Source organism: Glandiceps talaboti, chromosome 17, assembly GCF_964340395.1.
Source record: "Glandiceps talaboti chromosome 17, keGlaTala1.1, whole genome shotgun sequence".
In the NCBI taxonomy this organism is placed as follows: domain Eukaryota; kingdom Metazoa; phylum Hemichordata; class Enteropneusta; family Spengelidae; genus Glandiceps; species Glandiceps talaboti.
The window spans coordinates 20,352,549-20,496,727 of record NC_135565.1 but is presented as its reverse complement, the minus strand read 5'-3'; the positions used below and the strand labels follow the sequence as shown (position 1 = coordinate 20,496,727).

Here is a 144,179-nt window from a genome sequence, read left to right as displayed (position 1 = left end):
ATATTCTTGGATTTATCCAAAAATGTTTTAGTGTACATCAGTAAATGTAGCGACACCTGTGTAGTGTCATTTCCAGTCATTATTTTTATCAGAAAGTGTGAAAATAAATAAATACTTGATCAGTCTAATGGTAATGGCTGTCGTATCGTAACGACGCGGTAAATACAAATTATGACGTCACAACGTTCAACATATGAAAAATCCAATATTCCTCTACTTCTGCACCAAAACATTCTCCAAAATGTTTACAAATATCATAAGAAACATCACAAAATATAGCGACGCACATGTAGAGTGTTTTTTATTCACAAAAAATTCTCAAAATATGCAAACTAGAGAATATTTTTGTGCAGACAATGTTGTTTACAAGATTAAAGTGTTGTTGACATCACATCTCTTTATTATCCTATATTCAATAAAATTCTCTGAGAATTTCACTAAAAATAATAAAATAATTTTTTTCTTGTAAAATATACACCGTAGTGTAAAGTAGATTTCTTTATTTGGTGTAAACTATGACACGGTTGATGCCTTGGTGTGAAACTATAATCTTAGGCTGTCCATACTTACTAACAGCAATGAAACCCCAGTATGGGTAATCTCTAAATATTTCAACTTCTTCTCCATTCTTTGTACGTTTCACAATCGACCTAACTGACTCCCTAGTGAACTGAGTATTATAAACATTGTCCCATAAATCTACACTTAGCCCATAGGGATACCACACACTACACATTGTGAACAGATATTGTAATTGTTTACCAAACACTTTGATGCTACCATCCCCATCACTTCTGCCCTGGTCAGAGACAATAACATTGTTATCACTATTGACCACAACACACTTAGGGTCATAGAGTAGACTTGGCTGGACATGACCTCCAACCTCTGCTACACTTTCACCATTCATGTCATACTTGACCACTCTCTGACCTTTGTCATCGGTGACAACAAATCCTTCATCCAGTAAAGCAATTGCTCTTGGTTTAATGTCATCATTTTGGCAAAATGTTTTAATAGTTTTAGAAGATTTGTCAAACATGACGACTTGGTCATTACCAGAATCTGTCATGAAATAATTATTGCTTGTTGTCACGGCAACATCATAAGGTTTGAATTTATTAGGAAAGTGACCATCAAATCTAATCTCAGAGTCAAGTTCATAAGTTGATTTCAAGGTGAGTACACTATTGTTGCCTTCGTCTGCCATGACCACTTGACCAAGGTGAGTTGTGGTCACTCCTCGAACTCTTTTGAACTTTACTGGACCACTTTTACCATCCAGTGTCTCGGTTACTTTCCACTGACCTGTAATGTAAACAAAGGTCAAAGGTCAAACATCAGACTACACATTCAATACAACTGGCAAATTAGAATATTCTTCCTTGAAATTGCAATAAATTGTATTTATTTTTTTTTAGGAGGGGAAATTTAGTTCTGATATGATATGGTGTATGACATGTTTTTTTGAAGTCAAATATGATTTCCATGGCAACCATCCACAGAAAATAAACATTTAATGTTCATAAAAATTAAGTTTGTAATACTATTATAGACAACTTTTTAAATTTCATGGATGTTTTGTGTATTTATGCAACTTCTTAACAAAAACTTCAGAATTCAATTCATATGATGAAGATATGGTAACCATAGCAACAATTTTTATAAGTTCTGTTCCAAAATTCTTTTTTCTTCATAGCTTTTGTTCTAAGTGAGATAGAACTTTCAAACTTAAATTTTCTTAACAAGTAGTGATTAAATAGAATTCTTGAAAATATTATGTTCAAAACAATTCATTGGTTACCATGGTAACCATTTTTTTTATTTCTTCACTCTTGACATCCCACATGTACATTATGGTGTGTGAAATATTTTCAAAGTATCGTTTTCTCTGGTCATGGTAACAAATGGAGAGTTTGTTAAATGCAACTTTAGGTAAAATTATGTGGTTTCTATGGTAACCAATTGTGTAGAAATCCATTTTTATCATTTTATTGCCAGTTTAATTGCATATTAATTGAATGTTACATATATATTACATAAAAATAAACATGCACGAAAAAGTGATGTCTGACATTAAATTATAGTGAGCAATTTTTAAAAAATATTTAATATGAATTTGAAAATATATGACATAATCATGCAATATACCCAACTATAATATTAAACCAAAGTTGGTGTGGATATCAAGTCATTTACAAAATTAACATCAAAGTCACAGTGGTGTGGATGACAAGTTATTTTTAGTAAAAAAATCTTATCACACTGTGTTCAGGTTGAATACTACATGAATGCGATGTCAGTATATGTGATGTCAAAGGTCACATAGATGATGTCAAAGGTCACCTCTACTTGTTCATATGAAGATAGGAGATATTCATGTTTATTTTTTTCCCCTCAACCTACTAGAAGGACTTTAGGATTATAAAAATAAATTATGATATATTATATATTTATATTTTATCTAATATTGGTGTTCATTTTATTCTATTTACAGATATTAAGGAGATATTAAAAAAGAAGAATTCCTTCATCCCAGCAATGTGTATGTTATGATTTAGTATAGTGTCAATAACAAAGAAGTTATTCCTTGGTATTCTTCAATCAAGTCCCATTCTACAACTACTGTGCATACCAATGATGATATCATATCCATCAAAGATGACAACAAAGATTGGATAAAAGACAAGAACTGAAGATGAGTCAAGATGACAATACCATGAACTGTATGAGATCATGATCTAATCATTTACCGTAAGGTAAACAAACCAAACGGCTCTTTTCAGAGCCAATACATCCTCCAAAAAGAGATACCGTTACCATAGCAATACACAACAACACAAACTAGATCACATTATCACCTCTTCTCTTAAAATGTAAAATGTTGCATTACAACAGAAAACCAATTATCCCCTAGCTATACTCTGGGTAACAGTAGAAAATATATACTAAACTTATTATTACCATTTCAACTATTTGTACCAACAAACTTACATCAGGACACCGGACTTTCTAATTGTATGCTCCATAATGTAAACCATATCACAGTTCCTCTATCATCAGTGACCATATATACACTTGTACAGTATTATACAGTAATTATATCTACAAATTTTAGATGTGCATGGATCCGAAAATGCTTTGAAATTCTCTATTGTAAATCTAAACACTGCATACTGGGGATCAATAAATCTCACAAACAGTTTCTTCTAATGACTTTGGCACTTGTAGAGCAACAAAAGGAATTCAAACTTGAAACACTAACACTTTTATACATACCTGTAAATTCAAACTTGAAACACTAACACTATCTATACATACCTGTAAATTCAAACTTGAAACACTAACACTTTCTATACATACATGTAAATTCAAACTTAAAACACTAACACTTTCTATACATACCTGCAAATTCAAACTTGAAACACTAACACTTTTATACATACCTGTAAATTCAAACTTGAAACACTAACACTTTCTATACATACCTGTAAATTCAAACTTGAAACACTAACACTTTCTATACATACCTGTAAATTCAAACTTGAAACACTAACACTTTCTATACATACCTGTAAATTCAAACTTGAAACACTAACACTTTCTATACATACCTGTAAATTCAAACTTGAAACACTAACACTTTCTATACATACCAGTAAATTCAAACCTGAAACACTAACACTTTCTATACATACCAGTAAATTCAAACTTGAAACACTAACACTTTCTATACATACCAGTAAATTCAAACCTGAAACACTAACACTTTCTATACATACCAGTAAATTCAAACCTGAAACACTAACACTTTCTATACATACCTGTAAATTCAAACTTGAAACACTAACACTTTCTATACATACCTGTAAATTCAAACTTGAAACACTAACACTTTCTATACATACCTGTAAATTCAAACTTGAAACACTAACACTTTCTATACATACCTGTAAATTCAAACTTGAAACACTAACACTTTCTATACATACCTGTAAATTCAAACTTGAAACACTAACACTTTCTATACATACCTGTAAATTCAAACTTGAAACACTAACACTTTCTATACATACCAGTAAATTCAAACCTGAAACACTAACACTTTCTATACATACCAGTAAATTCAAACCTGAAACACTAACACTTTCTACACATACCTGTAAATTCAAACTTGAAACACTAACACTTTCTATACATACCTGTAAATTCAAACTTGAAACACTAACACTTTCTATACATACCAGTAAATTCAAACCTGAAACACTAACACTTTCTATACATACCTGTAAATTCAAACTTGAAACACTAACACTTTCTATACATACCTGTAAATGGTAGACATTAAAGGGGCACAAGCTGAGTTTGGGAGGATTTTGGGGTTAATTTTTTTTGCGTATGAGATGTTATTTATTTTGTTTGGTTATCACTGAAACATGCTAAATCATTGCTTACTATTGGCTGAACTCAAACCTGATATTTAGATATATTATATAAATGATTAAATGATGTATTTTTTGGTATGTACCAATAAATCTGTGAAATTCTCTAGTATGATATGAACTTCTCATTGGCATCTCCAGTAAAATTCCAAGACATGAATTAGCAGGTTCACAGCTTGTGTAAGTATTTAGTTTTAGTTTTACTTTGAACTTGATGTGCACTATTCCAGAGGCTACAAAAACTCATAGACATAGATTATTGATTGATTGATTGATTGTTACATTGAAACTCTCTGAATGGTGGCAAAGTTATAATAATCTTTGCTGTGAAATAATTTTGACTCAGAATTAGAAGGGATGCATAACCATATACTAAATATAATATCATTTGTTGTGTTTCACATACAGTTCAAGTCCCTTTAAGCAAACATTTCAGATTACTGAACATGTTTTTCCTATCACTTCTGTCCAAGGTAAAGGATATTACACAGGTGTAAAAACTTAGTGTTCCTGATGTGTTAGAAATATCATATTTATTCAAATCAGGTAGATAATACTATCACTTTAGTGCACAACGTGAAAATGAATTATACTGTGAAACCAAAAGTAATGTATTATGTTTTTAAATTTTTGATGCAAGTTTTTCCACAAAAGTTCTCATTTCTCCTTGTGACTAATGAAATCCACATGTAAAAACTGAAAATAATAAAGAATAAATAGGGGAAAACAAAATTAAACTTTGTCATGGATTGAAGGTAACTGCCACAGAATGGCTAAAATGAATTCACCAAATATAAGGACAATAAATAGACAAAATAAATATTTAATTCTCCTTATCATAGAAATCAGTCATTATATAAAACATGTATTTAAACTTATTGTGCATGTTTTCTAATAACCTATCATTTTTATCTGCATACTAGATAAATTACTGGTGTGTTTGATCATAGACCCCCCCCCCCCCCCCTCTCCCGGGTCTATGGTTTGATGTGGAGCATTAATTGAGCTGTACAGACATTTGTCCACCCATTCATTGAAACCTCATTTGTCCAGTTACTAGCAAAAGATTCAACAAATATACCAAGCAGGAGGTAAGTTCTTCAACAATACATTAATAAAATGTTGATGAATGAATGATTGAATGAATGGATGGATCATGAATTTGATGAAGGGTGGAACCGGAAGGGATGTAAGGAAGGTTGAAGCCATGGCATAGATGTGTGTATATGTGTATGTTCACAATGTATGTATGAATGTGTGTGTGTGGATGAATATATTTATGGTTGGTTGAAGGGAGAGTTGTATAAATAGAGGGATATAGTGATGGTGGTATGTGTGTGATAGATGGATAGATGAATGTGTGTGGATGGATGAATTTATGTATGTATTGGATGGATAAATGTATTGTCGGTAGGTTGGAGGGATCGATGCATGTATAGATGTATTGATGAATTTGGGGAGGGGGATGTATGTATATGTTATATGTATGTATGTATGTATGTATGTATGTATGTATGTATGTGTATGTGCATGTGTGTACGTACGTACGTACGTACGTAAGTACGTACGTACGTATGTGTGTGTATGTATGTATGTATGTATGAATGTATCTGTGTATGTATGTATATATTGTGTATGTATATGTATGTATATGTATGTATGTATGTTATGTACTAGTATCTGTGTGTATGTATGTATATGTGTGTGTATGTATGTATGTATGTATGTATGTATGTATGTATATGTGTGTGTATGTATGTATGTATGTATGTATGTATGTATGTATGTATGAATTAATGTATCTGTGTGTGTGTGCCGTATGTAATAATATGTATATGTTATAGGGAGTGAGTAAGTGGATGAGCTATATGGATGGATGGGTGGATGGAATGATGGATGAAGAGATGATAGATGTATGACTAAGTATAAGAGCCTTGAAATTTTTTTTTCCTGCTTTGTTTTAATGTCAACCTATCAACTTTTTTATTGCAGTAGTCATCACTCAGAAAATTCAAAGGTTTTTTGGCTCATCCATTTGTTAATCCAATACACTTATGGTAAGTACCTCTACCTTCAAAACTCAGAATAAAAATGACTTTCATTGATAGACTTTTCATTGTGGTGTCATGGTCCATAGCCAATAATGTACATCTACCATCAGTATTGCATTTTATTAGTACAGTACATTGTATACATCACATATCTACAAGTGTACACATTGTATACATCATATATCTACAAGTGTACACATTGTATACATCATATATCTACAAGTGTACACATTGTATATACATCATATATCTACAAGTGTACACATTGTATACATCATATATCTACAAGTGTACACATTGTATACGTATCTACAAGTGTACACATTGTACACATCATGTATCTCCAAGTGTACACATTGTATACATTATATATCTACAAGTGTACACATTGTATACACCTTATATGTACAAGTGTACACATTGCATACATCATATATTTGTATATCTACAAGTGTACACATTGTATGCATCATATATCTACAAGTGTACACATTATATACATCATATATCATTCTACAAGTGTACACATTGTATTATTATACATCATACATCTACAAGTGTACACATTGTATACACCATATATCTACAAGTGTACACATTGTATACATCATATATCTACAAGTGTACACATTGTATACATCATATATCTACAAGTGTACACATTATATACATCATATATCATTCTACAAGTGTACACATTGTATTATTATACATCATACATCTACAAGTGTACACATTGTATACACCATATATCTACAAGTGTACACATTGTATACATCATATATCTACAAATGTACACATTGTATACATCATATATCTACAAGTGTACACATCATATATCTACAAGTGTACACATTGTATACATCATATATCTACAAGTGTACACATTGTGTACATCATATATCTACAAGTGTACACATTGTATACATCATATATCTACAAGTGTACACATTGTATACATCATATATCTACAAATGTACACATTGTATACAGCATATATGTACAAGTGTACACATTGTATACACCATATATCTACAAGTGTACACATTGTATACACCATATATCTACAAGTGTACACATTGTATACATCATATATCTACAAGTGTACACATCATATATCTACAAGTGTACACATTGTATACATCATATATCTACAAGTGTACACATTGTGTACATCATATATCTACAAGTGTACACATTGTATACATCATATATCTACAAGTGTACACATTGTATACATCATATATCTACAAATGTACACATTGTATACAGCATATATGTACAAGTGTACACATTGTATACACCATATATCTACAAGTGTACACATTGTATACACCATATATCTACAAATGTACACATTGTATACATCATATATCTACAAGTGTACACATTGTATACATCATATATCTACAAATGTACACATTGTATACAGCATATATGTACAAGTGTACACATTGTATACACCATATATCTACAAGTGTACACATTGTATACACCATATATCTACAAGTGTACACATTGTATACATCATATATCTACAAGTGTACACATTGTATACACCATATATGTACAAGTGTACACATTGTATACACCATATATGTACAAGTGTACGCATTGTATACATCATATATCTACAAGTGTACACATTGTATACACCATATATCTACAAGTGTACATATTGTATACATCATATATTTGTATATCTACAAGTGTACACATTGTATGCATCATATATCTACAAGTGTACACATTATATACATCATATATCATTCTACAAGTGTACGCATTGTATTATTATACATCATACATCTACAAGTGTACACATTGTATACATCATATATCTACAAGTGTACACATTGTATACATCATATATCTACAAGTGAACACATTGTATACATCATATATCTACAAATGTACACATTGTATACAGCATATATCTACAAGTGTACACATTGTATACATCATATATCTACAAGTGTACACATTGTATATATCATTTATCTACAAGTGTACACATTGTATACGTCATATATCTACAAGTGTACACATTAAATGTATACATACATCTACAAGTGCACACATTGTATACATCATATATCTACATGTGTACATATTGTATACATCATATATCTACAAGTGTACACATTGTATACGTCATATATCTACAAGTGTACATATTGTATACATCATATATCTACAAGTGTACACATTGTATACACCATATAACTACAAGTGTACACATTGTATACATCATATATTTGTATATCTACAAGTGTACACATTGTATACATCATATATTTGTATATCTACAAGTATACAGATTGTGTACGTCATATATCTACAAGTGTACACATTGTATACATCATATATCTACAAGTGTACACATTGTATACATCATATATCTACAAGTGTACACATTGTATACATCATATATCTACAAGTGTACACATTATATGCATCATATATCTACAAGTGTCCACATTGTATGCATCATATATCTACAAGTGTACACATTGTATACATCATATATCTACAAGTATATACATTGTGAACATCATATATCTACAAGTGTACACATTGTATACATCATATATCTACAAGTGTGCACATTGTATATATCATATATCTACAAGTGTACACATTGTATACATCATATATCTACAAGTGTGCACATTGTATATATCATATATCTACAAGTGTGCACATTGTATACATCATATATCTACAAGTGTACACATTGTGTACATCATATATCTAGAAGTGTACACATTGTATAAATCATATATCTACAAGTGTCCACATTGTATGCATCATATATCTACAAGTGTACACATTGTATACATCATATATCTACAAGTATACACATTGTGAACATCATATATCTACAAGTGTACACATTGTATGCATCATATATCTACAAGTGTCCACATTGTATACATCATATATCTACAAGTGTACACATTGTATGCATCATATATCTACAAGTGTACACATTGTATACATCATATATCTACAAGTATACACATTGTGTACATCATATATCTACAAGTGTACACATTGTTTACATCATATATCTACAAGTGTCCACATTGTATACATCATATATCTACAAGTGTACACATTGTTTACATCATATATCTACAAGTGTCCACATTGTATACATCATATATCTACAAGTGTACACATTGTATGCATCATACATCTACAAGTGTACACATTGTAAACATCATATATCTACAAGTGTACACATTGTATATCTACAAGTGTCCACATTGTATACATCATATATTTGTATATCTACAAGTATACACATTGTGTACATCATATATCTACAAGTGTACACATTGTTTACATCATATATCTACAAGTGTACACATTGTATACATCATATATCTACAAGTGTCCACATTGTATACATCATATATTTGTATATCTACAAGTGTCCACATTGTTTACATCATATATCTACAAGTGTACACATTGTATATATCATATATCTACAAGTATACACATTGTGTACATCATATATCTACAAGTGTACACATTGTTTACATCATATATCTACAAGTGTACACATTGTATACATCATATATCTACAAGTGTCCACATTGTATACATCATATATTTGTATATCTACAAGTGTCCACATTGTTTACATCATATATCTACAAATGTACACATTGTATGCATCATATACCTACAAGTGTACACATTGTATACATCATATATCTACAAGTGTACACATTGTATGCATCATATATCTACAAGTGTACACATTGTGTACACCATATATCTACAAGTGTACACATTGTTTACATCATATATCTACAAGTGTACACATTGTATACATCATATATCTACAAGTGTACACATTGTATACATCACATATCTACAAGTGTGCACATTGTATATATCATATATCTACAAGTATACACATTGTGTACATCATATATCTAGAAGTGTACACATTGTATAAATCATATATCTACAAGTGTCCACATTGTATGCATCATATATCTACAAGTGTACACATTGTATACATCATATATCTACAAGTATACACATTGTGAACATCATATATCTACAAGTGTACACATTGTATGCATCATATATCTACAAGTGTCCACATTGTATACATCATATATCTACAAGTGTACACATTGTATACATCATATATCTACAAGTGTACACATTGTATACATCATATATCTACAAGTGTACACATTGTATACATCATATATCTACAAGTGTACACATTGTATACATCATATATCTACAAGTGTCCACATTGTATGCATCATATATCTACAAGTGTACACATTGTGTACATCATATATCTACAAGTGTACACATTGTTTACATCATATATCTACAAGTGTCCACATTGTATACATCATATATCTACAAGTGTACACATTGTATGCATCATATATCTACAAGTGTACACATTGTATACATCATATATCTACAAGTGTACACATTGTATATCTACAAGTGTCCACATTGTATACATCATATATTTGTATATCTACAAGTATACACATTGTGTACATCATATATCTACAAGTATACACATTGTGTACATCATATATCTACAAGTGTACACATTGTTTACATCATATATCTACAAGTGTCCACATTGTATACATCAGATATATACAAGTGTACACATTGTATACATCATATATCTACAAGTATACACATTGTGTACATCATATATCTACAAGTGTACACATTGTATACATCATATATCTACGAGTGTACACATTGTCTATATCAACTAAAACAATGTAGTTCAACTGTGCATTAGAAAACCTATGTTTATTTTACAACAAATAAGGATAGCTTATATACATATATTACCTAACAAAAGTTGTCGAACATAAAATAGTGTTATGTGTCATGTACTGATGAATCATCTACCAACAATATGACCTAACCCCCCCCCCCCCCACACACACACACACACACACACTAGTAAGCTTCTACAACATTCATATAATTCTTGGATTGTTTTGTTTGTTCAGGAGGCCAGGTGATTACAAAATAACAACTTTATTATGCAGGCAGCAGGTTAATTATTATTCTAAGAGGCTCAAGTGAAGGTTATACTCAATATTTTTCACACTGTCTCTAATTCTGCCATACTGTCTCTGTTTATATTGTCATGCACAGAACAATGCTACCCTAAAATTGTATGGTTGTAACACACTGTCTCTACTAGATCCTATCACGTACACATAAGTCATTGGATATCCTAAAATGGTATGATTGTAACACACTGTCTCTACTGGATCCTATCACGTACACATAAGTCATTGGATATCCTAAAATGGTATGATTGTAACACACTGTCTCTACTGGATCCTATCACGTACACATAAGTCATTGGATATCCTAAAATGGTATGATTGTAACACACTGTCTCTACTGGATCCTATCACGTACACATAAGTCATTGGATATCTCAAAATGGTATGATTGTAACACACTGTCTCTACTAGATCCTATCATGTACACATAAGTCATTGGATATCCTAAAATGGTATGGTTGTAACACACTGTCTCTACTAGATCCTATCACGTACACATAAGTCATTGGATATCCCAAAATGGTATGGTTGTAACACACTGTCTCTACTAGATCCTATCACGTACACATAAGTCATTGGATATCCTAAAATGGTATGGTTGTAACACACTGTCTCTACTAGATCCTATCACATACACATAAGTCATTGGATATCCCAAAATGGTATGGTTGTAACACACTGTCGCTAATAGATCCTATCACATACACATAAGTCATTGGATATCCTAAAATGGTATGATTGTAACACACTGTCTCTACTAGATTCTATCACGTACACATAAGTCATTGGATATCCCAAAATGGTATGATTGTAACACACTGTCTCTACTATATCCTATCACGTACACATAAGTCATTGGATATCCCAAAATGGTATGGTTGTAACACACTGCATGTCTCTACTAGATCCTATCATGTACACATAAGTCATTGGATATCCCAAAATGGTATGGTTGTAACACACTGTCTCTACTAGATCCTATCACGTACACATAAGTCATTGGATATCCTAAAATGGTATGATTGTAACACACTGTCTCTACTGGATCCTATCACGTACACATAAGTCATTGGATATCCTAAAATGGTATGATTGTAACACACTGTCTCTACTGGATCCTATCACGTACACATAAGTCATTGGATATCCTAAAATGGTATGATTGTAACACACTGTCTCTACTGGATCCTATCACGTACACATAAGTCATTGGATATCTCAAAATGGTATGATTGTAACACACTGTCTCTACTAGATCCTATCATGTACACATAAGTCATTGGATATCCCAAAATGGTATGATTGTAACACACTGTCTCTACTAGATCCTATCACGTACACATAAGTCATTGAATATCCTAAAATGGTATGATTGTAACACACTGTCTCTACTGGATCCTATCACGTACACATAAGTCATTGGATATCCTAAAATGGTATGATTGTAACACACTGTCTCTACTGGATCCTATCACGTACACATAAGTCATTGGATATCCTAAAATGGTATGATTGTAACACACTGTCTCTACTGGATCCTATCACGTACACATAAGTCATTGGATATCTCAAAATGGTATGATTGTAACACACTGTCTCTACTAGATCCTATCATGTACACATAAGTCATTGGATATCCCAAAATGGTATGATTGTAACACACTGTCTCTACTAGATCCTATCACGTACACATAAGTCATTGAATATCCTAAAATGGTATGGTTGTAACACACTGTCTCTACTAGATCCTATCACGTACACATAAGTCATTGGATATCCTAAAATGGTATGGTTGTAACACACTGTCTCTACTAGATCCTATCACGTACACATAAGTCATTGGATATCCCAAAATGGTATGGTTGTAACACACTGTCTCTATTAGATCCTATCATGTACACATAAATCTTTGGATATCCCAAAATGGTATGGTTGTAACACACTGTCGCTAATAGATCCTATCACATACACATAAGTCATATCCCAAAATGGTATGGTTGTAACACACTGTCTCTATTAGATCCTATCATGTACACATAAATCTTTGGATATCCCAAAATGGTATGGTTGTAACACACTGTCTCTACTAGATCCTATCACATACACATAAGTCATTGGATATCCTAAAATGGTATGGTTGTAACACACTGTCTCTACTAGATCCTATCACATACACATTTAAGTCATTGGATATCCCAAAATGGTATGATTGTAACACACTGTCTCTACTAGATTCTATCACGTACACATAAGTCTTTGGATATCCCAAAATAGTATGGTTGTAACACACTGTCTCTACTAGATCCTATCACGTACACATAAGTCTTTGGATATCCCAAAATGGTATGGTTGTAACACACTGTCTCTACAAGATCCTATCACATACACATAAGTCATTGGATATCCTAAAATGGTATGGTTGTAACACACTGTCTCTACTAGATCCTATCACATACACATAAGTCATTGGATATCCCAAAATGGTATGGTTGTAACACACTGTCTCTACTAGATCCTATCATGTACACATAAGTCATTGGATATCCCAAAATGGTATGGTTGTAACACACTGTCTCTACTGGATCCTATCATGTACACATAAGTCATTGGATATCCCAAAATGGTATGGTTGTAACACACTGTCTCTACTAGATCCTATCATGTACACATAAGTCATTGGATATCCCAAAATGGTATGGTTGTAACACACTGTCTCTACGAGATCCTATCATGTACACATAAGTCATAGGATATCCCAAAGTGGTATGGTTGTAACACACTGTCTCTACTAGATCCTATCACGTACACATAAGTCATTGGATATCCCAAAATGGTATGGTTGTAACACACTGTCTCTACTAGATCCTATCATGTACACATAAATCATTGGATATCCCAAAATGGTATGGTTGTAACACACTGTCTCTACTAGATCCTATCACATACACATAAGTCATTGGATATCCCAAAATGGTATGGTTGTAACACACTGTCTCTACTAGAGCCTATCATGTACACATAAGTCATTGGATATCCCAAAATGGTATGGTTGTAACACACTGTCTCTACTAGATCCTATCACGTACACATAAGTCATATTGGATATCCCGAAATGGTATGATTGTAACACACTGTCTCTACTAGATCCTATCACGTACACATAAGTCATTGGATATCCCAAAATGGTATGGTTGTAACACACTGTCTCTACTAGATCCTATCATGTACACATAAGTCATTGGATATCCCAAAATGGTATGGCTGTAACACACTGTCGCTAATAGATCCTATCACGTACACATAAGTCATTGGATATCCCAAAATGGTATGGTTGTAACACACTGTCTCTACTAGATCCTATCACGTACACATAAGTCATTGGATATCCTAAAATGGTATGGTTGTAACACACTGTCTCTACTAGATCCTATCACGTAGACATAAGTCATTGGATATCCCAAAATGGTATGGTTGTAACACACTGTCTGTGTATAAACAGTATCTACATCATGTAGACCACACGATATTGATATGGAACGGTGTACAAGTACCTATAGTAGCACACTGTATATATGAATGATAAGCTATGCTATGCTTACCACTAACCTTTCACTTTGTCCATCTCCATTTCAAGTTTACCAATTTCCTTCTGCTTAGCAATATTTTTCTCTTCCAGATCCTCAACTTCTTTCTTTAGATCAGCAACTTCTTTCTTGAGTTCCTGGTTTTCGTCTGCGAGAGCTTTATCCCCACCCTTCCCAACTGATTCTTTTATTTCAGAATTTTCTTTGCTTAATTGTAGGATTTTATCCAGCAGAACTTTCTCCCCCTTTTCCTTTTCCTCCAGATTCTTTTTCAGTATTTCTATCTCTATATCTTTCTCTTTTAGGGTTGCTTGCAGGATTGCAACATCTACCTTTAATTCTGAATTTTCTTCCAAAGCTTTACTGAGAAACAGAATTCTAGCTTCACATTCTATTATCTTTTTCTGTAAGGTGGTAATTGTCGTTTTAAGTTTGTAACTTTCTATTAGGAGGTCTTTGTTTTCTTTAGTAAGCTCAGCTTCCTTTTGGTTACTTCCCTCATCAGGATCACTCACTTCTACAGGAGTTGATACTGTGTTGTCACCTGAATAAAAGCATAATACACAACATAAAGATTTAAAGGTTATAGCAACACGGATATATTGTTTCAGTAAATTTAATTGATAAGATGCAATTGTTGTTTATTTATGTAAAACAATGAAACCAACAGTATTAGTATCAATGAAGTTTTCTATATACACAGAGTGAATAGGCACAGTTACTTTAAGGTTTTTAATTAAGTCTAAAGAACCCTGGTAAAAGATGGTAAATTCTGGTAAACTGGCACACATTTACCATGATTTTGGTATTAAAGAAAACAAGGTAAAATGATTGGGGAACTCAGGTCGATAAATATACACACAGTTTAGGCATTATCTTAAGGTTATAAGAGCATGGGAAACCTTGATATATGAGCAACTCTGGTAAAATTACACGCATTATTTTCAAAATATTTACCATATGATATTAATTGGTGAGGAACCAAGCAGATGAGCAGTAGCAAACTCCTGTAGATTAAACCTCCTCACTTCCTTTAAACAAACACTATAACCTAATCTACTTGATGTACAATATAGACTTTACTCATGCATGATACTCGATCCAGTCAAACAGTCTCAATATTTAGCTAGGAAGTATGATACACTACAGTGTAGGAATCAGACAATACAATTACTATTTCTTGCAATGCAGATTAGTTTTAACAGTACTTGAGATGGTGAATCAAAGTCATGAAGAGTGGATTACAAGGAACTCTGTGTTATATACCCATCCATGATTTTATTACTGTTGTGATTCCCAATCTCTCATTATTTTGCAAGGGATGTGATGTGTAAGTGACAGTCAATAAATGCATACAAAGTCAGTATTTACCTTTCTCTAGCAGTTCTTTCTTGCACTGTTCATACTCCTCTATATCCAATGTAGTCTGTATGGAGAAGTACAGGGCACCAATATCTTTCAGTGTTTTTGGTGTGATGGTTGTAGATGTTACCAGTCGATTGAGATTCAGGGCTTCATATTCCTTCCATAGACATTCCAGGGCATCTAAAGACTCACATGCTATGGAATACTTGACACTGTGGCCATCAACTTCATCTACACTCACACCAGGATGAATGTTGTTGATCTGTTGTGGCATGTCTTCCAGCACTTCAGGGAGTTGGAAGTAAGCCTGTTCAACCTCTCCAATGGGCACATCTTCTTTAGGAATTCCACCAGCACTGTTAACATGTAGATTCATGTGGCCTGTGTACATCGAGAGAAAAACATAATTGTTAGGTTTTGCATTACAAATATTACATTATATGATCATTGTTACAAATATTGATTAAACAACTTAATATTTGGAATGGCATTTTCATGAACCAAAGTTATTACTTGGAGACGTCTTGGCATGGAGCTGCCGTGAGTGCAATTAGGTTTGTTGGTTGGTAACCCTAACCCTAACTTAAGATGTGTAGTAGAATAGCATAATATATGTTAAATACTGCAAAATATTAATAAATATTAATTAGACATTATACAATTTACATGCAATTTGACATGATACAAAATCACACTAAGATATTAATTACTGTCTAAAAGTGTAAGTCATTTAAATATCCTCACCTGGACGTCGACTCTGTTCGTCATTATTGGTTGGTGGAACATTAGCATTGTCTGCTGCAGCCTCTATAGGGAGGGAGGGAGAGAGAGAGAGAGAGAGAGAGAGAGAGAGAGAGAGAGAGAGAGAGAGAGAGAGAGAGAGAGAGAGAGAGAGAGAGAGAGAGAGAGAGAGAGAGAGAGAGAGAGAGAGAGAGAGAGAGAGAGAGAGAGAGAGAGAGAGAGAGAGAGAGAGAGAGAGAGAGAGAGAGAGAGAGAGAGAGAGAGAGTAGGTTAGACAGGGAGAGAACAGTCTAGTTTAATGGAAACTTTCATTCCAAAGTATAAATTTAAAATCTAATGTCAATTATATGTTTATCATACATGATAAAGATGATAAATCTACCCAACCATTCATTTCGTCAGTTGATAATATAAAGTGTCAACCTTCATTACCTTTTACTACGAAGGGTGCATTCCAGGAAATAAAGACAATTTTTGTAAACTTTTGGTTCAGTAGTCATGTCACTATTTTACATTAAATACATAATGATGATTGTTGCAAATGAGTTATAACTTTTTCATTTTTCCTCATTAATGGTTCAGTTTAAAATGAAATATAGCTGAATATTAAATAATCATGGATCCTAAGTGCTTACTTCCTTCAGTAAAACAATTATCACTAATGTATGTATGTCCTGCTATTGTATATAAATATCGACTGACTCCCATTGGACAATGCAAGTCCATTGCAAGGACATTCTCTGACCAATGACTGAGGAACACACGCGCACACCGCACCGCCCCTACCCTTATAGCACTACTGAATCCCTGATTGGTTCAGTTGTGCTAATAAACTAATAACCATTATTATATCCATGCTATTGCATATAAATATCTATTGGCTCCTATAGGACAATGCTAGTCCATTGCAAGGACTTTCCCTGAGCAATGACTAATGAACAAATTTCAACTCAGTGTTTCAACAAATGACGCATAATTCATGTGATGTAAAATTATGAAATAACGCCAAAACTGAAAGTTTATGAATATGCCTTTATTTCCTGGAATTTTACTCTCCATCAGCAACTAAATTTAATGAATTGGCAAATTATATTGTTTCCTTTTCTTGTTTAAATATATTTTATAGAAACAGTAGACGCCCAAAAGATACCAAGTGGAGCTGTCCACTCATTTATAGATAAAACAATTTCAGAAAAGAATTACAAAATGGCTAGTTTGAAGTTAAAGATAAAACAGGGACTATCAAAAAACCCAAGACATAAGGGTTTTACTGATACTCGACTTACTTAGTTTGCTATCATGTAGACAAATAATTATTATTTCTGAAAGTTTATTATCCATGACTCTCATAACTCAATTTCATAAAAACATGGCTAAGTGAAAGATGTTCGGTTAAAAAGATGCTTTGCTTGCGAGAATGATTTTCCTTGAAGCGCAAAAACTTTTTCTGTAAGGGAGCTAAAGGGGTTATATGGTTTCAATTTGATAAACTGGTAGTCTGTAAGGTATACTGTGACGGGGCGCCCTCACACATGGGTCAACCCGTTGGAGCATGCCGGTAAGGGCAGAACTACATGGCGTATCTTACAGTCTAGCTTTATGAATGAAAGAAAATGTTTACAGCCATGAACATATTTATTTTTAAAATTGCCTCAGATGGTGTAATATAGTGTCTCGGACACATAAGACCATATGTCTTGGTATGATTATTTCACCATCAACCATTTCAGTCTGCTTGTTATAACTTATATTGAAAAGTGATTAAAAATATGTACACAGTCAAATATTTAACATATTTCCTAATCTTACCAGGAGTAGCAGGCCTGTCTATCACTGGTAGATTTGCTGTACTTTGAGAAGACTTTTCATCTTGTAGATCTTGTTTCACTTTGTCCATAAAAGTGTCATTCATTTCCCTCATGGATGGAATTACTGTCGTTGCAAGGCGGTCTTTTACTTCAAGTGCCAACTTGAAGTACACCTCTGGCTTTTGAAGTATCAATGATATACGGTCTTTAAACTTATCATCGTCTTCCATGTCAACCACAAAACAATATTCATGGTCTGGAAAGTGTTTCCTGATCAAGTCATGACAGGGGGAATGCATTGAAACCAGAAATGGAATGCCTATTGCCATAGCATACAGCATTAGCTGAATGGAATTCATTCCAGGTTCTCCTGGAATGAGGATAAGATGGGAACAATAAATTTCCCGCTCCATGTATTTCACAGCGGGCATAGAAGTTGGAACTACCTTGAGGTGTGGATGTGGATTTAGCTTTCTCCTATAGTGAGATTCCTTAGCTTCTGGAATGCTAAGAATTCTCCACCTTGGAGGCTCAAGAAGCATAGTATGAAAGTTTTCAGCCACTTTATTGATGGCTTTTGCTAGCTTACGATGACTGTGCATTTCCTTCAAATCATATTCCTCAAGAAATGATAAAATTTGGCATCTTTGATCTTGGGTGCGAACTGCCGGTTGTGTGAATCCTAAATATACATTATCTGCTGCAAGAGAAACTTGAAAGTGCTTCGCTGCAAGATCACCAAATCTCTGTTTAAAATCTTTGAAGGTGGTCTCATCGAGAGAAATTAACACCTTTGCATCTTTACATTCATTTTCTAAATTAACACGCCTTTCTTGCAATTCTTCCTTATCACATCCAACGACAGGATGATGAACATCAGATGGCCAAATATTCGCTATGTAATATTTTGCCACAGGGAACACTTCATTTATGATTTCACGCGCGGCATCAGAGGTTACGAACGAAAACCCTACACCTATCTCTACGTTATCTATTGTGAACAAGTTTGGAAAGTATGCTTCAAATGCAAGAAGCCATTGAAAATTTGGCTTCCCACGTTTGAGAAGGCCTCTTGGATTTGGGGGAATAAGTTCAACATTATTCCTTTTAGCATCTGCACATTCTTCGTCCGTCATCTTTAAGACTGTGCAAAAGACTGAGAGGCCAACTTTATTAAAGAGATAAGCAAGAAGCCTTACAACAGCAGGGGTCCCATTCTGGAATGGTGATCCCCACCTGTCACTTATGATCAGAACAGCTGGACGTTGATTGGCTGGTTTGTCATCCATATTTGACCTAACAAAATTAAAAATAGCTAAGAGTCATCATACAACATTAGGAAACCTTCAGTAATTACAAAGGATGGTGAATTGGAAATCAAGCCTGGTCTGTTTCTTTAAACATGACCCTCCTTTGATTCCGTTTTCTAAAGTGTGACCCTCCCTAATTTCCATTCTCTAAAACATGACCTTTCATTGTTCAAATATTTGTAAAAACAATGGTTAAAATGTGGTTTAACGTTAAATCATTGGTGTTTTAGTCTTCTGCTTCACTATCAGATGTTGGTAGTTGTGGGCCAAGTTACATTTTGTACGACCTTGTCCATACAGTTTTCATGTCTGCAACTACTTTTGTGTGCAGTATCGCCTTTACCTCTGCTGCCATACAGAACAAGAACAATCCGAATTCTGGCTGTCATTCAATCCCTTAGGGGAAAACGGGGTTCGACTCTCTAGTACTTCACAATGGCAGAATATAGTCACTGTCGCAGTTTCGGACAAAGTCGAGTCATTCGACGATTATTATTGGATAAAAGTCGGAAGTATTTGTGTGAATGTCGTGGTTCTCAAATTTATTATGATACATCGAGGTAAAGTAATCGGACGACTGTCTCAGTAATCGGCCACATAAACCTTGTTTCTAATAAGTCATAAATTTTCACTGCTGCTTTGATTTAAATACCGGATTAAACCATTCGTATTATGATCCTGGTACACTGAGTTCGAAATTGGTTGCTTTTGCAAAAGAAATGATCAGAAACACTGTTCTGCATTCGAATTCTATCACAGTCCGTGGTCCCGCTTAGCATGTCTATATGTCTAGTCTGGAGGCGTAAAGCCGAGATAAGCCCTAGGCCCTGTCCGATATCTGAGACACTTCTTTGCTCCAGGTACATTAATTTACCAGGGACGATACGCCTCCTGTTATATTTTCGTTTGAAAACATACAAATATCACAGTGATGTCAAGGTCAATATCAGCTATTTTGAACAGAGCACTGGGATAACTTTGTGATCGTCGACATCAGCGCTCTCAAAACCAATACAGCAAAATTAATGTTTAAATCAAAGTCTTAGAACACCTGGTCTTTCATTAAAATGCTTGAGCATGACAATATAACAGATCTGGAGAAAACGTTGACGATCGTAGACGAGTCAATATCTGAAATCTACGACAGTGAGTGTATAGCGATTCTTTGAGTCTCGTCAACATGAAGGCACCTTTAATTTTCTTTTCACAACATGTTTGCAATATTCGATGAACCAATTTGGATATATATATATATATATATATATATAACTCGGTGAGTATCAATCTGCTAAGACAGTGCTCTATACCGCAGTGGCAGAGCGTAATAGTTTTGGTATATATATATATATATATATATATATATATATATATATATATATATATATATATATATATATATATATATATATATATATATATATATATATATATATATAAATAGTTATAAGTTGATGTCGAAAAGCCCGGGTCCCTAATAACCATCTGTATATATTAACAAAAACAATTAGCCATCAAATTGAATAATTCAAATGCTGTGTTTTTGTACCAAGAATAGCTCAATCTATTTGTTGTTGTACGATTAATTTGGTGCACCTTGGCTGCCCTAGATGGCAACACACTTAATTTGTTTGTCCGCGTATATGTAATAAAAGTGGACCGTAAAAAATGTTTTCTTTTTCGTTGAGGTCTGGTGCACGTTTTATGAATTCGAATGATTGCAAGTTTCTGGAAGTCTATCATTTTAGGTCCTTGCTGCCCAAAGTGTACTACATCATTCTTTGCTAACTTGGAATGCAACGAGAAACAATCGGGGACTCGAACTATTGTTGTTGGTCTTTAGATGATGATTATGGGAGATTTCCCAGTGCACCGTGTTTTAAAATCATATGTATTTTGTATACAAGTGATATCAGAATGTGTAGGTCTACTACATATACAAAACAAGCTAACTCGCCTTTACAACGTTAAAGAGAACTTTACATCTTAGAGGACTACTGTTTTCTTTTTTCTCTTTTAATACAGTCCTAGTATAGCACCACTTATTTATTATATAACTCACCTTTACGTTGTCCTGACTTTGGTGATTTCACAAATATGGGAAGTTGTGGTTCCTCAAACTCCGATGTTGGTAACGTCTTGTCCAGTCTTAAGTACGTATACCTGCATATCTGGTATGCCCACGACGAAGTAGAAATTGACAATAACAGTAGTTGCTCACATTCGCGTGTTTGATCGTTTATAAACCATGTAATTACGATCGGAAGGTCCCGACAGTTACAAAGGTAAGGACACAGTGCTACCAAAGTGTGAACACCGTGAGGACGGAACTTGCGATGACTGGAGGTACGTATGTTAACTGTATGATCGCCGCTAGTCGAATGAAGAATTAAATGAATAAACTAGTCTAGTACACAAATTAATTTTTAACTTGTAAACTTTGCATAGATTATTAAAACAAATAAATAGTTATACGTTGACCTGTCTACGTGTGTAGTTGCATATATCCTATAAATTAAGAGACGATAATTCCTGCTGTCTACTTGAAATTTGTAGATTAGATTGTTGTGGATAGTTGAAAACTTTTAGGTCGTTTCACATGCACGTTATTCTTAATTCTTTGCTTGTAGAGCAACATGACATAACTTTGCACAGAATATGGTTTAAAATTATGCCATGTTCTTATCAACATTTGAAACATTTCAGACTATTAATTATTTGCTGAAAAGTTATATTTGATGTGATTTTCTAGAGTATTCGATATGCTCATTAGAACGACCCAACTTGATGGAATTAAACCATGCAGAGAGGGAGAAAGAGAGAGAGAGAGAGAGAGAGAGAGAGAGAGAGAGAGAGAGAGAGAGAGAGAGAGAGAGAGAGAGAGAGAGACAGACAGACAGACAGACAGACAGACAGACAGACAGACAGACAGAGACAGACAGAGACAGAGACAGAGAGAGAGAGACAGAGAGAGAGAGAGAGAGGCGGGGAAAGGAAAAGATGGAGTGAGATAGGGACACATAGATGGACAGACAGAGAAAACGACGAGTCTGAGAGAAAGAGAGAGAGAGAGAGAGAGAGAGAGAGAGAGAGAGAGAGAGAGAGAGAGAGAGAGAGAGAGAGAGAGAGAGAGAGAGAGAGAGAGAGAGTGTGGGGGGTTAATATGTAGCTGTGCTTTAGAAGTGTAGGAATAACCTATACCTAAAATATGTCAAACATTTGGGTATTAGTTTAGTCACACGATAATAAGTGTATCATTCAGCCTACACGGGAGTTATCTCTAACCAAGATATCTGTCGATAGGTTTGGTCTAACTAGTGGTATTTGCTCAGCCTGGTACAAGGACACGATAAACTAGAACATAGTTCACACAGGTAACCAGGTCACATCAGGTCATCTGACTACAAAGCCATGTCATGAAGTCACATAATGACATGAAACACTACACTACACTACACTGCACTGCAATGTACATTACATTACATTACACTACAATACAATACAATACAATACAATACAATACAATACAATACAATACAATACAATACAATACTCTGTACACTACAATACACTGTACACTACACTACGCTACACTGCACTACAGTACAATATACTACACTACACTACACTGCACTGCACTACACTATACTATACTATGCGTTGATACTGGACATTATTGCTATTCTTTCATGTGATCATAATGAAAGTTGTGTACATTAATTTACATGTTATCATATTGAAATTCAGTTATACAGTTTTAGATGCCAGGTTAATCTACGTTATTAATTGATATAGATGTATAACTGACCTTCTATTATATTTCAATTTTATTGTGGAGTACAGTTTTTAGTTGACTTTTCATTCAGCAATAAATGTCAGGGGTTGAAATTTAGTATTTAAGTCAATCTTGTTGTGCTTCCATTGCGTTGAATTAAGGACCACCTCTCTCAACTAGTGAAAACAAATGAAAGCACAACTTTGGAAGCTGGTAAATTCTTTTTTCCTGACTTTACACTTGTATATATACAGTGAACTATATCTATTCGTTAGTATGCCAAAGTTGACATACCAAATATTGACACAAATTGAGGTTTGGTCTTACAGGTGCGGACTTACACACAGTCTGTTCATAGATAATATCTTGGCGTGTGTATGGTATAATTGCCAAGGTATCAGTTACACTGATAATTCACCATGTGTCTTAACTTCTGGGCGATTATCGCACCGAATTAATACACATTCAATCGTATGCTGAAAAGGCCCATCTTATAACTAATCAGCATATCAGCAGCTCTCCAAATCATCATTTCAAACGGGATTTTTTCGCCCTACGGAGAAGTGGTTAAAACTAAGAACTAGAAGTTGGGAGGTCACATATTCTAATCCCTGTGGAAACGGTATTTCCGTGACCTCCTTTAACCCTAGAAGAATACTAGTGTTCTTCCAGGGACGTCTCTGGTTCTACATACTGCATGTGGTCTGTTCTAAATGGTTACATCGTTCCAACTAATTCTGGTAGTACAATCGTTTCAAGTTCAACATTTTACTGTCGTTATGAAATCATAAAGCAGGAAAGAATCTTTACTCAATGACTCAATGTTGTCGTTGGACTTGATTCATTACTGATAAATGACCTTAACACCTTGTGGTTACATCGTCGTAAATCACTGTCTCTTTTACGGCACTGTCCACGACGTACCGCACAGTCAGTGTTAATTGAGGAAGAAATAACAGCTCTGATTTGCGACAATGTGGGGGTTGTTGCAATATGTGTAATATTACTTTACATATTGTACATTATATGGTCAATACGAATTGCTATATATAGAAGTTAGTTGCTGCTTTTACGTATACACCTGTGATTGATTGTGTCTAAGGTAAGCTTTGAATAAAGTCAGACTCAGAAGACAAGTTCAACAACCTAAAACATGATTTTAGGTAAACGTTTATGCAAATGAAGCACACTACATGCAATGTATCTACAACGTCCCTAGCCTGTGGTACACGTATGAAATAGACCAAAGTTGATAGTCTAAAGTTATGAGGGTAGAGTTGTTTGCTAACACGGGTACACGTATAAAATAGACCAAAGTTGACAGTCTTAAGTTATGAGCGTAGAGTTGTTTGCTGACAGTGGTACAAACTGGTACATTTCAATCAATGATAATTAATTTTATTTGATATCACCGCAATTTGACAGATCACGTGATTGTATAAGTTAGTGACATGGTATGACTACTAAGGACGTGTAGTAAATTCTGGAACTTAGATGTGGTAATCCTTGACAACCGCAGTACGGGTGACTGAATTATATCGGTCATTTGGCCAAATTCCAAGTAATTGTTAAACACCGTTTTGAGATCTACTGTCAAAACATGTGACAACTGTAGTATGGATGATTGAACTGTATCACTTGGAACCAAATTCCAACTCATTGTTAAAAATATGGTGCGATCTACTGTCAATAAAATCAATCTTTGTAATTATCAAACACAAAAAGCTCATCATGGATTAGATAAATCATGACAATTCAATAAGTTAACGACGAAAACCTGAAAGAAATTAAATGACCAGATTTTAAATTGTCCGATTAATTGATAAGTTCGTTTACCTTAAGCTTCATTTACTCAAGACGAAAGTGAATTATTCTCTATAAAACACATTTCTCTGTTTATGAATAATCTTACCTTTAATTTAATTCCTATATGAAAAATACAGTGCGGCCTGATATAAAGCGATTGCTCTTAAAACGTGTGGTCAGATTTACCACGCGATAATTGCCTTTTACCTCCATTGTTCCAGCAGTGGTCCATTGTTCCATCATTGGACTTAGCAGATGTGCATATGTATTAGATAAACAATAAATATTCTTGACTATTTATTTGTTGGCAATAAGCACTTAGGAGTCATGAATATTAATTGACAATCTAGTACATCTGCATGTCTGCTATGTCCCACGAGGCAATAGTGAAATACTGCTAGGAGAATGCGAATGATGAAGCATTTCAACTTGATGTTTCTTATTATATTAGGTTGTGACCAGAACTTATATCAGGGGGTCTGTGGCCGATAAATGGGAGGGGGGGGGTATACCATATGAGGTAGTCGATAGCCTAAAGAATGAAAGTGTCTGCATTAGCTTCAAATGGGAAATCTCTTCATCAAATAATCAAACTATATATTCATTACAAATTGGTCAATTACTTACAAAGAGACATTGTATCTGATAATTAGTGGTCAATATTATCTGTAGGTAGTGTAGTGACAAGTTTAAATCTTGACTAGATTTTGAATCTGTCACCAATGTTAAAACTGTACCTAGATGCCAGTGGAGTAACATTTTTCCATCAGACAATCACACTATATTCCCTGAAAATTGTTACACAATAATTACTCATTGCATTTGTTAATCAGTGGTTAATATTATCCACAAGCTATACAATACATGTTAAAATCGCGATTTAAGTACGGACCCAAAAAATCAATTTGATGTTAATTATTTATTTACATTTTTCCCTTCAGTAATATTTACACAGCAGCAAAATATACGTTTATTCACTGTATTGATGTAATACTTTTCACGGTGTACTATTTTATTATGATTACTTATGAATATCATCTGCCTACTCAGTGGTTTTGTAATGAGATGTATACCATTCAAACATATAGTTAGCGTGTGTGTGTTTTATATGACACCATATATATGAGTGTGGATTTATTTGTAATCCAGTTTTCAGAGAAAGTGTTTGGTGATATTCTGTGCTGTAAGGTACGTCGTGACAGGGCGCCATCACACATCATATCGGTCAACCCCCTCCCACGAGTGACAGTCCAGACTCAAAACAAAACATCTCTCTATTAAAGGTCGTTTGATTTGATTTTGGTGAAAAAGACTGCTAGATTAATGTGGATTTTTATGTGATTATTTCATCCATGTTTAAAGCAAGCTTGACAGGCAGCTGAACTAAATGGGTGATTCGTGATTTCTTGCCACTCTTGGCCGTTGGTGGCGCAATATACTTGATTTCACAACAAGTTGTCTTTCAAGTTGAAAATGATATCATTTTCTCCGTCCTGGGGTGGGTCGGTGATTTTCTGGGGCTCACAAAATGTCTGACCTCCTCTCTGTAAAACTTAAAGCTTGACCCTCCCCCATCACTTATTTCTAAAACTTACCCCCCCCCCCCCCCCATGTCATTACATAACAGGTATTCTTCATTGTGACTGTTTGTCTTGCACAAAACAAACATTCATACAGGGTTGAATTTTTCAGTAACAAGTAGGTGGAAGAGCTTGAGATGGGGATATGTCCACCTCTAATGGGGTTCAAGGGGAGTTCTCCTAGAAGTGCAGGATTTTTTTAACGGCAATTTTTTAGGCCATTGAGACCCTTTTGGGCAATAATTTATCAGTTTTGCAAACACCATCTTGACCAGAAAGTGCTTATTTTTTTTTTATTTTTTTTTTTTTTTTGGGGGGGGGGCAATTTGTAGGTAAATATTTTAGGTAATAATTTCACTTCTTCGAAAAGCTAAATTAACATAAGTTAATATGTATCTACACGACATGTTTCTCCAGGACGGTGAAATAATTTTAAAGAAAAATTAATTTGGAGACATCGTCGCAAACCACGACCTGTTTTTACGGCACCGTTCTTAACGCGCCGTCTCTTTATTTTCTTTATTTCGAAGTGTAGCGGAAGAACGAGAATTCCGTTGGGGATAACAAAAATGCTACAGTTTAGACACACACTTGCCATTGTAGAAATGAATTGGCCAATCATAACGTCATATATTATTAGTGCGCTGAAAAATCTAATCAAAACTAGAAACGTAAGAACGGGTGCATTGTGATCTCTTCTGAGAGGTTAATCTAAAATATGTGAGTACTTATTTCGTCTTTACTTTTTGTAGTTATTTGTGATATCTGCCTGCATAGGGGTAAGTGTTCCGAAACCACAAGAGGGCGTCTACTTACATGATGTTCAGAGCTAGAGCAAGAGGCAGTGACTATCTATATACGTAAAGCCAGGCGCACACTATAAACTTTCACTCGTGGTAATTTGCTGAAGCTTATTGCTCTCGTGTGCGGGCAAACTTTCATGAGATTTTAGTTATTCGTGGCCGTGAGCCAAATATCTAGCGTGTTTGATAATGTTGGCCACGAGTGACTTTTTCCTCGTATGTGCGCTGAACGTGAGCAGAGCGTGCAGAATGCTCACGACTTTCTCTTAAGAGCGCATGCGTGGTGATGAAGTACAAATTGCTTGTGTCCAGTCTAAGTAAGTACAGGTGAGTAACCTCTCCGTCAATAATGACTGTATTTTCATGGTTTTAAAAGAAAAAAGTGTCAATATTTGACCTAAATACCCATGGCTATTGCCTTAGAGGGAATAGTCAACAAAATGCTAGTAATTGTGTCATAGCATGAAATAGTTATCTTGTTTGGTAGTTTCATGACTAATGGCAATGGCTACATCTGCACCCTACATGTATTTTGGCCAAAAATCGACATTTTTGTCTTCTAAAATTATGAAAATACAGTCGTTATTGACATACAAGTTACTCACCTATATTTAAGACTGGGGCAGGAGTGGGCGCAAACATTTTGTCGTGTACATCATCACTAATACATGTAGTAAATCAGGCCTCACCAAAAGTACTGACAGTTGATTGTGTTTACACTAAGAACATGAAAATGCTGAGTTGGAGTTAGTTCTATTTTTAAATACACAAAGCAATATCTTCTCTCTGAGGGTTCCATTTCAACTTATGTATGTGCACTTATTAATAGCATGACAGGTACAAGAAAATCACTCACATCTCAAAGCTATATTGATATTTTTTTTATATTTTCACTTTCAACAGTGACTCACTTTTCTTGTCCTGCTTTTAAATGACATCTAAAGGCATCTGGGTGCTTTCACCACATCAGATTTTAATCAGATTGGGACTACCCTTGCCAAGAAGTGGTCGTGGGTAAAGTTCCATGATTGAGCAAAACCCAAGGCAAAGAAGTTGTGTAGGTTGCTGTGTAATTTCTATGCAGGAGTATGATGCACTGATAGTAAACTGTATGCAAAGAAGTCAATGATTTCTATCAAATACAGACTTCAAAATGTACATATCATGTGTCATATGTCAGTTTTTTAATGATGATGAGGTGATATAAAACACATGTTAAGATCAACAGCCCCTTGAGGGGAACAGACATATGCTATCGCCTTTATGGCCAGTCAACATGTGTACATTATAAATTTTGTACTCAAGTGAAAATACTTGCATAAACCCTCAAATGAAATGTGGATACTTGCCTAAGTTCTATGACATTATAATTGTCTTATGGCATTGTTAGTACTCATGCATATTAGGTATTTCCTTTACATTTTTTATAGGTATGATAAACAATGTGTCACCAAATTGTTACTAGTACTGTACCAGATTGAGTTCAGTCAATTGCAAGTAGTGGTTTAGCCTGTAAGATATGTTGTGTCAGTCTGCGCCTTCACTGGTCTGCTCTGTGTTGACTGATGTGTGAAGGCTCCCCATCATGGTGTACCTTACAAGTTACAGATCAGCTGTGGGTAAGTCATGTCTGTACAGTACTTTTGAGTGTATTTTTATAATTTTAAATATCCAGCAACAATTATTGCCAACATACATTAAAACTTAGTTTATGGCCCTTTATGGAAGGTCGTTTTTGTGCTTATCAATGAAATTGTATCAACTCTGTCATCCCGCAGTCACATTTTGTACTCTCTCAATCTCACATGTGAGGGCGCCATACCACAGTAAAGCAACTGCCTCCTTTTAATCGCACTCTGGTCAAAGGAAACTTTGAGCCATGGCTATTGTGACAAATGTTATGCTACACTCACTGTACAGTCAGAACTCTGCATATAAGAATGGTCCAGTTGAACACATTCTCTAGCTTGGTTAGCTGTTGTCCATCACTTTTTTCATTAGACTTTTAACCTTTTCCCGTCTTGCACCCTCTTACTTTGTTTTAAAACGACCAGTTTTCACAAGCTGACGACATTTTGAAGAATGTAGTATGAAATCACTATGGCAACATTGAAAAAAGCATATTAACTTAAAACGGTGTGCACTGCGTGACCGTACGGGCAGTTGTATTTTTTTTATACCTATCTCTCAACCTTAACACCATATCAACATGACATGACAAATTGTTTTGATTTCATTCTTTATTAAGTATCAAAATAGTTTTATATAACCACAATCTAAAAGGGAATAAAAATACTACACTGATTCATAATTATAGTAAAATGTCTTACCATAAAAAATGTTGTATTTTTACTAATTAATGTCAGTTTAACAACAAATTGTGAAATGTCACTTACATCTGACATGTATCCATTTCTACACTCCTAGGAAATCATGTGACCTATCTAAACCAATCAGGAACTTGCAAACATATTGGTATATTGATTCAAAGGCTTGTTTTAAGAACTAGTTGTTGATTGGTTGTCTGTCATTTATATTGTGTTCAATTTTTTGTGAAAGGGAAAATTTTTATCAAAAGTTTTGACTCTGAAATTTCCTCAAAAGGTTTACCGCTTTGTTGGGAATTATTCAAAACATTTAATAACTAAGTTATGCCTAGACTGACTTCCTAGTTAACAATTACATGTTGATAAGAGTTATTCCAGTCAATGTCACTGTCATGAGCCGGTATACAGTATCAACTCCAATTTGAACTTAGCATTAACATTCATTAGTCAAGCCAAATTTAGTCTGAGTAGATACAGTAAAACAGGCTATGTCACCAACAATATATTGACTATAAGATATGTTGCATCACTGCGCCCTCAACGGCCTACTCCTAAAAAGGAGAGAATGATGTGTGAGGGCGCCCTGTCATTTCAGAACAATGCAAGATTTTGTTTCATACAACAATTCTCCTACCTTAGCTTTTTTAGATTTCTACTTCCTGTCCATAAAAATAACATCCTACACAAAACACAATTACTGAGACATCGCACAGTCTTCTACAACTACTTTTAACACACAACAGCTTTGTAAAATTCTTTTATAAAGTTTCAAGTCAAAATTTCCAAGCAAACAATAAACTAAAATCCACAAGTACTCATACTAGTAGTATAGAATATGAGGATCTCGAGTATAAATACAAGTCAGGTACAACTAAGTTGTTAAAGTTAAACATTACTTGTACTTTTGTCTGACAACGTTAACAAGTTACTTGTATCCTACTTGTGTTTACGTTCCACTACCTCATATCCCGTACTACTAATATTAAACTTAATTACATTGGCTTGATTCTGTGTGCTGAGCACTGGTCACTTACTGAGCAATTGACAATTATCAGGTCTACTTCATTCTAAAACATCAAACTTCTAAAGGAATATCAACTGAACTTCAAACAGAAATGGCAACAAATACATATACTAAGCACTACATAATACATGCAACCTTTCTATGAAAGTGCCCCAATGGTTTAAATTACATGAACAGTGCCCTCTATCAGTGGTATTAACCACTTACAAAACTATCACTTTCTACCTTATACATTTGACAGGAACAGCGCCCTCTACCATGTAAAGGAAATATCCATATTGTGGAGACACTTTCTACCTTGAAAACGTTTGTATATGTCATATTAAACAATATTATTATGTTTATCATTTTGGTGAACTCATGTATCTAAAGTACATAAATATCTACTCATTGCAATGATTCTAGCCACCTATTAAAAATTACTTGGTAGAGGGCGCTCTTCCTTTGAAAAGGTCTGCTCAGCTTTACAACGTAATAAATTATACATGATATGAGTTCTGATATGGAAAATTGTGTCAATTCCACAATAGCACAAGGTGGAGTTTTCTCTAACTTTAACTTTGACTTCATTTGGCAGCATTAATGAAAGCACAGAAGATTTGAAATTACAAACTTGCATGATTCTGCCTTTTACTTTCTACATTAACATTACATCTACCAGCAGGCAAAAGTGATAGTCTGAAAGATACAGTCACAGCTCCACTCTAGTCTACCAACATCTGGATGGCATCTAAAACCAGTCCATTTTGTTGGCGTATATTACCAGGGGTGAACAAATCCACTGGTCCTGGGTCTGGGAGACCGGGACTAGTGATTTTTTTGGGCGGACCACACAAATTTTACCTTATCTGGTCCATCAGACCAGTACCTTACTGTTAATAACTATGTTAAAAAGTCGTCTGAAGATACAGATTCATAGGTAAGATTTAATGTTTCACATTAGTGGGACCTTGGACCACTAATTCTTTCAGCAGGACCACTGGATTTTTTAAGGCACTGGTCTGGGGACCACCAGTTCACAAAATGATTTGTTCACCCCTGATTACATACACATAAGTGGAAACAAAAACTGGATCATTCAGACTATCAAAAATAACTGCTTACCAAAATATGCAACAAAACATCAAATAAACTAATGTGATACTTCACAACTAAAAAATTGACAATTCAAACAATATAACTACCTTATAAAAAAACCAAAAGAATCTTCTATCAATATATTATAATAACAATATTATAACATTTCAAACTATTTAAATAATAGTTATAATAAAATAGACATTGTAGATCAGTATATATAATATTATCACTATGTGTAAACTGTCAATTTACTAGGTTTTACAGTCAAATTGAAATGAGGTGAGTTCGCAAACCTTAATTTTAAATTTGTACATTATTTTAAAATTTCCATAATTCAAGTTATGATATAATTATGATATATTTTACATGAATTTAAATCTAAGCTGTCGTTGAAATCAAACTTGATCATAAAACATGATTAATAAAATTTTGAAGCTGCACTAGCTGTAACTGGAATAGTATTTATTTTGATAACCAATTATTTACTGAAAATTATTAATACCAATAATTAGACAGTGTATATGTTAGTTAGGGGTCGGTTGTATCCAGAAGTAGGTTGAAATCATGATTACATTGGGGGCACTGATTTTTGGATGCGGACTCAATAATCACTTTGAGTAGATTTATTGTACAATATTATCTGTACAGCTGTATTTACTGACACTCAGACAGGGTTCAAAATTAACAGTACTCCCATGCCCCCAGACTACCAATTCTTTTCATGGGCATGGGGTACCATACTTTGCAGCTGATAGCCCACTCAGGCTACCACTAATTATGTGATGAGGATGGAAGATTTATGGACATGAAATATTTTAATGACATACTTCCAATAGAGGAAATTTGTTTTCAGTTCAGGAATATGAGACTACAGGTCACAATACTTGGGCTACCACTTTTAGAAATTAGGAGTAGAAAAAGAAAAAGTTAATTTTGAGCCCTGGACTGACAGGTGATGCAGTACTATAGATGAGAGTATATCATTATATCTCACAAAAACACTTTCAAAAGTTTCAGTTACAGCTGGTGCAGCTTTAAGAATCAAAGATAAGATGTAATTAAAATTCAATACATATGATTTATTTCTTGATAATTTCTCATATTTCTTGATTAGTTTTGAGTGATATTATGATGTTATATTCAGATTTAGTATCATCTAAACAAACTAACATTGCAGACCAATCTGATCCGCATATCAAATGAAATTATAGTAAGAACTCATTCATTACCAAATAATCTATAACTTGACTACATAATTTAAACTTGAACAAGGAACGTTGACTTTTTTAGTCTATCACCTGTGTTCAAGTTCTTCGTCAGTTATTACAATATACTTCATAATTTAATACTTTTAGAGTCAACTTTCTCAAAAGATATGTTGGCCAGCAAAAGTACTCCTGAGAGAAAGCCAAGGATTGATTAGCTATCATTTTTGTAACGTTTGGTAACCGAAGAAATAAAATAAAAACATAGAGTACTTGTTGTTTGTAAACAGACAAATTTTTCTTTAAATTTTCTTCCCTACCCTGCACCCCAATCACACTCCATGTACTAATAAACGATGTGAACTTGTAGAAATGTACATTTACACTGGACCAGTTTCATGGCAGCTGAAAACTAAGAAACCATAACCCACTAACTAATTGTGTATTCTTTACAAGAAACTGATATGCAAATTACCTCATTTGCTATACATATATGTAAGAACTTGATATGCAAATGACCTGATTTGCATATACATATATGTAGTAAATATCTATGCAAATACATGGATTTGTAGGTATATGTATACAAGAAACTGATATGCAAATTATTTATTTTGCATGTACAAAACTGATATAGTTTCATACATATATGTACATGCAAAATAAATAATTTGCATATCAGTTTCATGTATACATATACCTACAATCATATACCTACAAATCAGACAATTATTTGCATATACATTTATGTATGTCACTGATATGCAAATTACTTACTTTGCAAGTACATGTATGTATGAAACTAATATGCAAATTGTTGAATTAGCATATGCAATACTAAACAAAATACAACCAATGAGAATAAAAGATGTACTAATACTGATTTAAATAAAGAAATCGTTTCTTAAACAGGTCAGTAAAAATGTTTGTCATGGATTCTTTTGTCTTTTTAATGAAAATCTTATGACATGAATACATTTTCCAGAAGGTGTTGTAATTTGAAATAATGTCTCATACACTGATATAATTTCTGATATCCACATGATTACTGGATATGTTATCAATTGTCATAATAAAAGCAATTGCCATGGTTACAAACATTTCCCATTGTGCAAAATAGCAAAATCCTATGTTTCTGCCAAGGATTGTAAGCAGGTGACATTTATATGAAATCCCCAGTAACTTCACGATGGTTCAAAATTATGATTTACTAGAATTATACCAGTTTGACAAAATTTTCCACTTTCTCGTACCAAGGTTCCCAACCTTAGCAAAACCATAGAAATTTTTTTGTGTGTGTGAGAAATTCCCTCAAAAAATACTTAATTTTTTTTGGACAAATACTTTATCTTTGATGACTGAAAGTAAACGTTTTCCATTTCTTGCAAAAACACCAAATTCAGATTATATCAAGTGTAGAAAATCCCTATAAACAGTCTTACATACTATCTATTTGCCATGGAGACTAATGATGTCATAGCATGTTTAATCACATGATTCTTATGATACTTGTGATTGGGTGTAAGTATCACATGACACTTGATATGTAAATTGCAAACAACATGTTTTCTTTGAAATATTGCTAATTTCTAGCAAGAAATGACATCTTAAAAATCTTAAATAAATTCTCAAAAATGTCATATTAGACAGTGCTGACACCACAACCTAGCATTCTGGAATTTCAATCTTAAATCAGCATCATTTATTGGCTAGGAAATTGATCCTAGTGAATGTTCAGGTATGATTAACCAATGACAGTATCTGTCTCACAGTTTACTTTTAATTATACTGATTGGATATGTTCTAAATTCAATGGACTGTTTGTTTGTATAATGCTTTTCTCCATTGTTCACTAAACAACACAAGTCTCTTCAAAGTTCTGATAAAATGATTTTTAAAGTTACCAAAAACATTGACACAAATATTTAAAGACTTTGAATTCTAAGATGTTTGTTTACCTTTAACTTTGTTCATTTGTTTACTTGTTTGAATGCATGTACATGCTTGTATATAGTACTAGTAATATAAAAAATATGATTGGCTGACTGATTCTACCAGATATCTTCATTGGCTGATTTGAATTTACTAGTTGTTATATGATTGGTTAAAATCTGATGACTCATCTCATTTTAGCCAATCAAATCATGTGTCATCATGGAATGGTCTAAGGTATACAATTGGCATTGATTTTGTAGCAAAACTTACTGAAACTGTAGATAAGGTTTTGAAAAGTGCAGTCAACGATTTTTCAGAGAGGTATCGTTTAGTAAACAAAGGCAAAAGTCTGCAAATATAGATTTACATGATATATTGAAACCGACTTTACCGTAACCAAATATAACTCAAAAGTGTAAGTTGTCTGTATATCTATCAAAAAGAAGACATTTTTCATAGCTGTTGATTCTTGCTACCTGACACAGAATTTGTACTTAGTGTCACTGCTAGGGGGTCATATGACAAATTAAATACATGAAATTTCATAGCTGGTTGATTCTTGCTACCTGACACAGCATTTGTACTTAGTGTCACTACTAGGGGTCATATGACAAATTAAATACATGACACAGCAGCAAGATCGAGGAGCTTGGGGGGTCCAGTTATAGTGTACTACAAATTGCAAATCACAAGTACCTTATGTGATGTATGTTACAATAAGTCTTATTTATTTAGACTGAACTAGACTGTCGACAGTTGGTTGTGCCTTTTTTGATCTGTTTCATCTAAAACAAAGTCGTCGCCTCGCTCCATAGCACTGAATACTAATATACGTACTGATAGTGCCTTCAACACTTGCTGTTGCTATCAGTACGCGGTTATAGTATTGCTCCGGATCGGACCGAGGCGATGACTTTAGTTTTAAATAAAACATACCAAGAAAGGCACAAATGACTGTAAACAGTCTAAGACTGAACAAAAACATGTGTTACTTGAATGAATAATTTACTGTACATCACATGATAATTGTCTTTAATAGATAGGGACTAGTATTATCCATATGTAGTAGATGACTTTAGTTTATTTATTTTGTAATCTTATAATCTTTCTGTTGTGTTGTATTTATTTTCTCTAGACCATAAATACCGAAAAACAAACACCATACAGAAAATTTGTTCATCTGACTTCTGAGTCCTATTATAGATGTACTGTGATCTGATTTTTTTTTGAAAACCAAGAATGAAATCTACAAAAGCTGTGTTTCAGGTAGGTAAAATTTGCCATATTCACATTATGAAAAAAACAAAAGATTGTACAGTTTGGCCACTAGGAGTGCTATTCAGAAGCAAGAAAGTGAGGGCCACAATAGTTGAGTAGTGTAGTCCTCATCTGAAAACTGACATTTCTCAGTGTTGAAAGGCTAAAGTCAATGGTACTCTCAGCTTGTCTGAATACAACTGCTTACTTCGTTTACTATGATGAAACTTTTTGGAATTTTGGATTATGCATGATTTAAATGTTTCTTGTAGTGCTGTGTGTTTTAGCACTCACCTTTCCTACTTTGAGGTGTCCATGGAGGAACTTCTTTTAAAAATGGCTACGCGAATAAACAAGACAACACACTGCCAGACTACTACACCCTTAAAAGTTTACAAAAGTCGACTTCTTATTTACAAAGAAACTGCAACTTACATTGGTTCATCTCAGGTTTCATTATTTTTTTAAAATTGCAACGCAGGACAAACCCAAAATCTTTGTGCTGAGTCATACATATCTGTCTTGCCTTATCAACCCTTCTGTCAGTATACATTGGTTTGTTCCTATTGGACTTGAACAGGTTGGGTTGTACCATAGTAGTGAAAAGGGGGTGATAGGCTGACAAGAAACGTTCGTCTTCATATCTTGGAAAAGTCCTGGGGGTTTTATTATCAATATTGCATCAGGTCATTTATTCAGTGTTGATATTCTTCAGATTGCATCATAGTTTAGTTGTTCTCTTTGCTGACAAGTTAGTAGACATATTCCTTACTGCTGCTACCTCGTCTAAGACTACAGCACATACACAGTGAGAACATCATACCCAGCAACTGATAAATTAAAAAAGAGAAGAAGAAAGAAAACAGTTTAGACACATTTCTTGACGAGATTTTTTTGTATGACGTCATCACTATCTGGACTTCAGTCATTAATATCGGTAGTTGAAAGTATGGATATGAACTAGCCATAAACCCTAACACTAGAGGGCAATACACTATAGCCATGAACCTGACACCTGAGGGTGCTATACTGAATTGTACATAGATGTCAACTTTTGCTACAATAACATATTTCTGTAAGTTCATACTGTTAATTATCTTAATGTGTTCGATTGACTTTTGACCTTATTAGCACTGTAAAAAATGTTACTGACCAACCACTGGACAAACTTCTAAAAGAATACAGTAAAATTTATGCCGTACCTGTATGACACCAACACCGATGCCAATACCTGCCATCAGAACATAATTCCTCTCAACTGACATAGCTATTGCAGAAGCACAACCCTGTAAAGATAAAATATGTAAATTGTTGTGGTCGAAAAATACCGAGATAAATGACTCCATCACATTAGCTATGTAACACCCTAAAGGGTGATGGCTGGATGATGGATGTTAGTTTGACAGTTGGTTGCATGGATGGATGGTTGAGGGGAGGGATTGGTGGTAGGGAGGGTTAATGGATTGTTCAGTGGGTGCTGGAGAGGATGATGGGTGGGTGGGTGGGTGGTTTGGTTGTGGGTGGGTGGGTGGGTGGGTGGATGCTTGATGGAAGGAATGGATGGTGGGTAAGATGGGTTATTCAGTAGGTGCTGGAGAGGATAGATGAATAGATATATAGGAGAGGGTGAATATTATCAAGGGCATGATATTTTTGAATGGTTTATAGCAATAATAAGATTGTTCAGTGGCATGATGATGGGTGCCCTGCCTACATGTTTGTCAATTATCCAATAGAAGCTTGAGATGTTGATCATGTGACTACTTGCAACAGTCATTATCTTTACAACTTCTATCAGTCATCCAATCAAATGTTGCAGTGTTGATCATGTGACTACTGAAGACCTTAAACCTTTTGTCAACCAACCATCCAATCAGATGTAGTAATGATGATCATGTGACTAAAGACCAATGGGTATTGTGTTTACAGTTTGATTGTTGTGGTACCAAAAGTTACAAAGATTGGATGCAGACTTGGTGGTATGAAGCAGAGAAAAACACCTCTGGTGCCGATGCATGGATGTATCCCCAATCTTGTTGTGTAGTGTCTGGAAAGGATAAAATAATCAAAGATGGAACCCTTCCACAACCCATGAATGTAACAGCCTGTAAGGGAGATGATAGTATTGCTGTACCAAATGATGCCATGCATGACAATGTAAGTAAACAGTATGGAATATAGAGTTACTACATTTTGTACTTCGTATGGAAATGAAGATGTACTTAGTCTTTTGTCTGGCATCTGATATTTATTGGAAACTTTGTGACATGTGACATCATGAGTTTGTCATGTGACATACTATGCCAGTCATTTGACACTGTCGGTCATCAAATTTCATAATATCTATTAAAAGAAAATTGTACATAATTTCCATTTGAGTCTTGTTCTTTGAAGAATGTGATTTAGAAATGTCTATAAACTTAATATTTATGTATCCAATCCAGTCACTTGTTACATGACAAGCATATTATAATGTCATTATACCAAACACGAGCCAAGTTGAACAAAAAATATGGAACATATACTCTGGTTGTTCACCTCAAACAATGTGCATCTATATTACAAGAAAACATGTCTACATCACTAGTTCTACTGAGTTCAAAATATGAGTCAAAAAATTGCCATTACTTTCCTTGATTTTTCTTTGATAATAATGGCGCTGATATAATTAAGTTATTCTCCAATATTTTTCTTCATTCAGCTAGAAAATACTTCTGACCTTATCACTACTCGTCTAGTGACCTGTAGTTACAAAACATTAGGTCACTCATATTTTTCCTGGCTAAACGAAGAAATATATTAGAGAATGATATCTAAATATATATATGGCATTATGCTTAACTTTGTAATATATGATATTATTTAATTACTATTCAGGGATGCTATGACAAAATCTACACATATATCAGAAATAATATATGGATTATTGCTGGTGTTGGTCTTGGTGTTGCAGTACTCCAGGTAAGTCAAAGGTTTGACTACTCAGTGTTTGTGGATTCAGTACTCCAGTTAAATCAAAGGTTTGACAACTTAGTGTTTGTGGATTCAGTACTCCAGGTAAGTCAAAGGTTTGACTTTTCAGTGTTTGTGGATTCAGTACTCCAGGTAAGACAAAGGTTTGACTACTCAGTGTTTGTGGATTCAGTACTCCAGGTAAGTCAAAGGTTTGACTTCTCAGTGTTTGTGGATTCAGTGACTCCAGGTAAGTCAAAGGTTTGACTACTCAGTGTTTGTGGATTCAGTACTCCAGGTAAGTCAAAGGTTTGACTTCTCAGTGTTTGTGGATTCAGTACTCCAGGTAAGTCAAAGGTTTGACTACTCAGTGTTTGTGGATTCAGTACTCCAGGTAAGTCAAAGGTTTGACTACTCAATGTTTGTGGATTCAGTACTCCAGGTAAGTCAAAGGTTGAACTATTTAGGATTTGTTGAGTCATCATTTTGAATGATTAGAATTCTCGCTATCTGCAATACAATTCTATGCATCGCTAAGGAGTCAAATGGAACGCAGTCTCGCGACCGCGCTTGCATTTGTCGACACCTACACTTCCGGTCGCCTATGTCAATACACGTGAATGTTTCTTCCCAACAGTTTAATTTGTAACAAATAAGATAAACGCAAGTTTTAAGCTCATATAATTAAAGAGGTGGGAAATTTAAATATGTACAGTATCTTTCCAGAGCAAAATTACAAGAGATGTCTACAACTGAAAATGGTAAAGAAACACCCCTGTGTATTAGCATAGCCGACCGGAAGTGTAGGTGTCGACATTAGAACGCGTTGTCGCGCGACTTCGTTCCATTTGACCCCACAGTGATGTGTAGAATTGTATTGCAGGTAGCGAGAATTGCTTGTATTTACAGACTACAGAAAAGAATTCAGCTGACAATTATTTCTCACAGCTGTGACTTCTTTGTCACTTTGATGTAAAAATAGACGCAATCTACTATGATGATTTTCATTTCTGCACAAACCAGACTATCAACTATCGTTACGCAATATTGTATGATGTGAATTGATTACTCCAATAATTATTTCTTTTTCCTAACAGATTTTCGGACTCATCTTTTCAATATGTTTACTAAGGAACATGAAAGATTTTGACTACGATGATTAGCGGAGAGTAAATGCAGCAATGAGAACAACAAATTGCAACATAGCAAAGTGTTTCCATCAACAATATCAGGTGCCATTTTTATACATAATCATAACCCTGCTGTGTGAAGGATCACACGTTTGCTGGCGCCCTCAACACAATAAAGTATATTTTCTTTTGTTTTTATTACACCATTATTCCGGGGAGCATGAGAACAAGAACAGTTTTTCATACAAAAATTGTAGTTTTTTCACTCTCTTCTAGAATTAGAGTCTGTATAATATGGACATGTAGTGGTCTATTTTAGTGATTTTTGTATCAACATTGCGTGAGTTTGTAATATTTCAAAAAGACTTTAAGAAAAAAAACAAAGACACAGACTATAGAATCGTTCCTCTAGCAAAATGTATGTAGATCTTGCCACTTTGAAGATATGGTCAAATTTTTATTTGTAGATTTGACAGTGAATATGTCGTCAAAAAATTAATGCAATGAAGCAAAAGAAATATAAGAGTACACACATGTCAGTATTTTTATTGAGTTTTTGTATATTTTTGAAAACTTGTTAGTTTTTTTTGGTTGAATCTGTGATAGTTCTTTCTGTGCATTTCACATTATCCTGAAGGACAAATATCGTAAGTGGAAAAGTGAGAGATTTTTCATTCATGTGAGAGAAATAAACCAGTTTGGTTGATAACATGTAACGCAGAGACTTGTAATTAATAAATACAACCGTGGTTTAATTAAAAGTTACAATTGAAAATCACGGCATTTTTTCTGAAAAGAAATAAAGATTTAATAACGTTTCTCCAAACTTTTGATTTTTTTTAAATATCAGAACAGAACTTTCACAGATTTATTAGAACTTTAGAAAAATGAATCCTTTAGTCAAAGAAAGTCAATGAATTGAGTTGCAATTTGCATACAGCCATAAACAACAGCCATATTTGGGAAGTAATTTGCATACAATTTGAATAATAGCCATATGTCGATTGTAATTTGCATACAAATCAAACATCCATATTTGGAAAGTAATTTGCATACAATTTCAAACACAAACAGCTATATAGGTCAATTTGCATATATTTGCATACAATTGACAAGTAAGCCAATCATAGATAGTGTTTTAAGGGTTATTATAATTAAGAGTATCTAGTACATGGTACTATATACTCAATAAAGTGTACACAAGTGTGATGTGTGTACTGGTGATGGAGAATGTTTTAACAGCCTTTTTAATGAATAAGAACAGCATCTAGCTATGTTCAAACTCATGAAAGCAGTGATTTTACCTCGGAACTTAGACTAGATGAATTAAATGTTACCATGGTAACATGTTAATTATTATAACCTACAGATGGGATTTGTTGACAAATACGTACATATGAGTATCTATTGAAAGTACATATTTGCTGTTTGATGCATATAATTTTCTCTTGTCTGGAAGGTATAATGTTATACACTAACAAAACTAACCATGATTGTTTAGTGATGTGCGCCCTCATGGGTAGACTTGGAGGGTTCCTTTGTTTATATAGCTCGCCTGCGACCATCAGTATATTGTATTAAGGTATATAGTTGGACTAACAAACATTAAATGAAGATGTAATTTTGTGAATTTTTACTCGTTAGAGTTGGAGTAATGGTCATTTTCTGTCTTGTAGTGATCAAGGTATCTTCAGTTATAGTAATTTTACTAAAAGTGTCTGTTTCTAGTCTAACCTTCCAAACAAGATGTCATTTTTTTCATCATCAACTGTTTTCAATTGCTGTGTCTTACCTTTGCCATTTATGGAATGTTCTATTCAATATAAGGGGTGGGAAGGTTTGAAAATCTCTCTCAACTCAGGGGTTAAAATTTTGTTCAATGCAGAGTAACATACCATCTCAATAAAAAAAGGCCCTCATAGTTTATTATCGGTGATCTGTCTTGCATGTGTGTGCTGATACCTTCCTACAAACACTATCCTGATTCACGACTGGAAATCAAGGAATTGAAACTCTAATATGTCAACCTTACAAGGATAGGGGATAGTTTGTCATTAAAATGTACAAAATATGATAGAATAGTGAAATAGAAGGTTCCTTGCTTCTTTACACCTTCTACCTCTAGAATACCACATGCATGACAGATTTTGTTAGTTTCCTTACCACCTGTACAATGCATGACACATAGATTCCGTTAGCTTCCTTACCACATTGACAATACCCGACAGATTCCGTTAGCTTCCTTACCACTTTGACAATTCCTGATAGACACATTCCGTTAGCTTCCTTACCACTTTGACAATTCCTGATAGACACATTCCGTTAGCTTCCTTACCACTTTGACAATTCCTGATAGACACATTCCGTTAGCTTCCTTACCACTTTGACAATTCCTGATAGATCCCATTAGCTTCCTTACCACTTCTACAATACCTGACAGATTCCGTTAGCTTCCTTACTACATCTAAAGTATTTTCAATCTACCGTCCTTCCTTTCAGTCCAGTTAAAATAGAGATTTGATTGATTACAGTACAATTTATTACACAATATCTGTTGTACTTTTGTTTGAAAGTTGTTGTTTTTTGTCAATTTTTCAACATCCTGTGGTCTTTAAGATGAAACCAATCAGAAGGTCAGGAAATTATGAAATCAAATCTCTAAGTGTTTTTGATTGTAATAACACCCAACTTCCTGTCAAAGTATGTAGTGCACAAACTGGGGTCATTTCATATACATTTATGCTAATTGTATTCATGAATATTGTTTCCATATCGTGCATGATATATCTAAGGTCATTTAGTATTCATTTATGCTAATTATATTCAGTATTGTTTCCATATGGTACATGATATATCTAAGGTCATTTAGTATTCATTTATGCTAATTACATTCATGAATATTGTTTCCATATCGTGCATGATATATCTGGGGTCATTTAGTATTCATTTATGCTAATTATATACATGAATATTGTTTCCATATGGTGCATGATATATCTGAGGTCATTTAGTATTCATTTATGCTAATTATATTCATGAGTATTGTTTCCATATGGTGCATGATATATCTGAGGTCATTTGGTATTCATTTATGCTAATTATATTCATGAGTATTGTTTCCATATGGTGCATGATATATCCGAGGTCATTTAGCATTCATTTATGCTAATTATATTCATGATTATTGTTTCCATATGGTGCATGATATATCTGAGGTCATTTATTATTCATTTATGCTAATTATATTCATGATTATTGTTTCCATATGGATCATGATATATCTGAGGTCATTTAGTATTCATTTATGCTAATTATATTCATGAGTATTGTTTCCATATGGTGCATGATATATCTGAGGTCATTTAGTATTCATTTATGCTAATTATATTCATGAGTATTGTTTCCATATGGTACATGATATATCTAAGTCATTTAGTATTCATTTATGCTAATTATATTCATGAGTATTGTTTCCATATGGTGCATGATATATCTGAGGTCATTTAGTATTCATTTATGCTAATTATATTCATGAGTATTGTTTCCATATGGTACATGATATATCTAAGTCATTTAGTATTCATTTATGCTAATTACATTCATGAATATTGTCATATTCAAATTATATAACGATAATTCATATAATATTCAAAAACCTCATTTTGTACACCGTTTATTCCAAAGTATTACTTCTTCCACATACAACAAACTTCCCCACTTTTCTAAATATTGAGTTTGCTATTACCATATATTATTTGGCTTTGATAGACATTGTATACTTTTATGTAGAGCTTTAGCTGAAAGACATTGCATCATTTTTTTAAAAATCTCTTGTAAGATATTTCTTGCAGTGACAGAAATACCTTTCTTATAAGAAAACCTGGAAATATAGAATTAACATGAAATCACAGTTATTTATACGGTAGATATGAAGTGATATATGTAAGCCACACCTTGTACTATTTATTGGCTTTTTATCTGTTTGTTACATTAACTTTTTTATATCATAATGCTATATATATATGTGGTCAAAGCTGGCCTCACTTTCACTCCATGGCTTGCAACACAGAAATCACTTTTCAAAAACACCAAATCTTTCTTTCTTATCTTGTTCAAATCATAAATTATAGAACAAGGCTAGCTGTAGATGTATGTGAATTAGATCAATCGATGATGTAATTTGTATATCATGTGATGTTCATCAACCTATAATCATCCTTCTCTTGAGTCATGTGAATGAAGTAAACCAATGAGCTTTCATTTGATGGTCACATGATTCAAATTTGAATAATTTCTTAAAGTCAGTGCAAGAATCATGTGATTTGAGTAATCCAATGAACTTGTAGTATCAGAATCATGTGATTTGAATGAACCAATTAAATACTAGTCTTAGCATCATGTGATTTGAATAAATCTTAACTGTCACTAAGATCAAATATACCTGTGTTGTATATTGCCATGGAAATTGTCACTTAGCAAAAGAAGCTCAGGAGATGCATTATTATTTAGTTTCTATAGAAACACTAATATTTATGGCATACAGATTGGTGTCTGAAAGAGAATGTAAATGGTGGCCCGGCCCCCATGGCAGTGAACGTGTTTAAAGTTGATCTCAGGTTAAAAGAAATCGTAAGACACCAAAGTAGGATAATTTGCAGTAAGGCGTGATACAGAATAAATCATGTAGTTGAATTGTCTTTTTAAATGCTTCTTGATAATTAGAAACATCACCTTCAAAATGTCAGCCTTCTACAGGGGCCTTCTGCAATTTAAAAAAAAAGGAAAAATTAAATTCTCCAGATCATCTCTTTCAAAATTCAATTATCTGTCAATCAAAATGATTGACAGGTAAGTTGAGCCAATCACATGAATGTATTCTTGGTAGATGTATGATAACTTTTCACAGTAAGAATTTTGTATTTTCCAAATAATGTATTTAGCCGAGTCCACCAATGAAATGTAGTCTTATATCTAAATTGTATGTAGTCAGTCGGTCCAGCCAATCAGGAGAACTGTCTTGACCATTGTATGAATAGGGGTGGTCAGGATGTCTTTCCTGAGGGGCTGTTATTACCTCTTTTTAGGACATTTGTATGTTGGTAAGATGTAAATAATGTTTGGATTTCAACATTGAAAAGTAAGAAAGTTGAGAATTGGTAGAATATATAGGGTAAGTTTTTGTTGATGGGAATTGGAGAGGATCAAGATTGCCATGGAATGTTATAAACCTGGAATTAATACCAGGAAAGGGAATTGCAGTGTTTACTGGTTAGATCATGTCAAGTTAGGTCAAGTTAGGTCATAGGTCAAGTTAGGTCTTATGTCAAGTTAGGTTAGGTCAGGTTAGGTCATAGGTCAAGTTAGGTTAGGTCAGGTTATATCATGTCAAGTTAGGTCAAGTTAGGTCATAGGTCAAGTTAGATAAGGTCAAGTTATATGTCAAGGTAGGTCAGGTCAAGTCAGGTCATGTTATATATCAAATTAGGTCATGTCAGACCATTTATTAGGCAAGAGCAACAAATAAACTGACCAGAAGTATAGCCATTTCTATAAAAGTTTGTGAATACATCCAACACACTAATAATGTGTTTACTAGATCAAGAAAGAAGTTTGGCTAGAAGTACACAGAGGTCAGGTCAGGTGGGGTGAGCAAATAAACTAACCTCATATTGAGGAAACTATTGGACTGGTATTTTGTTTCATTCTAACTATTGGGGCTCTAAAGCTCTAAAGCCCTCTAGTGGTGAAAATGGGACAGGGAATCAGGGTAGAAAAAACATGACCACATATAATTGTGAAACTAAAGACAATAATTTGTATTTTTTTTAGGCTGGTTTAACTACAGAACTTTTGTATCAATAATCTCCATACCAAATATAGAGCAAAAAAAGACTTCATACTTGATCTAAATGAAACAAGAAAAGTGAACAAAGTCACCATCAGTTCCAACTCCCACCAACAACAAACTTGCTAGGTCCTGTAAATACCCAGTTCACTTTCCTGTCAAAAAGTTAAAAAGTAATGTTTTTCTGGAATAAATTGATAATTTTTATCACATTTGTTAATTTTAATCCAGATTTTGTGACTTTCAGTCAAAAATTATCAAGATTTGATCAAAAAAATTTGCAAACGAACAAGAATTTCTGTCATTGAAACTTTTGGCGGGAAAGTGTTAGAGACCTATAGTTACAGAAACTTGCTGTTTGTTTCTTGCGAAATCATGCAGAACATATTCACCCTGTGTACATTAATTTTGAGAAAAATCCTGAAATTAGTCAGTTTGTGCTATATAAATCATAATATTGAACAAATAAATTTCCTCAGTAAGATTTTCATTTATTGTTGCCTAGCAACTTGAAATCAACACACACAGATGTGACTTTTGTGAGATCTGACATAGATGATAACAGACAGCAAGTTTGTGTATATTCATTTAGTAATCTCTGTTTTTAATGACTTTTACAGTGAAATCCTGTGAACTGTTTGTAATATGCCATTGTTTTTACAGTCCATCTCATTAATACTTATTAACTGTTATTTCTCTTGGTGTTATTTTTACAATAAATATGATAGACTTTCACATAGGACTATGTCTCTTGTCTTTTTATTCATGTATAATTATGATTGACACCTGACAGCTTTCTATTTTTACCCTGTAGACAAAATGAAGGGGTTCATGACACAAGCAATGTCATTGTCCAATCATAACCTCTCAAGTTGCACTAGCTGTAACTGAAATATTTCTCATCAACCTGTATGTGTTTACCAGGGTCAGGTATAATTTTAAAAATACATTTCCTCTCAGAACATGGTCAGTTTACATTTATAACCGTGTGCATGACACTAAGCCATGTCTACACTCATTGAATGCGACGTGTTCAGAAAGGCTGTTTTAGGTTATGACGTCACTTCCGGTTTGAACTGCCTTTGGTCGACTACTTTAAAACACCACTGTGCTTATAGTGGCTAAAAGTGAACAAAAGTGTTGGAAGTTTTGGCCTAAATTTTTATTACAGACCCATGATTTACAAGAGTGTCGGATCACTTCATACCGTTGGGGCTGCCAAAAAACAAAGGCATCTGATGTGGTAATGTTGAGGGCGCACAACAAAAGCAATGACTACAACCATAGACCCTACACCAACAGTAGGGTCTATGCTACAACCAACTCGCGTGCCCATGTACAACATAACAGAGATATCAATTTGTCAATAACTTTAAAAGAAATTTCATATCTACATATTGTAACACCAAAACAACTTCAAGAAAAACTGTTATAAATATTCACTTATTCCTCGGACACTTCCGAATGGAATCTCTTCCCACTGTCAGTGCAACAATCAAAGTCAGTAGACAGTTTCAAATCTGTCCTCTCCAGCATTGATATCATCCATCTCATAGATCGTGTTCACCTGAACACACAGGTGAGATCTAAAGGACGCCGCCAGCGTTACGCCTCTCTCCCCCTCTCCCCCTCCCTCCCTCCCTCCCTCCCTCTCTCTCTCTCTCCCTCTCCCCCTCCCTCCCTCTCCCCCTCCCTCCCTCCCTCCCTCCCTCCCTCCCTCCCTCCCTCCCCCCTCCCCTCTCTCTCTCTCTCTCTCTCTCTCTCTCTCTCTCTCTCTCTCTCTCTCTCTCTCTCTCTCTCTCTCTCTCTCTCTCTCTCTCTCCCCCTCTCCCCCTCCCGCCCTCCCTCCCCTCCCTTCCTCCCTCTCTCTCTCTCTCTCTCTCTCTCTCTCTCTCTCTCTCTCTCTCTCTCTCTCTCTCTCTCTCGATCAGATCTCTCTCTCTCTCTCGATCAGATCTCTCTCTCTCTCTCTCTCTCAAACTCTCTCTCTCTCTCTCCCTCTCTCTCTCTCTCTCCTCTCAAACTGTGCATTCATTCAAACAGGTTCCTCGTTGATACCATATACGTGTTATTACGTCTTATTAAATCTACCATACTGTGCATCCATTCAAACAAACACAAATAAGATAATAGTATAGTAAATGCATGACAACATCTGAAATGGTATTTAAAATTGTTTTAATAAATTATTATGATTTTGATAATTACTATCAACACTAAAACTTTACAAAGTAAAACAAAATTAACACTCGATAAATACATTATAAAACAAAATACATTTTAGTTATTGTCAGAATTACAAATGAAAATACAATTTAATGTGACCACTCGTTTTGTGGTTGACAAGAAATTCAAATACAATGACGATATGACGTAATCAAAAATGTCAACGATAATAACATCCACTTTAAATCATTAGTCAGACCAAGGCAAAGTCGTCAAGTTTTATTACAAGGGGTTTAAATATTTTACTTGTAAAAAGTGGAATTCAAAGTTTGAAATAACCCAAATAACTGTACATAAAAATGTTGGAATATGTTGAACTTCTTATAAAAACCCAATGACTTTTTGAGCTCTCTGAAAGTTCGAAGTTACACTGCTTCTTGATAATTGTAAGTAGATAATTACATATAATTTTGATAAATAATTTTACACAGCTTTCAGAACATTAACCTTACAAAGTTAGGATTTTTCTGAATTTTAAACATGTACAATCCATATCTGTATACTTTAAATCAGTAACGAATTCAAAATTCACATTCCAATAATCAGTGTAATAAAAGGCTGCACGGTACTTCTACTGTACAAATCACGATTGCGACAAGCGCCTGATACTTAGTAACTGAAAGTGTTATAGCGCCCTCTCGTGACTACATCAAACGGCAGCTCATTTGCAAAATGGAATCCATTGAGTGATGAACGCACTCAGTGTTTCCAAGTTTTATCATCAAATAACAGCCGTCCAGTGACATCCAAATGAAATCAACTTTACACAACATAATCAACTAACATCAAAGAATGTACAGGTAAGGTTTTATAATTATTCTGCACACACAAGTAGTTTTACGGCCAATGTGAAATTCTCAGATGGAAATAGCATATGTTGAAGTCCGGACGTCATGACCGGTTTACATGTGTTACTTCAAAAATACTCAAATTGTGTCACAAAATATTCTTGGATTTATCCAAAAATGTTTTAGTGTACATCAGTAAATGTAGCGACACCTGTGTAGTGTCATTTCCAGTCATAATTTTTATCAGAAAGTGTGAAAATAAAGAAATACTTGATCAGTCTAAAGGTAATGGCTGTCGTATCGTAACGACGCGGTAAATACAAATTGTGACGTCACAACTTTCAACATATGAAAAATCCAATATTCCTCTAGTTCTGCAACAAAACATTCTCCAAAATGTTTACAAATATCATAAGAAACATCACAAAAAATAGCGACACACATGTAGAGTGTGTTTTATTCAAAAAAAATTCTCAAAATATGCAAACTAGAGAATATTTTTGTGCAGACAATGTTGTTTACAAGATTAAAGTGTTGTTGACCTCACATCTCTTTATTATCCTATATTCAATAAAATTCTCTGAGAATTTCACTAAAAATAATGAAATAAATTTTTTTTCTTGTAAAATATACACCGTAGTGTAAAGTAGATTTCTTTATTTGGTGTAAACTCTGACACGGTTGTTGATACCTGGGTCTGAAACTATAATCTTAGGCTGTCCATACTTACTAACAGCAATGAATTCACCCCTGTATGGGTAATTTCCAAAACTTTCAACTTCTTCTCCATTCTTTGTATATTTCACAATCAACCTCCAACCTGACCCCCTAGGTCCCTGAATATTATAAACATTGTCCCATAAATCTACACTTAGCCCATAGGGTGCCCACACACCACTACACATTGTGAACAGATATTGTAATTGTTTACCAAACACTTTGATGCTACCATTCTCACCACTTCTGCCATGGTCAGAGACAATAACATTGTTATCACTATTGACCACAACAAACTTAGGGTCATAGAGTAGACTTGGCTGGACATGACCTCCAACCTCTGCTACACTTTCACCATTCATGTCATACTTGACCACTCTGTGACCTTTCTCATCGGTGACAACAAATCCTTCATCCAGTAAAGCAATTGCTCTTGGTTTAATGTCATCATTTTGACAAAATGTTTGAGTAGTTTTAGAAGATTTGTCAAACATGACGACTTGGTCATTACCAGAATCTGTCATGAAATAATTATTGCTTGTTGTCACGGCAACATCATAAGGTTTGAATTTATTAGGAAAGTGACCATCAAATCTAATCTCAGAGTCAAGTTCATAAGTTGATTTCAAGGTGAGTACACTATTGTTGCCTTCGTCTGCCATGACCACTTGACCAAGGTGATTTGTGGTCACTCCTTGCACTCTTTTGAACTTTACTGGACCACTTTGACCATCAAGTTCCATGGTTACTTTCCACTGACCTGTAATGTAAACAAAGGTCAAAGGTCAAACATCAGACTACACATTCAATACAACTGGCAAATTAGAATATTCTTCCTTGAAATTGCAATAAATTGTATTTATTTTTTTTAAGGGTGGGAAATTTAGTTCTGATATGATATGGTGTATGACATGTTTTTTTGAAGTCAAATATTGCATTTCCATGGCAACCATCCACGGAAAATAAACATTTAATGTTCATAAAAATTAAGTTTGTAATACTATTATAGACAACTTTTTAAATTTCATGGATGTTTTGTGTATTTATGCAACTTCTTAACAAAAACTTCAGAATTCAATTCATATGATGAAGATATGGTAACCATAGCAACAATTTTTATAAGTTCTGTTCCAAAATTCTTTTTTCTTCATAGTTTTTGTTCTAAGTGAGATAGAACTTTCAAACTTAAATTTTCTTAACAAGTAGTGATTAAATAGAATTCTTGAAAATATTATGTTCAAAACAATTCATTGGTTACCATGGTAACCATTTTTTTTATTTCTTCACTCTTGACATCCCACATGTACATTATGGTGTGTGAAATATTTTCAAAGTATCGTTTTCTCTGGTCATGGTAACAAATGGAGAGTTTGTTAAATGCAACTTTAGGTAAAATTATGTGGTTTCTATGGTAACCAATTGTGTAGAAATCCATTTTTATCATTTTATTGCCAGTTTAGTTGCATATTAATTGAATGTTACATATATATTACATAAAAATAAACATGCACGAAAAAGTGATGTCTGACATTAAATTACAGTGAGCAATTTTTAAAAAATATTTAATATGAATTTGAAAATATATGACATAATCATGCAATATACACAACTATAGTATTAAACCAAAGTTGGTGCGGATATCAAGTCATTTACAAAATTAACATCAAAGTCACAGTGGTGTGGATGACAAGTTATTTTTAGTAAAAAAATCTTATCACACTGTGTTCAGGTTGAATACTACATGAATGCGATGTCAGTATATGTGATGTCAAAGGTCACATAGATGATGTCAAAGGTCACCTCTACTTGTTCATATGAAGATAGGAGATATTCATGTTTATTTTTTTCCCCTCAACCTACTAGAAGGACTTTAGGATTATAAAAATAAATTATGATATATTATATATTTAAATTTTATCTAATATTGGTGTTCATTTTATTCTATTTACAGATATTAACGTAGAACGCGCCTCGGTTATTTTGGAGTTCTGCGCATGTGTATGCGCATCCCCAGTGAAAGAACAACTATCACTTCCGGTATAAACACGTCTAGTTTTCTACGATAAACGTAGTCCATCATGCATCTAAACTGAAAATGTACCCATTCCATTCAAAGTTTAGCCGTAATGTAAAAATAGCCAGGTCTTCTGTTGCTTTTGTAGCTCGATCACGAGCTAAATAAATCCATCTATTTCACGGTACACTGAAATTATCTTGAAACATAGAGAATGGACGACGAACGGATCGGCGACGACCCGCCCAAAGTCAAAATTGATCTGCAATCTGGTCGTACTCCCTGTCATGTCTGTATTCAGTCACAACATAACCCCGACCTATTTTAATTTTGTAGCTTTGAGGTATGTATTCAGACAAGAGTGCAACTATGTAGCAGTACTACATCTATGACAAAAGATCCAGCGGCTTTTTGTAGCAAAAGCATTCTGTGACTAGAAATGTGTACAGACAAACGAATGCGAATGTCAATTTGGGTCTCCTGTATATTGTTTTCGTGTTGACCCCCTGATCGTTGTGACTGCAAAGTTGAATACGTACGAATATCGCTCCGAAATATCCGACTTATTCCATGAACTACCGATCGAACTCGGAAGTAGACACGAAAAAAGTAAAATGTCCGGGACCTTTCATCATGTTTTCCACATGTGAATTGTTGTAATTTTGCAGCGGGTAAAGTCAAATGTAGTCTAATATATACCCTCCTTCATCGAACCTAAGGATATCTCTTTACAAATGTGAAAGATAAAATGAAGAAAACCCGAAGGTAAGTTTCAAACTTTCTGTACGCTATGTGGTGTATGAATTACGCACTCTATGTGTGTACACATGTGGAGTAGTACACTAGTGACGATCGTATCAATTTTGCAAGCGTGGGCCAATAACTCCTTTAGACCATGGATGTATTAGTGAGACATCCATGTTTAGACAGAATGGCATATAATCAACTATTATCAAGCGAAACCTCAAATTGTGGAAAGTTTAGAAGTTATTGTATTTCTAAAACGTGCACATTGATTATTACCGACGCATTGGAACATGATCGAGTGACAGCCATTTTTTTTTCATTCAACGGACATGTACATTCCACTCAGGAAACAAACAACATTGGATATGGGGAGGGTTGATGAAGAGAAAACGTACCAAAAATGAATATGTATCGGCTGTCACATGTACATACACGTACATACTACAAACCTCTGCTACAAACAATTTTATTAGACACGGTTTAGACATGATAAAATGTATGTGGTCTCTTCCTTGACACTTTGAAATTTTAACTAATAATTCTTAATTGTACCGTTATTTATTTATTTATTTATCTTTTTATTTTTAATTTTGTTTCTTTTAGTTTTTTTCTTAGCTCATCTGGGTTTAGCACTCAAAGATCATGAGATCACATAGATTTAGACAACATTTCCCACTAGCATGATTTTTTTTTGTGGCCGCTATATTTTGACTATAGGTAAAAATAATAATTTCACTTTATGAAAACTAGACTAATCATAACTTTGTTTTGTCTATCATACAGTTTTGTTAGGAGACCTTGCTTTCCACATGTTGATGTAAATCCTTCAGTTACAACATTTAAAATTGCAATTTTGTAGTTTATGAACTTTATAAAACTGCTCACTTACTGAAATATTCAACAGCTTTTTGCAAATTTACAAAATAAACATCATTTAGGTTTACCATTTTGTTTGTGTTGATGGGATGATGTTCTGTTCATGTGTGAATAATATAGCCATATATCCAGTGTCACTACTTCAAGTAAATGTATGAGATAAACTTTAAATATTATTATAAGTATTTTATTTCACTGAGAGAAAGTTAAGTTTGTGAACTAATTTTATATCATAATGTAAGTTACCAACTGATTATTAATTAAATGTCTGTTATGTTTTATTTTCTATTCAGGGCTTACACATGTACAAATGTTGACAAATTCCACTGCAAGAAGTGGACTGAAAGTGATGTGTCAGATGTGATGTTTGTGGTGACAACCCACTAGTGGTGACACTTGTATTAGCTTACAAAACCTTACATCAGCTATTGCCAGGCCAATATTGAGATGTCAGCAATCTACCACTAGCTAACCCAGTAAACATGAAGATTACATATTCTTCCGAGTGTCTAAGAAATTTTTATTTATACACTTTGCTGGTTCAAATTCACAAAGTAAAGATCAATTTAGAAACCAGTACACCACTCTCTCCAGGGGAATGTGTACACAAATGTTATTGTTACTGAAAAATTACAGCCATTTACAGTTCCTTGTTGATGAAAGTGATCAACAGTGGTAATGATAATCACACCTTCTGAATACCATTCGGTTCTGCAAGACTGTTCTCATAAAATGCCAGCTAGTGTTTCTAAATAATTTTGTGAACAATGATGCATGTAATATTTGATGGACTAAATGTATTCCAATGCCAGCATCACCTAAACTTGACAATTCTTAGGCTAGAGGCTCCAATATTTCTCTCTCTGTAGGGGTAATTTTCTTTCACAATTCATGCACCTAAGTGAAGGTAATGTGTCTTTTATGGATGTTGTCAATATATGTGTCCTAATGTTGCTTAGATTATGTAACATGGTACATGCTTTCTATGCTGTGACTGTTGAATTCAGAATATTACAGTACTGAAATTTGTGTAAGTTCATGGTTAAAAAAATAGTCATGCCATTGTTTGGATATTCATGTAAGTTTAGATATAAATATGGGTGAGATTTGAACGTATCTGGTTTTTACCAATAATTTGTCATCTATTTGATGAAATTAGAAGACAGTGTTATCCTCACTTTCATAAAAAGCTGCCATGTGTTCTAGTTGTTTTTAATGTTAATAAATATTACTTTCTATTTGTCAAAATTTGCTGATGGTTGCTAATTTGTATTTTGATTGATTGCTTGTGTGTTCATTGTCTGTATATCAACACAGGCACATTATGGTTTTGTAAATGATCAACTTCTTCTCCAGCAGAATTCAGTTGCAATGAGCATACTCCATGTTTAATAGTTAGCAAAGTCTTACATCTTTTCATTACATTACTAGCTGAGACAGGAATAGTTCTCATTTATGTATACACTACAAACACATCAATCATGACAGAAAAGTGGAGATAAACTACCATGGTATTGATTGAGATGGTCTTGATTGTAAGTTCTATTCATTTCTATACAAACTGCTTGCCTTAAATTAACTTGAAGCAAAACTGAAATCTGAAAAAAAGGAATAAAAATGGTCTTTGAATGATTGGATCAAATCAAGTCTTCTGTTTCTTGGTTTGTGTACTTTGACTGTTGTAGCCTTTGCCTATTCAAGTTTTACTGCTTTCTCTCAGGTTGCAAGGCAGATTGGTGGTGAAGCATACAGAGACAGAGACAGACAGACAACACATACACACACACAATTACATGCATTGTTATGTTATGGTTGTTTGATCCATACCTCCAGTAATTGTAATAGGGGAAGCCATCTTGGTTTCTCGCAGGGTGTATGTTTCAAGTTGTTTTCTTTTATAGTAACTATAGTTACACACATTTATAGTTTTCCAACCAAATCTCATATTAGGAGGGAACATTAGTTACATCAACGATTACCACTATTTACTGTTTCCATGGCAACGAATGTGACAACAAGATACCATAAATACCCATTGGAAGACATTGGAATGCATTGTGACCACGTGACTTTGATGTAAAATATCTGAAAAGTTTGTACCGCGACCCCAATTTTTTTTTCAATTCAATTGATTGGCATGATTAGGTTTATCTTTCGTCAAATTATTTCAAAAAGTTAAAACGGGGAAATAGAAAAAAGTTTAAAAAATATTTTTTTTTCAAAAAAATATGTCAAAAAGTTTTTCATTTTTGATTGTTAATCTTGAAATAAAACACAAATGTTGCTATTATTTGACATGAATGTAAGCACCATATTATTAAGAAAGCAAAATGACCTGAAAAAATTATATTCATCGAAAAACTATATTGCCAGGGATTCATTTATTGACATATGCTTTTTTTGACCGAAACCAGAACAATGAAACTCTAGAGGGCGCCCTCCTTAAAAAACTAGACGGTGGACCCCCAATTTTTTTTCCAAAAATATAAATCTTCCATCATAATCTACCACTGGTACAAATTTGAAAGTGATCCGACGACTTTGAAAGTCGAGGTGCATTTCACCTTAAGGAGATATTAAAAAATAAGAATTCCTTCATCCCAGCAATGTGTATGTTATGATTTAGTATAGTGTCAATAACAAAGAAGTCATTCCTTGGTATTCTTCAATCAAGTCCCATTCTACAACTACTGTGCATACCAATGATGATATCATATCCATCAAAGATGACAACAAAGATTGGATAAAAGACAAGAACTGAAGATGAGTCAAGATGACAATACCATGAACTGTATGAGATCATGATCTAATCATTTACCGTAAGGTAAACAAACCAAACGGCTCTTTTCAGAGCCAATACATCCTCCAAAAAGAGATACCGTTACCATAGCAATACACAACAACACAAACTAGATCACATTATCACCTCTTCTCTTAAAATGTAAAATGTTGCATTACAACAGAAAACCAATTATCCCCTAGCTATACTCTGGGTAACAGTAGAAAATATATACTAAACTTATTATTACCATTTCAACTATTTGTACCAACAAACTTACATCAGGACACCGGACTTTCTAATTGTATGCTCCATAATGTAAACCATATCACAGTTCCTCTATCATCAGTGACCATATATACACTTGTACAGTATTATACAGTAATTATATCTACAAATTTTAGATGTGGATCCGAAAATGCTTTGAAATTCTCTATTGTAAATCTAAACACTGCATACTGGGGATCAATAAATCTCACAAACAGTTTCTTCTAATGACTTTGGCACTTGTAGAGCAACAAAAGGAATTCAAACTTGAAACACTAACACTTTTATACATACCTGTAAATTCAAACTTGAAACACTAACACTTTCTATACATACCTGTAAATTCAAACTTGAAACACTAACACTTTCTATACATACCTGTAAATGGTAGACATTAAAGGGGCACAAGCTGAGTTTGGGAGGATTTTTGGGTTAATTTTTTTTGCGTACGAGATGTTATTTATTTTATTTGGTTATCACTGAAACATGCTAAATCATTGCTTACTATTGGCTGAAATCAAACCTGATATTTAAATATATTATATAAATGATTAAATGACATGTTTTGTTGTGTACCAACAACTCTGAGAAATTCCCTAGTATGATATGAACTTTTCAGTGGGCATCTCCCGTAAAATTCCAAGACATGAATTAGCAGGTTCACAGCTGGTGTAAGTATTTATTTTTAGTTTTATTTTGAACTTGATGTGAACTATTATAGCGGCTACAAAACTCATAGACATAGATTATTGATTGAAACTCTCTGAATGGTGGCATCTAAAAAGTTATAATAATCTTTGCTGTGAAATAATTTTCCTATCATTTCCAGGTAAAGGATATTACACAGGTGTAAAAACTTAGTGTTCCTGATGTGTTAGAAATATCATATTTATTCAAATCAGGTAGATAATACTATCACTTTAGTGCACAACGTGAAAATGAATTATACTGTGAAACCAAAAGTAATGTATTATGTTTTTAAATTTTTGATGCAAGTTTTTTCCACAAAAGTTCTCATTTCTCCTTGTGACTAATGAAAACCACATGTAAAAACTGAAAATAATAAAGAATAAATAGGGGAAACAAAATTAAACTTTGTCATGGATTGAAGCTAACTGCCACAGAATAGCTAAATGAATTCACCAAATATAAGGACAATAAATAGACAAAGTAAATATTTAATTCTCCTTATCATAGAAATCAGTCATTATATAAAACATGTATTTAAACTTATTGTGTATGTTTTCTAATAACCTATCATTTTCATCTGCATACTAGATAAATTACTGGTGTGTTTGATCATAGACCCCCCCCCCCCCTCCTCCTGGGTCTATGGTTTGATGTGGAGCATTAATTGAGCTGTACAGACATTTGTCCACCCATTCATTGAAACCTCATTTGTCCAGTTTCTAGCAAAAGATTCAACAAATATACCAAGCAGGAGGTAAGTTCTTCAACAATACATGAATAAAATGTTGATGAATGAATGATTGAATGAATGGATGGATCATGAATTTGATGAAGGGTGGAACCGGAAGGGATGTAAGGAAGGTTGAAGCCATGGCATAGATGTGTGTATATGTGTATGTTCACAATGTATGTATGAATGTGTGTGTGTGGATGAATATATTTACGGTTGGTTGAAGGGAGAGTTGTATAAATAGAGGGATATAGTGATGGTGGTATGTGTGTGATAGATGGATAGATGAATGTGTGTGGATGGATGAATTTATGTATGTATTGGATGGATAAATGTATTGTCGGTAGGTTGGAGGGATGCATGTATAGATGTATTGATGAATTTGGGGAGGGGGATGTGTGTATGTTATATGTATGTATGTATGTGCATGTGTGTACGTACGTATGTGTGTGTATGTATGTATGTATGTATGAATGTATCTGTGTATATATTGTGTATGTATATGTATATGTATATGTATGTATGTATGTATGTATGTATGTATGCATGTACTAGTATCTGTGTGTATGTATGTATATGTGTGTGTATGTATGTATGTATGTATGTATGTATGTATGTATGTATGTATGTATGAATTAATGTATCTGTGTGTGTGTGCCATATGTAATAATATGTATATGTTATAGGGAGTGAGTAAGTGGATGAGATATATGGATGGATGGAATGATGGATGAAGAGATGATAGATGTATGACTAAGTATAAGAGCCTTGAATTTTTTTTTTCCTGCTTTGTTTTAATGTCAACCTATCAACTTTTTTTATTGTAGTCATCACTCAGAAAATTCAAAGGTTTTTTGGCTCATCCATTTGTTAATCCAATACACTTATGGTAAGTACCTCTACCTTCAAAACTCAGAATAAAAATGACTTTCATTGATAGACTTTTCATTGTGGTGTTATGGTCCATAGCCAATAATGTACATCTACCATCAGTATTGCATTTTATTAGTACAGTACATTGTATACATCACATATCTACAAGTGTACACATTGTATACATGTATCATATATCTACAAGTGTATACATTGTATGCATCATATATCTACAAGTGTACCCATTGTATATATCATATATCTACAAGTGTACACATTGTATACGTCATATATCTACAAGTGTACACATTGTATACATCATATCTACAAGTGTACACATTGTATACGTCATATATCTACAAGTGTACACATTGTATACATCATATATCTACAAGTGTACACATTGTATACATCATATATCTACAAGTGTACACATTGTATACATCATATATCTACAAGTGTACACATTGTATACATTATATATCTACAAGTGTACACATTGTATACATTATATATCTACAAGTGTACACATTGTATACACCATATATGTACAAGTGTACACATTGTATACATCATATATTTGTATATCTACAAGTGTACACATTATATACATCATATATCATTCTACAAGTGTACACATTGTATACATCATATATCTACAAGTGTACACATTGTATACATCATATATCTACAAGTGTACACATTGTATACATCATATATCTACAAGTGTACACATTGTATACATCATATATCTACAAGTGTACACATTGTATACGTATCTACAAGTGTACACATTGTATACAGCATATATGTACAAGTGTACACATTGTATACATCATATATTTGTATATCTACAAGTGTACACATTGTATGCATCATATATCTACAAGTGTACACATTATATACATCATATATCATTCTACAAGTGTACACATTGTGTGCATCATATATCTACAAGTGTACACATTATATACATCATATATCATTCTACAAGTGTACACATTGTATACATCATATATCTACAAGTGTACACATTGTATACATCATATATCTACAAGTGTACACATTGTATACATCATATATCTACAAGTGTACACATTATATGCATCATATATCTACAAGTGTCCACATTGTATGCATCATATATCTACAAGTGTACACATTGTATACATCATATATCTACAAGTATACACATTGTGAACACCATATATCTACAAGTGTACACATTGTATACATCATATATCTACAAGTGTACACATTGTATATGCATCATATATCTACAAGTGTACATATTGTATACATCATATATCTACAAGTATACACATTGTGTACATCATATATCTACAAGTGTACACATTGTTTACATCATATATCTACAAGTGTCCACATTGTATACATCATATATCTACAAGTGTACACATTGTATGCATCATATATCTACAAGTGTACACATTGTATACATCATATATCTACAAGTATACACATTGTGAACACCATATATCTACAAGTGTACACATTGTATACATCATATATCTACAAGTGTCCACATTGTATACATCATATATCTACAAGTGTACACATTGTATGCATCATATATCTACAAGTGTACATATTGTATACATCATATATCTACAAGTATACACATTGTGTACATCATATATCTACAAGTGTACACATTGTATGCATCATATATCTACAAGTGTACATATTGTATACATCATATATCTACAAGTATACACATTGTGTACATCATATATCTACAAGTGTACACATAGTATATCTACAAGTGTCCACATTGTATACATCATATATTTGTATATCTACAAGTATACACATTGTGTACATCATATATCTACAAGTGTCCACATTGTATACATCATATATTTGTATATCTACAAGTGTACACATTGTATACATCATATATCTACAAGTGTACACATTGTATACACCATATATCTACAAGTGTACACATTGTATACATCATATATCTACAAGTGTACAAACTGTATACATCATATCTACAAGTGTACACATTGTATGCATCATATATCTACAAGTGTACACATTGTACACATCATATATCTACAAGTGTACATATTGTATACATCATATATCTACAAGTGTACGCATTGTATACACCATATATCTACAAGTGTACACATTGTATACATCATATATTTGTATATCTACAAGTATACAGATTGTGTACATCATATATCTACAAGTGTATACATTGTATACATCATATATCTACAAGTGTACACATTGTATACATCATATATCTACAAGTGTACACATTGTATACATCATATATCTACAAGTGTACACATTGTATACATCATATATTTGTATATCTACAAGTGTACACATTGTATACATCATATATTTGTATATCTACAAGTATACAGATTGTGTACATCATATATCTACAAGTGTACACATTGTATACATCATATATCTACAAGTGTGCACATTGTATACATCATATATCTACAAGTGTACACATTGTATACATCATATATCTACAAGTGTACACATTATATGCATCATATATCTACAAGTGTCCACATTGTATGCATCATATATCTACAAGTGTACACATTGTATACATCATATATCTACAAGTATACACATTGTGAACACCATATATCTACAAGTGTACACATTGTATACATCATATATCTACAAGTGTCCACATTGTATACATCATATATCTACAAGTGTACACATTGTATGCATCATATATCTACAAGTGTACATATTGTATACATCATATATCTACAAGTATACACATTGTGTACATCATATATCTACAAGTGTACACATTGTTTACATCATATATCTACAAGTGTCCACATTGTATACATCATATATCTACAAGTGTACACATTGTATACATCATATATCTACAAGTATACACATTGTGAACACCATATATCTACAAGTGTACACATTGTATACATCATATATCTACAAGTGTCCACAATATTGTATACATCATATATCTACAAGTGTACACATTGTATGCATCATATATCTACAAGTGTACATATTGTATGCATCATATATCTACAAGTACCCTCACCAAACAGGAAAGCTTCCATTAGCTCTCAGAAAGCTGTCAAAGACTACCCTTCGATAGCTATCCAAGGAAGACTTTTGATAGCTATCATCAAGGTGGTGATAACCCTCAGACACAGTAGAGGCAGGTATCTACTTAGCCATCGAGAGCTAGTTAGCCTTCCGATAGCTATACCTTAGCTCTGTGAGAGCACGAATTATTTAAATGAGAAGGCTAACTTAGCCGTCCATAGCTATCATTGATAGTTATCATTGATAGCTATCATTTTATGTAAATGAGGTGGATCGCTCAGCCATTGATAGCTATCATATACCCGTAGATAGCTATTTTCCTATCGATAGCTATCCATTCTTAGGGGGTATTTTACATGACGAGAGATATATAGCTAAGCCTTCCGATAGCTATTCTCAGAACACGAATTAGCCTTCCGATAGCTATTCTCAGAGCATGAACTATGATAAGAGAAGGCTTACTTACCATCTGATAGCTATCATGTACCTGCTGATAGATATTCTGTTCAAGTTATTGTACTTGTCAAAATATCCAACCTTGAGTGTACGAGTGTCTGTCAGTTGCAAGCCAAGTATGCTTCAATAATAAACTGGATAGCAACCACTCTTACCATCAAGATGTAGTAGAGAAATATGCACTAGCAACTTAGTAAATGATTGTTAGCTGGGATCTTTAAATAGCTACAAATACCTTGACTATCAAACAATATTTTCACCAAAATGCACAAAGTTCTGTAAGTAGAAGCCATACAAAAGCATATACCACTGTAAACGAAACAAATTTAAGTGATAATACTACATTTATTTCATTTTTAAAAAAAATCAGATTGGTGCAACACATATCTGATAATAGGAACCATTGAAAATCAGAATCGACGTTGTTTGAAATATAAATGTCAGGAGAGGCAGTATAAGGAACAACAGCTCAATAAGACAATCAAAAGTTACAAATAATGTAATTGGAAATCAATATTGTACCATAGTTCAATAAGTCAGAAGAAGACATTGAAACATTTTCTCAAAATAATGAATGTTACAAAATTGTCACTTATTATCAATATTGAACACAGATCAGTATTTCAAAATTAGGCACTGAAACTCATTGAAAGTTCATATGTCTTCATGAACAATCTCACCAATTCGCTAGATTTTTTTTTTTTTTTTTTTGGGGGGGGGGTCAATTTTTTTCCTCTTTATATTTACTTTTTTTTTTTAAATTAAAGCATTTCAGTACCATTTTGAATTACCGACCTCTGCTGGGATTTTTTCATTGGAAGTTTTATTAGGCATCACGTCCAAGTTGTATCTTTAGCTTTTGCAGCAAGGTACACTGAAAGAAAAAGAAAATATATATAATCACTCAAGAGTATGATACCAATGTATGTAAGTATACACAAAAGTTTAGAAACTGCTGATACATGTACATGTAGGCACATGGAGTAATTTTGTGGTACATTTTCTTGTACAACTACGCCAAATACATTCCACTTGCTGTTTTAATTTCATGAATTGTATGTGGTACATTTAGGAAATAATTGTTCATTTTGAAAAAATATATTGTAACAAGATCAGTTCACAGATACAAGATTTACAATATTATTAGAAATTACCTATCATAATTTTATATAAATATATATATATAAATATAACATACCTCTGACTGTATCAATATTATGAACATCTAGGACAGGTAAGTTGTGCCGCTCCTTGCCTCTCCTTAAACCCTGACACCACAGCTATTCATTAGTTCTTGCCTTGTAAAAACAAGGCCAAGAACAGAATTCATGAGCGATCCTGAAATATATTGAAAATACATGCAAGATATATGAAACCTCAGGCAGTAATACACTTTTTAAATCACATCTTAATGTGTCAACACAGACTCTCCCAGAATTCTTCCATAATAAAGGAGGATTCATGTTTAAATTTGAGGTTAAACATATAACTTGTCATCTAGAAACCGTTAATTTCACAATACACACCAAGATTGTGGTTATACACTCCAACTTTCAGCACAATCTACCTAAATGAGGTGTTGGCATTGAAGTAGTTTGCTCAAAAAATCAACTCTTAATGTTAAATCATTCACATTGTTTACATATAACATGTAAAAGGAGAAGATTCAAAGAATTTCATACTCAACCCCCCAACCCACCCATCTCTACTTGTTTAATGTTCACTGTTTATCAAGAATTATTTTGCTATGATGCAGCAAGATTAACAGTTTGTTAGAAATTCATCAAGTCACTTACAAATGTGTTATTTGTTCCACTCATGTATGGTGACCACACAAGTTATTATTAAAATCAACTCACCAAGATAATCCTTAGCTTTAGCAGCATTATTTTCTGCATCGAACAGACCAACAGAACTAACTTTTACATCACTATACTCAACAGGGTGTTCTGTTAGAATCACAAGTGGTCTCATGGACTTTGTACCCTGTGGAGATAAACAGACAAAATTATAGTGCCAGTTACAACTCGACATACAATTTGTTCAGTGTCTTCTACAATGAAGTGTTACTTTCATACATGTCAGACTATAATTGATTGTTCTATTCTATTCTAAGCTTAGAGAAAACACAACTAATATTGCACAAAAAATATTACATAGGCCATCGTAACACCGTTCCATAAAGAGTGTAAAAACTTAAAGTATTACAATCAATCAATCTTTATTATGTAACATCATGCTTTAGCTGAGCATGGTAAAGCATACAAAGATAAGTAAATAAAATACAGAAAAAGTATGCATTCACTGCCATATTTGACACATCTCAGTCTATGTGTCAGAGTTCTCAGAGTGCATATTTCAAGAGCTAGGATCTACTGTGCTGTTCATGGTAATCAGTGTAAGGAAATCTCAGAAAAGGTTCAGTAAATTTAGACAGTGACAAAGTAATTCTACATTAAGGCTAAGAAAAAAATAAAGCAGTTAATCATGGATTTCTCGACTGCACAAGGCATGCAATACTGAGTAAATATTACTTACTTGGTCACTTTGGCGAGTGGAACACCACAATCCCGTCATAAAATTCAGAAATAAACACGTATTTCCCGCTGTTATCGAGTTACTTGACAGGGAATTCACATTTTAAGGTTGCTGCTATAGGCATGTCATTTCCTAAGAGATCTACCTTGGTCAACCAAACTTCCCTCTCTTTACACATGTTACATAAGGTTAACGGTCAATGACCAGTTTGGTTGTTTGTTAAATGTAAACTCCTCTGCTCATCCACCGTACGCATGTTCATTATAATGACAGCCTTCACGGAGAACTTACACCGTATTAAAATGATGCCTGTTGCGAATAATTTGGTTTTATGAGCGCAGTGATCAAGCAAAAGCAACACTGATCAAGCAAAACGCATGAATGTCTTCAAGCTTCTACCTTGTAGTTCCATTTTATTTTTATTTTATTTTATTTTATTTTTTTAAGACTAGAAGATTGTTTTACAGGCGTTGGGGTGGGGGGGGGGGTACCTTGTAGTTCCATTTTATTTTTATTTTATTTTATTTTATTTTTTTAAGACTAGAAGATTGTTTTACAGGCGTTGGGAGGGGGGGGGGTAGCTTGTAGTTCCATTTTATTTTTATTTTTTAACATTTTATTTTAACTTGTTCCATTTTATTTTTATTTTTTAACATTTTTTTAAGATTATAAGATTTTTTATAGACAGGAGGGTATAGCTTGTAGTTCCTTTTTTATTTTTTTTATTTTTTTGAGAAACACTTACATTACACTAGATGAATCACAACTCATTAGTCCAATTTATGAAAATACATGGGTTTAAAATTCAAATTCTGTTGGTAATTATTAATAATGACTTCTTTACTGTCATAGTGACAAGGCTGGACTTTTGTACAAATTGGTAATTGCACTTTAAGTGCCAACAACTCGCACCTTCAAGTTCTATCCAGAGCTTTATATCAGTCAATGTTTCTTCATGCCTCTGTCGATGGCTTGCTTTTTACTTTGCTCACATATGGCTGTTAATATTTCTGATAGCTATTATGTGGATGCCTGTTTTAGCCTTCACAACTTGTTACCTTACCCATCGAAGGCTGTGATAGCTTCGAAGGATAAGGGGGCTTAGCCTTCACATCTTTCTCAATGAGCCTTCAATAGCTGTGATAGCTATCGGAGGCTTAATTTTTACCTTAGCCCTCTGACTTAGCCTTCACAGTCTACCAGTCAATGGCTGTGATAGCTATGAAGGTTTGGGTTAGCCTTCACATCTTGTTCACTTAGCCATCAATGACTGTTCAGCTTAGCCTTCAATAGCTGTGATAGCTATCGAAAGCTTATTTTTCACCAAAATTCAGTTTTGAGAGCTATCGGATAGCTATCGGAGAGCTTATTTAGCCCTCCAGTTTGGTGAGGGTATACACATTGTGTACATCATGTATCTACAAGTGTACACATTGTTTACATCATATATCTACAAGTGTCCACATTTTATACATCATATATCTACAAGTGTACACATTGTATGCATCATATATCTACAAGTGTACATATTGTATACATCATATATCTACAAGTATACACATTGTGTACATCATATATCTACAAGTGTACACATTGTATATCTACAAGTGTCCACATTGTATACATCATATATTTGTATATCTACAAGTATACACATTGTGTACATCATATATCTACAAGTGTACACATTGTATACATCATATATCTACATGTGTACATATTGTATACATCATATATCTACAAGTGTACACATTGTACACATCATATACTAGTATCTACAAGGGTACATATTGTATACATCATATATCTACAAGTGTACGCATTGTATACACCATATATCTACAAGTGTACACATTGTATACATCATATATTTGTATATCTACAAGTGTACACATTGTATACATCATATATTTGTATATCTACAAGTATACAGATTGTGTACATCATATATCTACAAGTGTACACATTGTATACATCATATATCTACAAGTGTACACATTGTATACATCATATATCTACAAGTGTACACATTGTATACATCATATATCTACAAGTGTACACATTGTATGCATCATATATCTACAAGTGTACATATTGTATACATCATATATCTACAAGTATACACATTGTGTACATCATATATCTACAAGTGTACACATTGTATGCATCATATATCTACAAGTGTACATATTGTATACATCATATATCTACAAGTATACACATTGTGTACATCATATATCTACAAGTGTACACATAGTATATCTACAAGTGTCCACATTGTATACATCATATATTTGTATATCTACAAGTATACACATTGTGTACATCATATATCTACAAGTGTCCACATTGTATACATCATATATTTGTATATCTACAAGTGTACACATTGTATACATCATATATCTACAAGTGTACACATTGTATACACCATATATCTACAAGTGTACACATTGTATACATCATATATCTACAAGTGTACAAACTGTATACATCATATCTACAAGTGTACACATTGTATGCATCATATATCTACAAGTGTACACATTGTACACATCATATATCTACAAGTGTACATATTGTATACATCATATATCTACAAGTGTACGCATTGTATACACCATATATCTACAAGTGTACACATTGTATACATCATATATTTGTATATCTACAAGTATACAGATTGTGTACATCATATATCTACAAGTGTACACATTGTATACATCATATATCTACAAGTGTACACATTGTATACATCATATATCTACAAGTGTACACATTGTATACATCATATATCTACAAGTGTACACATTGTATACATCATATATTTGTATATCTACAAGTGTACACATTGTATACATCATATATTTGTATATCTACAAGTATACAGATTGTGTACATCATATATCTACAAGTGTACACATTGTATACATCATATATCTACAAGTGTGCACATTGTATACATCATATATCTACAAGTGTACACATTGTATACATCATATATCTACAAGTGTACACATTATATGCATCATATATCTACAAGTGTCCACATTGTATGCATCATATATCTACAAGTGTACACATTGTATACATCATATATCTACAAGTATACACATTGTGAACACCATATATCTACAAGTGTACACATTGTATACATCATATATCTACAAGTGTCCACATTGTATACATCATATATCTACAAGTGTACACATTGTATGCATCATATATCTACAAGTGTACATATTGTATACATCATATATCTACAAGTATACACATTGTGTACATCATATATCTACAAGTGTACACATTGTTTACATCATATATCTACAAGTGTCCACATTGTATACATCATATATCTACAAGTGTACACATTGTATACATCATATATCTACAAGTATACACATTGTGAACACCATATATCTACAAGTGTACACATTGTATACATCATATATCTACAAGTGTCCACAATATTGTATACATCATATATCTACAAGTGTACACATTGTATGCATCATATATCTACAAGTGTACATATTGTATGCATCATATATCTACAAGTATACACATTGTGTACATCATGTATCTACAAGTGTACACATTGTTTACATCATATATCTACAAGTGTCCACATTGTATACATCATATATCTACAAGTGTACACATTGTATGCATCATATATCTACAAGTGTACATATTGTATACATCATATATCTACAAGTATACACATTGTGTACATCATATATCTACAAGTGTACACATTGTATATCTACAAGTGTCCACATTGTATACATCATATATTTGTATATCTACAAGTATACACATTGTGTACATCATATATCTACAAGTGTACACATTGTATACATCATATATCTACATGTGTACATATTGTATACATCATATATCTACAAGTGTACACATTGTACACATCATATACTAGTATCTACAAGTGTACATATTGTATACATCATATATCTACAAGTGTACGCATTGTATACACCATATATCTACAAGTGTACACATTGTATACATCATATATTTGTATATCTACAAGTGTACACATTGTATACATCATATATTTGTATATCTACAAGTATACAGATTGTGTACATCATATATCTACAAGTGTACACATTGTATACATCATATATCTACAAGTGTACACATTGTATACATCATATATCTACAAGTGTACACATTGTATACATCATATATCTACAAGTGTACACATTATATGCATCATATATCTACAAGTGTCCACATTGTATGCATCATATATCTACAAGTGTACACATTGTATACATCATATATCTACAAGTATACACATTGTGAACACCATATATCTACAAGTGTACACATTGTATACATCATATATCTACAAGTGTCCACATTGTATACATCATATATCTACAAGTGTACACATTGTATGCATCATATATCTACAAGTGTACATATTGTATACATCATATATCTACAAGTACACACATTGTGTACATCATATATCTACAAGTGTACACATTGTTTACATCATATATCTACAAGTGTCCACATTGTATACATCATATATCTACAAGTGTACACATTGTATACATCATATATCTACAAGTGTACACATTGTATACATCATATATCTACAAGTGTACACATTGTATACATCATATATCTACAAGTGTACACATTGTATACATCATATATTTGTATATCTACAAGTGTACACATTGTATACATCATATATTTGTATATCTACAAGTATACAGATTGTGTACATCATATATCTACAAGTGTACACATTGTATACATCATATATCTACAAGTGTGCACATTGTATACATCATATATCTACAAGTGTACACATTGTATACATCATATATCTACAAGTGTACACATTATATGCATCATATATCTACAAGTGTCCACATTGTATGCATCATATATCTACAAGTGTACACATTGTATACATCATATATCTACAAGTATACACATTGTGAACACCATATATCTACAAGTGTACACATTGTATACATCATATATCTACAAGTGTCCACATTGTATACATCATATATCTACAAGTGTACACATTGTATGCATCATATATCTACAAGTGTACATATTGTATACATCATATATCTACAAGTATACACATTGTGTACATCATATATCTACAAGTGTACACATTGTTTACATCATATATCTACAAGTGTCCACATTGTATACATCATATATCTACAAGTGTACACATTGTATACATCATATATCTACAAGTATACACATTGTGAACACCATATATCTACAAGTGTACACATTGTATACATCATATATCTACAAGTGTCCACAATATTGTATACATCATATATCTACAAGTGTACACATTGTATGCATCATATATCTACAAGTGTACATATTGTATGCATCATATATCTACAAGTATACACATTGTGTACATCATGTATCTACAAGTGTACACATTGTTTACATCATATATCTACAAGTGTCCACATTGTATACATCATATATCTACAAGTGTACACATTGTATGCATCATATATCTACAAGTGTACATATTGTATACATCATATATCTACAAGTATACACATTGTGTACATCATATATCTACAAGTGTACACATTGTATATCTACAAGTGTCCACATTGTATACATCATATATTTGTATATCTACAAGTATACACATTGTGTACATCATATATCTACAAGTGTACACATTGTATACATCATATATCTACATGTGTACATATTGTTTACATCATATATCTACAAGTGTACACATTGTACACATCATATACTAGTATCTACAAGTGTACATATTGTATACATCATATATCTACAAGTGTACGCATTGTATACACCATATATCTACAAGTGTACACATTGTATACATCATATATTTGTATATCTACAAGTGTACACATTGTATACATCATATATTTGTATATCTACAAGTATACAGATTGTGTACATCATATATCTACAAGTGTACACATTGTATACATCATATATCTACAAGTGTACACATTGTATACATCATATATCTACAAGTGTACACATTGTATACATCATATATCTACAAGTGTACACATTACATGCATCATATATCTACAAGTGTCCACATTGTATGCATCATATATCTACAAGTGTACACATTGTATACATCATATATCTACAAGTATACACATTGTGAACACCATATATCTACAAGTGTACACATTGTATACATCATATATCTACAAGTGTCCACATTGTATACATCATATATCTACAAGTGTACACATTGTATGCATCATATATCTACAAGTGTACATATTGTATACATCATATATCTACAAGTACACACATTGTGTACATCATATATCTACAAGTGTACACATTGTTTACATCATATATCTACAAGTGTCCACATTGTATACATCATATATCTACAAGTGTACACATTGTATGCATCATATATCTACAAGTGTACACATTGTATACATCATATATCTACAAGTATACACATTGTGAACATCATATATCTACAAGTGTACGCATTGTATGCATCATATATCTACAAGTGTCCACATTGTATACATCATATATCTACAAGTGTACACATTGTATACATCATATATCTACAAGTGTACACATTGTATACATCATATATCTACAAGTGTACACATTGTATACATCATATATCTACAAGTGTACACATTGTATACATCATATATCTACAAGTGTCCACATAGTATGCATCATATATCTACAAGTGTACACATTGTATACATCATATTATCTACAAGTGTCCACATTGTATACATCATATATCTACAAGTGTACACATTGTATGCATCATATATCTACAAGTGTACACATTGTATACATCATATATCTACAAGTATACACATTGTGTACATCATATATCTACAAGTGTACACATTGTTTACATCATATATCTACAAGTGTCCACATTGTATACATCAGATATATACATTGTCAAGTGTACACATTGTATACATCATATATCTACAAGTATACACATTTTGTACATCATATATCTACAAGTGTACACATTGTATACATCATATATCTACAAGTGTACACATTGTCTATATCAACTAAAACAATGTGGTTCAACTGTGCATTACAAACCTATGTTTATTTTACAACAAATAAGGATAGCTTATATACATATATTTCCTAACAAAAGTTGTCAAACATAAAATAGTGTTACATGTCATGTACTGATGAATCATCTACCAACATGACCTAACCCCCCCCCCCCACACACACACACACACACACACACACACACTAGTAAGCTTCTACAACATTCATATAATTCTTGGATTGTTTTGTTTGTTCAGAAGGCCAGGTGATTACAAAATAACAACTTTATTATGCAGGCAGCAGGTTGTTATTATTCTAAGAGGCTCAAGTGAAGGTTATACTTAGTATTTTTCACACTGTCTCTAATTCTGCCATACTGTCTCTGTTTATATTGTCATGCACAGAACAAATTGCTACCCTAAACCTGTATGGTTGTAACACACTGTCTCTAATAGATCCTATCATGTACACATAAGTCATTGGATATCCCAAAATGGTATGGTTGTAACACACTGTCTCTACTAGATCCTAGATCCTATCAAGTACACATAAGTCATTGGATATCCCAAAATGGTATGGTTGTAACACACTGTCTCTACTAGATCCTATCACGTACACATAAGTCATTGGATATCCCAAAATGGTATGGTTGTAACACACTGTCTCTACTAAATCCTACCACGTACACATAAGTCATTGGATATCCCAAAATGGTATGGTTGTAACACACTGTCTCTACTAAATCCTATCACGTACACATTAAGTCATTGGATATCCCAAAATGGTATGATTGTAACACACTGTCTCTACTAGATCCTATCACGTACACATAAGTCATTGGATATCCCAAAATGGTATGGTTGTAACACACTGTCTCTACTAGATCCTACCACGTACACATAAGTCTTGGATATCCCAAAATGGTATGGTTGTAACACACTGTCTCTACTAGATCCTATCACGTACACATAAGTCATTGGATATCCCAAAATGGTATGGTTGTAACACACTGTCTCTACTAGATCCTATCACGTACACATAAGTCATTGGATATCCCAAAATGGTATGGTTGTAACACACTGTCTCTACGAGATCCTATCACGTACACATAAGTCATTGGATATCCCAAAATGGCATGGTTGTAACACACTGTCTGTGTATAAACAGTATTTACATCATGTAGAGCACACAATGTTGATATGGAATGGGGTACAAATGGACCTATAGTAGCACACTATATATATGAATGATAAGCTATGCTTACCACTAACCTTTCACTTTGTCCATCTCCATTTCAAGTTTACCAATTTCCTTCTGCTTAGCAATATTCTTCTCTTCCAGACCCTCAACTTCTTTCTTTAGATCAGCGACTTCTTTCTTGAGTTGCTGGTTTTCGTCTGCAAGAGCTTTATCGCCACCCTTCCCAACTGATTCTTTTATTTCAGAATTTTCTTTGCTTAATCGTAGGATTTTATCTAGCAGAACTTTCTCCCTCTTTTCATTTTCCTCTTGATTCTTTTTTAGTATTTCTATCTCTATATCTTTCTCTTTTAGTGTTGCTTGCAGGATTGCAACATCTACCTTTAATTCTGAATTTTCTTTCAAAGCTCTACTGAGAAACAGAATTCTAGCTTCACATTCTATTATCTTTTTCTGTAAGGTGGTAATTGTAGTTTTAAGTTTGTAACTTTCTATTAGGAGGTCTTTGTTTTCTTTAGTAAGCTCAGCTTCCTTTTGGTTACTTCCCTCATCAGGATCGCTCACTTCTACAGGAGCTGATACTGTGTTGTCACCTGAATAAAAGCATAATACACAACATAAAGATTTAAAGATTATAGCAACACGGATATATTGTTTCAGTAAATTTAATTTGTTTTACAGTTATTCTGGTGATAAGATGCAGCTGTGGTTTGTTAGCACAACTGAACTGAGGTTCAGTAGTGCTATAGGGATCGCATCTGTGTGTGTGTGTGTGTGTGTGTGTGTGTGTGAGTGTGTGTGTATGTACATGTGTGTGTGTGTGTGTGTGTGTGTGTGTGTGTGTGTGTGTGTGTGTAAACAACTTAAAGTCAAAAACTGCTGGACCGATTGACATTATGTTTGGTGGGTTCATTACTTTGGGTGTCTAGTTGGGAAATTGTCCAAATCAAAATGATCTTACCACCGGTTTGTGATTTGGGTAAAAAAATGTGATTTTTGATCAAAAAACTTAAACTCAAAAACAACTGGGCAGATTTGGCTGAAATTTGAATGCATTCTTCAGGGTGTTTTTACTTAGAATTGTTCATGATATGATGGTCCCATCAGTGCTATGCAAATTATGGCTAAAATGTGTCTTTTTTGGTCAAAAATCTATAATTACAAAACCACTGAGCTGATTGGGCTGAAATTTAAAGGGAATACATCTGGGGATGTATGGACGAAGAAATATTAAGTATACAATGATTCCATGAGTGATATGTAAATTAGGTGTAAAAATGTTAATCTTTGGTCAAAAACATATCTCAAAAAAAACTTTGTCAATGAGTCTAAAACTTGGTGAGATGTTTCTGAAAGTGTTATTCTGCCGATTTTCTTCAAAACATTTAAACAAAATTAGCCCTAGCAACCATGACCACGCCCATAGCAACAACCAAATTGATGTATATTTTGGTCAAATAACATCATCTGGTAGGCAAGTGAGTAAACATTCAAAAAATGTATGCAACTACCCTAGCAACCATGACCACGCCCATAGCAACAGCCAAATGATCACATATATTGCGAAGATAACAACGAGGATTAACAGACAATTGAATAAACATTTAAAAAATGTATGTAAATTTGCCTAGCAACAAGACCACGCCTATAGCAACAGCCAAATAATCACGTATATTGCAAAGATAACAGGAATAGAAAGATAAATGAATAAACATTCAAAAAATGTATGCAAATGTGCCTAGCAACAAGACCACACTCATAGTAACAGCCAAATTATCACATATATTGCGAAGATAACAACGGGGATTAATAGACAATTGAATAAACATTTTTAAGATGTATGTAAATTTGCCTAGCAACAACACCACGCCTATAGCAACAGCCATATAATCACATATATTGCAAAGATAACTGGAATAGAAAAACAAATGCGTAAACATTCAAAAAAAATGTATGAAAATGTGCCTAGCAACAAAACCACACCCATAGTAACAGCCAAATGATCACATATATTGCGAAGATAACAATGGGGATTAATAGACAATTAAATAATCATTCAAAAAATGTATGTAAATTTGCCTAGCAACAAGACCACGCCTATAGCAACAGCCAAATAATAACGTATATTGCAAAGATAACAGTAATTGAAAGACAAATGAACAAACATTCAAAATATGTATTCAAATGTGCCTAGCAACAAGACCACACCCAAAGCAACAGCCAAATGATCACGTATATTGCAAAGATAACGAGGATTAATAGACAAGTGTGTAAACATTTAAAAATGTATGCAAATATGCTAGCAACAAGACCACGCTCATAGCAACAGCCAAATGACCACGTATATTGCAAAGATAATATCAGAAATTCATACACAGGTGAACAAAAACATTTTAAAATGTATGCAAATATATCTAGCAACATGACCACAACCCACAGCAACAGCCAAATGACCGCGTATATCGCAAAGATAGCAACATGGTTGGATAGGCAACTGGACAGTCATTCAGCAAATGAACACCTATTGTTAGCATGGACTAGCATATGGATAAACATTTTAAAAACTGTGCAGTTGAGCTACAACGCCATTGACCGTATTTTTGTAATATTTACTATTATATTAATTGGTGAGGAACCAAGTAGATGACTAGTAGCGAACTCATGTAGATTTGACCTCCTCACTTCCTTTAAACAAACACTATAACCTAATCTACTTGATGTACAATATGGACTTTACTCATGATACTCGATCCAGTCAAACAATCTCAATATTTAGCTAGGAAGTATGATACACTACAGTGTAGGAATCAAACAATATAATTACTAATGGCAGATTAATTTTAACAGTACTTGAGATGGTGAATCAAAGTCATAAAGAGTGGATTACAAGGAACTCTGTGGTATATACCCGTCCATGATTTTATTACTGTTGTGATTCCCAATCTCTCATTAGTTTGCAAGGGATGTGATGTGTAAGTGACAGTCAATAAATGCATACAAAGTCAGTCTTTACCTTTCTCTAGCAGTTCTTTCTTGCACTGTTCATACTCCTCTATATCCAATGTAGTCTGTATGGAGAAGTACAGGGCACCAATATCTTTCAGTGTTTTTGGTGTGATGGTTGTAGATGTTACCAGTCGATTGAGATTCAGGGCTTCATATTCCTTCCATAGACATTCCAGGGCATCTAAAGACTCACATGCTATGGAATACTTGACACTGTGGCCATCAACTCCATCTACACTCACACCAGGATGAAGTTTGTTGATCTGTTGTGGCATGTCTTTCAGCACTTCAGGAAGTTGGAAGTAAGCCTGTTCAACCTCTCCAATGGGCACATCTTCCTTAGGAATACCACCAGCACTGTTAACATGTAGATTTATGTGGCCTGTGTATACATCGAGAGAATAGACATAATTGTTAGGTTTTGCATTACAAATATTACAATATATGATCATTGTAATAACATACTGATTAAACAACATAATGTTTCGGAATTTCATTTTCATGAACCATAGATGTTCTTTGCAGACGCCTTGGCATGGTGCTGCCATGAATGCTGTTAGGTTGGTTGGTTTTATGACAGTAAAACAGTGCAGTAGAATATCATAATATAGTATTAAATACTATAAAATATGAAGTAGACGTTATACAATTTACATGCAAGTTGACATGATACAAACTTACACTTAGATATACTGTCTAAAAATGTAGGCCATTCAAATATGGCAAGTGAACTCACCTGGATGTCGAATCTGTTCTCCACTATTGGTTGGTGGAACATCAGCATTGTCTGCTGCAGCCTCTATAGGGAGGGAGGGAGAGAGAGAGAGAGAGAGAGAGAGAGAGAGAGAGAGAGAGAGAGAGAGAAAACAGTCTAGTTTAATGTAAACTTTCATTCCAAAGTGTAAATTTAAAATCAATTAAATGTTTCTCATACGTGATAAAGATGATAAATCAACAGAACCATTCATTTCGTCAGTTGAATCAACTATCGTATACATTCATCACCTTTTACTATGATGGGTGCATTCTAGGAAATAAAGACAATGTTTGTGAACTTTTGGTTCAGTAGTCCTGTCATTGTTTTACATACAAATTGATAATTGCTGCAAATGAGTTGTAACATTTTCTTTTTTCCTTATTAATGGTTCAGTTTGAAATGAAATATAGCTAAATATTAAATAATCATGGATCCTAAGTGCTTACTTCCTTCAATAAAACAATTATCACTAATAAATGTATGCCCTGCTATTGTATATAGATATCGACTAACACCCGGGGGACAATGCTAGTCCATCGCAGGGACTTTCCCTGATCAATGACTGAGTAACACACACGCCCCACCCCACGTCTATAGCACTGCTGAATCCCTTATCGGTTCAGTTGTGCTAATAAAACAGTTATCACTAATATATATAAATGCTATTGTATATAAATATATGTTGGCTTCTATAGGACAATGCTAGTCCATCGCAAGGACTTTCCCTTGTCAATATTTTATAGAAAAAGTAAAAGTCGAAGACATAACAAGTGGCACTATCTGCTCATTTATAGATTAACTAATTTAACAAAGACTGGTAAAACTGCTAAATTTAAAGATTAAGGTAATTATTAAAAGAAAAAGGACATAAATTTTTTACTTGTACTCATCTTACCTAAAGTATTCTGGTCCTCTTCTTCACTTTCTGTTGTAGGTGGTTGTTGACCACTTACATCTTGTACCACTTTGTCCATAAACTTTTGATTCAGATCTTTCATGGCTGGAACTACTTTCGTTCGTAGTATCTCCTTTACCTCAGCTGCCTTCTTAAAGTAGACTGCTGGATTCACCAGTATATTGGTAATCAGTTCCTTGAACTTGTCTACATCTTTCATGTCAACGACCATATCGTCCACGTAATCGGCGAAATATGTTCTGATCAATTCGTGACAGGGGGAATGCATAGGAACTAGGAAAGGTATTCCTATTGCCATAGCAGACAACATAAGGTGGAAGGAATTCATTCCAGGGGATGGTGGGATAAGAATAAGATGCGAACTAAGGAGCTCCGTTCTAATGTACTTCAAAGTTGGCATAGAGGATGGGACAATATGAAGGTGGGGGTGTGGGTCAAGATATGTCTGGATTTCAGATTCCTTTGCTTCAGGGATGCCAAGAATTCTCCACCTAGGGGGTTGCCAGCTTGCATCATGATAACTTTTGGTCACTCCATTCAGGGCATTTGCCAGTAGTTTATGGTTTACCATTTCATCTAAGTCGTAGTCTTCAAGGAACGATAAGATTCTTATCTCGCGATTCTCACCACTCGGAATCCTAGGTGGTGATAAGTTAAGGTATACGTCATCGGCAATAGGAAATATCTGGAAATGTCTCGCTGCAAATTCTTGAAATCTCTGATCAAAATGATCAAAAGTTTTCTGGTCAAGGGAAACCATTGCATCAGCAAATTTGACTTCATCATCTAAACTTTCAACTCGATGTTCTAATTCTGCTTTATCACAGCCGAGAATAGTAGGAGGGGAAACATGAGTGGGCCAGAGGTAAGCGATGTAGTACTTCGCCAAAGACAAAACTCGATCTTTTACAGCCAAGGTTGCTTCAGACGTTGCCATGGCAAATCCAAAGACGATTTTGACATTATCCATTTGTTTTATATTTGGGAAGTATGTTTCACATGAATCTAACCAATCACGGCGTGGTTTTCTGTACTTCAAGGTACCGTGAGGGTGTGGGCAAACTAGTTCTACCTGGCATCTTTTAGCATCTTTTTTCTCTTCTTCTGTCATTTTTAACGCTGTGCAGTAAACTTTAAGACCTATTGCATTAAAGAGACGCGCAAGGTGTCTGATGGCAGCAGAAATACCTCCATAAAAAGGCGATTGCCACCTGTCACTTATGATCAGAACAGCTGGTCGTTCATTGGGTGGTATATCACTCATGGTTTTCCTATTGAGATGATGAGAGACAGATACGTGTATGCTATCAATGGGTGGACAGTAGACAGAAAGAATGATTTTGTCCAACTCTCAAATCGCAAGCATTAACAAGTAAAATTACCGACAATACAATACAATACAATACAATACAATACTATACAACACAATACAATATAATACAGTACAATACAATACAATACAAAATACAGTACAGTACAGTACAATACAATACAAAATACAGTACAATACAATACAATACAATACAATACAATTATTGTTGTTGTTCCAAAAAAGTCTAAGTGTGGAAGTGAAATAAAAAAACAGGCAAGGAAACACGTTCCTAAAAGAAATGCAAAATTCTATTTTTCAAAAATTCAAGAGACTAGCATATTCTTAAAATCAGATCAACGTTAATGATGAATGTTTTGAGTCTTGTCGATTATTCGATCTGCAGTATTCTTTAAGTGAAAATTTAAGTTATTATGATAAATGACTGACTACAGATATGAAAATTGAATGTTCGAAATACCTCATGCAACAAACCTGAAACTATGTCTGAAAACCAAGAAGCTAATCACGTTTATTATAAGAGAGAGAAACTCGGCAAGGACAGAATCGCCGTCAGAGTTGGAGTTGTTCTGGTTATTTGTGGTCGTTTGGTTTGATTATCAAACAACCAGAGAGCAAAATGTGGCTCGAATTCTTTCTGTCTTGTTCTTTAGGTTTGTTATCAAACAGACAGACAGAAAATGCAACCAAAACTCGTTTTGCTTCAAGTGTTGTAGTCGATTATCAAACCATAGACCGTCCACCAAGTGGAGGGGTCTATGATCAAACAGACAGACAGAAAATGCAACCCAAACTCGTTCTGCTTGTTGTAGTGGATTATCAAACAGACAGAAAGAAAAATCGGCCCAATTTAAATCTGTCTGCCTAAATGTAGTCGAGACATTGGGATGGGGTGGTAAATTTTCCACTGTCTGATTGACTGAAAGAGACAGACAGAAAATGCGGGTTGATTATAAAACAGTAAGTCGTCACTTTTCACTACTCCTTTTAGTTAAATACCAGGTTAAAACTATTGATATTACGTGTTATGCCTGTACAAAACAAGCTAACTTATCTTTACAAGAGGAGTAGAAAATATGCAATAGTTAGAACAGTTCTCTAAGTTTGATTAACGTTTAGCAATAACTCTTCATTAAAAAATAAAGATTTATTGCTCAAAACTTTGATCAAGGTAACTTTACATCTTAGAGGACTTCTGTTTTCTATACATAGTTCAATACAGTCCTAGTATAGCAGCACTTATTTATTATATAACTCACCTTTACGTTGTCCTGACTTTGGTGATTTCACAAATATGGGAAGTTGTGGTTCCTCAAACTCCGATGTTGGTAAGGTCTTTTTCAGTCTTCAGAACGTATATCTGCATATCTGGTATGCCCATCGATGAAATAGAAATTGACAATAACAGTCAGTGCTCACATTCGCGTGTTTGATCGTTTATAAAACACGTAATTACGATCGGAAGGTCCCGACAGTTGCAAAAGTAACGACACAGTGCTATCAATGTGTGAATACCGTGAGGACGGAACTTGCGATGACTGGAGGTACGTATGTTAACTGTATGATCGCCGCTAGTCGAATGATGAATTAAGTGAATATACTAGACTAGTACAAAAGTTAATTTTTAACTTGTAAACTTTGCATAGATTATTGAAACAAATAAATAGTTATACGTTGACATGTCTACGTGTGTAGTTGCATATATCCCATAAATCAAGAGATCATTTTTGCTGTCTACTTGAAATTTGTAGATTAGATTGTTGTGGATAGTTGAAAATTTTTAATTCGTTTCACATGCACGTTATTCTTAATTCTTTGCTTGTAGAGTAACATGACATAACTTGCACAAAATGTGATTTAAAACTATGCCATATTCTTATCAACATTTTGAAACATTTCCAGACTTTAATTATTTGCTGAAAAGTTATATTTGATTTTCTGGAGTATTCGATATGCTCATTAGAACGACCCAACTTGATGGACATGAAATTGAACCATGCAGAGACAGAGAGAGAGAGAGAGAGAGAGAGAGAGAGAGAGAGAGAGAGAGAGAGAGAGAGAGAGAGAGGTTAATATGTAGCTATGCTTTAAAAAAGTAGGAAAAACCTAAACCTAACATATGTGAAACATTTGGGTATTAGTTTAGTCACACGATAATATCATTCAGTCTACATGGGAGTTGTCTCTACTCCAGATATCTGTCGATAGGTTTGGCCTAACTAGTGGTATTTGCTCAGCCTGGTACAAGGACACGATAAACTAGACCATAGTTCACACGGGTAACCAGGTCACATCAGGTCATCTGACTACAAAGCCATGTCATGAAGTCACATAATGACATGAAACACTACACTACACTACACTGCATTACACTACACTACACTACACTACACTACACTACACTACACTGCAATGTACATTACATTACAATACAATACAATACAATACAATACAATTACTATACAATACTCTGTACACTACAATACACTGTACACTACACTACGCTACACTGCACTACAGTACAATATACTACACTGCTCTGCACTACACTATACTATACTATGCGTTGATACTGGACATTATTGCTTTTCTTTCATGTGATCATGATGAAAGTTGTGTACATTAATTTACATGTTATCATATTGAAATTCAGTAATACAGTTTTAGATGCCAGGTTAATCTACGATATTAATTGATATAGATGTATAACTGACCTTCTATTATATTTCAATTTTACTGTGGAGTACAGTTTGTAGTAGACTTTTTTCATTCAGCAATAAATGTCAGGGGTTGAAATTTAGTATTTAAGTCAATCTTGTTGTGCTTCCATTGCGTTGAATTAAGGACCACCTCTCTCAACTAGTGAAAACAAATGAAAGCACAACTTTGGAAGCTGGTAAATTCTTTTTTCCTGACTTTACACTTGTATATATACAGTGAACTATATCTATTCGTTAGTATGCCAAAGTTGACATACCAAATATCGACACAAATTGAGGGTTGGTCTTACAGGTGCGGACTTACACACAGTCTGTTCATAGATAATATCTTGGCGTGTGTATGGTATAATTGCCAAGGTATCAGTTACACTGATAATTCACCCTGTGTCTTAACTTCTGGGCGATTATCGCACCGAATTAATACAAATTCAATCGTATGCTGAAAAGGCCCATCTTATAACTAATCAGCATATCAGCAGCTCTCCAAATCATCATTTCAAACGGGATTTTTTCGCCCTACGGAGAAGTGGTTAAAACTAAGAACTAGAAGTTGGGAGGTCACATATTCTAATCACTGTGGAAACGGTATTTCCGTGACCTCCGTTAACCCTAGAAGAATACTAGTGTTCTTCCAGGGACGTCCCTGGTTCTACATATAGCATGTGGTCTGTTCTAAATGGTTACATCGTTCCAACTAATTCTGGTAGTACAATCGTTTCAAGTTCAACATTTTACTGTCGTTATGAAATCATAAAGTAGGAAAGAATCTTTACTCAATGACTCAATGTTGTCGTTGGACTTGATTCATTACTGATAAATGACCTTAACACCTTGTGGTTACATCGTCGTAAATCACTGTCTCTTTTACGGCACTGTCCACGACGTACCGCACAGTCAGTGTTGCGGAAGAAATAACAGCTCTGATTTGCGACAATGTGGGGGTTGTTGCAATATGTGTAATATTACTTTACATATTGTACATTTATGGTTAATACGAATTGCTATATATAGAAGTTAGTTGCTGCTTTTACGTGTACACCTGTGATTGATTGTGTCAAAGGTAAGCTTTAAATAAAGTCAGACTCAGAAGACAAGTTCAACAACCTAAAACATGATTTTAGGTAAACGTTTATGCAAATGAAGCACACTACATGCAATGTATCTACAACGTCCCTAGTCTGTGCTACACGTATGAAATAGACCAAAGTTGATAGTCTAAAGTTATGAGCGTAGACAATTGTTTGCTAACACGGGTACACGTATAAAATAGACCAAAGTTGACAGTCTAAAGTTATGAGCGTAGAGTTGTTTGCTGACAGTGGTACAAACTGGTACATTTCAATCAATGATAATTAATTTTATTTGATATCACCGCAATTTGACAGATCACGTGATTGTATAAGTTAGTGACATGGTATGACTACTAAGGACGTGTAGTAAATTCTCGAACTTAGACATGGTAATCCTTGATAACTGCAGTACGGGTGATTGAATTATATTGGTCATTTGGCCAAATTCCAAGTAATTGTTAAACACAGATTAGCGATCTACTGTCAAAACATGTGAGAATCCCTGACAACTGTAGTATGGATGATTGAACTATATCACTTGGAACCAAATTCCAACTCATTGTTAAAAATATGGTGCGATCTACTGTCAATAAAATCAATCTTTGTAATTATCAAACACAAAAAGCTCATCATGGATTAGATAAATCATGACAATTCAATAATTTAACGACGAAAACCTGAAAGAAATTAAATGACCAAATTTTAATTTAAGTTCATCTACCTTTAGCTTCATTTACTAATGCAAGACGAAATTATTTCCTATATGAAAAAATACAGTGCGGCCTGATATAAATTGATTGCTCTTAAAAAGTGTGGTCAGATTTACCACGCGATTGCCTTTTATTACCTCCACTGTTCGAGCAGTGGTCCGTTGTTCCATCATTGGACTTAGCAGATATGCATATGTATTAGATAAACAATTAATATTCATGACTATTTGTTGGCAATAAGCACTTAGGAGTCATGAATATTAATTGTCCATCTAGTACATCTGCATGTCTGCTACGTTCCACGAGGCAATAGTGAAATACTGCTAGGAGAATGCGAATGATGTAGCGTTTCAACTTGATGTTTCTTATTAGGTTGTGACCAGAACTTATATCAGGGGGTCTGTGGCCGATAAATGGGAGGCCGGGGTGGGGGGTGGGGGGGTTTGGGTATACCATATGAGGTAGTCGATAGCCTACAGAATGAATGTGTCTGCATTAGCTTCAAATGGGAAATCTCTGCATCAAATAACCAAACTATATATTCATTACAAATTGGTCAATTACTTACAAAGAGACATTGTATCTAATAATTAGTGGTCAATATTATCTGTAGGTAGTGTAGTGACAAGTTTAAATCTTGACTAGATTTTGAATCTGTCACCAATGTTAAAATTGTACCTAGATGTAACTGGAGTATCATTTTTCGATCAGACAATCACAATATATTCCCTGAAAATTGTTACACCAATATTTAGACATTGCATTTGTTAATCAGTGGTTAATATTATCCACAAGCAGTACAAAACAGGTTGAAATCGTGATTGCCGTTGAGGGTGCTGATTCTTAAAGTACGGACCAAAAAATCAATTTGATTTTAATTATTGATTTAAATTTTTCCCTTCAGTAATATTTACACAGCAGCAAAATATACGTTTATTCACTGTGGTGATGTAATACTTTTCACTGTGTACTATATTATGATTACTTACATGTATATGAATACCATCGGCTTCCTGGTTTTGTAATGAGATGTATACCATTCAAACATATAGTTAGCGTGTGTGTGTTTTATATGACACCATATATATGAGTGTGGATTTATTTGTAATCAAGTTTTCAGAGAAAGTGTTTGGTGATATTCTGTGTTGTAAGATACGTCATGACAGGGCGCCCTCACACATCATATCGGTCAACCCCCTCCCACGAGTGACAGTCCAGACTCAAAACAAAACATCTCTCTATTAAAGGTCGTTTGATTTGATTTTGGTGAAAAAGACTGCTAGATTAATGTGGATTTTTATGTGATTATTTCATCCATGTTTAAAGCAAGCTTGACAGGCAGCTGAACTAAATGGGTGATTCGTGATTTCTTGCCACTCTTGGCCGTTGGTGGCGCAATATACTTGATTTCACAACAAGTTGTCTTTCAAGTTGAAAATGATATCATTTTCTCCGTCCTGGGGTGGGTCGGTGATTTTCTGGGGCTCACAAAATGTCTGACCTCCTCTCTGTAAAACTTAAAGCTTGACCCTCCCCCATCACTTATTTCTAAAACTTACCCCCCCCCCCCATGTCATTACATAACAGGTATTCTTCATTGTGACTGTTTGTCTTGCACAAAACAAACATTCATACAGGGTTGAATTTTTCAGTAACAAGTAGGTGGAAGAGCTTGAGATGGGGATATGTCCACCACTCATGGGGTTCAAGGGGAGTTCTCCTAGAAGTGCAGGATTTTTTTAACGGCAATTTTTTAGGCCATTGAGACCCTTTTGGGCAATAATTTATCAGTTTTGCAAACACCATCTTGACCAGAAAGTGCTTATTTTTTTTATTTTTTTTTTTGGGGGGGGGGGCAATTTGTAGGTAAATATTTTAGGTAATAATTTCACTTCTTCGAAAAGCTAAATTAACATAAGTTAATATGTATCTACATGACATGTTTCTCCAGGACGGTGAAATAATTTTAAAGAAAAATTAATTTGGAGACATCGTCGCAAACCACGGCCTGTTTTTACGGCACCGTTCTTAACGCGCTTTTCTTTATTTGAAGTGTAGCGGAAGAACGAGAATTCCGTTGGGGATAACAAAAATGCTACAGTTTAGACACACACTTGCCATTGTAGGAATGAATTGGCCAATCATAACGTCATATATTATTAGTGCGCTGAAAAATCTAATCAAAACTAGAAACGTAAGAACGGGTGCATTGTGATCTCTTCTGAGAGGTTAATCTAAAATATGTGAGTACTTATTTCGTCTTTACTTTTTGTAGTTATTTGTGATATCTGCCTGCATAGGGGTAAGTGTTCCGAAACCACAAGAGGGCGTCTACTTACATGATGTTCAGAGCTAGAGCAAGAGGCAGTGACTATCTATATACGTAAAGCCAGGCGCACACTATAAACTTTCACTCGTGGTAATTTGCTGAAGCTTATTGCTCTCGTGTGCAGGCAAATTTTCATGAGATTTTAGTTATTCGTGGCCGTGAGCCAAATATCTAGCGTGTTTGATAATGTTGGCCACGAGTGACTTTTTCCTCGTATGTGCGCTGAACGTGAGCAGAGCATGCAGAATGCTCACGACTTTCTCTTAAGAGCGCATGCGTGGTGATGAAGTACAAATTGCTTGTGTCCAGTCTAAGTAAGTACAGGTGAGTAACCTCTCCGTCAATAATGACTGTATTTTCATGGTTTTAAAAGAAAAAAGTGTCAATATTTGACCTAAATACCCATGGCTATTGCCTTAGAGGGAATAGTCAACAAAATGCTAGTAATTGTGTCATAGCATGAAATAGTTATCTTGTTTGGTAGTTTCATGACTAATGGCAATGGCTACATCTGCACCCTACATGTATTTTGGCCAAAAATCGACATTTTTGTCTTCTAAAATTATGAAAATACAGTCGTTATTGACATACAAGTTACTCACCTATATTTAAGACTGGGGCAGGAGTGGGCGCAAACATTTTGTCGTGTACATCATCACTAATACATGTAGTAAATCAGGCCTCACCAAAAGTACTGACAGTTGATTGTGTTTACACTAAGAACATGAAAATGCTGAGTTGGAGTTAGTTCTATTTTTAAATACACAAAGCAATATCTTCTCTCTGAGGGTTCCATTTCAACTTATGTATGTGCACTTATTAATAGCATGACAGGTACAAGAAAATCACTCACATCTCAAAGCTATATTGATATTTTTTTTATATTTTCACTTTCAACAGTGACTCACTTTTCTTGTCCTGCTTTTAAATGACATCTAAAGGCATCTGGGTGCTTTCACCACATCAGATTTTAATCAGATTGGGACTACCCTTGCCAAGAAGTGGTCGTGGGTAAAGTTCCATGATTGAGCAAAACCCAAGGCAAAGAAGTTGTGTAGGTTGCTGTGTAATTTCTATGCAGGAGTATGATGCACTGATAGTAAACTGTATGCAAAGAAGTCAATGATTTCTATCAAATACAGACTTCAAAATGTACATATCATGTGTCATATGTCAGTTTTTTAATGATGATGAGGTGATATAAAACACATGTTAAGATCAACAGCCCCTTGAGGGGAACAGACATATGCTATCGCCTTTATGGCCAGTCAACATGTGTACATTATAAATTTTGTACTCAAGTGAAAATACTTGCATAAACCCTCAAATGAAATGTGGATACTTGCCTAAGTTCTATGACATTATAATTGTCTTATGGTATTGTTAGTACTCATGCATATTAGGTATTTCCTTTACATTTTTTATAGGTATGATAAACAATGTGTCACCAAATTGTTACTAGTACTGTACCAGATTGAGTTCAGTCAATTGCAAGTAGTGGTTTAGCCTGTAAGATATGTTGTGTCAGTCTGCGCCTTCACTGGTCTGCTCTGTGTTGACTGATGTGTGAGGGCTCCCCATCATGGTGTACCTTACAAGTTACAGATCAGCTGTGGGTAAGTCATGTCTGTACAGTACTTTTGAGTGTATTTTTATAATTTTAAATATCCAGCAACAATTATTGCCAACATACATTAAAACTTAGTTTATGGCCCTTTATGGAAGGTCGTTTTTGTGCTTATCAATGAAATTGTATCAACTCTGTCATCCCGCAGTCACATTTTGTACTCTCTCAATCTCACATGTGAGGGCGCCATACCACAGTAAAGCAACTGCCTCCTTTTAATCGCACTCTGGTCAAAGGAAACTTTGAGCCATGGCTATTGTGACAAATGTTATGCTACACTCACTGTACAGTCAGAACTCTGCATATAAGAATGGTCCAGTTGAACTCATTCTCTAGCTTGGTTAGCTGTTGTCCATCACTTTTTTCATTAGACTTTTAACCTTTTCCCGTCTTGCACCCTCTTACTTTGTTTTAAAACGACCAGTTTTCACAAGCTGACGACATTTTGAAGAATGTAGTATGAAATCACTATGGCAACATTGAAAAAAGCATATTAACTTAAAACGGTGTGCACTGCGTGACCGTACGGGCAGTTGTATTTTTTTTATACCTATCTCTCAACCTTAACACCATATCAACATGACATGACAAATTGTTTTGATTTCATTCTTTATTAAGTATCAAAATAGTTTTATATAACCACAATCTAAAAGGGAATAAAAATACTACACTGATTCATAATTATAGTAAAATGTCTTACCATAAAAAATGTTGTATTTTTACTAATTAATGTCAGTTTAACAACAAATTGTGAAATGTCACTTACATCTGACATGTATCCATTTCTACACTCCTAGGAAATCATGTGACCTATCTAAACCAATCAGGAACTTGCAAACATATTGGTATATTGATTCAAAGGCTTGTTTTAAGAACTAGTTGTTGATTGGTTGTCTGTCATTTATATTGTGTTCAATTTTTTGTGAAAGGGAAAATTTTTATCAAAAGTTTTGACTCTGAAATTTCCTCAAAAGGTTTATCGCTTTGTTGGGAATTATTCAAAACATTTAATAACTAAGTTATGCCTAGACTGACTTCCTAGTTAACAATTACATGTTGATAAGAGTTATTCCAGTCAATGTCACTGTCATGAGCCGGTATACAGTATCAACTCCAATTTGAACTTAGCATTAACATTCATTAGTCAAGCCAAATTTAGTCTGAGTAGATACAGTAAAACAGGCTATGTCACCAACAATATATTGACTATAAGATATGTTGCATCACTGCGCCCTCAACGGCCTACTCCTAAAAAGGAGAGAATGATGTGTGAGGGCGCCCTGTCATCATATCAGAACAATGCAAGATTTTGTTTCATACAACAATTCTCCTATCTTAACTTTTTAGCTGTCTACTTCCTGTCCATAAAAATAACATCCTGCACAAAACACAATTACTGAGACATAGCACAGTCTTCTACAACTACTTTTAACACACAACAGCTTTGTAAAATTCTTTTATAAAGTTTCAAGTCAAAATTTCCAAGCAAAAAATATACTAAAATAAACAAGTACTCACACTAGTAGTATAGAATATAAGGATCTGAAGTATAAATACAAGTCAGATAAAAACTAAGTTATTAAAGTTAAACATTACTTGTAATTTTGTTTGACGACGTTAACAAGTTACTTACATCCGACTTGTGTTTACGTTCCACTACCTCATATCCCATACTACTAATATTAAACGTAATTACATTGGCTTGATTCTGTGTGCTGTGCACTGGTCACTTACTGAGCAATTGACAATTATCAGGTCTACTTCATTCTAAAACATCAAACTTCTAAAGGAATATCAACTGAACTTCAAACAGAAATGACAACAAATACATTTACTAAGCACTACATAACACATGCAACCTTTCTATGAAAGTGCCCCAATGGTTTAATTTACATGAACAGTGCCCTCTATCAGTGGTATTAACCACTTACAAAACTATCACATGACTACAAAGATGCTTTCTACCTTGTATACATTAGACATGAACAGCGCCCTCTACCATGTAAAGGAAATATCTATATAGTGGAGACACTGTCTATCTTGAAAACATTTGTATATGTCATATTAAACAATATTATCATTATGTTTATCATTTTGGTGAACTCATGTATCTAAAGTACATAAATATCTACTCATTGCAATGATTCTAGCCACCTATTAAAAATTACTTGGTAGAGGGCGCTCTTCCTTTGAAAAGGTCTGCTCAGCTTTACAACGTAATAAATTATACATGATATGAGTTCTGATATGGAAAATTGTGTCAATTCCACAATAGCACAAGGTGGAGTTTTCTCTAACTTTAACTTTGACTTCATTTGGCAGCATTAATGAAAGCACAGAAGATTTGAAATTACAAACTTGCATGATTCTGCCTTTTACTTTCTACATTAACATTACATCTACCAGCAGGCAAAAGTGATAGTCTGAAAGATACAGTCACAGCTCCACTCTAGTCTACCAACATCTGGATGGCATCTAAAACCAGTCCATTTTGTTGGCGTATATTACCAGGGGTGAACAAATCCACTGGTCCTGGGTCTGGGAGACCGGGACTAGTGATTTTTTTGGGCGGACCACACAAATTTTACCTTATCTGGTCCATCAGACCAGTACCTTACTGTTAATAACTATGTTAAAAAGTCGTCTGAAGATACAGATTCATAGGTAAGATTTAATGTTTCACATTAGTGGGACCTTGGACCACTAATTCTTTCAGCAGGACCACTGGATTTTTTAAGGCACTGGTCTGGGGACCACCAGTTCACAAAATGATTTGTTCACCCCTGATTACATACACATAAGTGGAAACAAAAACTGGATCATTCAGACTATCAAAAATAACTGCTTACCAAAATATGCAACAAAACATCAAATAAACTAATGTGATACTTCACAACTAAAAAATTGACAATTCAAACAATATAACTACCTTATAAAAAAAACAAAAGAATCTTCTATCAATATATTATAATAACAATATTATAACATTTCAAACTATTTAAATAATAGTTATAATAAAATAGACATTGTAGATCAGTATATATAATATTATCACTATGTGTAAACTGTCAATTTACTAGGTTTTACAGTCAAATTGAAATGAGGTGAGTTCGCAAACCTTAATTTTAAATTTGTACATTATTTTAAAATTTCTATAATTCAAGTTATGATATAATTATGATATATTTTACATGAATTTAAATCTAAGCTGTCGTTGAAATCAAACTTGATCATAAAACATGATTAATAAAATTTTGAAGCTGCACTAGCTGTTACTGGAGTAGTATTATTTTGATAACCAATTATTTACTGAAAATTATTAATACCAATAATTAGACTTTGTATATGTTAATTAGGGGTCAGTTGTATCCAGAAGTAGGTTGAAATCATGATTGCATTGGGGGGCGCTGATTTTTGGGTGCGAACACAATAATCACTTTGAGTAGATTTATTGTACAATATTATCTGTACAGCTGTATTTACTGACAGACAGGGTTCAAGATTAACAGTACTCCCATGCCCCCAGACTACCAAATCTTGTCAAGGGCATGGGGTACCATACTTTGCGGCTGATAGCCCACTCAGGCTACCACGGATTATGTGATGAGGATGGAAGATTTATGGACATGAAAGTATTTTAATAATACACAAATTTCCAGTAGAGGAAATCTGTTTTCAGTTCAAGAATATGGGACTACAGGTCACAATACTTGGGCTAGCAATTTCTGAAACTGGCAGCCCACTAGGAGTACCAAAGAAATAAGTTAATTTTGAGCCCTGTATTGACAGGTGATGCAGTACTGTAGAAGAGAGTAAATATATCTCTGTTATGCTGTACATGGGCACACGAGTTGGTTGTCATCATTGCTTTTGTTGTGCGCCCTCAACATTACCACATCAGATACCTTTGTTTTTTGGCAGCCCCAACGGTATGAACTGATCCGACACTCTTGTAAATCATGGGTCTGTAATAAAAATTTATGCCAACATTTCCAACACTTTTGTTCACTTTTATAATTATATCTCACAAAAACACTTTCAAAAGTTTCAGTTACAGCTGGTGCAGCTTTAAGAATCAAAGATAAAATGTAATTAAAATTCGATACATATGATTTATTTCTTGACAATTTCTCATATTTCTTGATTAGTTTTGAGTGATATTATGATGTTATATTCAGATTTAGTATCATCTAAACAAGCTAACGTTGCAGAACAATCTGATCCGCATATCAAATGAAATTATAGTAAGAACTCATTTATTACCAAATAATCTATAACTTGACTACATAATTTAAACTTGAACAAGGAACGTTGACTTTTTTAGTCTATCACCTGTGTTCAAGTTCTTCGTCAGTTATTACAATATACTTCATAATTTAATACTTTTAGAGTCAACTTTCTCAAAAGATATGTTGGCCAGCAAAAGTACTCCTGAGAGAGACCCAAGGATTGATTAGCTATCATTTTTTGTAACGTTTGGTAACCGAAGAAATAAAAAGAAACATAGAGTACTTGTTGTTTGTAAACAGACAAATTTTTCTTTAAATTTTCTTCCCTACCCTGCACCCCAATCACACTCCATGTACTAATAAACGATGTGAACTTGTAGAAATGTACATTTACACTGGACCAGTTTCGTGGCCGCTGAAAACTAAGAAACCATAACCCACTAACTAATTGTGTATTCTTTACAAGAAACTGATATGCAAATTACCTAATTTCTATACATATATGTAAGAACTTGATATACAAATGACCTGATTTGCATATGCAAATGGCCTGATTTGTAGGTATATGTATACAATGTACATGAAACTGATATGCAAATTATTTATTTTGCATGTACATATATGTATGAAACTGATAGTTTCATACATATATGTACATGCAAAATAAATAATTTGCATATCAGTTTCATGTATACATATACCTACAATCATATACCTACAAATCAGACAATTATTTGCATATACATTTATGTATGTCACTGATATGCAAATTACTTACTTTGCAAGTACATGTATGAATGAAACTAATATGCAAATTGTTGAATTAGCATATGCAATACTAAACAAAATACAACCAGCGAGAATAACAGATGTACTAATACTGATTTAAATAAAGAAATCGTTTCTTAAACAGGTCAGTAAAAATGTTTGTCATGGATTCTTTTGTCTTTTTAATGAAAATCTTATGACATGAATACATTTTCCAGAAGGTGTTGTTGTAATTTGAAATAACATCTCATACATTGATGTAATTTCTGATATCCACATGATTACTGGATATGTTACCAATTGTCATAATAAAAGTAATTGCCATGGTTACAAACATTTCCCACTGTGCAAAATAGGAAAATCCTATGTTTCTGCTAAGGGTTGTAAGCAGGTGACATTTATATGAAATCCCCAGTAACTTCACAATGGTTCAAAATTATGATTTACTAGAATTATACCAGTTTGACAAAATTTTCCACTTTCTCGTACCAAGGTTCCCAACCTTAGCAAAACCATAGAAATTTTTTTTTGTGTGAGAAATTCCCTCAAAAAATACTTAATTTTTTTTGGACAAATACTTTATCTTTGATGACTGAAAGTAAACGTTTTCCATTTCTTGCAAAAACACCAAATTCAGATTATATCAAGTGTAGAAAATCCCTATAAACAGTCTTACATACTATCTATTTGCAATGGAGGTTAATGATGTCATAGCATGTTTAATCACATGATTCTTATGATACTTGTGATTGGATGTAAGTATCACATGACACTTGATATGTAAATTGCAAACAACATGTTTTCTTTGAAATATTGCTAATTTCTAGCAAGAAATGACATCTTAAAAATCTTAAATAAATTCTCAAAAATGTCATATTCAGACAGTGCTGACATCACAACCTAGGATTCTGAAATTTCAATCTTAAATCAGCATCATTTATTGGCTAGGAAATTGATCCTAGTGAATGTTCAGGTATGATTAACCAATGACAGTATCTGTCTCACAGTTTACTTTTCATTATACTGATTGGATATGTTCTAAATTCAATGGACTGTTTGTTTGTATAATGCTTTTCTCCATTGTTCACTAAACAACACAAGTCTCTTCAAAGTTCTGATAAAATGATTTTTAAAGTTACCAAAAACATTGACACAAATATTTAAAGACTTTGACTTCTAAGATGTTTGTTTACCTTTAACTTTGTTCATTTGTTTACTTGTTTGAAGGCATGTACATGCTTGTATATAGTACTAGTAATATAAAAAATATGATTGGCTGACTAATTCTACCAGATATCCTCATTGGCTGATTTGAATTTACTAGTTGTTATATGATTGGTTAAAATCTGATGACTCACCACATTTTAGCCAATCAAATCATGTGTCATGAAAGGGTCCAAGGTACATGTATACAGTTGGAATTGATATTGTAGCAAAACTTTCTGAATCTGTAGATAAGGTTTTGAAAAATGCAGTCAACGATTTTTCAGAAAGGTACCTTTTAGTAAACAAAGGCAAAAGTCTGCAAATATAGTTTTACATGATATATTGAAGCCGACTTTACTGTAAACAAATATAACTCAAAAGTATAAGTTGTCTGAATCTATCAAAAAGAAGAAATTTCATAGCTGGTTGATTCTTGCTACCTGACACAGCATTTGTACTTAGTGTCACTGCTAGGGGGTCATATGACTTTGTTTACTATGATGAAACTTTTTGGAATTTTGGATTTTGCATGATTTAAATGTTTCTTGTAGTGCTGTATGGTTGGTATCCATCACCAAAGTTTTAGCACTCACCTTTCCTACTTTGAGGCGTCCGTAGGAGGAACTTCTTTTGAAAATGGCTACACGAATTAACAAGACAACACACTGCCAGACTCCCCCACCCTTAAAAGTTTATAAAAGTTGACTTCTTATTTACAAAGAAACTGCAACTTACATTGGTTCATCTCAGTTATCATTATTTTTTTTATAAATTGCAACGCAGGACAAACCCAAAATCTGTGTACTGAGTCATACATATCTGTCTTGCCTTATCAACCCTTCTGTCAGTATACATTGGTTTGTTCCTATTGGACTTGAACAGGTTGGGTTGTACCATAGTAGTGAAAAGGGGGTGATAGGCTGACAAGAAACGTTCGTCTTCATATCTTGGAAAAGTCCTTGGGGGTTTTATTATCAATATTGCATCAGGTCATTTATTCAGTGTTGATATTCTTCAGATTGCATCATAGTTTAGTTGTTCTCGTTGCTGACAAGTTAGTAGACATATTCCTTACTGTTGCTACCTCGTCTAAGACTACAGCACATACACAGTGAGAACATCATACCCAGCAACTGATAAATTAAAAAAGAGAAGAAGAAAGAAAACAGTTACTGTTTGGACGACAGTTTTTTGTATTACGTCATCACTATCTGGACTTCAGTCATTAATAGTTGAAAGTATGGATATGAACTAGCCATAAACCCTAACACTAGAGGGCAGTACATTATAGCCATGAACCTGACACCTGAGGGTGCTATACTGGATTGTACATAGATGTCAGCTTTAGCTACAATAACATATTTCTGTAAGTTCATACTGTTAATTATCTCAATGTGTTCGATTGACTTTTGACCTTATCAGCACTGTAAACAATGTTACTGACCAACCACTGGACAAACTTCTAAAAGAATGTAGTAAATTTATGCCGTACCTGTATGACACCAACACCGATGCCAATACCAGCCATCAGAACATAATTCCTCTCAACTGACATAGCTATTGCAGAAGCACAACCCTGTAAAGATAAAATATGTAAATTGTTGTGGTCGAAAAATACTTGGATAAATGACTCGATCACATTAACTATATCACATATAGTGATATCATCAGATTGTGTGGGCAAGGTGAAGTGACATCAGTTTATGTGTTCAAATTGCTTACATCATCAGTTTTTGTGGTCAAAATAGTGACATCATTAGTTTGTCAAGTGAAAATGCTGTTACATCAACAGCGTAGCAAAAGTGCTGTGACATTATTAGCTTTATGTCAAAATGCAAAATGCAGTGACATCATCAGTTTGTGATATCAAAGGGTGATGACATCACTAGTTTGTGTTGCTACAGAGTATCCATTTGCAACTAAGAAAATGGAGATCCCTTTCACTCAGCATATAGGTGTTTTATAATATAATGATTCCATTCAAATTGTTTTTAAAAAATTTGTGTTGGGAATGCTCCCAGCAATTTCCTTTTTATGCAGACATATACACACATAAATATAATCACACATTGTTAAGAAATCCATTCTGGTTTTGGACTATATGACAGGGCTATGTTGCCCGTTCTATATCACGTTGCTGTGGAATTGTCAAGGCTTTCCTAGTCAGTCCACAGCCTATCCATGAGTCACCCAGGCTCGGCAAACATAGCACCTGTGGGCTCCGTGTGTGTAATCGTCACCGACTTTTTGAGTCATTACTCCAGGAATCCCCAAAAAATGACTCTCGTCTTCAAATTGTACTTACATCTTTATAAATGCCTACATCAAAGGGTATGATACTTCCAATAATCTTGCCTTGTCCACAGTCTATTGACATGTCTTCACAACAACTGTCAGGTACTGCAAATATTTTGACCACTGTAGAAAATGATGAATTCATCCAGTCACCTGGCCCTGATACTCCACAACATTCAAACTGAAATCCAAACGTTGAAAATATTAATTTTTGATGTAGCATGTACCTCAGATATTTTAAGTCCATTGAGGTGCAAAATTCGATGACGATTCAAGTTATGTTTATACTCCGAGTTAAACGTTTGCTGTTACATTGTTCAAGAAAACTCAACCAATTCTCAGTCAAAGGTCAGTAGCAGCAACTGGAACATTTAAAAAAAAATGTTTTCGTAAGGTACAATAACTGCCTTGTAATATTGTACACTGTGAAAGGTATAGCATCACCTGTGGATAAACATATTTTTGTAGCTGTATACGCAATAAATCAAATCATATTGAGTCTACTTCCATAAATTAGTGCCCTAAACTGTGATTATGATTTCACCATGGTAACAGACAAATTCAAAACCAAGCTTTAGCCCAAGATTTAAACTTGCCACTACACTACATACAGATAATATTGACCACTAATTAACAAATATAATGTCTTTTTATCAATAATTGATCAATTTTGTACTGAATATATTTTTGGTTATTTTATGAAAAAATATCGCAGTTGCAGCTAGTACAGGTTTAAAACGAAGAAGAACATTTGAATCACGATCAGTATATTTGCCACTACACTACATATAGATAATATTGACAACTAATTAACGGATAAAATGTCTGTTTATCAATAATTGATCAATTTGTAATGAATATATTTTGGTTATTTGATGAAAAATATCCCAGTTGCAGCTAGTAAAGGTTTAAAAAGAAGAAAATTGAATTGTGATCAGTATATTTAGAAAAAGCTAAATACATGGTTTCATTATATTTTATAGGATGTAACCGTAATAAAATATTACCTCAGCTAAAAATGATTTTAAAAAAATAGTACATGTTTTTTCTCACAGACTTTGATGACAACATTACAAATATTTTATGTTCATCTTAGTTAGCCCATTTTGTACTATTGCTGCAAATGAGTTTGTGATGGTTTTATGAAGACGTACAAATCCTGATTTTCTTGAGTAGGGCTAGTTCAACATTTCTATCAAACAGTCACTTAGCAAAGATTAAAGCAGTACAGCTACTTTCATCAATAGATTTGCCACATTGTATGTTGACTTGTCAACAACATTAGACATGTCCAATACTCCTGCAGACAAGCACTAGATATAATCTGGACCACTAATGCATGTTTTTAAGATATCTCGTATTGTTCTGTGTTTATTTAATTTCCATCAAAACTGTTTGTTCTGTGACAATTACTGAAACTCTTTCAATCCTTTTTATTTTCAAAATCATTGTTAACCTTAAAAAATACAATATTATATTTAATACAGTTGGCGTATTATAAGCAGATGCATTGTTGTAAATGATGGGTATATAATCTCAGAAATTCTTTCAGGGCAAAACACTTTCACCCCTTGCGTCACAGACATACAATCCTTGGAAAATGAAAAATATAATGTTTGCTACCAGTTCTTAACTTTTAGAATAAGAAGATGCAATTATGGTTGAAATGTTGAGGAAATAATGTAACAAGTCACTGTCTGATCTTTTCAATTCCATTTATGCTCTGATGTACCCATAGAAGGATATTAACTATTGTTGTATTCTTGAAATACAAAAATGTAAAATGGTGCCAATAATTGCACGAATTAAATCATGTACAGCATTTCTGAATTTAGAAAGATATGAATGTATAGGAGAGAAATTTGAGAACTGTATGGTCATTATAAATTCAGTGCATTACAATGCGACACAGACATGATTGCAATATTTGTAGCCACAGAACTCATCTCTGGTATGTGTAGATTGGTTGAGACAACCTGATCATTAACATAAATTCAGTGCCTTAGAATACGACACATACATGATTGCAATATTTGTAGCCCTAGAATTCATCTCTGGTATGTGTAGATTGGTTGGAGCAACTGATTAACATTATTAGTGGTTATTGGATTAGTACACTGATATAGACAAGTCATAACCTTTAGTATAAATAAAACTACATGACCCTTTGACCTCACAAAGCTGAACTGATGTTCATATTCACTGTGATGTGTTGGTTTGTTATCTAAACATATGAAAACTGAAAGAGTAAGTTCTTAATGAGTTTACATATAATGTAAACATGTTCTTATGTTTACGCAATGTACTCACTTTGATGTTTAATGTACAATGGTCTTAAACCCTAATGTTAGAATCCCATATGGTAACTATTAGTACTAATATCTCTAACAAGAGAAAGTTCAGTGAACTTCATTGACAACAGCCACTGTATAGATTCAAGTAAATCGATCATGTTTACATTATAATAAAATTACTGACAGATACACTAAGAATGATAGTATTGAATATCATGTCACAGTAAAAAGAAATGATTACCTTCATGTGAGATTAGTACAGCATTACATAAAATGGTTTGTCAACAAAATGTAGGCTGCTTGGATCCAAATGTGTTTGATAACTATAGGTAGCCATAATGCTATACCATATTATCATGCATGGATTGCATACTCTAGGCTAGTACCGAATTACAATTCAAATCACAAAACCTGTTAATGTCAGTAATTTGTAACAATGACAAGATACTAAACTACCTCTTTCCTAGTTATCAGAGATCAATATCTGCACTTGTTGGCTGTGAATCTAAGAATGTAAGGGACAATTGCACAATGTTACACAAGCTTAATAAGCAAACTACAGTTGTTTAGGGGGAGGTGGTCTGGCATCAATGCATTTGCTGAGCTTCATTTTCGCACTTCTAACCAAATTTCAAAAACTTTCATGCCTTCAATGATAACAGCTTCTGTATTTACTACTGAGGTGTTGATAAGTTGATTAAAATTTACTTCTCACGTGATATACAGTGCTGGGTTTGTAGTAGTATTTTGATGTGTTTACCATCATCTCAGTATTACAGGTTCATAGGGTTGGAATTTCAAGTTTACAATTATTATGTTTGACAATGTACATTCCATCGAACAGAGTGGTGTGACTGCTACAGTTTTCATCGTGGTTTTAATACATCATATGTAAATGTGTGATGTCGCTCTGAATGTCGTTTAGGGGGAGGGGGGGGGGGGTTGTCCTAAGCGAACAATGTTCATTCATTGAGCTTGAGCAACATTGTGCGAAGGTCCCTAAGATGTCTTAGAACAGAGTGGTGTGACTGCTACAGTTTTCATCGTGGTTTTAATACATCATATGTAAATGTGTGATGTCGCTCTGAATGTCGTTTAGGGGGAGGGGGGGGGGTTGTCCTAAGCGAACAATGTTCATTCATTGAGCTTGAGCAACATTGTGCGAAGGTCCCTAAGATGTCTTAGATTAAAATTAAGGTCAGCATACTTTATATGCAGATTTGGTAGTCCATGAACACTGATCCAATAGGTGTATTGAAACTGTAAAGTAGGGGGTTATTGAACTCAGATAAAACTTATAATCGATGTATTGATTGTGAATGTATGTATTGATCCACTAGCTGTGGCTCATGGCCAAAATTGTTTAATTGGAAATTGATCCTCGGCTACAAACACCCACATTGAACTATAATGTAATTAGTTAGTACCATTTCTGATCATATCTTCAAATCTTAGAGTGATTCTTGCAAGATGGTGATGAGCTATTTCAAGTTATCAAACTTTCACTCCAAAGTGGACTTCTAGTGATATTTGTTTCATGCATTGTACAATTCCAGTCACAACACTAACTTTTAGAACAATTAAAATTAATCGAGTCACAAAAATGGCAGTGATAGAGATATGGTAGAGTGGAAAGTCATTTAATTACAGCAGTCAAAGTAGTCACAGCATTTACACAAGGATGACTTTGACCTTGAATATCTGCTAAACCACATTTCAGCCCATTCCCTTCTGAGTTGCAGCTATTGATTTTCAAATTGTATTATTTTTGATAATTTTCTATATTTGTGTCCTCTGTATCAAAAGATTGTGGTTATAATTTGAAATGTTTTACCTCTAATGACAACCTAACTCGAGGGAGGTATTGTTATCTGTTTTGTGGTTGATGTTGGTTGAGGTCTCTACAGTACATGACTTTTAACTTCTAAAACATAGTTTCTACAGGGATGAATACTTACCTTATAGAGTGTGGTTGTATATTTGTTGCATTTAGTCTTTAAAAACAAAATGATCATGTGTATAGTGATGACAGTGAGACAGATGAATAACTCAATCTTTAGAAAGTGGTCTTTTGCAAGCATCCTGCTCATGCCATGCAACTGACCAAAACCGCACACTGGAAATGGCAGTAACCTCCCTCAAGTGACTGTTCAGTGGCAAACATTTCAAAAAAAGCACTGATGTAGAGCCATTTATATTGACAGGATTGTTTCTTTATTTCAGGTGACAGGACTTGCTGTATTAGTTCTAGGAGTATGGATGACAGTAGATCGTGTAAGTTTACCTTTCCTACAGATTATGGATACACCAATATTCCAGACAGCCGGATATGCCATGATTGGAGTCGGTGGTTTTGTTACCATTCTGGGTTTCTTTGGCTGTGTTGGTGCATGGTGTGAAAACAAGTGTATGCTTTGGACAGTAAGTATTCAATCAATCTATCAAACAATTAATCAATTAATCAACCAATCAATCAATGTCAATCAGTCAGTCAGTCAATCATTCAATCAATCAATCAATCAATCAATCAATCAATCTGTCATTCAGTCTATCAATCAATTGATCATGCTAGTAATTAATCTATAAATTGATCAGTGTGCCTGAGTGTTGACTGTTCATTAATGAAGTAAATCAGTAAGGTTCCATAAACTTTGTCAATCAATCAATCAATCAATCAATCAATCAATCAATCATTTAACCACTCAATCAATCAATCAACCACTCAATCAATCAATCAATCAGGCTGTCCATCTGTCTCAGACAGTCCACCAATCAATACATTAGTATCACTCAGGATAGTAATCAATCAATCAATCAATCAATCAATCAATCAATCAATGGACTTATCAATCAATCATTCAATAATCAATCAATCAATCAATCAATCATACATGACATTTAAACCTTCATTTTCAGTATTTCCTGTTTGTGTTCATCATTCTCCTGGCAGAGATTGTCTGTACCATCTTACTCTTTGTCTTTAAAAGCAAGGTGAGTTCTTTCATCACAAAAATAGGTGAGTTCTTCATCACAAAAATAGGTGAGTTCTTCATCACAAAAATAGGTGAGTTCTTCATCACAAAAATAGGTGAGTTCTTCATCACAAAAATAGGTGAGTTCTTTCATCACAAAAATAGGTGAGTTCTTTCATCACAAAAATAGGTGAGTTCTTTCATCACAAAAATAGGTGAGTTCTTCATCACAGAAAATGCAGTTTTGTGTCTCATATTTTCCAGTATTACATATTTCAAATGGAATGCAATGTAAGGTAATGTGTATCACTTTGATTTGATGCATTGAATGGCCCAAGGCCGAAAGCTGAGGGGAAATAGTTGCTACATAACAGCACGAGGGGTAATATGATGTCAACTAGTGCCCGAATTAGGCCAGGTAATAAGTGCTTTATAACACATCACATTCTCTGGCACATATTATTTCTATAGTCAAAGCAAATCACTGATAAAATTACCATGTTACATGAATAGTGCCCTAGGATAAATAGAATGTGAATAGTGCCCTGCTGTATGCAAATTGAAGTCACTAGTCCATACTACTTTACATGTTCTAAGCCAATCACTGAAGGCTATATAAAAATTATGTTTTATCAATTGAGATTATGTTCAGACTATAGGACCATTGTTTGCATCTGATATTGTCTTATTCATCCATCCATATAGAATACTTGGGGAGTGGACAAACCTGTTGTAAGTCTCATTCTCTAGAGGGCGTTGTCATTAACTTTATTTCTATTGAACAGGTTGAACAGTTCTTGGAGAAGAAAATGAATGAGACAATGATTATGGACTATGGTAAAGCTGATGAGGATCTAAGCACACAGGCTATAGATGCTATCCAGTTGACTGTGAGTACTTGATATGATTGAATTGACATGTGGATGGATTGTTCAGTGGGTGCTAGGGAGGATGGTGGGTGGATGAATAGATGGTTAGATGATTGGGATGGTGAATTGATGGATGGTATGTATGGTTAGTTGGTGGATGGAGGGGTGGATGGATGGTGGGAAGGATAGGTAGGGTGGATGAACTGTTCAGTGGGTAACACCCTAAAGAGTGATGGCTGGATGATGGATGTTAGTTTGACAGTTGCATGGATGGATGGTTGAGGGGAGGGATTGGTGGTAGGGAGGGTTAATGGATTGTTTAGTGGGTGCTGGGGAGGATGATGGGTGGGTGGGTGGTTTGTTGGGTGGGTGGATGGGTGGGTGGGTGGGTGGATGCTTGATGGAAGGAATGGATGGATGGTGGGTAAGATGGGTTATTCAGTAGGTGCTGGAGAGGATTTTGCTTGGTAGATGAATAGATATAATAAGGAGAGGGTGAATATTATCAAGGGCATGATATTTTTGATTGGTTTATAGCAATAATAAGATTGTTCAGTGGCATGATGATGGGTGCCTTGCCTACATATTTGTCAATTATCCAATAGAAGCTTGAGATGTTGATCATGTGACTACTTGCAACAGTCATTATCTTTACAACTTCTATCAGTCATCCAATCAAATGTTGCAGTGTTGATCATGTGACTACTGAAGACCTTAAACCTTTTGTCAACCAACCATCCAATCAGATGTAGTAATGATGATCATGTGACTAAAGACCAATGGGTATTGTGTTTACAGTTTGATTGTTGTGGTACCAAAAGTTACAAAGATTGGATGCAGACTTGGTGGTATGAAGCAGAGAAAAACACCTCTGGTGCCGATGCATGGATGTATCCCCAATCTTGTTGTGTAGTGTCTGGAAAGGATAAAATAATCAAAGATGGAACCCTTCCACAACCCATGAATGTAACAGCCTGTAAGGGAGGTGATAGTATTGCTGTACCCAATGATGCCATGCATGACAATGTAAGTAAACAGTATGGAATATAGAGTTACTACATTTTGTACTTCGTATGGAAATGAAGATGTACTTAGTCTTTTGTCTGGCATCTGATATTTATTGGAAACTTTGTGACATGTGACATCATGAGTTTGTCATGTGACATACTATGCCAGTCATTTGACACTGTCGGTCATCAAATTTCATAATATCTATTAAAAGAAAATTGTACATAATTTCCATTTGAGTCTTGTTCTTTGAAGAATGTGATTTAGAAATGTCTATAAACTTAATATTTATGTATCCAATCCAGTCACTTGTTACATGACAAGCATATTATAATGTCATTATACCAAACACGAGCCAAGTTGAACAAAAAATATGGAACATATACTCTGGTCGTTCACCTCAGACAATGTACATCTATATCACAAGAATACATGTCTACATCACTAGTTCTACTGAGTTCAAAATATGAGTCAAAAAATTGCCATTACTTTCTTTGATTTTTCTTTGATATAATGGCGCTGATATAATTAAGTTATTCTCCAATATTTTTCTTCATTCAGCTAGAAAATACTTTTGACCTAAGGGTTATCACTACTCGTCTAGTGACCTGTAGTTACAAAACATTAGGTCACTCATATTTTTCCTGGCTAAACGAAGAAATGTATTAGAGAATGATATCTAAATATATATATGACATTATGCTAAACTTTGTAATATATGATATTATTTAATTTCTATTCAGGGATGCTATGACAAAATCTACACATATATCAGGAATAATATATGGATTATTGCTGGTGTTGGTCTTGGTGTTGCAGTACTCCAGGTAAGTCAAAGGTTTGACTACTCAGTGTTTATGGATTCAGTACTCCAGGTAAGTCAAAGGTTTGACTACTCAGTGTTTGTAGATTCAGTACTCCAGGTAAGTCAAAGGTTTGACTTCTCAGTGTATGTGGATTCAGTACTCCAGGTAAGTCAAAGGTTTGACTACTCAGTGTTTATGGATTCAGTACTCCAGGTAAGTCAAAGGTTTGACTTCTCAGTGTATGTGGATTCAGTACTCCAGGTAAGTCAAAGGTTTGACTACTCAGTGTTTATGGATTCAGTACTCCAGGTAAGTCAAAGGTTTGACTTCTCAGTGTATGTGGATTCAGTACTCCAGGTAAGTCAAAGGTTTGACTACTCAGTGTTTGTGGATTCAGTACTCCAGGTAGGTCAAAGGTTTGACTACTCAGTGTTTGTGGATTCAGTACTCCAGGTAGGTCAAAGGTTTGACTTCTCAGTGTTTGTGGATTCAGTACTCCAGGTAGGTCAAAGGTTTGACTACTCAGTGTTTGTGGATTCAGTACTCCAGGTAAGTCAAAGGTTTGACTACTCAGTGTTTGTGGATTCAGTACTCCAGGTAAGTCAAAGGTTTGACTTCTCAGTGTTTGTGGATTCAGTACTCCATGTAGGTCACAGGTTAAACTATTTACGATTTGTGGAGTCATCATTTTGAATGATTAGAATGGCTTGTATTTACAGACTACAGAAAAGAATTCAGCTGACAATTATTTCTCACAGCTGTGACTTCTTTTTCACTTTTGATGCAAAAATAGACATCAAAGTTGTAACGTAATCTACTATGATGATTTTCATTTCTGCACAGACCAGACTATCAACTATCGTTACGCAATATTGTATGATGTGAATTGATTACTCCAATAATTATTTCTTTTTCTCAACAGATTTTCGGACTCATCTTTTCAATATGTTTACTAAGGAACATGAAAGATTTTGACTACGATGATTAGCGGAGAGTAAATGCAGCAATGAGAACAACAAATTGCAACATAGCAAAGTGTTTCCATCAACAATATCAGGTGCCATTTTTATACATAATCATAACCCTGCTGTGTGAAGGATCACACGTTTGCTGGCGCCCTCAACACAATAAAGTATATTTTCTTTTGTTTTTATTACACCATTATTCCGGGGAGCATGAGAACAAGAACAGTTTTTCATACAAAAATTGTAGTTTTTTCACACTCTTCTAGAATTAGAGTCTGTATAATATGGACATGTAGTGGTCTATTTTAGTGATTTTTGTATCAACATTGCGTGAGTTTGTAATATTTCAAAAAGACTTTAAGAAAAAAACACAGACACAAACTATAGAATCGTTCCTCTAGCAAAATGTATGTAGATCTTGCCACTTTGAAAATATGGTCAAATTTTTATTTGTAGATTTGACAGTGAATATGTCGTCAAAAAATTAATGCAATGAAGCAAAAGAAATATAAGAGTACACACATGTCAGTATTTTTATTGAGTTTTGTATATTTTTGAAAACTTGTTAGTTTTTTTTGGTTGAATCTGTGATAGTTCTTTCTGTGCATGTCACATTATCCTGAAGGACAAATATCGTAAGTGGAAAAGTGAGAGATTTTTCATTCATGTGAGAGAAATAAACCAGTTTGGTTGATAACATGTAGTGCAGAGACTTGTAATTAATAAATACAACCGTGGTTTAATTAAAAGTTACAATTGAAAATCACAAGGCATTTTTTCTGATAAGAAATAAAGATTTAATAACGTTTCTCCAAACTTTTGATTTTTTTAAATATCAGAACAGAACTTTCACAGATTTATTAGAACTTTAGAAAAATGAAGCCTTTAGTCAAAGAAAGTCAATGAATTGAGTTGCAATTTGCATACAACCATAAACAACAGCCATATTTGGGAAGTATTTTGCATACAATTTGAATAATAGCCATATATCGATTGTAATTTGCATACAAATCAAACATCCATATTTGGAAAGTAATTTGCATACAATTTGAAACACAAACAGCTATATAGGTCAATTTGCATATATTTGCATACAATTGACAAGTAAGCCAATCATAGATAGTGTTTTAAGGGTTATTATAATTAAGAGTATCTAGTACATGGTACTATATACTCAATAAAGTGTACACAAGTGTGATGTGTGTACTGGTGATGGAGAATGTTTTAACAGCCTTTTTAATGAATAAGAACAGCATCTAGCTATGTTCAAACTCATGAAAGCAGTGATTTTACCTCGGAACTTAGACTAGATGAATTAAATGTTACCATGGTAACATGTTAATTATTATAACCTACAGATGGGATTTGTTGACAAATACGTACATATGAGTATCTATTGAAAGTACATATTTGCTGTTTGATGCATATAATTTTCTCTTGTCTGGAAGGTATAATGTTATACACTAACAAAACTAACCATGATTGTTTAGTGATGTGCGCCCTCATGGGTAGACTTAGAGGGTTCCTTTGTTTATATAGCTCGCCTGCGACCATCAGTATATTGTATTAAGGTATATAGTTGGACTAACAAACATTAAATGAAGATGTAATTTTGTGAATTTTTACTCGTTAGAGTTGGAGTAATGGTCATTTTCTGTCTTGTAGTGATCAAGGTATCTTCAGTTATAGTAATTTTACTAAAAGTGTCTGTTTCTAGTCTAACCTTCCAAACAAGATGTCATTTTTTTCATCATCAACTGTTTTCAATTGCTGTGTCTTACCTTTGCCATTTATGGAATGTTCTATTCAATATAAGGGGTGGGAAGGTTTGAAAATCTCTCTCAACTCAGGGGTTAAAATTTTGTTCAGTGCAGAGTAACATACCATCTCAATAAAAAAAGGCCCTCATAGTTTATTATCGGTGATCTGTCTTGCATGTGTGTGCTGATACCTTCCTACAAACACTATCCTGATTCACGACTGGAAATCAAGGAATTGAAACTCTAATATGTCAACCTTACAAGGATAGGGGATAGTTTGTCATTAAAATGTACAAAATATGATAGAATAGTGAAATAGAAGGTTCCTTGCTTCTTTACACCTTCTACCTCTAGAATACCACATGCATGACAGATTTTGTTAGTTTCCTTACCACCTGTACAATGCATGACACATAGATTCCGTTAGCTTCCTTACCACATTGACAATACCTGACAGATTCCGTTAGCTTCCTTACCACTTTGACAATTCCTGATAGACACATTCCGTTAGCTTCCTTACCACTTTGACAATTCCTGATAGATTCCGTTAGCTTCCTTACCACTTTGACAATTCCTGACAGATTCCATTAGCTTCCTTACCACTTTGACAATTCCTGACAGATTCCATTAGCTTCCTTACTACATCTAAAGTATTTTCAATCTACCGTCCTTCCTTTCAGTCCAGTTAAAATAGAGATTTGATTGATTACAGTACAATTTATTACACAATATCTGTTGTACTTTTGTTTGAAAGTTGTTTTTTTTTGTCAATTTTTCAACATCCTGTGGTCTTTAAGATGAAACCAATCAGAAGGTCAGGAAAATATGGAATCAAATCTCTAAATGTTTTTGATTGTAATAAAACCCAACTTCCTGTCAAAGTATGTAGTGCACAAGCTGGGGTCATTTCATATACATTTATGCTAATTATATTCATGAGTATTGTTTCCATATGGTGCATAATATATCTGAGGTCATTTAGTATTCATTTATGCTAATTATATTCATGAGTATTGTTTTCATATGGTGCATGATATATCTGAGGTCATTTAGCATTCATTTATGCTAATTATATTCATGATTATTGTTTCCATATGGTGCATGATATATCTGAGGTCATTTAGTATTCATTTATGCTAATTATATTCATGATTATTGTTTCCATATGGTGCATGATATATCTGAGGTCATTTAGTATTCATTTATGCTAATTATATTCATGATTATTGTTTCCATATGGTGCATGATATATCTGAGGTCATTTAGTATTCATTTATGCTAATTATATTCATGATTATTGTTTCCATATGGTGCATGATATATCTGGGGTCATTTAGTATTCATTTATGCTAATTATATTCATGATTATTGTTTCCATATGGTTCATGATATATCTGAAGTCATTTAGTATTCATTTATGCTAATTATATTCATGAGTATAGTTTCCATATGGTTCATGATATATCTGAGGTCATTTCATATACATTTATGCTAATTACATTCATGAATATTGTTTCCATATGGTGCATGATATATCTGAGGTCATTTAGTATTCATTTATGCTAATTATATTCATGAGTATTGTTTCCATATGGTGCATGATATATCTGAGGTCATTTAGTATTCATTTTTGCTAATTATATTCATGAGTATAGTTTCCATATGGTGCATGATATATCCAAGGTCATTTAGCATTCATTTATGCTAATTATATTCATGAGTATTGTTTCCATATGGTTCATGATATATCTGAGGTCATTTAGTATTCATTTATACTAATTATATTCATGAGTATTGTTTCCATATGGTGCATGATATATCTGAGGTCATTTAGTATTCATTTATGCTAATTATATTCATGAGTATTGTTTCCATATGGTACATGATATATCTAAGTCATTTAGTATTCATTTATGCTAATTACATTCATGAATATTGTCATATTCAAATTATATAACGATAATTCATATAATATTCAAAAACCTCATTTTGTACACCGTTTATTCCAAAGTATTACTTCTTCCACATACAACAAACTTCCCCACTTTTCTAAATATTGAGTTTGCTATTACCATATATTATTTGGCTTTGATAGACATTGTATACTTTTATGTAGAGCTTTAGCTGAAAGACATTGCATCATTTTTTAAAAAATCTCTTGTAAGATATTTCTTGCGGTGACAGAAATACCTTTCTTATAAGAAAACCTGGAAATATAGAATTAAAATGAAATCACAGTTATTTATACGGTAGATATGAAGTGATATATGTAAGCCACACCTTGTACTATTTATTGGCTTTTTATCTGTTTGTTACATTAACTTTTTTATATCATAATGCTATATATATATGTGGTCAAAGCTGGCCTCACTTTCACTCCATGGCTTGCAACACAGAAATCACTTTTCAAAAACACCAAATCTTTCTTTCTTAGCTTGTTCAAATCATAAATTATAGAACAAGGCTAGCTGTAGATGTATGTGAATTAGATCAATCGATGATGTAATTTGTATATCATGTGATGTTCATCAACCTATAATCATCCTTCTCTTGAGTCATGTGATTGAAGTAAACCAATGAGCTTTCATTTGATGGTCACATGATTCAAATTTGAATAATTTCTTAAAGTCAGTGCAAGAATCATGTGATTTGAGTAATCCAATGAACTTGTAGTATCAGAATCATGTGATTTGAATGAACCAATTAAATACTAGTCTTAGCATCATGTGATTTGAATAAATCTTAACTGTCACTAAGATCAAATATACCTGTGTTGTATATTGCCATGGAAATTGTCACTTAGCAAAAGAAGCTCAGGAGATGCATTATTATTTAGTTTCTATAGAAACACTAATATTTATGGCATACAGATTGGTGTCTGAAAGAGAATGTAAATGGTGGCCCGGCCCCCATGGCAGTGAACGTGTTTAAAGTTGATCTCAGGTTAAAAGAAATCGTAAGACACCAAAGTAGGATAATTTGCAGTAAGGCTTGATACAGAATAAATCATGTAGTTGAATTGTCTTTTTAAATGCTTCTTGATAATTAGAAACATCACCTTCAAAATGTCAGCCTTCTACAGGGGCCTTCTGCAATTTAAAAAAAAGGGAAAAATTAAATTCTCCAGATCATCTCTTTCAAAATTCAATTATCTGTCAATCAAAATGATTGACAGGTAAGTTGAGCCAATCACATGAATGTATTCTTGGTAGATGTATGATAACTTTTCACAGTAAGAATTTTGTATTTTCCAAATAATGTATTTAGCCGAGTCCACCAATGAAATGTAGTCTTATATCTAAATTGTATGTAGTCAGTCGGTCCAGCCAATCAGGAGAACTGTCTTGACCATTGTATGAATAGGGGTGGTCAGGATGTCTTTCCTGAGGGGCTGTTATTACCTCTTTTTAGGACATTTGTATGTTGGTAAGATGTAAATAATGTTTGGATTTCAACATTGAAAAGTAAGAAAGTTGAGAATTGGTAGAATATATAGGGTAAGTTTTTGTCGATGGGAATTGGAGAGGATCAAGATTGCCATGGAAAGTTATAAACCTGGAATTAATACCAGGAAAGGGAATTGCAGTGTTACTGGTTATATCATGTCAAGTTAGGTCATAGGTCAAGTCAGGTTAGGTCAGGTTATATCATGTCAAGTTAGGTCAAAGTCATATCAGTTAGACAAGGTCAAGTTATATGTCAAGGTAGGTCGGGTCAGGTCATGTTATACATCAAATTAGGTCATGTCAGACCATTTATTAGGCAAGAGCAACAAATAAAACTGACCAGAAGTATAGCCATTTCTATAAAAGTTTGTGAATACTTCCAACACACTAATAATGTGTTTACTAGATCAAGAATGAAGTTTGGCTAGAAGTACACAGAGGTCAGGTCAGGTGGGGTGATCAAATGAACTAACCTCATATTGAGGAAACTATTGGACTGGTATTTTGTTTCATTCTAACTATTAGGGCTCTAAAGCTCTAAAGCCCTCTAGTGGTGAAAATGGGACAGGGAATCAGGGTAGAAAAACATGACCACATATAATTGTGAAACTAAAGACAATAATTTGTACTTTTTTTAGGCTGGTTTAACTACAGAACTTTTATATCAAATACTGTCCATACCAAATATAGAGCAAAAAAAGACTTCATACTTGATCTAAATGAAACGAGAAAATTGAGCAAAGTCACCATCAGTTCTAACTCCCACCAATAACAAACTTGCTAGGTCCTGTAAATACCCAGTTCACTTTCCTGTCAAAAAGTTAAAAAGTAATGTTTTTTGGAATAAATCCATAATTTTTATCACATTTGTTAATTTTAATCCAGATTTTGTGACTTTCAGTCAAAAATTATCAAGATTTGATATAAAAATTTGCAAACGAACAAGAATTTCTGTCATTGAAAGTTTTGGCGGGAAAGTGTTAGAGACAGAAACCTATAGTTACAGAAACTTGCTGTTTGTTTCTTGCGAAATCATGCAGAACAAATTCACCTTGTCTACATTAATTTTGAGAAAAATCCTAAAATTAGTCAAAATTTGTGCTATATAAATCATAATATTGAACAAATAAATTTTCTTAGTAAGATTTTCATTTATTGTTGCCTAGCAACTTGAAATCAACACACACAGATGTGACTTTTGTGAGATCTGACATAGATGATAACAGACAGCAAGTTTGTGTATATTCATTTAGTAATCTCTGGTTTTAATGACTTTTACAGTGAAATCCTGTGAACTGTTTGTAATATGCCATTGTTTTTACAGTCCATCTCATTAATACTTATTAACTGTTATTTCTCTTGGTGTTATTTTTACAATAAATATGATAGACTTTCACATAGGACTTTGTCTCTTGTCTTTTTATTCATGTATAATTATGATTGACACCTGACAGGTTTCTATTTTTACCCTGTAGACAAAATGAAGGGCTTCATGACACAAGCAATGTCATTGTCCAATCATAATCTCTCAAGTTGCACTAGCTGTAACTGAAATATTTCTCATCAACCTGTATGTGTTTACCAGGGTCAGGTATAATTTTAAAAATACATTTCCTCTCAGAACATGGTTAGTTTACATTTATAGCCGTATGCATGACACTAAGCAATGTCTACACTCATTGAATGCAACATGTTCAGAAAGGTTGGTTAGGTTATGACGTCACTTCCGGTTTGAACTGCCTTTGTACGACCACTTCAAAACGCCACTGTGCTTAAAATAGTGGCTAAAAGTGAACAAAAGTGTCGGAAATTTTGGCCTAATTTTTTATTACAGACCCATGTTTTACAAGACGAGGATCAGTTCATACCGTCGGGGCTACACAAAAACAAAGGCATCTGATGTGATAATGTTGAGGGCGCACAACAAAAGCAATGACTACAACCAACTCGCGTGCCCATGTACAGCATGACAGAGATATTAATTTCTCAATTACTATAAAAGAAATTTCATGTCTACATATTGTAACACCAAAACAACTTCAAGAAAAACTTATAAATAAATATTCACTTATTCCTCGGAAACTTACGAAATGGAATCTCTTCCCACTGTCATTGCAACAATCAAAGTCGATAGACAGTTTCAAATCTGCCCTCTCCAGAATTGATATCATCCATCTCATAGATCGTGCTCACCTGTATGTATGTATGTATGTATGTATGTATGTATGTATGTATGTATGTGTGTGTGTGTGTGTGTGTGTGTGTGTGTGTGTGTGTGTGTGTGTGTGTATGTATGTATGTATGTATGTATGTATGTATGTATGTATGTATGTATGTATGTAGTATGTATGTATGTATGTATGTATGTATGTATGTATGTATGTATATATCCGTCGCTATTTACGGCCATCACGTTCTACTAGGGAAAGTGTGCCTGGTTCCTTCCTCATATCAATCATTACCAAGAAAAACTGTTATATGAATTAAATATTCACTTATTCTTCGTACAATTCCGACTTGGAATCTTCGTACAATTCCGACTTGGAATCATTTACTACTGTCCATTCAACAATCAAAGTCAATAGACAGTTTCAAATCTGCCCTCTCCAGCACTGATATCACTGCAGATCTCATAGATCGTGCTCACCTGAACACACAGGTGGGATCTAAAGGACGCCGCCAGCGTTATGCCTGTGTGATGATAATCGTTGTTAGATGTTTATAGACAGACAGACAGACAGACAGACACACACACACACACTCACACACACACACACACACACTCTCTCTCTCTCTCTCTCTCTCTCTCTCTCTCTCTCTCTCTCTCTCTCTCTCTCTCTCTCTCTCTCTCTCAAACTGTGCATTCATTCAAACAGGTTCCTCGTTGATACCATATACATGTTATCACGTCGTAATATATTAAATCTACCATACTGTGCATCTATTCAAACTAACACAAATAAGATAATAGTATAGTAAATGTATGACAACATCTGAAATGGTATATAAAATTGTTTTAATATTATAATTTTGATAATTCTTATCAACACTAAAACTTTAAAAAGTAAAACAAAATTAACAATCGATAAATACATTATAAAACAAAATACATTTTAGTTATTGTCAGAATTACAAATGAAAATACAATTTAATGTGACCACTCGTTTTGTGGTTGGCAAGAAATTCAAATACAAAGACGATATGACGTTATCAAAAATGTCAAAGATAATAACATCCACTTTAAATCATTAGCCAGACCCAGGCAAAGTCGTCAAGTTTTATTACAAGGGTTTAAATATTTTACTTGTAAAAAGTGGAATTCAAAGTTTAAAATAACCCAAATAACTGTACACAAAAATGTGGGAATATGTTGAACTTCTTACAAAAAACCCAATGACTTTTTGAGCTCTCTGAAAGTTCAAAGTTACACTGCTTCTTGATAATTTTAAGTAGATAATTACATATAATTTTGATAAATAATAATTTTACACAACTTTCAGAACATTAAACTTACAAAGTTAGGATTTTTCTGAATTTTATACATGTACATTCCGTGTCTGTATACTTTAAATCAGTAACGAATTCAAAATTCACATTCCAATAATCAGTGTAATAAAAGGCTGCACGGTACTTCTACTGTACAAATCACGATTGCGACAAGCGCCTGATACTTAGTAACTGAAAGTGTTATAGCGCCCTCTCGTGACTACATCAAACGGCAGCTCATTTGCAAAATGGAATCCGTTGAGTGATGAACGCACTCAGTGTTTCCAAGTTTTATCATCAAATAACAGCCGTCCAGTGACATCCAAATGAAATCAACTTTACACAACATAATCAACTAACATCAAAGAATGTACAGGTAAGGTTTTATAATTATTCTGCACACACAAGTAGTTTTACGGCCAATGTGAAATTCTCAGATGGAAATAGCATATGTTGAAGTCCGGACGTCATGACCGGTTTACATGTGTTACTTCAAAAATACTCAAATTGTGTCACAAAATATTCTTGGATTTATCCAAAAATGTTTTAGTGTACATCAGTAAATGTAGCGACACCTGTGTAGTGTCATTTCCAGTCATAATTTTTATCAGAAAGTGTGAAAATAAAGAAATACTTGATCAGTCTAATGGTAATGGCTGTCGTATCGTAACGACGCGGTAAATACAAATTGTGACGTCACAACTTTCAACATATGAAAAATCCAATATTCCTCTACTTCTGCACCAAAACATTCTCCAAAATGTTTACAAATATCATAAGAAACATCACAAAAAATAGCGACGCACATGTAGAGTGTTTTTTATTCACAAAATATGCAAACTAGAGAATATTTTTGTGCAGACAATGTTGTTTACAAGATTAAAGTGTTGTTGACCTCACATCTCTTTATTATCCTATATTCAATAAAATTCTCTGAGAATTTCACTAAAAATAATAAAATAATTTTTTTTCTTGTAAAATGTACACCGTAGTGTAAAGTAGATTTCTTTATTTGGTGTAAACTCTGACATGGTTGAAGTCTGGGGCTGAAACTATAATCTTAGGCTGTCCATACTTACTAACAGCAATGAAATCACAGTATCGGTAATATCTAAATCTTTCAACTACTTCTCCATTCTTTGTAAATTTCACAATCCACCCCCAACCTGACTCCCTAGGGTACTGAGTATTATAAACATTGTCCCATAAATCTACACTTAGCCCATAGGGATACCTCACATCACTACACATTGTGAACAGATATTGTAATTGTTTACCAAACACTTTGATGCTACCATCCTCACCCCTTCTGCCCCAGTCAGAGACAATAACATTGTTATCACTATTGACCACAACAAACTTAGGGTTATAGAGTAGACTTGGCTGGACATGACCTCCAACCTCTGCTACACTTTCACCATTCATGTCATACTTGACCACTCTGTGACCTTTCTCATCGGTGACAACAAATCCTTCATCCAGTAAAGCAATTGCTCTTGGTTTAATGTCATCATTTTGACAAAATGTTTTAGTAGTTTTAGAAGATTTGTCAAACATGACGACTTGGTCATTACCAGAATCTGTCATGAAATAATTATTACTTGTTGTCACGGCAACATCATAAGGTTTGAATTTATTAGGAAAGTGACCATCAAATCTAATCTCAGAGTCAACTTCATAAGTTGATTTCAAGGTGAGTACACTATTGTTGCCTTCGTCTGCCATGACCACTTGACCAAGGTGAGTTGTGGTCACTCCTCGCACTTGTTTGAACTTTACTGGACCACTTTCACCATCAAATTCCATGGTTACTTTCCACTGACCTGTAATGTAAATAAAGGTCAAAGGTCAAACATCAGACTACACATTCAATACAACTGGCAAATTAGAATATTCTTCCTTGAAATTGCAATAAATTGTATTTATTTTTTTTAAGGGTGGGAAATTTAGTTCTGATATGATATGGTGTATGACATGTTTTTTGAAGTCAAATATTGCATTTCCATGGCAACCATCCACGGAAAATAAACATTTAATGTTCATAAAAATTAAGTTTGTAATATTATTATAGACAACTTTTTAAATTTCATGGATGTTTTGTGTATTTATGCAACTTCTTAACAAAAACTGCAGAATTCAATTCATAAGATGAAGATATGGTAACCATAGCAACAATATTTACAAGTTCTGTTCCAAAATTATGTTTTCTTTATAGTTTTTGTTCTAAGTGAGATAGAACTTTCAAACTTAAATTTTCTTAACAAGTAGTGATTACATAGAATTCATGAAAATATTATGTTCAAAACAATTCATTGGTTACCATGGTAACCTTTTTTTTTTTATTTCTTCACTCTTGACATCCCACATGTACATTATGGTGTGGGAAACATTTTCAAAGTATTACTTTCTCTGGTCATGGTAACAAATGGAGAGTTTGTTAAATGCAAGTTTAGGTAAAATTATGTGGTTTCTATGGTAACCAATTGTGTAGAAATCCATTTTTATCATTTTATTGCCAGTTTAATTGCATATTAATTGAATGTTACATATATATTACATAAAAATAAACATGCACGAAAAAGTGATGTCTGACATTAAATTACAGTGAGCAATTTTTAAAAAATATTTAATATGAATTTGAAAATATATGACATAATCATGCAATATACACAACTATAGTATTAAACCAAAGTTGGTGTGGATATCAAGTCATTTACAAAATTAACATCAAAGTCACAGTGGTGTGGATGACAAGTTATTTTTGTCAGTATGTGATGTCAAAGGTCACATAGATGATGTCAAAGGTCACCTCTACTTGTTCATATGAAGATAGGAGATATTCATGTTTATTTTTTTCCCCTCAACCTACTAGAAGGACTTTAGGATTATAAAAATAAATTATGATATATTATATATTTATATTTTATCTAATATTGGTGTTCATTTTATTCTATTTACAGATATTAAGGAGATATTAAAAAAGAAGAATTCCTTCATCCCAGCAATGTGTATGTTATGATTTAGTATAGTGTCAAAAACAAAGAAGTCATTCCTTGGTATTCTTCAATCAAGTCCTATTCTACAACTACTGTGCATACCAATGATGATATCATATCCATCAAAGATGACAACAAAGATTGGATAAAAGACAAGAACTGAAGATGAGTCAAGATGACAATACCATGAACTGTATGAGATCATGATCTGATCATTTACCGTAAGGTAAACAAACCAAACGGCTCTTTTCAGAGCCAATACATCCTCCAAAAAGAGATACCGTTACCATAGCAATACACAACAACACAAACTAGATCACATTATCACCTCTTCTCTTAAAATGTAAAATGTTGCATTACAACAGAAAACCAATTATCCCCTAGCTATACTCTGGGTAACAGTAGAAAATATATACTAAACTTATTATTACCATTTCAACTATTTGTACCAACAAACTTACATCAGGACACTGGACTTTCTAATTGTATGCTCCATAATGTAAACCATATCACAGTTCCTCTATCATCAGTGACCATATATACACTTGTACAGTATTATACAGTAATTATATCTACAAATTTTAGATGTGGATCCGAAAATGCTTTGAAATTCTCTATTGTAAATCTAAACACTGCATACTGGGGATCAATAAATCTCACAAACAGTTTCTTCTAATGACTTTGGCACTTGTAGAGCAACAAAAGGAATTCAAACTTGAAACACTAACACTTTTATACATACCTGTAAATTCAAACTTGAAACACTAACACTTTCTATACATACCTGTAAATTCAAACTTGAAACACTAACACTTTCTATACATACATGTAAATTCAAACTTAAAACACTAACACTTTCTATACATACCTGTAAATTCAAACTTGAAACACTAACACTTTTATACATACCTGTAAATTCAAACTTGAAACACTAACACTTTCTATACATACCTGTAAATTCAAACTTCAAACACTAACACTTTCTATACATACCTGTAAATTCAAACTTGAAACACTAACACTTTCTATACATACCTGTAAATTCAAACTTCAAACACTAACACTTTCTATACATACCTGTAAATTCAAACTTCAAACACTAACACTTTCTATACATACCTGTAAATTCAAACTTGAAACACTAACACTTTCTATACATACCTGTAAATTCAAACTTGAAACACTAACACTTTCTATACATACCTGTAAATGGTATACATTAAAGGGGCACAAGCTGAGTTTGGAATGATTTTGGGGTTAATTTTTTTTGCGTATGAGATGTTATTTATTTTATGCTACTCACTGAAACATGCTAAATCATTGCTTACTATTGGCTGAAATCAAACCTGATATTTAAATATATTATATAAATGATTAAATGACATGTTTTGTTGTGTACCAACAACTCTGAGAAATTCCCTAGTATGATATGAACTTTTCGGTGGGCATCTCCCGTAAAATTCCAAGACATGAATTAGCAGGTTCACAGCTGGTGTAAGTATTTATTTTTATTTTTATTTTGAACTTGATGTGAACTATTATAGCGGCTACAAAACTCATAGACATAGATTATTGATTGAAACTCTCTGAATGGTGGCACCTAAAAAGTTATAATAATCTTTGCTGTGAAATAATTTTCCTATCATTTCCAGGTAAAGGATATATACACAGGTGTAAAAACTTAGTGTTCCTGATGTGTTAGAAATATCATATTTATTCAAATCAGGTAGATAATACTATCACTTTAGTGCACAACGTGAAAATGAATTATACTGTGAAACCAAAAGTAATGTATTATGTTTTTAAATTTTTGATGCAAGTTTTTTCCACAAAAGTTCTCATTTCTCCTTGTGACTAATGAAAACCACATGTAAAAACTGAAAATAATAAAGAATAAATAGGGGAAAACAAAATTAAACTTTGTCATGGATTGAAGGTAACTGCCACAGTATGGCTAAAATGAATTCACCAAATATAAGGACAATAAATAGACAAAGTAAATATTTAATTCTCCTTATCATAGAAATCAGTCATTATATAAAACATGTATTTAAACTTATTGTGCATGTTTTCTAATAACCTATCATTTTTATCAGCATACTAGATAAATTACTGGTGTGTTTGATCATAGACCCCCCTCCCCCCCCCCCTCCAGGGTCTATGGTTTGATGTGGAGCATTAATTGAGCTGTACAGACATTTGTCCACCCATTCATTGAAAACCTCATTTGTCCAGTTTCTAGCAAAAGATTCAACAAATATACCAAGCAGGAGGTAAGTTCTTCAACAATACATTAATAAAATGTTGATGAATGAATGATTGAATGAATGGATGGATCATGAATTTGATGAAGGGTGGAACCGGAAGGGATGTAAGGAAGGTTGAAGCCATGGCATAGATGTGTGTATATGTGTATGTTCACAATGTATGTATGAATGTGTGTGTGTGGATGAATATATTTATGGTTGGTTGAAGGGGGAGTTGTATAAATAGAGGGATATAGTGATGGTGGTATGTGTGTGATGGATAGATGAATGTGTGTGGATGGATGAATTTATGTATGTATTGGATTGATAAATGTATTGTCGGTAGGTTGGAGGGATGCATGTATAGATGTATTGATGAATTTGGGGAGGGGGATGTATGTATGTTATATGTATGTATGTGTGTATGTGCATGTGTGTACGTACGTACGTATGTACGTACGTACGTACGTACGTACGTATGTGTGTGTATGTGTGTATGTATGTATGTATGTATGAATGTATCTGTGTATGTATGTATATTGTGTATGTATATGTATGTATGTATGTGTGTGTATGTATGTATATGTATGTATGTATGTATGTATGTATGTATGTATGTATGTATATGTATGTATGTATGTATGTATGTATGTATGTATGAATTAATGTATCTGTGTGTGTGTGCCGTATGTAATAATATGTATATGTTGTAGGGAGTAAGTGGATGAGATATATGGATGGATGGGTGGATGGAATGATGGATGAAGAGATGATAGATGTATGACTAAGTATAAGAGCCTTGAAATTTTTTTTTCCTGCTTTGTTTTAATGTCAACCTATCAACTTTTTTTATTGTAGTAGTCATCACTCAGAAAATTCAAAGGTTTTTTGGCTTATCCATTTGTTAATCCAATACACTTATGGTAAGTACCTCTACCTTCAAAACTCAGAATAAAAATTACTTTCATTGATAGACTTTTCATTGTGGTGTCATGGTCCATAGCCAATAATGTTTATCTACCATCAGTATTGCATTTTATTAGTACAGTACAATGTATACATCACATATCTACAAGTGTACACATTGTATACATGTATCATATATCTACAAGTGTATACATTGTATGCGTCATATATCTACAAGTGTACCCATTGTATATATCATATATCTACAAGTGTACACATTGTATACGTCATATATCTACAAGTGTACACATTGTATACATCATATATCTACAAGTGTACACATTGTATACATCACATATCTACAAGTGTACACATTGTATACATCATATCTACAAGTGTACACATTGTATACGTCATATATCTACAAGTGTACACATTGTATACATCATATATCTACAAGTGTACACATTGTATACATCATATATCTACAAGTGTACACATTGTATACGTATCTACAAGTGTACACATTGTATACATCATGTATCTCCAAGTGTACACATTGTATACATTATATATCTACAAGTGTACACATTGTATACACCATATATGTACAAGTGTACACATTGTATACACCATATATGTACAAGTGTACACATTGTATACACCATATATGTACAAGTGTACACATTGTACATCATATATCTACAAGTGTACACATTGTATACGCCATATATGTACAAGTGTACACATTGTATACATCATATATTTGTATATCTACAAGTGTACACATTGTATGCATCATATATCTACAAGTGTACACATTATATACATCATATATCATTCTACAAGTGTACACATTGTATTATTATACATAATCTACAAGTGTACACATTGTATACAGCATATATGTACAAGTGTACACATTGTATACACAATATATGTACAAGTGTACACATTGTATACAGCATATATGTACAAGTGTACACATTGTATACACCATATATGTACAAGTGTACACATTGTATACATCATATATTTGTATATCTACAAGTGTACACATTGTATGCATCATATATCTACAAGTGTACACATTATATACATCATATATCATTCTACGAGTGTACACATTGTATTACCGGTATTATACATCATACATCTACAAGTGTACACATTGTTTACATCATATATCTACAAGTGAACACATTGTATACATCATATATCTACAAATGTACACATTGTATACAGCATATATCTACAAGTGTACACATTGTATATATCATTTATCTACAAGTGTACACATTGTATACGTCATATATCTACAAGTGTACACATTGTATACATACATCTACAAGTGCACACATTGTATGCATCATATATCCACAAGTGTACACATTGTATACATCATATATCTACAAGTGTATACATTGTATATATCACATATCTACAAGTGCACACATTGTATCCATCATATTGTATACATCATATATTTGTATATCTACAAGTGTACACATTGTATACATCATATATTTGTATATCTACAAGTATACACATTGTGTACATCATATATCTACAAGTGTACACATTGTATACATCATATATCTACAAGTGTACACATTGTATACATCATATATCTACAAGTGTACACATTGTATACATCATATATCTACAAGTGTTCACATTGTATACGTCATATATCTACAAGTGTACACATTGTATACATCATATATCTACAAGTGTACACATTGTATGCATCATATATCTACAAGTGTACACATTGTATACATCATATATCTACAAATGTTCACATTGTATACATCATATATTTGTATATCTACAAGTGTACACATTGTATACATCATATATCTACAAGTGTCCACATTGTATACATCATATATCTACAAGTGTACACATTGTATGCATCATATATCTACAAGTGTACACATTGTATACATCATATATGTACAAGTATACACATTGTGTACATCATATATCTACAAGTGTACACATTGTGTACATCATATATCTACAAGTGTACACATTGTTTACATCATATATCTACAAGTGTACACATTGTATGCATCATATATCTACAAGTGTACACATTGTATACATCATATATCTACAAGTTTACACATTGTATACATCATATATCTACAAGTGAACACATTGTATGCATCATATATCAACAAGTGTACACATTGTATACATCATATATCTACAAGTGTACACATTGTATACATCATATATCTACAAGTGTACACATTGTATACATCATATATCTACAAGTGTACACATTGTATACATCATATATCTACAAGTGTACACATTGTATACACCATATATCTACAAGTGTACACATTGTATACATCATATATTTGTATATCTACAAGTATACACATTGTGTACATCATATATTTGTATATCTACAAGTATACACATTGTGTACATCATATATCCTCAAGTGTACACATTGTTTACATCATATATCTACAAGTGTACACATTGTATACATCATATATCTACAAGTGTCCACATTGTATACATCATATATTTGTATATCTACAAGTGTCCACATTGTTTACATCATATATCTACAAGTGTATACACATTGTATATATCATATATCTACAAGTATACACATTGTGTACATCATATATCTACAAGTGTACACATTGTTTACATCATATATCTACAAGTGTACACATTGTATACATCATATATCTACAAGTGTTCACATTGTATACATCATATATTTGTATATCTACAAGTGTCCACATTGTTTACATCATATATCTACAAGTGTACACATTGTGTGCATCATATATCTACAAGTGTACACATTGTATGCATCATATATCTACAAGTGTACACATTGTATACATCATATATCTACAAGTGTACACATTGTATACATCATATATCTACAAGTGTACACATTGTATACATCACATATCTACAAGTGTACACATTGTATACATCATATCTACAAGTGTACACATTGTATACATCATATATCTACAAGTGTACACATTGTATACATCATATATCTACAAGTGTACACATTGTATACATCATATATCTACAAGTGTACACATTGTATGCATCATATATCTACAAGTGTACACATTGTATACATCATACATCTACAAGTGTACACATTGTATACATCATATATCTACAAGTGTCCACATTGTATGCATCATATATCTACAAGTGTACACATTGTATACATCATATATCTACAAGTGTCCACATTGTATGCATCATATATCTACAAGTGTACACATTGTATACATCATATATCTACAAGTGTCCACATTGTATACATCATATATCTACAAGTGTACACATTGTATGCATCATATATCTACAAGTGTACACATTGTATACATCATATATCTACAAGTATACACATTGTGTACATCATATATCTACAAGTGTACACATTGTTTACATCATATATCTACAAGTGTCCACATTATATACATCAGATATATACAAGTGTACACATTGTATACATCATATATCTACAAGTATACACATTGTGTACATCATATATCTACAAGTGTACACATTGTATACATCATATATCTACAAGTGTACACATTGTATACATCATATATCTACAAGTGTACACATTGTATACATCATATATCTACGAGTGTACACATTGTCTATATCAACTAAAACAACGTGGTTCAACTGTGCATTACAAACCTATGTTTATTTTACAACAAATAAGGATAGCTTATGGCATATACATATATTTCCTAACAAAAGTTGTCAAACATAAAATAGTGTTACATGTCATGTACTGATGAATCATCTACCAACATGACCTAACCCCCCCCCCCCCCCACACACACACACACACTAGTAAGCTTCTACAACATTCATATAATTCTTGGATTGTTTTGTTTGTTCAGAAGGCCAGGTGATTACAAAATAACAACTTTATTATGCAGGCAGGAGGTTGTTATTATTCTAAGAGGCTCAAGTGAAGGTTATACTTAGTATTTTTCACACTGTCTCTAATTCTGCCATACTGTCTCTGCACATGTTTATATTGTCATGCACAGAACAATGCTACCCTAAACCTGTATGGTTGTAACACACTGTCTATCACGTACACATAAGTCATTTGATATCCCAAAATGGTATGGTTGTAACACACTGTCTACTAGATCCTATCACGTACACATAAGTCATTGGATATCCCAAAATGGTATGGTTGTAACACACTGTCTCTACTAGATCCTAGCTACTCACGTACACATAAGTCATTGGATATCCCAAAATGGTATGGTTGTAACACACTGTCTCTACTAGATCCTATCACATACACATAAGTCATTGGATATCCTAAAATGGTATGGTTGTAACACACTGTCTCTACTAGATCCTATCACATACACATAAGTCATTGGATATCTCTAAACCTGTATGGTTGTTGTCAAGATAACCGAGTGGGTTTTGTGGCGTAATTGCAGTCTAGAGGGTGGGGAACCAACCGTTTCTAAGGAAAAGAATGCACGCATACACACGGGGTCACAGGTTTCACTTAAAGAACTTTGTTATGTTAACGCAAGTCAAAAAATAATGTACAACACTCAGTAAGACTAAAGAATTAAATAAGTTCTAGTACATTGCATGTAACATGAGTTAAAGGTTAAGTTAAAGGTTGGTGGTGGCAACTTAATTAAAGTCACAACTAAGAGTTCAGGTTGTCTCCCGACACGTGCACGTCCGCGTTGTTCGCGTGAATTACTTACAAGTTCGGTGCTATCGAATTACTTTCGTCGAGCGAATCCGACGCAGTCACACACTGTTGTTTGGGTTGCCGTTAGCGTTTCAGCATGCCAGCCCGTAGCAGGATTCCAAGAAGTTGTACGGTGCACAGTTAGTGTACAATTTCAGGGTCCATACAGCAACATGAACAACAACCAGCAAGGCTCCAACCATGATGATGTTCGGTCGTCAGCCGTCGAAGCAGAAGTGATCCGTTCTCCGAGGACGGGTTCTCAGACCTTTGTATAGTGCCCTATCTACCACCAACCACCTGTACTCTAATATGCTAATAGCCACCAACCATCCTATCAAATCTACATAAACGGGATATCGACCGACTAAGGGTCAGTGTAGTATACTTTACAAAATTCACCTTGTGACAGTTGTAACACACTCTCTACGAGATCCTATCACGTACATATTAGTCATTGGATATCCCAAAATGGTATGGTTGTAACACACTCTCTCTACTAGATCCTATCACATACACATAAGTCATTGGATATCCCAAAATGGTATGGTTGTAACACTGACATGTCTCTACTAGATCCTATCACGTACACATAAGTCATTGGATATCACAAAATGGTATGGTTGTAACACACTGTCTCTACTAGATCCTATCACATACACATTAAGTCATTGGATATCCCAAAATGGTATGGTTGTAACACACTGTCTCTACTAGATCCTATCACGTACACATAAGTCATTGGATATCCTAAAATGGTATGGTTGTAACACACTGTCTCTACTAGATCCTATCACGTACACATAAGTCATTGGATATCCCAAAATGGTATCATGGTTGTAACACGTACACTGTCTCTACTAGATCATATCACGTACACATAAGTCATTGGATATCCCAAAATGGTATGGTTGTAACACGACACTGTCTCTACTAAATCCTATCACGTACACATAAGTCATTGGATATCCCAAAATGGTATGGTTGTAACACTGTCTGTGTATTAGATCCTATCACATACACATAAGTCATTGGATATCCCAAAATGGTATGGTTGTAACACACTGTCTCTACTAGATCATATCACGTACACATAAGTCGATCATTGGATATCTCAAAATGGTATGGTTGTAACACACTGTCTCTACTAGATCCTATCACATACACATAAGTCATTGGATATCCCAAAATGGTATGGTTGTAACACACTGTCTCTACTAGATCCTATCATGTACACATAAGTCATTGGATATCCTAAAATGGTATGGTTGTAACACACTGTCTCTACTAGATCCTATCACATACACATAAGTCATTGGATATCCCAAAATGGTATGGTTGTAACACACTGTCTCTACTAGATCCTATCATGTACACATAAGTCATTGGATATCCCAAAATGGTATGGTTGTAACACACTGTCTCTACTAGATCCTATCATGTACACATAAGTCATTGGATATCCCAAAATGGTATGGTTGTAACACACTGTCTCTACTAGATCCTATCATGTACACATAAGTCATTGGATATCCTAAAATGGTATGGTTGTAACACACTGTCTCTACTAGATCCTATCACGTACACATAAGTCATTGGATATCCTAAAATGGTATGGTTGTAACACACTGTCTCTACTAGATCCTATCACATACACATAAGTCATTGGATATCCCAAAATGGTATGGTTGTAACACTGGCCTTGTATGCACAGTATCTACATCATGTAGAGCACACAATGTTGATATGGAATGGTGTATAGTTGGACCTATAGTAGCACACTATATATGAATGATAAGCTATGCTTACCACTAACCTTTCACTTTGTCCATCTCCATTTCAAGTTTGCCAATTTCCTTCTGCTTAGCAATATTCTTCTCTTCCAGATCCTCAACTTCTTTCTTTAGATCAGCAACTTCTTTCTTGAGTTGCTGGTTTTCATCTGCAAGAGCTTTATCCCCACCTTTCCCAACTGATTCTTTTATTTCAGAATTTTCTTTGCTTAATTGTAGGATTTTATCCAGCAGAACTTTCTCCCTCTTTTCATTTTCCTCTAGATTCTTTTTCAGTATTTCTATCTCTATATCTTTCTCTTTCAGGGTTGCTTGCAGGATTGCAACATCTACCTCTAATTCTGAATTTTCTTTCAAAGCTTTACTGAGAAACAGAATTCTAGCTTCACATTCTAGTATCTTTTTTTGTAAAGAGTTAACGATAGTTTTAAGTTTATAAGTTTCTAATCGAAGTGTGTTGTTTTCTTTAGTTATCTCAACTTCCTTCTGGCTGCCTTCTTCATCACTGTCAACCACTACAGATGATGTTGTCATGGCAATGTCACCTGTAAAACAACAGACATGTTCTGTTAGACTTGCATGACTGTAGTTTGTTCAATCTTGCTTAAAACACGGTGACAGTTTAATTGTGTAAAGTGTTTCCGAGAACGAATCGACACCTGTTTTTCAAATTTATTGGTAAGTAACATAAAATGCCAATCTTAATCCTTGCTAGAGCTCTGCCCATTGCTTGACAAGATTTAGTATTTTTGTATGACATATTTTGAATCCATAGGAATACCTCAATACGGAACAACTAACTCCTCCCCTTTATAGTTATATATAGTACCCCTTTAAATACACAATCTACCCTTTGTATGATGTTTTATTATAACTTGGTTTATTATCGTATTATTCATTGATCAGAAGACAATTTGCTGTCATGGTGAAGTAATTACAAAGTCTACGTACCTTTCTCCATCAATTCTTTCTTACACTGTTCATATTCCTCAATGTCCAGTGTAGTCTGTATGGAGAAATACAAAGCCCCGATTTCATCCAGAGATGTTTCTGTGATGGTCACAGCTGATATCAAACGATTGAGATTCAGGGCTTCATACTCCTTCCATAGACATTCCAGGGCATCTAAAGTTTCACAGGCTATGGAATATTTGACACTGTGACCTTCGATAGCATCTACCTGAAGACCTTGGTGAATGTTGTTGATATGCTGAGGGGCATCCTCCAGAACTTCCTGGCTTTTGAAATATGCATTTTCTACATCTTTAATAGATATATCTTTCTTTGGGATGCCACCAACTGCATTCACATGTAGATGTATGTGCCCTATGTGAAAGAAATATAGTAAATCTGTTATGATACAGTCAAGGATTGTGGCTAACTATACATAAAAAATATATAATAAGTCTTGCTTTCTTTATACTAGATTCCCTAATAATACCATATTTTTATCTTCTGTAAGACCAGATGAGAGTCAATGTATAGTGTATATCCACACACGCATGTCTGTGTGTCTTGGTGTAAGTTGTCTCTGTGTCACTGTGTGTCTGTATATGTATACATAACTCAAAGACCACTGTACTGGGTTTAATGTAACAAAACACCTTTGTTACATTTAAAACAAGAGATGATTATAGTTGCAGTTTCGCTGCCAGACTCATGACTATCATCCCTAATCTTTTTACGTATGCCGGAGTGGCTTTGCTACTATAAGAGAGGGACTAATTGTCCTGAGAAGAGAGGGACTTGTCCCGACAAGTCCCTCTCTTCTCGCTGCAAAGCCACTCGGCATACATGAAAAGATTAGGGACGATAGTCATGAGTCTGACAGCAAGACTGTGATTGCATTATACATTGTAGTTTCAATTTGAAATGATATTTAAAAATATCAATACAGTGAATCATTCGATAAATTGATAAATTGAATTGATAAATTGAAGTATTAAATAGTACCGGTATAAATGAAATGGGAATTGACAGTTTTGAATTTGTACCTGGAGTATAACAATTGCAAGCTCCTTGATCAGTGATAACTTCCTGATCAACAGTGGTGGCTGTATCACTGGTGACTTCATCGTCATTGGTAGTTGTTGGATCAATTGTGGTGGCTGTATCACTGGTGGTTTTTTGGTCATTGGTAGTTGTTGGATCAGCTGTGGTGGTTGTATCACTGGTGGTTTCTTGGTCATTGGTAGCTGCTGAATTAGCAGTGGTGGCTGTATCACTGGTGGTTTCTCGGTCATTGGTAGTTGTTGGATCAGCAGTGGTGGATGTATCACTGGTGGTTTCTTGGTCATTGGTAGCTTCTGAATCAGTGGTGTCTTGTGGACTACTAGTAGCTTCAGGATCACTAGTGGCTTCTTCGACACAGGCTCCCTCTTGGTATCCTGGTGCATCCGACTTCTCTTCTATACAGGAACAAAGAAAAAAGAGTTAAATTCAATAATTCAATATAATTTAGTCATTAGGGTATTTTATCTACTACGTATACCCATAAAATAAAAGAACTACACCCAGTCTAATGAATTACAATAAAGTATGTCATGTATTTCAAAGGTAAATAATACAAAATATGCTACAAAAGAAGAATGAACAGGAACCGATGTGACCATTAATTTGAATTCAAATGAACTTCACATTGGATTACGAATATATGGAATCGTGGAAATATGAAAGAGACATTGAAATGAACTATAGTTTATCAAAAGTAACATTTTAAATTATTCCAGTGAAGAAAACTAAAACAAATAGGAAATGTAGGTAGTATAATTGCAGTATTTGTCAAATACACCTAAATTTTATCGGTCTAAAAGTCACATTTTCACCCGATTTGGAGAAGTTTGAATTTCGGAAGGGGGGCTCCAATGGCGATTTGGACTGGGATGTGCCACCAAGTGAGTCGCTACTAGATTGTGGTAATTCCGGCATAAGTAATGATCTCAACCACTGTATATAAAACCGACCCATTGCTGGAAAATCGTTTAATCATGGATTACATACAGGTAGATTTACTGAATCATTGCGGCACTTTCTTGTTTAAAATTTCCTCCGAGTCAAAAGTGAAAAGTATAGCAGGGGATATACGTTTATATATTTATCTCATCTTACCTGAATTATCTAAGTTTTTCAGGTTCTAATGCCTCTGTGCAACATACAGATCACGTTTCACTTTATCAATAAATAACGTACTACTCAACCACCCACCTTTCGCTACCGACTTATACCTAATTACCTAACTATGTATGCACCTACCTATCTACCTACCTACCTACCTATGTACTTACTTACTTGCCTACCTACCTACCCATCTACCTACCTACCTACTTAGTACCTATCACCTGCCCAACTCCATACCCACCTACCTATTTAGTACCTATCACCTACCTACCTAACTATGTTTATTACTGATAAATTACGGTCCAGCGGTTTTTGAGTTTAAGTCACACACACACACACACACACACACACACACACACACACACACCACCCCCTGCCTATAGCACTACTGATCAGTTCAGTTATGCTTATTCAAAAATCATTAATAGTGCAATTATCCAGATTTAAAGTGTATGTAAATAGGTTTCCAAAGTTTCCGACTTTTTGCCTCCAAATGATGTAGTTTTCATGGGTGATTAAAGATTTGTATGACATTTTTGACAAAACTACGATATTAATAATGAAAAATTGATTTTTTTGGAAATCTGCGATGAGCATTTTGCTTCGGGAGTCTTCGGAAAATTGCGTCACAACCAGAACACGATCGCTGTGTCCATGTTTTTTTTACCATGCTTGAACGTTGCGTGGTAGAGAGGGGGCCGTCAACGATTGAGTCTACACTGATTTTCTCACAAAAGATTTGGGAGTTCTAATCAGCCTGCTTCTTTTCAACATACAGAGGATAAGTTTCCAAACGTTTTCAATGATGTCTTAGTACTGCACAGCTCTCAAACTCACGAAAAACGATCATGAATTATAACATGTTGTGTCCTCGTGCATGGTGTACTACATACATATTATGGCACTGGCAATGATGAAGTTTCTTTCGTTGGCTGTGATTACGAGTCCTAATATTGAATTGAAAGTTATTTTACCAGATAAGAAACATAAATTACACTTTCAAAGAACATACTAGTATAACATTACGAGCTGGTACCACATAATGGGAATTTTTACTTGCGGTAGCAACGTCTTCGTAACGGCCCACTGCTCGGATGAACAACAAAAACGAAACATGCTACGGTACTTTTCACACGTATTACAGTGCACTTCATTTTAGACATATTCATGACTTTATTGTATGACTTTGATTTCCTTGTCAGTGAATGAAGACCAGTCATTTATAAATGCAAAATTTAATGCATTGTTCGCAAGATTGAGAGCAGTTGAATGTGACTGAGAGTGAGATCAGAGCCAGAGGTTCGTCGGGCTGTCTAGCGTGTTCTCCAGTCCGGAGCGTGTCTAGTCACACGTTGAGCGGCTGTGCTGTAGCGGTAGACCTCCGAGTCGCCCTGCTACCCTGGCAGGCAGTGTATCCTCAGTGCTCACCGTCAATAAATTATTTGGCCGTTCCTGAACTGTTCTGATTTTTTCTGGTAATGATGATTTCACAAAATCCTTTAAAGATTGACAACCGATCATACCTTCAATTTTACATAGACGTTCACATGAAATATACGAATGGCGGTTCAATCCACAGGCATTTGTTTCCCGAGTTATGTCTCAGAATATGTCTATCAGAATACAATAAAATGTCGATAATATCGTTAATATTGACGTATTTAGCCAACTATATATGGAAGGGGTAAAATTACACTTGTTTCTGTGATCGCACAGGTTCACTCACCGCGAAAGGGACGGAAGGTAAAATGTTCGAAATGTTTGCCCACTACAACAGCCGGTTGAAAGTTCATGTACTTACGGTACTATATACTAATGGCGGCCTGTCTTCTTTCGCGGCGAGTGAACCTGTGCGATCACAGAAACAAGTGTAATGTTACCCCTTTCATATATAGTTGGCTAAATACGTCAATATTAACGATATTATCGACATTTTATTGCATTCTGATAGAAACATTCTGAGACATAACTCGGGAAACAAATGCCGGTGGTTCAAACACATGTTGTGTAGTCAGTAAGTCGATTATAATCCAACTAAACTAAATAGTACTAGCTACTGTTACGGTGTTACGATCTCAATGGGACAACTACTTTCGAAATTTCGACCCAATGTTTTCCTTCATCTGCTGATTTTAAATATCTACTTTTTATTATCATAACTTACCAGTCAGTATTATTTAGTCTGTCGACAATAACATCGTCAACAACCATTATGCATGTCTGCAGCTGGGGATTGCTGTTTGGCTGTAGTTGTGGTTTTGGTAGTGGATCATATAGAAACGGTACTACAATACCAATCTGATTAAAATCCGATGTAGATGTCGGCTAATCGTTCATTGCTATTTTACCTTCGTTATTTTGCCTGAATTGACCTTCTTGGTACATGTTTACATTTTCAGAGGAGGCGATCAGGCTAAAAACGTAAACATGTACTACGAAGTCAATTCAAGCTAAAATAACGATGGTAAGATAGCAATGCACGATTAGCCGACATCTACATCGGATTTTTAATCAGATTGGGTACAATACAAGCATCCCCCACTACCGCATCATCTTCGTCATCACTAGTACTCCATTTATTGTTGTCATTGTCAATTTTGACTTCTAAATAGTGGAACGTGGTTCCACTAGAATGGCTATCCCATGTTATGCAATCGGACATATTTGAAGTTGGTTCTGGTTGTGACGTCATGAAATACATAAACAACTTCGGCAATTTCCGGAATTTTTCCAAAAAAATCAATTTTTCGTTATTAATATGGTACTTTTGTCAAAAATGTCATACAAATCTTTAATCACCTATAAAAACTTCGTCATTTGCAGGCAAAAAGTCGGAAACTTTGGAAACCTATTTACATACACTTTAAACTGAATGCCTCCCGTAAGGGAATCACTAATTATGCAAATAACTCATTTAAATTTTAAAAAAACATGGTAACAGGCTTTGTTTTTGGACAAGCGTGCTTTCTTAAGTTAATGTATTTGCCAAATTATACGTAATTTGAAGAGTGCATGATACTGCTTAATTACTAGATATTGTTCATTATTCAAAATACTCATTAAAAGGTAAAAGTTGTAGGTTGTAGTATGGTTGATATATGTTGATATATGTATCATATTATTCGAAATTTGAAGCTTGCATTTTTAAGATACAACATAGTTACCTAAAATCATTAATTATGCAATGTTTTCATTAAAACTGTATGCTATAGCACCAAATTTTATAGGACGTACCTGCTTTGTTGTGGTTAACATTATCTACTAAATGGATAAATGTGTATTTCCATCGATTTGTGTCGTTTATTTTGTTCCGGGTGCACATACATACATACACGGATAGACGTACAGACGTACAGACAGACAGACGTACAGACAGACAGACAGACAGACAGACATACAGACAAAGCATAACATAACCTCCCCTTACTAATAAATACATGACAAATATATAGCTGAATAAATAAACCAGCATTATGACTTCGTCAGTCAATGCTTTGGTTTGCACTTTAAGAATAACTGACCTATTTTGGAACTTTGCAAATTTGAAGGTCCTTGCGTCTGCATGTGTAGCATACAAGAATCACGATCACAAGCCTGTTCTTTACAATGTGTATGACACTCACACCTATAACAAATCATAGAATACAAACCTCTCCACGTTATTGAATTCATGACATTCACAAGCCATTAACGGTCCAAGTGCAACAAACCCGCGGGCTTGCCCGACGAAAACGGGTGTCATAAAAGTTGTTTGCATCTCTAAAGCTGTTTGTAGTGTTACTTATAATAGCCTAATAAATTGATAACAACTGATATAAGACGGAGATAAGGTTTGCCTCAATTGACCCACTCCTTAGAAATGATCTTACGCTGTGAACTACACTGTTTACTTGTGTTATGTAAGAGCCCATCATCACATGTGTAAATATTGTACTCTTTGATAACAAGTGGACTTGCTTCTTTAATGGCTTGTCCCAGTAATGGTATGAATGTGTTGCAACAAATGAAATTGGTTATACAGCAACAATAGAGGTGTTGCTAAAATCTGGTTCCAAGATGCATTTCGCGTATCCACAACAATGCCATGTTCTGTATGTGCAGGGGGAGGGGTTTACACATCCTGCTGGGGGGGGGGGTGTCACCTGACCGCACGCTAGGTTTACCAGTAAATCCCACCTTTGTCATTAATGGCGTTTACTTTGTGTTCAAGTAAATTCAGTCAGAATTAAGGAAATAAGCGGAATTTACGGGGATGGGGATGGGCTTAGGAGAATATATTTTGGTCAAATGTACCTATAAACTTTAGTAGCGCCCCCCCCCCCCCCACAATGCTAGTACAGATTTTTATATATAGAATTAATTTATATGGTAACCCCCCCCCCCCCCTGATTCCTTTACAAGTAGATGTCCCATGCTTTGCATTGAGAGATCTCACTGCACATTGGGTTGTAACCATTACTTGGAGATAGTTAGTCAACAGGGCTTTCCATTGCAATCTTGATTGTGGAAAGAAACAGCATTACCATGGTCACTAGTGGGAGGACGGGGACATCCCCTCCCACGGTGAGTAAATCTTTTGAAAATGAAGACATGTAGGGAGGCTATTGAGAGTAGTAAAATTTCAAACCAAACACATTTATTGAATGCCATAGAGTACTTGAATATTGTCTTCAATATTCCTCAAATGATTAAAGCATATACAAGCACATTCTCTGGCAGTCACCAACCTCATTGTATTTCAATATAGGTTGAAGAACTTTTTGCGGCAAATCCACAAGAAATTTTGCAAATGTACTTGGTAAGTGACTGCTCCTTGGGTTAAACATGGTTCAAATTATGAGCGAAGTAATTCGTGACACCCCCTTTAAGCTTTAAGACCCTCAGAAATTTCAAGGCCCCCTTTGCACAACCAATATTTTGGACACATTTTCTCCTCACCCCCCCCCCCATCCCGCCCGCTGTACATTCTGTTCGTTTCCTAAATAGGTCAACATGTTTCTCCTTCGTTTCAAATGGTTATGGTATTTCGAATGTAATAAAGACAAAACAAGCCTAAATTTCACAACATAAGTGACGGTGCTTCACACAATGCATCTTGGAACCGGAACTACTAGCAAGTAAATAAGCACCATATGACATGCATTCATTGTTGTATACACAATTTCGTACCTTACATTTTCAATTGATAGATATATCCATGTCTCTTAATTGTCACCGTAGTGTCCATGTCTCCAAGTATTTTATGTATCACTTAATACATGCATGGCATCACGGGATTCAAATTAAGTTTCAATTCAGGCCAACAACCGTTTAAATATATAGTATACTTAGGAAAAGTATGGTACACAGAACGCGTATATAGATTAACTCAATTTATCCTTGTGCGAAACTTTTTTTGACAAAGAAATTTAGAGGAAAAATACAAAATAATACTTACTTGCAATTTTCGCATTTGAACCTCGAGCTCTTCCGTCTGATATTTTCTCCACACCAGTCACATCTCCTAGCACGTAATGTCCATGTTCTCTTTTTAAACCTAAAATTCATCAGAAAGTAAATTGTATTGTGATTAAATGTCAATTAATCAAAATCTAGCTTCAAAATAAAAGTACTCTCATTTATTTTATTGAAAAAAAAACCTTTATATTATGCAATAAATGTTAACCTTTCATATGCATACATGGAGATCTTCATCCAGAAGACCATAATTACATCAAATAATGATTATTGCTACATTCATTATACATATGTGTTAAAAATATATCTCTAAATAGAATGTAAGCAAATGGCTATTATCATTAAAATTTCCTACCTGTGTTTTCTTTGCAAATTCTCACTACCAGACGGTTTAGGTGGTCTTCTTGGGCCGATTACGACAGTATCTTTGCCTGTGTAAAAACCATGGCACATACAGTTATTACCAGATTTAAACTGAGTGCCTTCCATGAGGTCAAAGTTTTGAGACTGTCATTCCTACGTACAGACAATTGTTGGAATACAACAGAGCATATGCAATAAGTTATTTTTTCTAATTGATTGCTATTTGCCCATTGCTGTTAGTGATCTCCTGGCCAACAGCAACATGTAATGTGAAGCTTTATAGAACGTTGTACCATAGCTCTCATCGTAGAAAGAGTTTTAAAGGCCAGTATCCATCACTTAAGTACACCACCCCCCTTCCCGCGTTAATATTTTTCATGTTTTCCAGCCAGTTCAGTCTGCAGATAAAAGGGAAAAAACAAAAGTAACTCTCCCTACATTAATTGCCACCAGTGAAGACAACTGCAAAACTAATCATGAACTAGCCCATAACATCTGCCCCACATACACACTTGCTGTAAAGTACTAAATAAAAAGAACAGTAACTGCAATGATAAGTAGATTGATTAACATTTGACTGTGATGGTATTATACAATGCATTTTCAAATTGAAATGATATTTAAAAACGTCAATACAGTGAATCATTCATTCATTCAGTCAGTTGTGTTTCTTGGATCAATAAAGTAATAAATGGTATAAATGAAATGGGAATTGACAGTTTTGTATTTGTACCTGGACTGCCTCCTTGATTAGTGATGGCTTTCTGATCAGCAGTAGTGACGGTATCACTGGTGGTTTCTTGGTCATTGGAAGCTGCTGAATCAGTGGTATCTTCTTGATTACTAGTAGCTTCTTCGACACAGGATCCCTCTGCGTATTCCGGTTTATATGACTTCTCTTCTATACAGGAATAAAGTAAAGAGGGTTAAATTCAATATTTAAATATAATTTAGTCATCAGGGCATGTTATCTACTACGTATACCCATAAAATAAAAGAAACACACTCAGTCTAATGAATTACAATAAAGTATGTCATGTATTTCAAAGGTAAATAATAAAAAATATGCAACACAAGAAGAATGAACAGGAACCGATGTGACCATTAATTTGAATTCAAATGAACTTCACATTGGATTACGAATATATGGAATCGTGGAAATATGAAAGAGACATTGAAATGAACTAAAGTTTATCAAAAGTAACAACATGTAAAATTAATCAAGTGAAGAAAACTGAAACAAATAGGAAATGTAGGTAGTATAATTGCAGTATTTGTCAAATACACCTAAACGATATCGGTCTAAAAGTCAAATTTTCAACCGACTTGGAGAACTTTGAATTTCGGAAGGGGGGCTCCAATGGCGATTTGGACTGGGATGTGCCACCAAGTGAGTCGCTACTAGATTGTGGTAATTCCGGCATAAGTAATGATCTCAACCACTGTATATAAAACCGACCCATTGCTGGAAAATCGTTTAATCATGGATTACATACAGGTAGATTTACTGAACCATTGCGGCACTTTCTTGTTTAAAATTTCCTCCGAGTCAAAAGTGAAAAGTATAGCAGGGGATATACGTTTATATATTTATCTCATCTTACCTGAATTATCTAAGTTTTTCAGGTTCTAATGCCTCTGTGCAACATACAGATCACGTTTCACTTTATCAATAAATAACGTACTACTCAACCACCCACCTTTCGCTACCGACTTATACCTAATTACCTAACTATGTATGCACCTACCTATCTACCTACCTACCTACCTACACCTACATAACTACCTACCTCCATACATACATACATACCTGCCTAACTTACCTACCTACCTACCTACCTACCTATGTACTTACTTACTTGCCTACCTACCCATCTACCTACCTACCTACTTAGTACCTATCACCTGCCCACCTCCATACCCACCTACCTATTTAGTACCTATCACCTACCTACCTAACTATGTTTATTACTGATAAATTACGGTCCAGCGGTTTTTGAGTTTAAGTCACACACACACACACACACACACACACACACACACACACACACACACACACACCACCCCCTGCCTATAGCACTACTGATCAGTTCAGTTATGCTTATTCAAAAATCATTAATAGTGCAATTATCCAGATTTAAACTGAATGCCTCCCGTAAGGGAATCACTAATTATGCAAATAACTCATTTAAATAAAAAAAACATGGTAACAGGCTTTGTTTTTGGACAAGCGTGCTTTCTTAAGTTAATGTATTTGCCAAATTATACGTAATTTGAAGAGTGCATGATACTGCTTAATTACTAGATATTGTTCATTATTCAAAATACTCATTAAAAGGTAAAAGTTGTAGGTTGTAGTATGGTTGATATATGTTGATATATGTATCATATTATTCGAAATTTGAAGCTTGCATTTTTAAGATACAACATAGTTACCTAAAATCATTAATTATGCAATGTTTTCATTAAAACTGTATGCTATAGCACCAAATTTTATAGGACGTACATGCTTTGTTGTGGTTAACATTATCTACTAAATGGATAAATGTGTATTTCCATCGATTTGTGTCGTTTATTTTGTTCCGGGTGCACATACATACATACACGGATAGACGTACAGACGTACAGACAGACAGACATACAGACATACAGACAAAGCATAACATAACCTCCCCTTACTAATAAATACATGACAAATATATAGCTGAATAAATAAACCAGCATTATGACTTCGTCAGTCAATGCTTTGGTTTGCACTTTAAGAATAACTGACCTATTTTGGAACTTTGCAAATTTGAAGGTCCTTGCGTCTGCATGTGTAGCATACAAGAATCACGATCACAAGCCTGTTCTTTACAATGTGTATGACACTCATACCTATAACAAATCATAGAATACAAACCTCTCCACGTTATTGAATTGTATGAATGTGTTGCAACAAATGAAATTGGTTATACAGCAACAATAGAGGTGTTGCTAAAATCTGGTTCCAAGATGCATTTCGCGTATCCACAACAATGCCATGTTCTGTATGTGCAGGGGGAGGGGTTTACACATCCTGCTGGGGGGGGGGGTGTCACCTGACCGCACGCTAGGTTTACCAGTAAATCCCACCTTTGTCATAATGGCGTTTACTTTGTGTTCAAGTAAATTCAGTCAGAATTAAGGAAATAAGCGGAATTTACGGGGATGGGGATGGGCTTAGGAGAATATATTTTGGTCAAATGTACCTATAAACTTTAGTAGCGCCCCCCCCCCCCCACAATGCTAGTACAGATTTTTATATATAGAATTAAATTATATGGTAACCCCCCCCCCCTGATTCCTTTACAAGTAGATGTCCCATGCTTTGCATTGAGAGATCTCACTGCACATTGGGTTGTAACCATTACTTGGAGATAGTTAGTCAACAGGGCTTTCCATTGCAATCTTGATTGTGGAAAGAAACAGAATTACCATGGTCACTAGTGGGAGGACGGGGGACACCCCCTCCCACGGTGAGTAAATCTTTTGAAAATGAAGACATGTAGGGAGGCTATTGAGAGTCGTACAATTTCAAACCAAACACATTTATTGAATGCCATAGATAGAGTACTTGAATATTGTCTTCAATATTCGTCAAATGATTAAAGAATAAACAATCACATTACCTGGCAGTCACCCACCTCATTGTATTCCAATATAGGTTGAAGAACTTTTTGCGGCAAACCCACAAGAAATTTTACAAATGTACTTGGTAAGTGACTACTCCTTAGGTTAAACATGGTTCAAATTATGAGCAAAGTAATTCGTGACACACCCTTTAAGTTTCAGACCATCAGGAATGTCAAGGCCCCCTTTGCTCAACCATTTTTTCCTCAAGCCCCCCCGCCCATCCATCCCGCTGTACATTTTGTTCGTTTCTTAAAGAGGTCAACATGTTTCTCCTTCGTTTCAAATGGTTATGGTATTTCGAATGTAATAAAGACAAAACAAGCCTAAATTTCACAACATAAGTGACGGTGCTTCACACAATGCATCTGGGAACCGGGACTACTAGTAAATAAAATAAGCAACATATGACATGTATTTAATGTTGTATACACAATTTCGTACTTTATATTTTCAATTAGATATGTCCATGTCTCTTAATTGTCACTGTAGTGTCCATGTCTCCAAGTATTTCACGTATCACTTAATACATGCATGGCATCACTGGATTCAAATTAAGTTTCAATTCAGGCCAACAACCGTTTAAATTCATAGTACACTTAGGAAAAGTATGGTACACAAAACGTGTATATAGATTAACTCAACTTACCCTTGTGCGAAACTCTTTTTGACAAAGAAATTTAGAGGAAAAATACAAAATAATACTTACTTGCAATTTTCGCATTTGAACCTCGAGCTCTTCCATCTTATATTTTCTCCACACCAGTTACATCTCCTAGCACGTAATGTCCATGTTCTCTTTCTTTTAAACCTAAAATTAATCAGAAAGTTTAAGTCAAATGTAAATGTGATCAAATGTCATTTAATCAAAATCTAGCTTCAAAATAAAAGTACTCTCATTTATCTTATTGAAAAAACAAACCTTTATATTATGCAATAATGTTAACCTTTCATATGTATACATGGAGATCTTCATCCAGAAGACCATAATTGCATTAAATAATGATTGTTGCTACATTGATTATACTTATATGTTAAAAATATATCTCTAAATAGAATGTAAACAAATGGCTGTTATCATTAAAATTTCCTACCTGTGTTTTCTTTGCAAATTCTCACTACCAGACGGTATAGGTGGTCTGCTTGGGCCGATTACGACAGTATCTTTGCCTGTGTAAAAACCATGGCACATACAGTTATTACCAGATTTAAACTGAATGCCTTCCGTAAGGGCAAAGTTTCGAGACTGTCGTTCCTACAGACAATTGTTTGAATACAACAGAACATATGCAATAAGTTATTTTTTTCATTCATTGCTATTTGCCCATTGCTGTGTGATCTCCTGGCCAACAACAACATGCAATATGAAGGTTTATAGAACGTCGTAGCATAGCACTCACGTAAAAAGAGTTTTAAAGGCCAAAAAAATTGTTTCTGGTCAGCGCCCATCACTTAAGTACCCCCTTCCCGCGTTAATTTCTTTTTCATGTTGTCCAGCCAATTCAGTCTGCAGATGAATGGGAAATCACAAAAGTAACCCTCCCTACACGTACATTAATTGCCACCAGTGAAGACAACTGCAAAACTAACCATGAACTAGCCCATGACATTTGCCCCACATACACACTTTCTGTAAAGTACTAAATGAAAAGAACAGTAACTGTAATGATAAGTAGATTGGTTAACATTTGTTAAGAACGTAAAAAAAATAATCACATCGTCGCACCACTTTAGACAACATTTCCTGACAAACTATTTTTTCCTTTTTAGTGACCTACCGAAAATATGCCAATAACCTATTAAAACTAAAAGCTACTTTAGTAATATTTTCTGGACATGTGTGCTTTGGTATCGCAAATGTATGTACCAAATTACAATGAATTTGAAGCGTGCATCCTTGAGATACAGTCTAATTACCGAAAACATTAATTACGTAAATTGCTCATTAATATTCACGGGATTTTTATCAAAACCTAATCAAGTCTTGCCATTGCCCTACGGAAATACGTCTTCAAAATTTTGTTTGAATTGAGGAAGCCGTTATGGAGAAAACGATGACACAGACAGACAGACAGACAGACAGACACACACACACACACACACACACACAGACTAAATACCCACCCACTAAATACATTTCTTCCTTACGGAAGAAAAAATGTATGAATGATTGCTCAGACTTACACTAATGGCAAGGATAGGTAGTTTTAAAGAATTGCAAAATATGGCATGTTTAAACACTATATTATGTATTAAAGGACCCTATTGGCATTAAAGAGGTATGGTAAGACCGGTGTAATGAATGTACGGTGCAAATGAGTGGTCAAACCGAATACGTAATGCACCTTCAAATATATATTGTTATACACTTGATTATTATGGTATGCAATTTCAGCTAAATTTCCCCTTTCCTGAAATGGCTGAGTGCATAAATCATATAATAATAATATAAACATTCTTGTTGATTTTAAGGTAGTTAAATAGTATAAGATCTACCTACCCTCATTTTCTTACCTATACTTTCATTATAAAAAAATTGAATATATATTCTGAAAATATATGCAATAAAATTTGGGCGTTCCCGAATTACGTAAACAGTTAGGATAGCTCGAAGTTGATGCACTTTTAGAAAAATCACATGATTTTTTTAATTCCAATGTGTTTAGCAGACTTAGCCAGTAGTTAATTATTTTATGCGGCCTATTTTTTTCATATGATGTCAAAGAGTTTTTTCATTCATGCATTTTATGAAATTTCGATCATACCTTATTTCCCCTAGCAGTTTATATGTGTTTTTCTTTCTCATTTTAATCCTACATTCACTTATTTCTAGGTAATGTAATCACATATTCGTGAAATTTACACCCAAATTCAAAGCAAACAAATTATTAGCTTCTAAATTAAAACATATCTGTGCTCATTTTCTTGTTCATATTGATATTGTATTTTTCTTTATATTATTAACTTAAGATTGAATGTAAAAAAACAGGGTCCCAGAATTAATTTCTTTTTTAAATTTGTTATGCCTATATTTCTTAAGTGAGGTGTGCCAAAGAAAGTTTTATCCCATGATACCTTGCGCCAGTGCGACTTTTTGACGTTGTATGTACGTTCCCAATGAGTAATATTATTTCATTTAATATTTAACCCATATTTAAATTTACAATGAATTAGAAATAAACACTTTCCATGTGATAAAGTTTGTTTTAAAACTTCAAGTTCAACGACCAGCTGGCCATGATGTTAAATGTGTATATAAAGCAACGACAAATGTACACTTGAAAATATAAAGTTACCAAATAGATTCATTGGAAGATGTATGATAATGAAATGAATGCAGACCTGCTAGACTTATGAGAAAGGGATACTAAGATTGCATATGGTAGATGTGGTATCACAGACGCCTTGACTAAGGATTCTGCCAGTAACTTTACCTGGGGGGGGGGGGGGCAGCTCCAATGAGATGGGAACTGAGATGTGCCACTCAAATGAGTCGCTTTTCCATGCAACAATTTCCGTACATTTGACAGGCAGGTTTTCATTGAATTCACTTAACATGGTCAATAAACGTGGTTACCCCTTTTTTATGCTTGTGTAATATCCCATTACAAGGCGCCAATTACATACATATTACGACGAGTAAAACCTCCAATGTGGTTTTTGTAAAGTTTGTGGCATGCATGTACTTCCGGCGTGAGTAGTGATCTAAACAACGACATTGTATAATAGCGGGTCAAATCTTTTAGTTGTCGTCCGTTTTTTTGGTGGTAAATATCCTTAGAAATAAGTAGGTTAAACTTTATTAAAACATATGCGGCCATTTTTGAACTGAACCTTCCAGTAACTACAGCAGTGGAATATGGGTATTTACATATATCTAATCTTACCTAGGGTATCCATGGCTTCAGGTTCTAATGCCTCTGCGCCAACTGCACCATATAGATCACGTTTCACTTTGTCCATAAACTTTTCATTCATGTCTTTCATGGAGGGAAGTACTTCAGTTCTTAGTTTTTCCTTCATCTCTTGTGACTTCTTGAAGTAAACTTCTGGTCGTCTAAGAATCAGGCATATCTGGTCTTTAAACTTCTCAACATCTTCCATATCGACCACACAAATATAT

At 34.0% G+C, this 144,179-nt stretch overlaps 1 protein-coding gene and 2 long non-coding RNA genes across 3 annotated transcripts; 2 read left to right on the top strand and 1 right to left on the bottom strand.

The window, feature by feature from the left end:
- The first annotated feature begins 45,593 nt into the window (after window positions 1–45,593).
- On the top strand, window positions 45,594–111,823 carry LOC144448297 (uncharacterized). Its single transcript, XR_013482089.1, has 3 exons — window positions 45,594–46,580; window positions 46,613–46,659; window positions 111,498–111,823. It is a non-coding gene; the product is annotated as an uncharacterized LOC144448297 (long non-coding RNA).
- LOC144448596 (uncharacterized) lies at window positions 64,146–65,943 on the bottom strand. The gene is made up of 4 exons (XR_013482113.1): window positions 65,905–65,943; window positions 65,226–65,352; window positions 64,565–64,704; window positions 64,146–64,240 (listed from the first exon to the last, which is right to left on the bottom strand). It is a non-coding gene; the product is annotated as an uncharacterized LOC144448596 (long non-coding RNA).
- On the top strand, window positions 101,060–106,598 carry LOC144448595 (CD151 antigen-like). Its single transcript, XM_078138871.1, has 7 exons — window positions 101,060–101,079; window positions 101,661–101,877; window positions 102,373–102,447; window positions 103,214–103,318; window positions 104,096–104,323; window positions 105,049–105,132; window positions 106,034–106,598. The coding sequence occupies exons 1-7, from the start codon at window positions 101,060–101,062 to the stop codon at window positions 106,097–106,099; spliced, it is 795 nt and encodes a 264-aa protein (XP_077994997.1). The 3' UTR covers window positions 106,100–106,598.
- Window positions 111,824–144,179: the final 32,356 nt, after the last annotated feature.

Excerpts from the sequence above, each read along its gene's own strand:
- LOC144448595 (XM_078138871.1), top strand. The coding sequence starts at position 101,060 with ATGGCAGTGATAGAGATATG. Across the intron at positions 101,080-101,660 it reads ATGGCAGTGATAGAGATATG|GATTGTTTCTTTATTTCAGG; the intron begins GTAGAGTGGAAA and ends TTATATTGACAG. Across the intron at positions 105,133-106,033 it reads TTGGTGTTGCAGTACTCCAG|ATTTTCGGACTCATCTTTTC; the intron begins GTAAGTCAAAGG and ends TTTTCTCAACAG.